The following is a 144,179-nucleotide window of genomic DNA, read 5'->3' on the forward strand; positions in this document are numbered from 1 at the left end:
ATTATACCAGTGTCTAAGAAGAGTCATGAGAGCTGCCTTAATGACTATCGGCCAGTAGCACTCACATCTATGGTGGTGAAATGCTTTGAGAGGTCAGTCATGACTAGAATCAACCTCTACCTCAGCAAGGACCTGAACCCACTGCAATCTGCCTATCTCCACAATAGGCCTATGGGAGGCTCAATTTCACATGGCCTAGATCACCTGAACAATGCAAGCAGCTATGTCAGGATGCTGTTCATTGACTGTAGCTCAGTGTTTAACACCATCATTCCCACAATCCTGATCAATAAGTTATAGAACCTGGTCCTCTGTACCCCACCCTCTGCAATTGGATCCTCAATTTCATAACCGGAAGACCACAATCTGTGTGGATTGGTGATAATATCTCCTCCTCACTGACGATCAACACTGACGCATCTCAGGGGTGTGTGCTTAGCCTGCTGCTCTACTCGCTCTATACCCATGACTGTGTGGTTAGGCGTAGCTCAAATACCATCTATAAATCTGCTGATGATACAACCATTGTAGAATCTCAGGTGGAGATGAGAGGGCGTACAGGAGCGAGATATACCAGCTAATTGAGTGGTGTCACAGCAACAACCTTACACTCAGTGTCTGTAAGAAGAAAGACCTGACTGTGGGCTTCAGGAAGGGTAAGACGAGGGAACACGACCCAATCCTCATAAGGATACCAGAAGCAGAGAGCGAGCAATTCCAAGGGTGTTAAGATCTCTGAGGATCTAACCTTGTCCCAACATATCGATGCAGCTATAAAGAAGGCAAGATGGCGGCTATACTTCATTAGAAGTTTGAAGAGATTTTACTTGTCAACTAAAACACCCAAAAACTTCTGTAGATGTACTGTGAAGAGCGTTCTAACAGGCTGCATCACTGTCTGGTACTGGGGGACTACTGCACAGGACTGAAAAAAAGCTGTAGAACGTCGCCAAATTAGTCAGCTCCATCTTGGGTACAAGCCTCCATAGTACCCAAGACATCTTCAAGGGACGATGCCACAGAATGGCGACGTCCATTACTAAGGACACACATCAACCAGGACACGCCCTCTTTTCCATTGTTACCATCAGGGAGGAGGTACAGAAGCCTGAAGACACACACTCAGCGGTTCAGGAACAACTTCATCCCCTCTGCCATAAAATTTCTAAATAGACATGAACCCATGAACACTAATCACTTTTTTAAAATATATATTATTTCTGTTTTTGCACTATTTTTAATCTATTTAATATACATACATACATACATACACACACACACACACACACACACACACATATATATATATATACTCGCTGTAATTTGTTTATTTATTTTTCTTCTTTCTAAATGATCATGTATTGCATTGAACTACTGCTGCTAAGTTAACAAATTTCACAACACGTGCTGGTGATAATAAACCTGATTTTGTTTCTGATGAACACAGAGCACTGACTTGGGAAAGCAGCATCCCTCATCAGGGACCCCCACCACACAGGTCATGCTCCCTTCTCACTGCTGCCATCAGGAAAAAGGTACAGGAGTGGCAGGACTCACACCACCAGGATCAGGAACAGTTATTACCCCTCAGCCATCAGGCTCTTGAACCAAAGGGCAGCACGATAGCGTAACAATTAATAACGCCTTACCGTATCTGCGACCTGGGCTGAATTCCCACCGCTGTCTGTAAGGAGCTTACAAATTCTCCACATGACTGCATGGGATTCCTCTGGGAGCTTCGCTTTCCTCCCATAGTTCAAAGTCACACCGGCTGGTAGGTTAATTGGTCATTGTAAATTGTCCTTTGATTAGGCTAAGGTTAAATCGGGGGCTGCTGGGCAGTGCAGTCTGAAGGGCCAGAAGGGCCGATTCTGTGTTGTATCTCACTAAATAAGTAATAAATAAACTTCACTCATCCCATCACTGAACTGTTCCACAACTTATGGACTTGCCTTCAAGGGTGCTTTCTTGAAATTTATTGTTTATTTGTTTTTTTTCCTTCTCTTTCTTTTTGTGTATGCATAATTTGTTGTTTTTGTCATATTCTTTGTTGTTTGTCCTGTTGGGTGCTGTCTTTCACTAATTCTATTGTGTTCCTGGTGTTTACTGTGATTGCTCACAAGCAAATGAATTTCAGGGTTGGATATGGTGACATCTTTGTACTTTGACAATAAATTTACTTTGAACTTTTACTTTGAACCATCTTGTCTACTTGTCTTGCTGCTTCAATGGTTAGTGAAAGAACACTCCTGGTAGAGCCTTTTGATGTAGGTACACGCATATTTTGTTGAGGAAACAGCTTGAATTTGATAGCTGGTTATCCTTTGACACTCACTGTCAAAACCCATATTTAACTACTGGTCCTTTAGGCAAGACATCAGTCTGTGAAGGCATACATTGAAAGAACTGTTGACATTCTGTGGATGTGGACAAGGGATCAGTGAGGACGAGAGCTGCTGACCCTGATTGGTCAGGGATTCAGAGGATATGGCGAGAAGGCAGGTGAATGAGTTTGAGTGGGTTCTGGGAATGGTGGAGCAGACTTGATGGGCTGAATGGCCTAATTCTGCTCCTATGTCTTATGGACCCACCAGATCAGCAAGTCCTCCCAGGTTGGTGGGTCATGAGATCAGATGTCCTTGTGAGCAGAAGGCACAAGGGCCTGTCACCCCCTAGGTAGACGAATTGGCAAGTCTGGAGATCGGAGGCCTGTCATTGGTGAGTCTGGAGTTTTGGGTCCCTTCATTGGCTAGTCCCTGGCTTGACACTGAAGATTAAATCCCAAAGGCTGATCAAAATCCAAAAGTTGGAAGACCAATGGTTGAGCTCTGGGTCTACGAGTCTGGGATTCCACTGGGGTAGTTGTATGCCCATTGTTTCAGTACACTGGAGGATGGAGGTCCTGAGGCCTTTCCTGGGGTTGAGGATTATCTGTGCACGTGAGTTTGTGTGTGGGTGAATGGGAGGGATAATCCTCGTGTTCTGTGTTATTCAGCTAAACATTGTGGGCATGCTATATTGGCATTAGAATTACAAATACCTGGGGATACGAATTGACAATAAGCTGGACTGGTCAAAGAACACTGAGGCTGTCTACAAGAAGGTTCAGAGCCGTCTCTATTTCCTGAGGAGATTGAGGTCCTTATAATCTGCCGGACGATGCTGAGGATGTTCTACGAGTCTGTGGTGGTCAGTGTTATCATGTTTGCTGTTGTGTGCTGGGGCAGCAGGCTGAGGGTAGCAGACGCCAAAAGAATCAACAAACTCATTCGTAAGGCCAGTGATGTTGTGGGGATGGAACTGGACTCTCTGACGGTGGTGGCTGAAAAGAGGATGCTGTCTAAGTTGCATGCCATCTTGGTCAATGTCTCCCATCCACTACATAATGTACTGGGTGGGCACAGGAGTACATTCAGCCAGAGACTCATTCCACCGAGATGCAGCACAGAGCGTCATAGGAAGTCATTCCCGCCTGTGGCCATCAAACTTTACAACTCCTCCCTTGGAGGGTCAGACACCCTGAGTCAATAGGCTGGTCCTGGACTTATTTCATAATTTACTGGCATAATTTACATATTACTATTTAACTATTTATGGTTCTATTACTATTTTTATTTGGAATTTAGAAGATTGAGGGGGAATCTTATTGAAACGTATAAAATCCTAAAGGGATTGGACAGGCTAGATGCAGGAAGATTGTTCCCGATGTTGTGGAAGTCCAGAATGAGGGGTCACAGTTTGAGGATAAAGGGGAAGCCTTTTAGGACTGAGATGAGGAAAAACTTCTTCACACAGAGAGTGGTGAATCTGTGGAATTCTCTGCCACAGGAAACAGTTGAGGCCAGTTCATTGGCTATATTTAAGAGAGAGTTAGATATGGCCCTTATGGCTAAATGGATCAGGGGGTATGGAGGGAAGGCTGGTACAGGGTTCTGAGTTGGATGATCAGCCATGATCATATTGAATGGCGGTGCAGGCTCGAAGGGCCGAATGGCCTACTCCTGCACCTATTTTCTATGTTTCTATGTTTCTATTTATTATTTATGGTGCAACTGTAACAAAAACCAATTTCCCCCAGGATCAATAAGGTATGACTATGACTATGACTATGAATGTGTGGCAACCCCAGCAGATCCCTAGGTCATATTGGTTGTTAACACAAATGACATACTTCACTGTAAGCTTTGATATTCATGTGATAAATAAATGAATCTGAATCCAGAATGAAATAAGAGAAAGGCCTTGCATGATAGGATAGCCTAACTTGCTTTACAGATAATGACATACAATTGAAGTGTAGATACCAAACAGCAGATATATTGCTGCCAGCTTGAACGTACTAGATGACCACAAACAGCAACTCTATAGTGAACAGATAATTTGATTTTTAGTGAGCTTGGATGAATATTTGCCATGACACAGGGGAGAATTCTATTGCTCTTCCTTACGCTGGTGCCAAGGAATGGGTTCTCAACCATTTGAGAAAAAAGCTGCTTTCATTCCTCAACTGAAACCAAGACATTGAATCACTGATATAAATCATGAAATTCGTTGTTTTGCAGCAGCAGTACAGAGTATTCCTTAAAAAAATTATAACTTACAAGAAGAAAAAATATATATACAGTGGATTCTGGATAATCAGGACACATCGGGACCAATACAATTTGGCCCAATTAAGTGGCTGTCCCATTTAGCTGAAGTTTCGTGGAAATAGTTAAAGACTACAAAAAAGATAAACTACTGCTTAAATGATAATAATTTATATATTTGAAATGAAATACAGAACAAATTAGAACACTACAAATATCTCTGACGGACTGTAAAACTGTATTATTTCCTAACATTTATCCATGGAGGAGTTAATTCAGAGTACTCTGCCGTACTCTTTTGATTGACTGTAAATGAACAAAACCAGCATGGACACCTAGTGCAGATAATGGACCATCTTCATACAATTCCATCAACAAATGCATTCTCCAAATGCATCCACATTTTCATTGTAACAGTCAAGATAATTGTCGATGCCTTCAAATTCTTTGTAGTTCCTATCTTGTCACTCCCGGCAGTTTCTGACACCCCCAAGCCTGAATGCCTGAAACCGCAGTGAGCAAGACAGTTCCAAGTTGTCTTACTGCTAATTTCTCTCCAATTATCAGTGACTATGCTAGTTTGGCATGTCTCATGTCCCGATTAAGCAATACATACAGAACTGTGCAAAAGTCTTAGGCACATATATTATAGCTCGGGTGCCTAAGGTGTTTGCACAGTACTGTAGTAATTTTATGCATTGAGCTCTACGGCTAATGCAAAAAAAAGATTTCATGACATACGTGATGAGTAATGATAAATCTGATTCTGATATGCGTCTCTATTGTGGACTGAGAATGGGAGGGAGGCAGGGAGAGGGGAATCATGGTTGGGAAAAGGGAAAGGGGAAGCAGAGGGGGTGGGAAGCACCAGAGAGACGTTTGATTCCAATAGTTTGGAATCAAATCTCCTTGTTTGATATCTCAGGGCTGGGTGTATCTGCACCCACGCCACCCCCTGCCCCGGCACTCCTTCTGTGCCATCTGTCCCACACCTCTCCTGCGGAGCTCCCTCCTCACCTTTCCCAACTCCCTTTGCTCCCACCAGATTTGCTAACTCGCTCTCCGCTCCGTATTGACAAATACAGTTCTGTGCAAAACTCTTAGGCACCCGAGCTATACAGCTGTGCCTAAAACTTTTTTACAGTACTATATACACACATCAAAAAAGTAGTGCAAAAATAGTGAGGCAGTGTTTTCACGGGTTGGTTATCAACATAGATTTAATACACAAAGCCCTGGAGTGGGATGTGAATCTGCAATGTTTTTATCTTTAAGGGAACAATTGTTCAGTCACAGGTGATGGTAATGAAGTTAAATGACAGCGGATGTACTTAGGTGGATGCAGAAACCAACACATAACCATTTCAACATTAAATGATAATACCAGCATTGTTGCACATTACCTTTCTGTGGTCCCATAATGAACAAGAACAGAAGTGTAGCACAAGTAAGCTATTCAATGGAATGTAACAACAACGTATCACAATAGTTACACTGTTACATTTTGCAAAATTATTCCACATTAATAACTGAATATTCTCTGTAACCAGACTGCTGGTCAACCACAGCTGTAATCATATATTTGCGGTGACCACACCTTCCTTGCTGGTCATGTATTTTCAAGACTGTTTAATGTCATTTCCAATACACAGGTGTAAAAGAGGACAAGATGATTGTTACACCGCATACAATGCAGCACAAAAAAAAAGCAGTAAGATAAAGAACACAATAATAAATTATTACCGGTTCCAGTTTAAAGATACCACTACTGAAGGCGAGCAACAGCTTACTGGTAGTTCAAAAAGCAAGAAATTCAACTAAAAACATTATTAACAACACCTTTTTTGAAGTAAGTTGTGGTAAAACTATCACCACAAACAACAAAGAGGCAAGCGAAGGCGAATTGATTTCGAGGAATGAACCGAGCTGGTGTGTTTCAAAATCGAGGCAGCTGGAATTGGAGTGAGTGATTTGGAGACGATGAGTTGAGGCAGAAGAGTTTTGATGCCCATCCAACTAACCTGGGTGTGAGGTTGTATTGCCGATTTGGAGAGGTCGAGAACAGGTTCAGCCAGGGCAGTGAGATCTGGGCCCAGAGTGACCTTGCTGCAGCGGAGCCCAGGTCTTAATGTTGTTCAGACAGTTTAGACACTGGCTCAGATAGACTGGAAAGGCAGGGTGTCGGGACTAGAGGTGATGGCTGGGCCAATTTTGAGCTGAGGCTGTGAAATTGCCTTGGTTGCTGTGTTTCATGTCTGTGGACTTCGTGGTGATTTTTCCCGCTAATATAATGAACTGAGGCCAAGGCTTTGGGCCACTCTGGCTACGCTGGGAAGTAGGATCTAAGGACTCAACATGGTTCGCAATGCTGTTGTTTGCTTCTATTGTTCGCCCGATCTGTATTTTTTCTCTTCCTCTGCTCCTTTTTAAGAATTGGGTTCTTTCGGGTTCCTTGCTTTGTGGCTGCCTGTAAGGTTGTATAATTGATACATTCTTTGATATTAAATGTACTGTGTATCTTTGAATCTTGAATTTAAAAACACAATAAACATAATACGTAAGATAGCTGATATACATCGAGCGATTGTATGTACATAAAGTGACACTAGGTGTCGAAGTATCTGTACATCAGGTGACTCTGACAGGAAATGATAAGCAAGTGGTGGTTGGGGGTGTGGAGGTGTTGATCAGCCTTACTGCTTAGAGAAAGTAACTATTTTGAGTCTGGTGGTCCTGGCATGGTTGTTATGCAGCCTCCTCCTTGATGGGAGTGGGACAAACAGTCCATGAGCAGGGTGGATGGGAACCTTTATGCTATTGCTGGCCCTCTTCTGGTAGTTTTCTCTATATACAGCATGTCCTTGTTTTCAGGTAGTTTGGTGCCAGTGATGCATTGGGCAGTTTTGACTACTTGTTGCAGAGCCTTCCTCTCCGCCACGGTGCATTTTCCATAGCACACGGGGATGCAGCTTGTTAAGATGCTCCCTGCTGCATATCTGTAAAAGGACATGAGAATAGATGCATGTAGTCCAGCTCTCCTCTGCCTCCTCAGAAAGTGAAGGTGTTGCTGAGCTTTCTAGATTGTCTAGGATATGTCCTGGGACAATGAGAGGATGTGCGAGATGTGCACTTCCAGGAGTTTGAAACTGCTCGCAGTTTCCACTGCTGTGCCACCAATATAAAGAGGGGTGTGAGTGTTATGAGTTTTCCCTAGCCAATAACCATCTCCTTTGTCTTCTTGACATTGAGGAAGAGGTTATTTGCCTGGCAGCAGGCCACGAGCTCTTCGACATCATCTCTGTATGTCATCTCATCACTGTTGGTGATGAGCCCCACTACAGTCACGTCATTGTTGAACTTGACAATGTGATTATGCGGGTGTTTGGCTGTGCAGCCCAATTTCTTGATTACAATTCCAATATGAATGGGAAAATGCTATAGCGGATTGGGAATTATGGTTGGAGCAAACACTGACAGCAAAAGAGATAGCTTTAATCCCTGCCTCAAATCTCAGTGCAACTTTCAACAGCAAATAAATGGTTTCTCTTAGATCTGGAAACGGTTAAGTTTGATAGCCATCTGAATGAAAGGGTAAGTTGCCTAGTTATCATTGAATTGTCATCTTACTTTAGCTTTGTTCAGAGAATGAAGCAACTATTGCCATTCACAGTATGAATGGAACCAGTTTCTCAACACCAAATGTTCATCAGATATGGATGACTCACTTGATGTATTGCATAAGGACAAAGGAATTTAGTCTGATACATGCCTCCTCCCGTCGTTTAGATTGTGTCTCAATGCACCCGGCACTGAGCCTAGTTTACAATCAGCCTGCTTCATTGGGCCTTTGTATACCTTTCAAGAAGCTTCTGAAGCACATTTTCCAACTTAAGCTCTATCATGTGAAGTTATTGCCAAGAAGAAACGATAAAAGAGGTTTTCAAATCTTCCTTGAAAAAATACAAATTCCCATTGATTCTTTAGATCTCTGACCCTTGGCCGCTCAAAGTGGCGAAGGAGTATTTGGGATGGCATTGAGAACCTTGTGACCACACTTTGGAAGGACACAGAAGGTCTGTGTAGGTGGCAGAAGAAGTGCACCACCTTACAACCTACCTAACTACCTGCCTTAGTAAGCACCTCTTGCCCATTTAGGGAATGTGTGGCTTCACGTATTCCCTAAATCAGAACCCCTTCTCTGAGGATCGTCACCTTGTCGTGGCGGGGAAGCTTGTGAGTTCCCGTAACCCCAAGAGCAATGCTGCCTGGAGCTTAGCTCCTGGTAGGGTTATCCATGGTGGTAAGGTCAAGCGGGAAGCTTCAGACAAAGATCAACCCAAGCAAGACCTCAATGGTGGAACTGGCGGAAGATGATGACGCGTCACAATAACAGTGAAGATGGAAGATGGCTACAGCAGTGAATGGTCTCCTGTCATCTTGCATTCCAGGCCACTGTACCCTGAACCCTATCAGTCAGGGACGGTGTGGTCAGCCTACCCACATTAAACAAAGCCATGTACAGGTGTTCTCGATTAAGGGAATAGACAACCCCTGAGGAGAACATCATTCTTGACTCGAGTGATGGCACATTACTACTATCTCAGAACCCATAAAACCAGGTGAAACAATTCACCCTTGATCATGCCAGTCCAGGAGGAAGAAGACCCAGATCTATATAGGACATAGAACATAGAACAGTACAGCAAGGATCAGACCCTTTGGTCCATGATGTTGTTCTGGACTAATTAAGCTAATGACAACTGATTAAACTAGTTACTTCTGCCTGCACATGGTACATATTCCTCTATTTTCTGCATTTCCATCTGACAGCCTCTTAGATGCCTCTGTCATATCTACCTCCACTACAACTCCTGCCAGTGCATTCTAGACACCCACTACTCTGTGTAAAAACTTGTTGTGGACATCTCCTTTGAACTTACCACCACCCCCGCATCTTAAGTACATGCCTTCTAGCATCAGATATTTCAACCCTGGTTAAGAGATACTGGCTGTCTACTCCATCTATGCTTCTAATAATTTATAAACTTCTATCAGGTCAGCTTCCACCTCTTCAGAGAAAACAACCCAAGTTTGTCCAGCCTCTCCTTATAGCACATGCTCTCAAATCCAGGCAGCATCCTCTTTTGCACCCTCTCCATAACCTCCATATTATTCTAAAAGAGGGGCAACCAGAACTGAATGCAATACTCCAGATGTGACCTTAAATTATATATCTATTGACTTTTCACCATATACCTTTAGATAAGCTAAAATCCATCATTCATAGGATCATAAGACATAGGCCATTTGGCCCATTGAGTCTGCTTTGCCATTTCATCATGGCTGATCCATATTTCCTCTCAGTCCCAGTCTCCTGTCTTTCACTCTTATCCTTTCATGCCCTGACCAATCAAGAATCTATCAATCTCTGCCTTAAATATATGTAGAGACCTGGCTCCCACAACTTCCTGTGGCAACATATTCCACAGATTCACCACAATCTGGCTAAAGAAATTCCTCCTCATCTGCATTTTAAGAGGACACCCCTCTATTCTGAGGCTTTGTCCTTTGGTCTTAGACTCTCCCACCACAGGAGACATCCTCTCCATATCCACTCTATCAAGGCATCTCATCATTCGATAAGTTCCAATTAGGTCACCCCTCATTCTTCTGAATTCCAGTGAATAAAGGTCCCAGAGCCATCAAATGCTCTTCATATGACAAGCTGTTCAATCCTGGAATCAGGATTCAGATAGTCAGATTTTTAAAAATTAAAATTGACTTGGCTACAATGGCTGTTTGGGGAAATAAGCTTCAAATATCTACAAGCTCTTCTGTGTAAAATTATTTAATAACTCCTTTCTTGAAAAATTTCCCTCTAAGTTTAATATGATGAGCCATGGTCATTGATCCCTAATCATAAGACAGAGTGCCCCTCATCGTACTTCATTGATTCCCCTTAATAACTTGACATTTTTGATCAAATCACCTTTTAACCTTCTGAATTCCAGGGAATACCAGCCGAGTTTGTATAATCTATCGCCACCTTTTAATCCTTAGATTCCTTCTGTAACATAAACACAGCAAATGAAAGAAGCCATTACACTTGGGCACTGTCACATTCTTGATAATGAAGCAGCTGTGGTATCATTTTCCACGTTCACTTGTTTATTGACATTCCAGTGACGCCGGTCTGAGGTATGATTCCACTGAGACCGACTGCTGCCTAGTATCTTGTCCAAATGAGTGGGAGTTATCCGTGAGCCTTGACAGTGTCAGAGCTGAGCCACAACCTGCCTCCCTGTAGGGTTCACTGGACAGAGAACAAGATCTGGTTCCTCTCTCAATTGTGGGCACGATAAATCACTTAAGTCTGACATAGTTTTGATTATGTAACTGTGCACAACACCTCCGTGTCTTCAGTGGATCACTCACCAACCGGAATAACTTGCTGGGCTTTGTCCGCCCACCACCAGGTTCAGGAACAGTTATTACACTTCAACCATCAGGTTCCTGAACCAGCACGGATAACTTCACTTAGCACAACTCTGAACTGATTCCACTACCTATGGACTCACTTTTAAAGACTCAACAACTCATATTCTCTGTAGTATTTATTTACTTACTACTTTTTTGTTTGCACAGCACGTCCTCTTTTGCATATTGGTTGGTTGTCAGTATTTGACTCTGTGTAGTTTTTCATTGTTTCTGTTGTAGTTCTTTGTTCTACTGTGAATGCCTGCAAGAAAATGAATCTCAAAGTGGAATATGATGACATATACACACACATAATAAAACTATTTCGAACCTTGAACATTAGGTTTGAATTTTAAACAACAAATGCAATTTTTCTATGTAAATGTCAGTACCTCCAGCTGAACTCTGTGCTTTTGAGTGTTTCTCCCTAGCTGTCAGCCTGTGGTTTTGTATTACCATGTGCTCCTGTCCCCACTCCTGCTTTACTCTGGCCCCTGTATTACTGAGTACTCTGTCTCTCTTCTGTTTCTCATTGTTACCTGTATTGCTGCCACTTGTGTCTCATTGTGCTCCACCTATCATCTGCCTCTCTGTTTATTGCTCAGTGTATTTCAGTCCTGTGTTTTCAGCTGTTTGTTGCTAGATTGCGCCAACGAATTTTCCTGAGTCTTTCTAGTGTTTTTTTTCTGTACACTGTCTGAATATTGACTCTGCCTGTTTCCTGATTCTGGTTTTTGGATTTCTCGGGATGTTTTGATCTCTGCCTGAATTTTAATGCTGACTTTGTTTGCACCTCAGGATTGTACTCTGTCTGTCTGAATGTCAACTCTGCCTGTTTCTGGTTTTTTGGATTTCTCTGGATGTTTTGATCTCTGCCTGAACTTTGATGCTGACTTTGTTTGCACCTTGGGATTTGTTGCTCAATTAATATCACTGTGTGCACAGTACTGGGTCTGTGATTGGATCCCTGCTCCAGTGCCCTGACAGTAAAAACTAATCTAATTTTGAGGAAGGGTTGATGGCTTGGAGCCTGCACTTGCACAAATTTAGAAGAATAAGCCAGGATTTCATTGAAGCCTATTGTACATTGAAAGATCTAAACAGAGTGAACATGGAGAGGATGTTTCCTGTATTGGGGGAATCTGGGACCAGAAGGCACAGGTTGAGAATACAAGGATGTTCTTTTAGAACACAGATGAAGATGGATTTCTTTAGCCAGAGAGTAGTGAAATTCATTGCCACAAGCAGCTGTGGAGACCAAGTCTTTGGGTATATTTAAAGTGGAGTTGTTACGGTTCTTGTTTAGTAAGGGTATTAAAGGTTATGGGTAGGAAGTAGGAAAATGGGGCTGAGAACAATAATAACTTAGCCATTATGGAATGGCAGAGTCGGCTTGATGGATTGAATAGCCTAAATACGCTCCTATGTCTTGTGGTTTTACAGAATCCAATTAGATTCAAAATGTATTTTTGCTAGAAGCTAAAAATCTTTTTGAACCAAACCAGAAGGTGCTGGATAGTCATCCTAAAGAAAAAGAAATACAAGAAGTACTCTATAGCGACAATAAGGCAACCATGGCTGACAAGGGAAGTGAAAGACAGCACAAAAGCAAAAGAGGGCATATAATAGAGCAAAAATTGATGGGATGCTAAAGGACTGGAAAGTTTTTAAAAATTAGCAGAAGGCAACTAAAAAAAGCAATAGGAATGAAGAAATGAAACATGAAGGTCAGCTAGACAATAACAAAATAGAGGCTACCGAGAGGGAAGAGTGGATATTATGCTGGAAAATGACACTGGAGTGGTAGTAATAGGGGACAAGGTAATGGATGGACAAACTCAGTAAGTATTTACATCAATATTTACTACGGAAGGCACCAACAGTATGCTAGAAATTGGAATGTCAGGAGGTAGAAGTGAGTGTAGTCACTATTACTACAAAGAAGGAAAGAAGGTGCTTGGGAAGCTGAAAGACCTGAAGGTGAAAAGTCACCTGGACCAGATGGACTACATCCCAGGATTCTGAAGGAGGTAGCTGACGAAATTGTGGAGGCATTATTAATGATCTTTCAACAATCACTAGATTCCAGAATGGTTCCAGAGGAGTGGAAAATTACAAACGTTACTCTACTCTTCAGGAAGAGAGGGAGGCAGAAGAAAGGAAATTTAGCCTGAATTTAGCCAGTTAACTTGAATTCGGTGGTTGGAAAACTATTAGAAACCATTAAAAGGATAATGTTTCAGGATGCTTGGAGGGACATGATGGAATAACCCAAAGCCAGTATGGTTTCCTCAAGTTGATGTTATTTACTTGGATTTTCAGGAGGCTGTTGACAAGGTGCCTCGTGTAAGAGCTCATTGGTATTACAGAAATAATAAAGACATGGATGGAAGTTTGGCTAACTGGCAGGAGGCAAAGGTGTGGGAATAAAGGGTTCTTTGGTTGGCTGCCAGTGACTAGTGAAGATCTGTAGGGATTGGTGCTGGGACAGTTTTTTCCAGATCATATGTCAATGATCTGAATGACAGAATTGATGGTTTTGTAGCCATATTTGCAGGCAATTCGACAATAGGTGGAGGGACAGGTAGTGTCAAGGAAGCAGGGAGTCTGTAGGAGGACTTGGGCAGATTAGGAGAGTGTATTTCATCTGACACTTTGCACAGTGTAGGGAAGCATATGGTTGCACACTTTGGTAGAAGGAATAAAGGTGTAGACTATTTTCTAATTGTGCTCCAATGTCTTGTGGTCTTATGGAGGAGTGATATTCTCCATCATCTTTTCCCTCTTTTAAAATTATAGGATCTGCACTTTACCGCATCTTTACTTACTGAACTATAACCTCTTAGTCTGATGATCACTTTCCCTGGTACCTTATGAACACTTCAGCCAGGACGATTTACATTCTTAGAACATCAGGGTTCCAAATAGCCAATAAATTCACTTTTCCTTCTAGTCAATGTTAAGTGGGGCAAGTACAGAGAACAATACATGCAAAGCAAACTCCTACAAACAGCAGTAAGGTAAGCAAGTGATGCTTAATACATGCAAGTGCCAACTATAAAAGCATTCCATTTGAACCTCTAAGCCTGCATTCACTGAGGAAGAGAAAACATTCAGTCGTTGACTAATAAGTGGAAAGTAACATTCGCCAGGCCGTGGAAACCTCCAACAAGACGGAGTTTAACCATCCACCCTTGATATCTTGGTGGTTATTGCTGACCAGAGATTCAATTAGACCAGCCAAATAAACACTGTGACCATAAGAGCAGGTTAGAGGCCAGGTATCCTGTGGCGAAAGCTTCATCTATTCACACCCAGAACCCTTTCCTATATTTGTAATCACAAGTTAGGAGTGGGATGGAATAGTCTCCACTGGCTTGGAAAAGTGCTGGCTCAACAACACTTAGGACATCTGACCAGCCAGGACCAAGCAGTGAGTTTGATTGACGCCCTTTCTGCTACTCTAGATCTTCATCCAGGGTCCTCATCATCATCGGCGAGTCCTGGGATCGATATTGAAGATCGAAGCCCGGAGGTCAATCGTAACTCCGGACATCTGTGGAAGACTGAGTCTCTGAATCTGCTGTGGAAGATGAAGCCCCGGTAGATGCGAATTCATGAGTCTGCTAGATGCTGAAGACGGGGTTGGGGGTCTGTGTGTATGTGCGTCAGCAGGAGAGAGGGGTGGGGTTTGTTTTGTTGCTTGTTGTGTTCTCTGTTGTTCTGCCGAGCAGTATGGGTATACTACGTTGGTGCCGAAACGTGTGGCCACACTTGTGGGATTGTCGCCATCACATCGTTAGGTTGTGTTGTTGTTAATGCTAATGACTCATGTTTCGATGTACACGTGAATCTAAATCTGAATCATTCCGTCTACCATGATTGGAGAGTTGTTGCAGTATGTACCACCTATAAAATTCACTGAAGCCACTCCAACAGAAGCCCACAATCTCCACCATCAAGAAGGACAAGGGCACCAAAAATAGCACCATAAGACCATAAGATATAGAAGTAGAATTAAGCCACTTGGCCCATCGAATCTGCTCCCCCATTTCATCATGGCTGATACATTTTTTCACTCAGCCCCAATCTTCTGCCTCCCAACCTCACCCCCTCCCTCTGTATCCTTTCATTCCCTGACTAATCAAGAATCTGTCAACCTCTGCCTCAAATATAGATAAAAGACTTGGCTTCCACAGCTGCCCGTGGCAACAAATTCCAATAGATTCGCCACTCTCTGGCTAAAGAAATTCCTCTTCATCTTCACTTAAAAGAACACTCCTCTATTTTGAGGCTGTGTCCTCTGGTCTTGGACAGCCAGACCATAGGAAACATCCTCTCCACATCCACTCTATCCAGGCCTTTCACCATTCAATAGGATTCAATGAGGTCACCCCTCATTCTTCTGTATTCTAGTGAATATAGCCCCAGAGCCATCAAACACTTCTCATTTGACAAGCTGTTCAATTCTGGAATCATTTTCGAGAACCTCCTTTGAACCTTCTCCAGTTTCAGCACACCCTTTCTAAGATAAGGGGCCCAGACCTGCTCCCAATGCTCCACTTCCATGGTTGCTTCCTCTTTCCACACCATCCTGACTGGGAAATATATCACTGATCCTGAATGTAAATCCTGAAAATCCCTCCCTAATAATATTGGGAGGAAGCATTTTCACCAAAAAAGAAATCAGTGTTTCCAGAAGGCATCCCACCATCATCTTCTCAATGGCATCCAGTAATGGATAACAAATGTTGGCAATGCCAGCAGTACCCACATGCCAAATAAAAAGTAAAAATATAGATATATATTCTACAATATAAACTTATTGTACACTCATAAAGCCACTTAATCATCTTGAAATGCAGATCTTGTGATCCATTTTAGATGTCCATAAATCCCTAAAATCTAGAACATGGTTGTGAAATATTTTCTTCTGAACTGGCAATTGAAGCTGCCCAGAACGGCTGGAAGACCAAGATTTTCCCTGTAGAAGTGGGATGCTACATCTACGACCAGTCTATTGAAGAAGATGGAGGTGAGGGGTCACTCCCTCCAACAAGCAATCAAGTCCTTGTCAAATGCAGCAGAAGAAAACAGCAACTGGATTTGGATTAAAAGGAAAGACAACAACTGGGCTGCAAGATGAAGACAGGAGGGTATGGAACTGAGGGGAGGTGTATCTGGGACACCAGGTAGCACCGTTGAGCCCTCTGGAGACGTCGTGGGCTTATCAACAAAACGTCAAAGAAGGAGGGTGCCCACCTGATGACCCCGATGACGTACCTACCCTCCCTCCTTGTCACCACTCCAAACCCACTGCCAACATCGAGAGTGCCGACTTACCGTAGGGATTGAAACATCAAGTCCTAGCAGCTCTACTGTGATTACAACTTCAAAGTTTAAAGTAACTTTCTTATCTAAGTATGTACTGTATATATGTCACTATATACTACCCTGAAATTAACGTTCTTGCAAGCATTCATAGTAAATGAGGAAATACAATAGAATCAGAAAAGAAACTATACACAAAGGCAGACAAACAAACAAAGGGCAAAAGATGACAAACTGTAAATACAAAGAAGCAACCATAAATAAGTAACTACATACATTCAGTGCGTATGTACATATACACTGAGATCATGAGTTGTGGAGTCATTGATAGTGAGTCTATAAATTGTGGAATCACTTCAATGTTGAGGTGAGTGAAGTTATCCAAAATGCAATACAACCAATGAAAGCCTTCCCCTGTTTAATGTCTATTGTAGAATGAGGGGAACACTCTCATTCAGCAGCTGTGGGGTCATCAATTTCGCTGACTAGCTAATCATATTAATATTCAAAACTCAAAGTTCAAAGTAAATTTTGTTATCAGAGTACATAAAACCCTGAGGTTCATTTTCCTGCAGGCATTCTCAGCAAATCTATTGAATAGTAACTATAACAGGATCAATGAAAGATCGAGCAAAAGAAAACAAACTATGCAGGTGCAAATACAAAAAAGTAGCAAGAAATAATGAGAACATGAAATACAAGATAAGGAGTCCTTAAAGTGAGATCATTGGTTGTGGGAACATCTCAATGGATGGACAAGTGAGTGCAGTTGTCCCCTTTTGTTCAAGAGCCCAATGGTTGAGGAGTATAAAATGGTCTTGAACCTGGTAGTGCGAGTTCTGAGGCTCCTATACCTTCTATCTGACGGCAGTAGTGAGAAAAGAGCATGTTCTGGGTTCAATGATGGCAAAATAAATATTTAATTCCATATTATTTTGCAGTGCCAAGCATGGAGTCATAGTCATAGAAAAGCACAGCACAGTAACAGGCTCTTTGGCCCATCTAGTCCATGCAGAACCATTTATAGTGCCTACTCCCATCAAGTTGCACTGGGACCATAGCCATCCATACCCCTACTATCCATGTACCTATGCAAACTTCTCATAGCAAAGAAATACTTGACTAAATATAAGTATTATAAATTCTCTGTTGATGGAAATTACAACACTTAAAGAAATAGAATACCATTCTGCCTCTTAAACTTCCCTCGCCATTCAATAGGATCACAACTGATCTGATCTTGGCCTCAATGACAATTCCGTACTGTTCTCCATAGCACCTGATTCTCAGATACTCCTCGTATCTGTCTGTTTCAGCCCCACACATAATCAACAACTTCACCCTCGTAGCTTTCTGAGGTAATGAATTCTCAAGATTCACTATCTTCTAGAGAAGAAATTTCCATCTTTATTGGATCTTAGTTTATTCATAAAATAGGCCCTCAATTCCCCCACATGGACAAACAGCTTGCCTGCACTCACACATACATAATCAATCTTCGAAGCTGTTTAACTTCTGAACAGTGTGGACTATCATTAAGGCCCATTTAAATAAGAGTGATATTTTTGAGGAATTTTACAATGTGATTATTTTGTTAACAGGGTTATTGCAGAAGAAAAGGCTTCAGAACAAACTTGAAAACTTGTCACTGCAAAATTCATGTCAATGAATCATTGGCCAAATATTCTCTGTAATCCCCAGCAAGTAATTATTTTCACCCATCCATGCTGAGACAGAGATAATCTAAATCTTATTGTTAGAAATTGGCTTTTCAATTGCTTATCATACAAAATGAGGATAGTGGGCGTGACACGACATTGGTAGTGGAAGTGAAGCCAAATGAAGTGAAATGCTTCAGGGTTTGTACGTCATATTAACTCTCAAAATGAAAGCAAAAACTTGTGTTCAGCTCTAGGGCTGAGGAACAAAGAAATTAATTATTTTTCACATACACGGGTGGAATAATGTTGCAACGTCTTGCTTCTTAATAGGATTGTAATGAAAACATACTGTATATATCGTTATATTCAATAACTGGTGACTCTTGTCTCTGTGATACACGATCACAATCCTCAATGTGTTCTCTGACAAGTAGATTCTGTCTCTTTCTTGTGATGTAGAGATACAGGACGGTAACAGACCCTACTGGCCCAATATGCTCGTGCCACCCAGTTACATCTATGTGACCAATTAACCTACTAACACAAATGCCTTTGGAATGTGGGAGGAAACCAGAGCACCCAGCGGAAACCCACGCAGTCGTGGAGAGTTGTCGCCATATGCCACCGAGATTAATTACCACAGTAGAACAAAGAAATACAGTAGAATCAATGAAAGACAACGCACAAAGTCTGTCAAGCAGCCAATGTGCAAGAGAAGACAAAATGTGAAAATACAAAAATAGTTTTATGTATTTAGAGATAAAGCACAGAACAGGCTCATTCAGCCCACCGAGCTGTACTGCCCAACAGCCACTGCTTTAACCCTAGCCTAATCACAGGATAATTTATTATGACCAATTAACCTATTAATTGGTATGTCTTTGGATTGTGGGAGGAAACTGGAGCATCTGGAGGAAACCCATGTATACATGCAAAGAATGTCCAAATTTTCTCAGAGGTTGGCAGAATTGAGTTCCAAACTCTAAGCTGTAATAATGTTGTGCTAACTGCTAATGATAATAATAACAATAATAACAATTATTAAAATACAAATTCAGAAATACAAGCCTGATCCAGTTTTTAATCAGAATACCACAAATTATATGATGACTGTTCCATTATTACAGATTGAACGATCCATAATAACCAACTAGGTATAATAACACAGAATAAACAAGCAAGAACAACTTACTAAATAGGTATAGCCATTCCAAACATATTTAACTTACAGAAATCAATAAGTAAAAAACACCAGAAATATGCTGAATGAAAAGAGGAAGTTGAAAGACTATGGAACATGAACAGGGTATACATTATCCCAATAGTAATATCTACAATTGGTATCGTCCCAAGGTCACTACATAATGGCATTAAACAATTAGGGCTGCACAGCAATATCTATGTAAATCTTCAGAAAGCCACAATGCTAAACACCACGAGAATAGTCTGAAAGTTCCTAGCAATTGAGAAATGAGTGTGCTTGTCTACGTTGGTACCTCAGGTTCCACCAGCTGAGAAAAGATGTTTTCAAATTTTTGTAATAATAATAATAATAAGTAAATAGATAATACTGAGAAAATGGGAGTGAGTCCATGGGATGTGGAATCACTTGATTTATGTTACAAATATGAGACTTGCATTGATGCGCTTTTTTCATGTCTCTCAAAATCTGGTCCAAAATTGTTCCTTTACAATTGATTTGAGGTTGACTCACAGCTCTTACTGAAAGGGATGAAAAGTTAAAAGAGAATTAGAATATTTGGGAAAGGTTTGAAATGTCAGATGGCATTACAGTTGTGGATGGAGCTCAGTTCACAGAAACCAGACTCCCCTCAGGGACTTTGTCTGCATCTTGGACAATGTCTCCCATCCACTACGTAATGTACTGGTTGGGCACAGGAGTACATTCAGCCAGAGACTCATTCCACCGAGATGCAACACAGAGCGTCATAGGAAGTCATTCCTGCCTGTGGTCATCAAACTTTACAACTCCTCCCTTGGAGGGTCAGGCACCCTGAGCCAATAGGCTGGTCCTGGACTTATTTCCTGGCATAATTTACATATTACTATTTAACTATTTATGGTTTTATTACTATTTAATTATTTATGGTGCAACTGTAACAAAAACCAATTTCCCCCAGGATCAATAAAGTATGACTATGACTATTCCTCTTTGCTTCCGCAAAGCAGCAGGAGTGCAATCACCCCAGTTGAGTATTATGTTCTCCTAAGGGATTGACTATTGTTGGGACCTCACTTAGTTGTAGAGGCTAATTCAGGATTCAAGATGGTAAAGCACAATCATGCCCCTTTCGCCACTTGCTGATCATCGAGAGACTTAATCCAGGATGTTAAAGTGAACGCCTGTGCTTAATTTTATTTAATGTGAAGAGGCTGGTGTACAGGCAGCCATTACATGCTCCTTGGGGATCAAGTCCAGTGGCATGGAGTGTGAGATGATGGGATCCTTCACTACTTCAGCCGTCCTCTGCCTTCACTGCCATTGTGATGTGTCATCATCTTCTGCCAACTCCACTGCTGAGGTCTTGGTTGGATTGATCTTTTTCTGGAACCTCCCCTTTGACCTTACCACTGTGGGTGACCCTACCAGGAGCTAAGTGCTGGATGGCTAAGCTCCAGACACCATCACTCTTGGGATCTCAGGAACTCACAAACCTCTCCGCCATGACAAGGTGATGATCCACGGAATGGCTGACAACATAATCAAATACTCCTCCAGTCTTTAGCATTCTTCCCCTCCTTCCCATTGGACAGAAGATACAAAAGCCTGTAGTTATTAGGTGACGTATGCTGCTTGATTTGACAGAAAGGTACAAAGTGGCAGATTCTAATTACCTTGATGCCTGTGTTGTTCCTTCTTTAACCCCACAGAGCTGACGCCACATTCAGGACCTAGAAGGGTTGTACAAGGCATGATTGAAAGTTGATTGCTGATTGATTTTCACAGATCGTCTCCACAATTCTACAAGTATTTGTACATTTCTAAAGTTCCTGATATCTACTGGGAACTCTATGGCATTCTCCTTGCTTCAAAGACTGTGTCCTAACAGATGCTCCCAAAATGGGATCAGTAGTAGGCATTTTTCTTGTGGTGTGACTTGACTCTAGCAAATTCTTAGAGGGGTACTGTGAAGAGTATTCTAGAGTAATCTCCATCTGTTATGGAGGTGCCGAGGCATAGGATCAGAAAAGGCTGCAAAGGGTATTGAACTCAACTAGCTCCATCATGAGCACTAGCCTCCCACCATTGAGGACATCTTGAAGAGATAGCACCTGTCACTGAAGATTCCCATCACCCAGGACATGCCCCCTTCTCATTATTGCCATCAGAGAGGAGGTACAGGAGCCTGAAAGCACACACTCAATGTTTTAGAAACAACTTTCTCCCTTCTGCTATCAGATTTCTGAACGGTCCATGGACCCATGAACACTCCCTCACTATTGTATTCTCTTTCTTCACTATTTATTTATTCTTTCTATATTTCTGGAAGTGGTTTGTAATATTTTTTATGTATTGCACTGTATTCCTGCTGAGGAACAACAAATCCCATGACATACGTCAGTGATAATTAACCTGATTTTCATTCTGAATCTGATTCTAGTAGAGGGAATTGGAAGCCACAAAGAACTCAGTACGTACAATACTGGGGCTATCCTCTGAGTCATGTAGCTGCTGAACTGAGCCATCAGCATCGGCTCTAAACAACAATGTCGGAAATGTGCATTGGCCCATCAGATACTAATTCAACATCTCAGTCCGAGCAATCCCAGCACCACATGAGGACATATTCAAGTTACTCACTTTTCACCCAAAATTTTTTTACTGTGATTTTAATTAATTTTAACTGATGGCTTTAAAATTTCTGATCAGAAGACCATGCATTTAAGAAAATGCTCCAGTACCACAAAATCAAGAAAGTTGCATTGTTGAAGATGTCTCTTTGGGGCAGTTGTTAACCGAGACCCCACATTCTCGTTAATGTTAAAGATCCCATAAATGCTTGTTTGGAAACTAACAGAGGAGTCAGCTCTGGGTTCCTGGTCTGAAGTTACCTCTCCATATTTTTACTATTTTGATCATTATTTGGCTTCTTTCGGTGGGGTTTCTTGTGTGCTGATAGACGTTTTCCTTACATTACAGCAGAGACTGCACTTCAGGAGGACTTCATTGTGTGTACAGTGCTCCAGGATATACTGGGAAAAATGTGAGAGACTCTTTACAAATGGAAGCCTTTCATTTTCTTTTTGTGGCTGGCTTCCTGGAGATACTTAATCTTTCACCTCTTGCTGACTTGCGAATACTACGAATTGCTTAGAGGTCTTTGCTTAGCTCTCGTTTCTACTGGAGTGCTTGTCCGATTGTGACCGCTTCAACACAGATTTTAGTGCATGGAATTACAGCTCCTTTAAAGGTCTTCATTTCCACATTCTAATGTGTCTTCTTCTTCTTAAGTCTGTCAGCCCTATTAGGGCATAGGCCACTGGCAACAGCTCACCAGAGTCCTCTACCTGGGCCAACAGAAGGTTGATTGGTCCTGTGACTTCTACTTTCACCACACAGCTTTGTACGTCTTCTAGGCCAAGATCCTTCCTATCCCAAGAAAGAGGTCTTTGGAGCTTCTGTTGCCATTTCTGTAGCTCTGAGTTTTTATGGTATGGACTTGCTAACCCCATCCTCAATCCTTCTCCTTTCACAGTTGGGCTTGGGACCGTCCATGGTGAGTTTTTCGAACACGTCGGTGAAGGTTATCATTTGAATGATCTGCCCTGCATCAAAATGGATAAAACTTCCTCATTTATTTATAAACAACTCATTTTCTTTTGATGCACCAATGATTTGGCTAGGCTGGTGGATCTGGTAAAACCTTTACTGTAGCTGTAGATCAAAGTTGCTGGTGAACGCAGCAGGCCAGGCAGCATCTCTAGGAAGAAGTACAGTCGATGTTTTGGGCCGAGACCCTTCATCAGGACCCGGCCCGAAACGTCGACTGTACCTCTTCCTAGAGATGCTGCCTGGCCTGTTGCGTTCACCAGCAACTTTGATGTGTGTTGCTTGAATTTCCAGCATCTGCAGAATTCCTCGTGTTTACTGTAGCTGTGGATCTGATTTTGAATGAAACAGTTGTGTTAGCTCATCATTTCTATTTCAAACAAAAGGGTTCATAATTACTTTGGAATGATTCACTGAGATCCCAGGTGCCTCCTGAAAGGATTTAACTGTCCTCCCTGGAGGAGTGGGGGCGGTAACATTCATCTAAAATTGGTCCAACTTTTTCTTTCGTGGTCCACGTACTTAAATACAAGTCACCTGTCTTGATTGCGTTGGCAGGAGGAGTTGCAAAGATCACAAACAGTTCTCCTTTCCAAAGGAGAAGGGAAATACTAATGCATCAATTACCTTGGGCTGCCTATGTTAACATAATAGATCATCATTTTCAAAAGTGTTTATTGATTTGCAGGAGAAACTGGAAGTGGGGAGACAAGCAATGGGCATAAGATGGTCATATATCTTCTCTAAGTCTTGATTAATCTGTTTTACTTCTGCTTCTATCCTTCTTGATGATGGGGTGGCAAAGTAGTGTAGTGGTTAGCACAATTATTTAACAGCACCTAAGATCACTAATTGGGGTTCAATTCCTGCTACTGATAAGGAGTTTGTATCTTCTCCCTGTAACCTTGTGAGCTTTCTCTGGATGCTGCAGTTTCCTCCCACATTCTGAAGACATACGGTTAGGGCTAGTGAGTTGTGGGCATGTTATGTAGGTATGTTGGCACAATACATGTGGCAATACAAGTGATACATTTTGCTGTATGTTTTGATGCACATGTGACAAAATAAAACACTTTTTCTTATTTTTTTTCTGATAATTCCAACCAGTTTTCATTAGACCAGGGGACGTTGTCTAAGATGACACTCCGCTGTCATATTGAGTAAGAGGTACACTATCAGGGGTTCTGCCTTTAAAATGTTGAATTGTAAATCAGTCTGCCCTCTCAAGTGAACATAAATGGTGTAATGATGAAAAAAGAGTAAAGTTGTACACCTGGTGAGCAGCTTAAGTGAAAGGCCATGATAATATAAATGGTTATTATATTGTAAATATGAGTTGGTAGCATGGTACAAAGGTAGCAGAGTAGTGCATCTGCTGCAAAATTTCAGCCACCAGGATCAATTCTGATTTTCAGGCGCTGTTTATGTGGAGTTTGCATGTTTTCCCTGTGACTGCATAAGTTTCTATTTTATTTATTGAGCGATATAGTACAGTAACAGGCCCTTCCAATGCCGCCCAATTACACCCATGTGACCAATTAACCTACGAACCTGTACATCTTTGGGATGTGGGAGGAAACTGGAGCACCCAGAGGAAACCCACACATTCATGAGGGGGACATTCAAACTCTTTACATACAGCGATGGAATTGAACCAAGGTCACTGGCACTGTAGTAGCTTTACTTTAGCTGCCAGGCTACCATATCTCCCATAAGGATTCCAGAATGCTCTTCTTTTTGAACCAGGGACCTCCTCTGTGTGAGGCAAACATGATAACCATGACACTATAGAAACTTTGCCCACCATTTTGCATGGGTTTTTCCCACATATCAAGATATGCAGGGTGCAACACCTCACATATCGGTGAGAGGTACAGTCTGGGTGGAATTGTTGGAAATGTGGGAAAAAGAAAATGGATTTGTGTACGATTAGTATAATTTCTCAGTGCAGATACGGGTGTAATATTCTGTTATGACTCTATGAAATCTATGGATAGGTGTTCAAATCTCACAAAGCAGTTTGGGAATTTAGATCAACAAAAAAGATTTTGAAATGGTAACCATAAAACTACTGGAATCTTGTTCAGAAAAGGAAAGAAAATCAGATTCTTAGGGGAAGATATACTGACTTGCTGCATCACAGCCTTGTATGAAAACACCAAAACCCTTGAATGGAAAATCCTACAAAAATCAGTGGATACGGCCCAGACCATCCTGGGTAAAACCCTCCCCTCTGTTGAGCACATCTACATGAAGCGTTGTTGTAAGAAGGCAGCTTCCACCATCAGGGACCACACCACCCAGGACATGCTCTCTTCCATTACTGCCTTTAGAAAGAAGGTACAGGAGCCTGAGGATTCACACTACCAGATTCAGGAACAGTTATTACCCCTCAACCATTAAGTTCTTGAACCAGTAGGGACAACTTCATTCAACTTCAATTGTCCCATCACTGAACTGTTCCCAGAATCAAGGATTCTTCATATCAATTTTTCAATATTTATTGCTTGCTTATTTATCTATCTATCTATCTATCTATCTATGTATTTATTTATTTATTTCCCTCTTTTGTATTTGCATAGTCTGTTGTCTTTTGCACATTGGTTGTTTATCTGCTCTATTGGGTGTCCCCTTTCGTTGGTTCTGTTATCGTTCTTGGATTTACTGAGTATTCTCATAAGAAAATGAATCTCAGGGTTGTATATGGTGACATATATGTACTGTACTTCGATAATATATTTACTTTGAACTATGAAGATCGGGAAGGGCGATAATTGCTAATCCTGTCAGCAAATCATTGTCCCCAAATCAAATCTCAAGAATATTATCATGTGGGAACCCACAAGCACAAAGTGGCAGCCGCAATTCCAATATTAAAAGGAAACCTACACTTAATAACACCAACAGGAAACCAGCTGCTTTGCCATGGGCACAGGCAAAGAAGACGTGCAACTTAATGATGCCTGGCAGAACTTCCTTTAAAGAGCAGCAAATTAGTTCTGAAGTGTGGTCAAAATGGTCAGTGATATCATGGAGTCATTGAGCAAAGGAAGAAGCTCTTGGGACAATTGATTCTTTTTCATTCTGTGCCATATCATATGATGTAGGTGATTATGCTCCTCCCATGACCATGATTGCTCTTGGCAATTTTTTCTACAGAAGTGGTTTGACATTGCCTTCTTCTGGGCAGTGTCTTTACAAGACGGATAACCTCAGCCATTGTCTTTAGAGATTGTCCGCCTGGCGTCAGTGTTCGTACAACCAGGGCATGTGATATGCAGCCGCTGCTCATAAGACCATTCAATAGCTGCTCTCCTGCCCTCATGTGGGTAGGGGGGTGATAAACACGTGCTACACCTTGCCCAAGGGTGACCGGCAGGCTCACAGATTACACATTATAGCACTTTTGGTAGAGATGTATTCCACCCAGCCGCCCACCATTGAGTCCATGTTGACTATTAAGCACCCACTCATTTTATTCTCTCCATGTTCTTCTCAATTCCTCCCAGATTCTACTGCTTGCCTGTAAACTAAGATGTGTCTATAGCAGCCAGTTAATCTACTGACCCTCAGGCCTTTGGAACATGAAAGGAAAGACAGAGAACCCATAGAAACACACATAGTCACAAGGAGAATGTGCACACTGCACACAGGCGGCACCACAGATCAGATTGGAACTGGGGTCACTACAGACAGCAACTGCACAACTGTGCCACCAGGGTGGCAACTTAACAATCCACTGCCAAGTCCCCAAATAATCAATGTGATAAAGTCCTGCTGAAGGGTCTCGGCCCAAAACATCAACAGCACTCTTTTCCATAGACGCTGCCTGGCCTGCTGAGTTCCTCCAGCATTTTGTGTGTATTACTTGGATTTTCAGCGTCTGCAGATTTTCTCCTGTTTGAAATAAAACAGTGTGTTCAGTTAATCTGCTGTTGTGGTGCTGGTTAGGGGTAAGTATGGACCAGATCACTGAGAAGCACACCCTGTTACAAACTTCTAAGAGGTACCACGGAGAGTATTCTGACTGGCTGCATCCCATTTGGAATACGGATGGGGATGGGCTACTGCACCGGACCCACAGAAGCTGCAGTCAGCTTCATCATGGTATAGTATCCAAGACATTTTCAAGGCGCGGTGCCTCAGAAAGGTGGTGTCCGTTATTAAGGATCCACATCACCGAGGACACGCCCTCTTCTCATTGTTACCGTCAGGAAGGAGATACAGACGCCTGAAGGCACACGTGCAGCAATTCAGGAATAACTTCTTCCCCATTGTCATTAATCCTGAATGGACACTACCTCACCACTTTTTTAAATATTTATTTCTCTTTTTGCACTACTTAATTTAACTATTTAACATACGTATACTTAGAGTAATACAGTTTTTCCTGCATTTATCATGCATTGCACTGTACTGCTGTGCAAGGTTAACAAATTTCATGACATATGCAGGTAATATTAAACCTGATTCTGATTCTGATTCTAGTCTTTAAACAAGTATTTCTGTGAGATCTTTTATATCCACCTAAGATGGATTGTCAAGTAAACCTCTTACCCAGAGCAACTGCTGCTATAGCAACAGTTCTGTATTACATGTTAAATAGAAGGGATTAAATTAGATTGTTAAGTGTTGCCATTTAGTTTGGAAATACTAATGTCTTATACTGAATACAAGTTTGTTTGCTCCAGTTTCCAGCATCTGCAGTCTACATTATTCCCTTAAAACTATCTCTATTATTCCACTTTAGGATATAAGTATGACTATCTTCTTATGTGGCTCTGTTTGAACATGCAGAACATGTGGTCTCACCTGTTGACTTTGGTGTGTCCGTCGAGCTATCATCTCCAAGTGAGGTTTTGTTGATCAACAGGGCACTTTAAGTTCATTTGGGCAATGAACATTCCACAAGTGATGGTCCAACATCTCTCAGTTGCAGCGTTGGAGAGGGAAGAGCCCCTTCTCTTAGAGAGAGCGAGTATAAAATTACTGACAACTAAAAAGAAATTCATTTGCTAATAACAGAAATATAAAGAAAGATAGGCCTTTCTGATATATCCAATACTTCATAAAGATATATTGGAAGGATCTTATTTTAGTGGATTTTATGTAGAATTGTAAAGGGGACAATAATTTTCCTGCTGGAACAGCCAAACCTTAAAAATTTGAAACATATCCTAGCATAGATAATAATACAAACACGAGGAGGTCTGCTGATGCTGCAAATTCAACACACACAAAATGCTGGAGGAACTCAGCAGGTCAGGCGGCATTTATGGAAAAGAGTAAACAGTTCAGGCTGATATCCTTCTGCAGGACTGAGAAGGAAGGGGAAAGATGCCAGAATAATAAGGTGGGGGTTGTGGGGGAGAGAGGAAAGAGGCTAGCTGGAAGGTGATAGATGAAGCCAGGTGAGTGGGAAAGGTCAAGGACCGCAGAAGAAAAAAATCTGATAGGAAAGGAGAGCGGACAACAGGGGAAAGGGAAGGAAGAGTGGACCCATGGGGGAAGTAATGGGCAGGTGAGAAGAAGAGAATGGTCAGAGTGGGGAATAGGTGGGGGTCGGTGGAAATGTGTTCATCGGAAGGAGAAATTGATATTCATGCCATTATTTGGAGGGTACCCAGACGATGTATCCGAGGGATTGCTCTTCCACCCTGAGGGTGGCCTCAACTTGACATTAGAGAAGGCCGTAGACTGACATGTCGGAATGGGAATGGAAATAGGAATTAAAATGTTTGGCCACCAGGGAGTCCTGCTTGTGGTGAATGGTGAGGAGGTAATAGATAACATTAGTTGCCCACTTCATTACAGAATATTTTAAACAGCATACAGAAACCAGCTAAATGATTAAAGTATAATGTTCTCAGTTATAGCAATGACTTTACCAGATTTTAATAGTTATTTGTATAGTTTCTATGTGGCTCACAGCAATCCCAATTTGTTGATTAAGTTTCTGTAGCAACCGCTCTGTTAACCAGAAGGGATTAAATCGGTTTGTTATTTATTGCCGTTTTGTTCAGAAATACCAATGCCTTGCACTGAATATGACATGTTTAGACTTTTATTAATGGACTAATTCCTTTTAATGCTTTCTCTCATGGGTACTTAAATACTTTGCAGCCTATCAGGGACACCTCGATGTGCAGTCATAGCTTAAATGTCAGGAATACAAGAACCAACTTGCACACAGCAAAATTCTTCAAATAACTATTGTTTCTGCTTTAGTGATGACAATTCAGAAAAATGTGCAGAGATACAATGTTAGCTTCCTTTTTGTTCTTGAAAGGTGTCATGGGATATTTTGTTTGTAGCCACAGGACCCTTGTTTGATGCCTCATCCACGAGGTGGCATCCTGTCCGGGCAGCACTGTGTGGATCTCAGGTGAGATAATGTGCTGAAGTTTCTGAACTGAGGCTTGAACTGTAAACACACTTCCTGAGTCAGAGACGGAGAGGTACTAATTAAACTCTGTGGTTGAGTCTCCCTGTGTACAAAGAGTATTTACTGTAACTAATTACATGACTAACATATCTGAGGATACATTGGAATTGCTGTTGGCATTGGAATTGGTTTATTATCAAGGTCAAGATAATTTTAATTTTCATTTGACCACACATGAATTCAACCAAACGAAATAGCATTCCCCTGGGATCAAGGTGCAAACACACACAGCACAACACAACACATTCAAAATAGCAAGCGAACGTACCGTTGCACGAAAAATATACGGTATATAGTCGAAGCCCCTGAGCGATATGTCCCGCAAATGGATGGTGCAGTGAAAGGATTGGTTGTATACTGTTCATACAGATCAGATCATTACATGTTGCATTGAAGCAAGATAAGGTAAAAGACTAACAATGCAGAATAAAGTATAAGAGCTACAAAGAAAGTGCGGTGCATGCCAACAATAAGGTTCACACTCTTAATGAGGTAGATTGCGAGGTCCAGATTCCATCTTATTGTACTAGGGAACCACTTAATAGTCTTATAACAGCAAGGTGCAAGCTGTCCTTGAGCCTGGTGATATGTGCTTTCAGGCTTTTGTATCTTCTGTTCAAAGGAAGAGGGGAGAAGAGGGATGATCCTGGCTGCTTTACTGAGGCAGTGAGAAATATGGATAAAGTTTATAGAGGGAAGGCTGGTTTTCGTGATGTGATGATCTGAAAAAAAAACTAAGCAGTTTAGACAGCTTCTGTGGAAAGAGAAACTGTTAATGTTTTCAGTTGGAAAATCTATATCAGAACGGATTCTGTTGAAACGTCCAAGACCTGAAATGTCGATTGGTAGATCCCTGCCTATAATTGATACCACACAACTAAGAAGTTATTATTTTATTAAGGTGACACATTAAAAAACACCAGCAATAAGCTCCTAATTCCCAAGCAGTTATAAGGCATAATTGCAGGGGTGATCACTTTGTTAATTCTTTTCATTTCAAGTCATCTAAAGCTGTCAAAGTAGCATGTTCTAACTGGATTAAGTAACCGCCCAGTAAGGGTGATGAAAACTGGAATTGAAAGCTATTGTTTGCACTAAAGGGCAACCAATTCATTTGTGGCTTCAAATGGTCCTCTGCACCATCAGGGAACATCAGTTTTCAATTTGTTAAAATGGATGGTTCCACCACAATCTTATCTCATCTGCTGTTGGATCTTACCCATAACCTTGTTACCTTTGTACTTGATTTCAATACACTTTTGGTAATCATAACTATTTCTGTAAAATTCTCTGAATTCTCTGCCTGCTGCTTTATGAGAGGGAGAGGGAGAAGTGGAGAGTCCGTCATCGTGCCCAACACCAGCCCCCCAGGCCTGAGTCGACGTTGTAGAGGTGGTGCTTTATGTCCTAATTCAGGGTGCTTCAATCACCCATGATCCGCACTGGTTCCTAGTTAAGAGAGTCTTAGAGTGATAGAACATTACAGCACAGAAACAGGCCCTTCAGCCCATCTGGTCCTTGTTCAACTATGAATCTACCTAGTCCCATTGACCTGCACCTGGACCGCAGCCACTTATATCCCTCCCATCCACGAACCTATCCAAGCATCGAATCAGCATGCAACACTTCAGCTGTCAGCTCATTCAACACTCTCACCACTCTCTGAGGGAAGAAGATCCCCCTTGCATTCCCCTTAAACATTTCACCCCTCACCTATGCCCTCTGGGTTCTAGTCTCACCCAATCTCAATGGAAAAAGATTGCTTGCATTTACCCTTCTATAACCCTCATAATTTTGTATACCTCTATCAAATCTCCCCTCATTCTCCGATGCTCCTAACCTATTCAACCTTTCCCTATAACTCAATGTTTTCTTCCATTATTTTGTTACTTATTTCTGTGTATTCTCTTCTTACTGTAAAATCATTTTAGGTATCCTCAATTCTCCAAATTAGTTTGTAACAATTATGATGCCTCTTCCAAGACTCCATGGTCTCTATTTCCCTACCTAATCACTTCATCTTTCCTTCTTTCTTTATACCTTCTGTCGTTGACCAAGCCTTTGGTCATCTGTCCTAATAGTAGGTCACTCAACATCAAAATATTTTGTTTGGTGACATTCCTGTGAAGCATCTTCAAATGTTAATGTTGGGCTAAGAGCACCTTTTTGATGGAAGGTTTTGTACCTCATTTATAATAGTTTTTTAGCTACACCCTACCTATCAAAAATCTTAAGTTCCCACAGTCACTTTATAAATAGTAATAGAAAGGCAGGGTGAAGCAGTCCTGGAAGAATATGAGCTGCTGCCTGGACTTGTATACCTGTCAGATGGTGCCGAAAATTCATTAACATATGTACAGCAATAACACATCACAAAAGAAGCAGTTTTATTTCATAATGATGAGTTAATAGGCTGACTTCCTCATCTTAATGCACAATAAAATTGACACAGTCTGCAATACGTACTTTAAAAAAATAGACTTTCAGTCAGCTGAACAACAGATCTTTTGTTTCATTCTGATACAACGTTCTTTGCATCTGATTTGAAAAGCCATTCATCTCAGTAACTCCTTTCAGAGAGGCCCCACGTGTTTTTGTATAGCCGATGATGTATTTTAGAGAAGTAACACACACAAAACATCAACTCTTTATTCCTTTCCATAGATGCTGCCTGACCTGGAGGAACTCAGTGACTCAGGTAGCTATCTATGGAAAGGAATAAAGAGTTAACGTTTTGGACCGACATCTTTCATCACCTTTTAGAAAAGAACTCATTATTGTAATGTCAGCATGGAAGCAACTAAATTTGACTTAGAAAGCTCTCACAAACAATGAGATGTTGACTGTGTGTGAAAGATTGGAAGGAGATACCAAACTTGCAAAATATTTATTGCAACACACATAAAAGTTGCTGGTGAATGCAGCAGGCCAGGCAGCATCTCTAGGAAGAGGTACAGTCTTTATTGATATTTATTGATTGCACACAAACCTGAATTGTGCTTGAAAGGTGTACTGAGCTGTCCACCTGCAGTATTTCTGGGGAAGGTCCTCCCACAGTGCTGTTGAGTAGAGAATGTTGTGTTCTGTTCGTCTGGGCAATGTAAGTATTTAGCTGGTATGCACACTTTCCCTGGTATGGGCATGTGCGGGAGGGGGGATTGTGGGTATAAATATGGCACCCTTCATGTATTGATCTCAGACTAAGAAACTAAAGTTGCTTAAATGAAAGAAAGACTTGCCTTTGTTGTTTGAGGGGTAATAGAGACCCACTGCTGTAGAGCAACAGAATTATAGTTCTACACCTGGACATTTAACTGAGCGACAAATTATGTATTTAAATAAAATACAGACTAAAATTGAACACCACCAAAACAGCAAGAATGCTACAAATCTATGTATTAGTTCCTAATAGCTATTGATGGGAGAATTCATTTAGTGTATGCTGATGTGTTCTTTTGATTGACTGTAAATGAACAAAATCAGTGCTTTTGACGATGCATCCTCCAAATCTTCATTTTAATTGTAACATTTAAGACACTTGTCGATACATTCAAATTCTTCGTCGTTCCTATCTTATCAAAGTAGTGAAATCACTTCATTTTGCTCTCTGCCCTTTCTGGTATCTCCAAGCCTGAAAGCTTGAAACCGCAGTGAGCAAAACAGTTCTGATTTGTCTTATTGTGTATTACTCCCCAACTATCAGCGATGAAGACCACTGTTTTTTGAACATAAGCACACAAGTGATGCTATTTACGAACTGTTTTGCTCTAAGCACGTTGTACTTGTCCAACAGTCGCATGACATGCATGCAACTGGTGCTTGTTAGAAAATGTTTGGCAACAGTCACTTGCCTCAATTAAGTGGCATCGTGTTCCAAGTAAACAAAGGAAACCCGGCTATTTTCTCAATTTGTGTCTGATCTTTAAGAGTTGTCCCAAATAAGTGGCTGCCTCAATTAACTAATGGCCCAATTAACCTGAATCCACTGTGCTTGTGTGAAGGGGGCATGGTGGGGGTCCTTATGATGGATGCTGCCTTTTTGAGGTATCGCCTTTTAAAGGTGTCCTCGATGTTGCAGAAGCTACTGCCCATGATTGTGCTGGCTGAATTTACAACCCTTAGCAGCTTTTTTCGATTCTGTGCAGTGTCTATTCCATACCAGATGATGAAGCAACCAGTTAGAATCCTCTCCATGGTACATATGTAGAAATTTCCTAGGGTTGTTGGCGACATACTAAATTTCCTCAAACTCCTAATGAGGAAGTTTGCATCAATATGTTCAGCCCAGGATAGGACTTCAGAGATGTTTACACCCAGGAAATTGAAGCTGCATACCTTCCCATTACTGATCCTTCAGATAGATAGATAGATATACTTTATTGATCCTGAGGGAAATTGGGTTTCGTTACAACTGCACCAACCAAGAATAGAGCGTAAATATAGCAATACAAAAACCACAAACAATCAAACAACAATATGCAAACTATGCCAGATGGAAATTAGTCCAGGACCAGCCTATTGGCTCAGGGTGTCTGACCCTCCACGGGAGGAGCTGCAAAGTTAGATGGCCACAGGCAGGAACAACCTCCTGTAAAGCCCAGTGGAATATGGCCGGAGTCCAACAGCAAAAAATTCAATATCCGGTCTACAAACACGTTCCTCGATTGTAATATGACCAGGATTGCACCATCCATTGTTAACCAGAACAGTAAGCCCCCAACTCCTCTACGCTTACCGCTCTCAGTGCACTTCCAGTCAGCCTGAATGGTCTGGAAGCCCTCCATGGAAAAGTTTTGATCGGGTATATCCTCGTGCAGCCCCAGTAAAAAACATAACACTGCACTCCTGAAATTTTCTCTGACGCCTGGCTAGCACTGTCAACTCGTCCATTTTATTACCCACCGAACTCCTCTTCTCCATAAGTCTCTGTTGTCTCGACCCAGTCCTCTTTCCTCGCCTTTGTGATCCCCCTCTGCATCCTCTGTGTGTTTTCCTCCAGATTTCAGCAGGGGTGTCCACCGCTGAGGATTGGTGTCTGTTCTCTCGACTTCCCTTGCTGCAAGTTCACAATCAGTTCCTTGGTCTTACTGACGTTAAATGCAAGGTTGTTGTTGTGACAATTATTCCATGTTCCAAGAGCACTTTTGACAATCAGGAAAAATTAAAATGCTCCTTATCAAATTAATTGCATTGTTGTTGTGAAAACAAATATGACATCTTTTTATCTGCACCATAAGGTCATTCAGTGATGAGAGATATTAGTAAGTGGCTTCAGACATGTGAGCAGGGTGCCATGGAGAACGTGACTGGACTCTCAACAATTTATAGTAATTATCAGGAAGAAATGATTCCAAGTTTGCTGGCAACACAAAGCTAGGTGGGGAAGACAGTCTACCTAGTAATATAAACAGGTTATGTGAGTGAGAAGGTGGCAGATGGCAGTCTGTGAGAAAATGTAAGGTTACTCACCTTTGTGTGCGGAATAGAGAGTACTTCTCAATGTTGAGCAATAGGTAAACGTTGGTGCATTGTACTGCTAGGTGTGCTTGTACATGAGATACAGAAAGAAAATCATGCAAGCAATCAGTAAAGCAAGTAATATATGGTTGCCAGTGGATTGAAATTCAAAATGAATTTGGCCTTTGATAAGATTTTGTTTAGATTATTATGTGCAGTTTTGGCCATCATACTTAAATAAGGATATTATTGTTTTGAAATCATTGAAGTGTGGATTCACTTTATTCATTCCTGGTTAAAGAGGTTGTCTCCTTCAGAGAAACTGAGTTTGCTCCCCGATGTTCAATAAAGTTTAGAATAAGAGGGGATCTCATTGAACGTCCAAAATTTTGAGAAGGATTAACAGGTAGATGCTGAAAGACTGTCCGCTCCAGCTAGGGAACATAGTTTCAGAATGATGACTGAAAGGGGTGGAAATTTCTTCAGAATTTTCTACCACACAAGGCTGTAGAGACTCAGCATTTAAATATCTGATCTGCTGAGTTCTTCCAACATTTTGAGTGTGTAGTTTTGTAGAGTCAAGTTGAGCTTTGGCCCTTCTGATCATTCTTAGATTTCGAAGTATGACTTCCAGATCTTAGTCATGTGTTGTTTGAAGAACTTTGCTGCTGCCGCGTTTTTGCTATCATAGTATCATTCTCCACATTGTGCTGCAAAAAGTGGTTAAAGGTCTTGTATGAGAAATAAAACTAATTAGGCCTATATTCTGTCATTTCTGTAACCTCCTATAGATATATTAATAAACCCCTCCTATCTATTGAGCATATCTTCAAAAGTTCAAAGTAAAATTTATTATCAGAATACATATATGCCACCACATACAACTCTGAGATTCTTTTTATCTGGAGATTCTTAGCAAATCTATAGAACAGTAACTGTAAATAGGATCTGTAAATTGTAAACTGTAAGCAAACTGCAAATGCAGGTAATAAATAAATATCAATAAATAATGAGCATGAAATAACAGGATAACAGAGTCCTTAAGTGGGTGCAGTTATTCCCTTTTGTTCAAGAACCTGATGGTTGAGGGGCAGTAACTGTTCTTAAACTTGGTGTGTGAGCCCTGAAGCACTTGTACCTTCCACCTGTTGGTAGCAGCGAGAAAAGAGCACGGCCTGGGTGGTGAGCAGCTTTGATGACGGATGCTGCTTTTCTATGGCAGTGTTTCATGTAGATGTGCTCAATAGTTGGGAGGGATTTACCCGTGATGGACATCTGTATGAAACGTTGTTGTAGGAAGGCAACACCCATTTAGTAATTTCTTCTAATTATTTAACAAATGATCTGATGCTGCTGCCAAGAGGAATATAGTTTCTGCATTGACTCTGCACCCCCGCCCCCCCCCCCCCCCATTTGTACTTTTCAACAACTCCATGTTCTAAACGCAGGAGACTTCTGCTAAAGGGAGGAACTCGCCTTTCCCAAAATCAATCTACTAAAGATCGCTCAATCAATAGAGAGACAAGATGAGCCCTAAGCAAAGTGTTTTAGATGTGGTCTCAATAGGGGTCTATATAACTAGAGAAAGAAATCTTTATACTTGTACTGAAATCTTCTTGCACACTCTCCAATTTCTGGCATACTTGTCCTCTTCTGTCAGATTTCTGAATGGCCCATGAACTCATGAACACTACCTATCTATTCCTTATTGGCACCGTTTATTTACTTACCGTAATGTATAGTCTTGCAAGGTACAGCTTTCACAAAACAATAAATTCAAAGTTCAAGTTCAAAATTCAATGTCATCTGACTGTACATACACACGACAAAACGACATTACATACTGTGTATCACACTCAGTGCATAAAACAATATATTACCACAAATAAGTTAATAAAATAGAATTCAAAATGCATGTGAAGTGCGCAGCACAGGTAAACAGTAAACGGTAAACAGCTCACTGTCCTAGTGATGAGACCTTGGTGGTGTCAGTGTATATTCATTAGTCTCACAGCCTGGGGGGAAGAAGCTGTTACCCAGTCTGGCAGTTCTAGTCCTGATGCTCCTGTACCTCCTTCCAGACTGAAGTGGGTCAAAGCGATTGTGGGGTTGTTGGATGGAATCCTCAACGATGCTTTGGGCACTTCGTTTATAGAACTTCCTGGTAAATGCCACAAATAGACAAGTAATTCATGACTGATTTCAGTGATACTCTGATTCTGATTCAGACATTCGATCCCATCTGATCTGCGGGAGACTCTCTAGAAAACATTGCTATGCAAAATGACAACTGCACAGCTATTTCCTTCAAAACTTGAGGTCTTCAGGTCCTGGGAATTTGCTTTTCCCTTTCATTCCACTATTTTCTCCAGTTTTTCACAAATCCCAATACTGTATCAGCAGACTTCTCACTCATACTGGGGCTATGGTCCAGCATTATTTCTTTGAAATCTTCTGTGTTCCTTCGAGAGAAATTATATGTGTATTTAATTTCTCTGCCTTTCCTTAATTTCTGTATATTTTCCTGTCTCAGTCTATAATGGATACAATAAAGTTAGCTATTCTGGTTGTCTTATTTATCTTTTGAAGCTTTTGTAATCTGTTTATGTTTATCATTTTATTTGTTCTTACCTTATCAATGCCTTGCTCCTCCTTTGCTGAATTCTGATATTTTTCCCCAATCCTCAGGCTTACTATTTTTGACAACATTATCTCTTCTTGGAAGTGGGCATGTGGCCAAGTGGTTAAGGCATTCGACGAGTGACCTGAAGGTCGTGAGTTCGAGCCCCAGCTGAGGCAGCGTGTTTTGTCCTTGAGCAAGGCACTTAACCACACAGTGCTCTGCAACCACACTGGTGCCAACCTGTATCGGCCCTTGCCCTTCCCTTGGACAACATCGGTGGTGTGGAGAAGGGAGACTTGCAGCATGGGTTACTGCCGGTCCTCCATACAACCTTGCCCAGGCCTGCACTGGAGAGTGAAGACTTTCCAGGTGCAGGTCTATGGTCTCGCAAGACTAACGGATGCCTTTAATCTTTAATCTTTATCTCTCCTTGGCATTACGGGGGCTGCAAAGCTTAGAGCCATCAGGACCGTCTCAGAGGCTGCTGAGTGTGCCTCCAGATGGCTATGGATTCAGACAGGTGTGACTCATGGATAACTGGTGCTGGGACACAAGTGGAGGCCTGATCAACCATGGTTAAGTTGATTGGGCGAGGGTGTCTGATGTTGAAAGACCTGAAACACCTGATGACCCCAGATTACATCACTGACAATGTGTCCCAGCACATCCTAGGATGCATCTCAGCATCATAAGCCTTTTCCTCAGATTTAATATTATCTTTAACTTCTCTTGATAGTCATGGTGGGACCATGTTTCCATCTGGGTTCTTTCTTGCCTTAAAGGGATGTGCTAGCTTCTACCTACTATCCATGATCTACAAACCAGATTGTCCAGGTAAGCCCATTGTCTCTGCTTGCTCCTGCCCCACTGAATTTGTGGCCACATATTTTGACTCCTTTCTATCCCCCTCGGTTCAATCCCTTCCCACACACATCTTGATCTCCTCACTAACTTTTAATTCCCTGGCCTTGACCACCTCATTTTACACCATGGATGTTGGGTCCCAGGATGTTCCACCACATTTGTTCCCAGGATGCAGATTTCTATCCCCCATCAAGAAGGCCTTAAAGCTCTCTACTTCTTTCTCAATAATAGAACTAACCAGTTCCCCTCCACAACCACCCTTTCCTTCTGGCAGAAGTGGCCCTCACCCTCAACAATTTTTCCTTCAGCTCCTCCAGGCTCAAGGGGTAGCCATGGGTACTTGCATGGGCCTCAGCTATGCCTGCCTCTTTGTTGGCTATATAGAACAGTCCATGTTCCAAACCTTCCCCAACAATGCTCCCCAACTCTTCCTCCGCTACATTGACAACTGCATTGGTGCTGCTTCATGCATTCATACTGAACTCATCAGTTCCATCAACTTTGCCCCTAATTTCAACCCTGCCCTTAAATTCACTTGGCCGATTTCTGACACCTCCCTCCCCTTTCTCAATCTCTCTGCCCCCACTTCTGGAGGCAAACAATCAACCGACATCTTTTATAAACGTACCAATTCCCATGGTTATCTTGACAATATCTCTTCCCACTCTGTCCCCTGTAAGAATGCTATTCCCTTTTCTCAGTTTCTTCATCTCCACTGCATATGTTCCCAGGATGCGACTTTTCTTTCCAAGAGTTCTGAGATGTGCTTCTTCTTTAAGAAGCAGGATTTCCCTTCCTCCACCATTGATGTTGCCCTCACCTGCAACTCCTCCATTTCCCTAACATCCCTGCTCATCCTATCTTGCCACCGCCTTAACAGAGATAGAGTTCCTCTTGTCCTTACCTACCACCCTATGAGTCTCCACATCCACACATTATTCTACGCAACTTCTTCATCTCCAAAGTGATCCTACCACTAAGCATATCTTTATCTCCTCCCCCCTCCACTTTCTGCAGGGATCTCTCTCTGTAATTCCATTGTCCATTCGTTCCTTGCCACTAATCTTCCTCCCGGCATTTATCCCTGCAAGTGGTCAAAGTTTCTACACCTGCCCATTCACCTCCCTCACATCCACTCAGGGTCCCCAACAGTCTTTCCAGGTGAGTCAACACATCACATGCGAAGTTGCTGGGATCAGCTATGTCTGGTTCTCCTGTTCCGGCCTTCTCTACATTGGTGACACCCGTTGTAAATTGGGGGAACACTTCGTCAAGCACCTCCATTCCATCCGCCAAAAGCAGAAGTTCCCGGTGGCTCAACATTTTAATTTCAATTCCTATGCTGGTTTCAACATGTTGTTCCATGGCCTCCTCTTGTAACACGTCGAAGCCACCCTCAGGGTGGAGCTGCAACACCTTGTATTCCGTCTGGATAGCCTCCAATCTGATGGCATGAATACCGATTTCTCCTTTCAGTAAAAAAATCCCTTTCCATCCCCTTTTCTTCTATTCCCCACTCTGGCCTCTTACCTTTTCTCATCTGCCTATCACATCCCTGGGTTCCTTCTTCCTTCCATTTCTCCTGTGGTCCACTCTTCTCTCCTATTAAATTCCTTCATCTCCAGCCCTTTGCCATTCCTACCCACCTGGCTTCACCTGTCACCTTCTAGCCATCCTCCTTACCTTGCACCCACTTGTTTTGTTTTGGTGCCTTTCCTCCCCTTCCAGTCCTGAGGAAGGGTCTTGGTCCAAAACATTGACTGTTCTTTTCCCTAGATGCTACCTGATCTACTGCATTTCTCCACCCCCCCCCTCGCCCCCAGCATCTCGTGTGTGTTGCTCTAAACTCCCAGCATCTGCAGAATTTTTAATGTGCAGTTGTATGACTAGTAGACTTTGTGTGAATTATTTATCTGTTAGCCATTGTTTGCTTGTTATATTGTTCAATGTATTTTCCCACTCTACCATAACCGACTCAAACTTCATGCTTTGGTTGTTTATTCACTTTTAAGCCCCTGGTTTCAGTTTGAACTAAATTACTTTCAGTTTCTACTTAAAGTTTGATCATATTATTCTCTAAAGGCCTCTTAACTATCAGATCATCAGTTAATATTTTCTCATTGCACAAATGTAGATCTAAAACAGCTTGTTCCCACTAGTTCCTCAATGTTTAATGCTGGGAAAATAAGAATTTCCTCTGTACTCCATAAATTAACCCTTTACACTATGTCTGCTAAATAGGCAGATTAAAGTCCCCTATGATTATTGTGTTACCTTGTGATTTGCATCTTTAATTGCCTGATTTATACCATGTTCTGGTTTACTAATACTGTTGGGAGGCCTTTGTATAATTTCCACCAATATTCTCTACCCTTGCTGTTCCCTGGACTACAACCAAGTTGACCCTATTTAATTTTCCAAACTAAGATCTTTCCTGTCTATTGCTTTCATCCCATTCTCTAATATCAGGGCAATTTCATTTTGCTTCCCTCTTCCATAAGATAAGCATCATCAAGAGGAAAGAGTGGCCAGTTTCAAGTTCCTGGATGTCAATATCTTTGAAGATTTATTCTTGGCCTGGCATATTTAAACAATTACAAAGAAGGCATGCCAGCAGTTATATTTCATTAAGAGCCTGAGAAGACTTGGTATGTCACCAAAGACTCTGATAAATTTTTACAGATGTACCATGGAGACTGGTTGCATCACTGTCTGGTGCAGAGGGGCCAACATGTAGGATCAGAAAAAGCTGCAGAGGGTTGTAAACTCAACCAGCTACATCATGGGCACTAGCCTCCCCAGCATCGCAGACACCTTCAAAAGGTGATGCCTCAGGAATGTGATATCTATCAGCAAGGACCCCCTTCACTCAGAACATGCCCTCTTCTTATTGCTACCATTATGGAGGAGGTACAGGAGCCTGAAGCCACACTCAACTGCCTCTTCCCCTCCACCATAAGATTTCTGAAAGGACAATGAACTCATGAACACTACATCACTATTTTGTTCTTTCCCTTTTTTTAGTACTACTTTAATAATTTTTTATAAATCTTAATTAGATTAGATTATTAGATTATGAGGACACTCAGTACTCTTTTATTGTAATTTAGTAATGCATGCATTAAGAAATGATACAATGTTCCTCTGGAATGATATCACAGAAACACAAGACAAACCAAGACTAGAAAAACTGACAACAACCACATAATTATAACATATAGTTACAACAGTGCAAAGCAATACCGTAATTTGATAAGAACAGACCATGGGCATGGTAAAAAAAAAAGTCTCAAAGTCTCTCGAAAGTCCCATCATCTCACGCAGATGGTAGAAGGGAGAAACTCTCCCTCCCATGAGCTTCCAGCGCCGCAAACTTGCCGATGCAGCATCCTGGAAGCACCCGACCACAACCGACTCTTGAGTCCATTCAAAAACTTCGAGCCTCCGACCAGCCCTCTGACATCGAGCACCGAGCACCATCTCTGCCGAGCGCTTCGACCCCGGCCCCGGCAACAGGTAATAGGCAAAGCCGAGGATTCGGGGCCTTCCCCTCCAGAGATTCTGGATCACACAGTAGCAGCGGCAGTGAAGCAGGCATTTTAGAAGTTTCTCCAGATGTTCCTCTGTGCTTCTCATGTCTGCCTCCATCAAATCAGGATTGTGCATGGCCCCAATTTAACAAACGCGATATCATTTTGGAGTGGTCGCGCGTGCTGCATCGTGCCACCATCTTCTCCTCCCCACCTTAATAACAATTTATAAATTATTATAAATTAACTATAAATTATAATCTATAGTTTTTAAAATTTTGTGTTGAAGATATTGCTGCCATACAACATTCATGACGTATTCCAGTGATATGCCAGTTATTCTGATTCCAAGTTCAAAGTTCAAAGTACAGTACATATTTGTCACTATGTTCAACTCCCAGATTCATTTTCTTGCCGGCATGCTCAATAAATCCAAAAAACATAAAGAGCCAATGGAAGACCACGCCAACAGGGCGGACGTCCAGTGTGCAAAAAAAATTACGCTACTTATTTATTTTATAGCAATAATATATATATATTTCTTTTTGTAGTTTATAGTATATTTTATGCATGGCACTGTGCTGTGGCTGCAAATTTCAAGACATCTGTCAGAGGTAGTAAACCTGATTTTGACTCTGATTCCAAATAGACATTACATAATATTTAGCTCCCAGCTATGGAAGCTCTGCAGTCATGTCTCTGTAATGGCGGTTAGGTTGCTTTTATACCTATTGTTGCATTCACTTGCTTTCCCTGTAATGAGTTCTGTGTGATTCTGATGAAGAACCTTTAACTTTGTCTGTGTACCAGATTCATTCCTCTGACTCTAACTGCAGTCAGACACTTGGTGTCTTCATCAGGACTGGACATTTTCCAGGCCTGATGAATGGTCTCAGCCTGAGATATTGGCTGTTTATTTCACTCCACAGATGCTGCCTGACCTGTTGAGTTTCTCCAGCATTTTGTGCGTGTAACTTGGTTTTGTTTGCCCTGACCCTTATTCTTCTCCATCACTACATTTTGCCTCTGAAAATTTTTAGTATGGTTATCTCCAATGCTGTTATCTTACGGTGAGAGCTTACAGTCAAGTCAAGTTTATGGTCTTTTAACTATATACATGAATACCACCAAATGAGATGGTTCTCCAGACCAGGAGGTAAAGCATAGTAGTACACATAAACACACATATAATACACGATAACTTAGGAAAATAAGAATTAAATCTACAAATGAATTATGCATAGATAAACAAAGAGCATAAATTAATATGCATATAGTAATATATTCAGCAAACTATGCAGTATTGACAAATTGCTGTTAACTTCAGGAATGGCTAAGAAAACGTAAGTAAAAACATTAGGTACTTGTAAGGTTATTATTGAAATTAATAAGCGCACATTAATTTCTGTAGGACTGTCAGCATAGTTTGCGAATAACATGTTAGGAATTAAGCCTTCACCTTTCAAAAATATCTCATTGCCCTGTTTTATTTGGCCAGGCGTCACAGAAATATCTCAAACTAGCTAACCAGCCCCAGCCTCATTCTTAGTAAGCACTTTGCTGAGACCGATTAAGACTAAAAATAACTTAACTACAACCAATTTTGGATGAGTGAGTTGGCGTCAGTTCAAATATTGTCTCTGCTGACATGAGATTAATTTAAAACCAGAAACTAGCAGGAACTAAAGAGCTGATCCTGATGGCAGCAGGCTGCTAAATCAGTAGTTGCTTCCTTAATATTCCCATTGATTGCTGCCTCATGCTGTGTCCTCCTGAGTGTTTAATAACATGCCTTGCACAGGCCATTCAACCCACAGTGTCTGTGCTAACCATGCTGCCAATCCAATCCAATCCCATCTATCTTTACATGGTCTAAATTCCTCCATTACCCTGTTCATTTATCAATCTAAATGCCTTTTAAACGCTGCAACCACATTGGCTTAATCTGGCAGTGCGTTCTAAAGTTCAAAGTTCAAAGCAAATTTCTATCAAAGCAGTTATATTTCACCATATACCATCCTGAGAATCATTTTCTTGTGGGCATTCGCAGTAGAGACTAAGGATGGTGGTGAGGGCTTTTCCAGTGATGGAATGGGCTGTAACCATTATTTTTTGTAGGCGTTTCTGTTCATGGGTATTGGTGTTTGCATACCAGGCCATGATGCAATCTGTCAGGATACTCCCCATTGTGCATCTACTATATATTAGTTTGTCAAAGTTTTAGATTACATGCCGAATCTCCACAAACTTCTAAGAAAAATAGAGGCCTACTTTGTAATGCCTTCTTTGTTGGTCCCAATGCAGATCCTCTGAAATGATAATGCTAAGGAATTTCAATTTAATTACCCTCTCCACTTCCAATCCCCTAATGAGGATCCCCACATGTTGTCAATAATCAGCTCTAGAATAGCAATAATAATAATAATCAAGTGGCAAACATCATTCACCAAAACTTTGCTTTAAAATACAAGAAACCATACCTTGCTACAAAGACGAGCCTGAGTCAGTCTTAGAGTCAGAATCCCACAAATTATATGACAAATGATCCATTATTACAGATAGAACAACCCATAATAACTATCCAGATATAATAATACAGGGTAAACAAGCAGAAACAGGTTACTTAATAGATATAGCCATTCCAAGCACACATAAATTACCAAAATCAAAAGCAAAAGGCACCAGAAAAATGCTGAATTAAAAGATGAAATTGGAAGACAAAGGAACATGAACAGAGTATACATTGTCCCAATAGTAATATGTACAGCTGATGTCATCCCAAAGGCACTACAAAATAGTTTTAAATGATTAGCTCTACACGGCAATATCGATGAAAATCTTCAGAAAGCCACAAAACTAAAAGTCACTGGAATAGTCTGAAAATTCCTTGCAATTGAGAAATGAATATGCTTGGCTATGCACATACCTCAGGTTTTTCCAGCTTGAGCTGAGAAAAAAAAATAATCACCAGAAATGGAAAAGATTCAAAATTTGTCTTTTGTCACTAACATTAATTGCACAAGAAAATTAGATATACTGGCAACACCCACAAAATGCTGGAGGAACTCAGCAGGCCAGGCAGCACCTATGGGAAAGAGTACAATCGACGTTTCGGGCCAAGACCCCGGCCTCTGAGTATATGTTCATGATCTTCTGCTGCTATAGCCCCCCCTCTTCAAGATTTGAAGTGTATGTTGAGAGACTGGCTGTGCACACCAGTATTGTAATGTGTGGTTATCTGAGTTCCTGTCACTTTCATGTCAGCTTTTGAACCATTCTGGTCACTCTCCCCTGACCTCTCTCATTAGCAAGGCATTTTCACCTCAGAACTGTTGCTCACTGGATGAGTTTTGCTTTTTGTACCATTCTCTGTGAACTCTAGAGACTGCTGTGCATGAAAATCTCAGGAGATCAGCAGATTCTAGAATACTCAAACTGGCACCAGTTGTTGGCTGGCACCATGGTAAAAATCACTTAGATCTCATTTCTTCAACATTCTGATGTTTAGTCTGAAAAACAACTAAACCTCTTGACTATTTCTTTGTCCCCCATTATACCTCTCCAGCTTCGTTTCCCAGCAGTTCGATATACACTATCACCTCTCTTTTACGCTTTATATATCTAAAGAAACTTTTGGTTTACTCTTCGATATTATTGGCTAGCTAAAATGGAATACAAAAGTAAGCTAGCCAATAATATTAAAGAGGATACCAAAAGTTTCTTCAGTTTAACTTGCAGGTCAAGTCTGCAAATATGATGTTAGCATTCATTTCAAGGGGACTAGAATATAAAAGCAAGGATGTAATGTTGAGGCTTTATAAAGCACTGGTGAGTCCTCACTTGGAGAATTGTGAGCAGTTTCGGGCCCCTTATCTTAGAAAGGATGTGCTGAAACTGGAGAGGGTTCAAAGGAGGTTCATGAAAATGACTCTAGGATTGAATGGCTTGTCATTTGATGGCTCTGGGCCTGCATTCACTAGAATTCAGAAGAATGAGGGGTGACCTATTGAATGGTGAAAAGCCTTTATACAGTCAATGTAGAGAGGATGTTTGCTGTGGTGGGAGTGTCCAAGATCAGAGGACACAGCTTCAGAATAAAGGGCTGTCCTTTTAGAATGGAGGTGAGGAGAAATTTCTTTAGCCAGAGAGTCGTGAATCTGTGGAATTCGTTGCCATGGGCAGCTGTGGAGGCCAAGCCTTTCTGTATATTTAAGGCAGAGGTTGATAGATTTTTGGTTGGTCTGGGCATGAAGGGATACGGGGAGAAGGCAGGAGACTGGGGCTGAGAGGAAAACTGAAACAGCCATGATGAAATGGCAGAGCAGACTTGTTGGGCCAGGTGGCCTAATTCTGTTTGTATATCTTATGATCTTATGTCTGCATGGTTTTATGCATTGATTTGCTGCCACATGATTGGCTGATTAGATATTTGCATTAACGAACAGGTGTACAGGTGTACCCAGTAAAGTTGCCGAAGAGTATATAGCACTTATTAAAACTTGTAGGTTTGAACTTGGCAGGAAGAAGTACTGGGAGCTGGATACAAAAAGCACCCAGCGTTTCAGAAACCATTTAACACTGGCAACAAAACAGATTTCTTCACTTTAACCACTAAAAGAACCTGGACCTACAGTTTAGTGAGTTGGATGGTGTTAAACATGGCTTGCTGTTGATCTGCACTCATATTTGGCTAGCTGATTTCTCACATCCAGGAGCTATATGCTGAGGCATAGTGTTGCCTCAGTGGCAGGTATGCCTTGGGCGATTCCTATCCCAGAACATTCTGACAGCATTTGACAGTAGACAAGACTGGTCCTGCCTTACAGCCTGTTAAACTTGATATAGATATTTTTTTTTGCAAATTTTTAAATGTGTCTGATATTCATGTGGTTTTTAAAATACATACTTGATATGAATTTTTTTTTAAATTGAAAACATTTTAAAAGATTTGAAAAGCATTCTAATGTTTACAAATCAATAACCTGCTAAGTTAAAGTAAAATATTTAAAAAGAAAATAACACTTCAATTGAAATGAATGGGGGCTTTGACCCAGTGCCATGTCCGAGTGGTGTCGTACTGGGAAATCTCAGCATGGCTCTTCTCCCTCGCTGGATATGAGCATCAGTAACACCTGTCACTCAGAAAGGAGGACAACATAAATTTGGACCGCATAGAATGGAACTGGTTGGGTTCCCGTGGGGATTTCCCCTTACCCATTGTGATTTGACCTTGGAAATCACCGCTGGCTCATTTCAGCCCAACACCTATGAAAGGGAGATTTCCAACAACATGATCATAATGTTGGTATAATTCCATGGAAAGCATATTTCAATGCTTAGTAATGTTTGGTTATGTACTTTGACAATAAATTATGTATTTTGATAATAAATTACATAATTTGATAATAAATGTACTTCAACCTTTGAAAGCAGAGCCAGACTACTTACAACGCATAACCTTGCATGATCTGACCCATAGTCTGAAGACAGTAGAGGCCATGGATAAGCCCTGTTGCCACACTTACAGAGAGGAATGAAAGGCTTTCATACATTAGTGCGTTGTGTGCAATGGGGCCTGAATAAAGTATAGTACCATTCCTACTTGGTGCCACAGTTTAGTCTGTCATCACATGGGCAAGTAAATGTATGCACGTGTGCACTGAAAAGCCTGGATCACAGACACATAACTTTAGAAACACAGCACTGACAAGAAAAGAACATAATTTATACAAGAAGGAACACATTTAGAACAAAAAAAAAGTCTATTGTTTTGCAAAGTGGTAATAGTGTTGCTACACTGAGGCAGGGATTAGTCATAGTCATAATCATAGTCATACTTTATTGATCTCGGGGGAAATTGGTTTTCATTACAGTTGCACCATAAATAATTAAATAGTAATATGTAAGTTATGCCAGGAAATAAGTCCAGGACCAGCCTATTGGCTCAGGATGTCTGACCCTCCAAGGGAGGAGTTGTAAAGTTTGATGGCCACAGGCAGGAATGACTTCCTATGACGCTCAGTGTTGCATCTCGGTGGAATAGGGCTGTGCAGGTTGCTGATTGATAGAGGGGCGTAGATGTTCCGTGAAACTGGTGATATGGGATTTCAGGCTTCTGTACCTCTTCCCTGATGGTGGTGAAGGTAGCATGGCCTGGACAGTGATAGATATTTCCTTCTTGAAGCAGCACCTCATGCAGATGCTTCCAGTGGTGAGGAAGGATGATGGGCCGGTGGTGCCTTGGGCTGAGTTCTTCACTCTGTGGCTTCCTGGATTCCCATGCATTTGAATTGCCATACCAGGTCATGATGCAACCAGTCAGTATACTTTCAACAATACATCTGTAGAATTGTCTTCAAAGTTCTTCACCACTACTTAGTATTGGTTGATTATATTTAGATCCTGTGCAGTAGCCACCCCTCTCCCCTTTATCCAGAGTTGCTACCGCCAGTTAGAATGCTCTCCACGGTATATCTGTAGAAATTTGTGATTGCTTTTGGTGACATAACAAATCCTAATGAACAAAAGCTTTTCACTGTATTTCAAACCACTGGACCTTGAACCCATTCTGTCAAGGACTGTATGGTGGCTGCCCTTGCTTTACAGCCTTCACATGCTAAACAAAGTCATGCATAGGTTTTCTCCATTAAGGGAATAACCCCTTAGGATAGGAGTTCCCAACCTTATTTTATGTCCTGGACCAATACTATTAAGCAAGGGGTCCAAAGACCCCAGGTTGGGAACCCCTACCTGAGGAGAATATCATACTCAACTTGAGTACTATTATTACTATTACATCAAAATAGTACTTCAGAGTATAAAATTCCAGTTACAGAGAAAGTGCAGTGCAGGCAGGCAACTATCTGCTATCTGCTAATGAATATCTACAGAGGACTGATTTCTAGGTACTTGCCCTGTCAAATTGGGTTACTGTCTGCTGCTGTTCAATTTTCACAGGATTTTGTAAACACTCAGCAAATGGGAGTAATGATGCTGCTCCCTGATCACTGATTCTGCCGAAGTTGATGCCCACAATTCTTGTAAACTGATGGGTTAGCCACCAGATTCTTTTCAATGCAACGCTCTTGTGGTTACAATTTTCTCAAGAGATTAAAGAACAAGAGTGCTGCCCCCTCCCATGTGTATGAGTTCAGTTCATCATTCCTAAAATCAATTAACTGTCTTCAGTTTTGCTCTATGGCCATCACTGAGTCTGAATATAATTGGGAATATAAATTTTGTAAATAAATGCTTTGTTTCTCTGGATGCTTCTTTCTTTATTATCCTTTACCATGACTGACGTGTCCTATTTTCTCTTCTTTTTCCTGATTAAACCTTGATACTGACAGGAACAAGTGTATTCTCTGGTCCTCCACCCTCATATCATGTTCATTTGCAAGGTAAACTTGCACAATGTCTCTCAGCTCACACACTTGCCTCATATCACAGTCACCAATCATCTGCACAGGGATATGCCTCTGAGTCAGGAACTCTTGAACCTGAGCCAGAATTTAGTAGTTGTGTATCTAATCCATATAGTCACACTAATGCTTTCTCCAGTACAATGACAATACTACATTATGGAAAGCACCTCCTTACAGGTTAAACATAAGGGGTCACTCTTCATCTTCAGATTGATAAGGCAACATTGGAAGATGAACAAAAGGTTCTCCTGATAATTTCACTGTGTTTTGGACTGAGATTTTTTATTCTGTTACTGCATTATTTTTGTTGTATAATCTTTCTGTATATTTTTTATATGCAGTCCGTCACAGGTCAGCCCTACCATTGAACACATCTACATGTAGTGTTGTTGCAGGAAAGCAGCATCCGGCATCAGAGACTCCAACTAGACAGGTCACGCTCTTGTCTCGCTGCTGCCATCAGGAAGAAGGTACAGGAGCCTCAGGACTCTCATCACCAGGTTCATGAATAGATACTACCCCTCAACCTTCAGACCCTAGAACCAAAGGGGATAACTTCAGTCCATTCCTTTGCCACATCATTGAAATGGTCCCACAACCTAAGGATCCAGTTTCAAGGATTCTGCATCTCATGTTCCTGATATTTATTGCTTATTTATTTAATATTATTCTTTCTTTCTTTTTCCATTTGAACAGTTTGTTGTCTTTTGCATACTGGTTGAATGACCAAGTTAGTCTGGTCTTTCATTGGCTGATCCTATTATGGACTTTTTGAGTATGCCTGCAAGAAAGTGAATGTCAGAGCTGTATGTGGTGACATATATGTACTTTGATAATAAAATTTGTGTCATTTTGTGTCTCCCAACCAAATGAAAATAGATTAATTGGTCATTTATCTAAATACTGTTTATGGGGTACTGATAAGAAAAAGCCCTCCCCACCATTGAACACATCTACAAAGAGCATTGCCATAAGAAAGCAACATCGATCATCATGGACCCCCATAATACAGGCCATGCATAATTCTCGCAAGAAAACTAGGAAGAAGGTACAGGAGCCTAACGTCCCACACCACCAGATTCAGGAACAGTTATTACCCTTCAAACATTAGGTTTTTGAATCAGTTTGGGTAACTTCACTCAACCCAATGCTGAACACAACCTATGGACACACTTTTAAGGATTCTACAACTCATGTTCTCAGTATTATTTATCTATCTATTTATTTACTTGTTTGTTTATTTATTTGTTCATTCATTTATTACAATTTATTTAATTTATTGTAGTCTGTGTTCTTTTGCACTTTCATTGTTTGTCAGTCTTTGTGTGCAGTTTGTCATTGATTCTATTGTATTTTTCTGTTTTACAGTGAATGCCTGCAAGAAAATGAATCTCAGGGTAGTATACAGTGACATACTTAGTTAATAAATTTACTTTGAACTTTGAAGTGCAAAATGGCTTCAGCTTCACAATTGTTATTTCACCTCATAGCAGTATATTGAATGAGAATTGAGGTCCTGGTGATAATTGATCATGGGGTATATTTTTGAATTACCGTTGCATGCTAAGGATATGAATTTCAAGGAATATTATCCTTCCCTTTAATTGTGGGTTCTGTTGGTTGATAATGGTGATTTGTATAATCTGTATTCTGATAGATACGGAAAATACTGGGGGGACTCAGTAGCTCAGGCAGCATTTATGGAGAGGAATAGAGTCACGTTTCAAGACAAGGCCCTTCATCATGTCTAGAAAGGAAGGAAGAAGAAGCCAGGAGAAGAAGGAGAGGGGAAGGGAAGGAGTGCAAGCTAGAATGTGATAGGTGAAGCCAGGTGAGAGGGAAAGTTAGGTGGGTGGGGAGGGGAGACGAAATGAGAAGTTGGGTGGTGATAGGTGGGAAAGGTAAAGGGCTGACGAAGAAGGAATCTGTTAGGAGAGGAGAGAGTGGACTGTGGGAGAAAGGGAAGGATAATGGACACCAGAGGAAAGTGATGGGGAGGTGAGAAGAGAAAGGGTAAGAGGGGAGAAAGAATGGGGAACAGAAAAAGAGAGAAGAGGAACAGGGGAGAAATTACCAGAAGTTAGAGAAATCAATGTTTGTGCTGTCAGGTTGGAGTCTACTCAGACAGGATATGAGATGCTACTCCCCATCCTGAGAGTGGCCTCAATGTTGCAGCAGAGGAGGTCATTGGAAGGGGCAGAGCAAATAAAACGGTTCACCACCAAGAAATCCAGTTTGTCCCAGACAGATTGAAGGTATCCGGATTCCTGATATTCCTATTCATGTGACCTCTAGCCCTGTAACAATCCAAGTAGTGTGTTCGTTGGTTCTGCTCTCTTGAGCAACCGTTATTGGATTCAGATGCTGGGTTCTGAAGCTTTGCTTAACATTCCCTCTTGGTACCTTCCAATAAGCCAAATTTTGTCCATGCAGCTTAATGAGATTTGTTAACTTCCTTTGAAATAACTGCTGTTAATATATTCTTCTATCAATTCTTTCTCAGGGCAAGATTAGAGCTTCAACCCTGACCATGCAATTCGTGAGATTAAGTCATAGAGCAGTACAGCACAGAAACAGGCCCTTCAGACCATCTGATCCATGCTGTCCTGGTCTGCCTAGTCCCACTTACCTGAACCCAGAACATAGCCCTCTTGCTCCTTTCATTCATGCACCAATCCAAGCCTCTTAATTGCTACAATTGAACCTGCATCTACCACTTCCGTTGTCAGCTTGCCCCACACTCGCATCACCTTCTGAGTGAAGAAGCTCCTCCTCAGGTTCCCCTAAGATATGTATTTCAACTTTCACCCTAAACCTATACCCTCTAGTTCTAGTCTGGAGATGGTGGAAAGACTATAAGACAATAAGACATAAGAGCAGATTTAAGCCAGTTAGCCCATCGAATCTGCTCTATCATTCCTTTATGGCTGACTTATTATGCCTCCCAGCTCCATTCTCTTGCCTTCTCCCCATATCCTTTGACACTCCTGACTAATCAAGAACCTATCAACATCTCTTTAAATATACTCAATGATTTGGCCTCCACAGCAGTCTGTGGCAATGGATTCCACAGATTCATCAACCTCTGGCTAAATAAATTCCTCCTCCTCTCTGTTTTAAAGGGATGTCCCTTGATTCCGAGGTTGTGACTTCTGTTTCTAGACTTCCCCACTATAGGAAGCATCATCTCCATATGCATTCTTTTCAGGTCTTTCAGCATCCAATAGATTTAGATGAAGTACTCTCATTCTTCTAAGTGCTAGCAAGTAGAGGCCCAGAGCCATCAAATGCTTCTCATATGTTAATCCTTTCATTCTCAGAATGATTCTCATGAACTTCCTCTGGACACTCTTCAATGCCAGCACATCTTTTCTTAAATTGTTTGATGGTTATGTGCCATGTCATATGACATGGGCAATAGTGGTCTTTCCATGATCATAATTGTTCTTGGCAAGTTTTCTACCGAAGTGGCTTGCCATTGCCTTCTTCTGGGCAATGTCTTCGCAAGACGGGTGACCCCAGTCATATCAATTCTGTCAAAGCCATCAATTCCGTCATCCAAGTCATGACATATAACATGAAAAGAAGCAGTTCCAACCCCAACCTCTGCAGAACACTACTAGTCAACAGCAGCCAACCAGAAAAAGTCCCCTCTATCTCCACTCTTTGCCTCCTGTCAGTCAATCAATCTTCTAACCAGATTGGTTGCTTTACTGTTATGCCATGGGATCATATCTTGTTTAGCAGCCTCATGTGCAGCAACTTGTCAAAGGCCTTCTGTAAGCAACATCCACTGACTTGCCTTTGTCTGTTCTGAAAGGGGTTCATGTTTGTTCCTAATTTTAACCATGCTGGGAAATGAGTTTGAGAGTCTGGGGGTGGGTTGGAGATTTGCAGGAAGAGTTGAGTGGGCGAACTTACAGTGGAAGAGGTCAGGTTGGGGATTGGATCTCACAGTGGCAGGAGAGAATCAGGAAGAGACGCTTGGGGTGAGAGAAGATTTTTGGAAAGATGGGTATAAAAGAATAGTTGGAGCTCAACTATATCAGTGAGATCCAATGTAGATTGAGGGATCACTTTGTAGAGCACCTTCGCTCCATCTGCAACAAACAGGACTTCCTGGTCAACAATCACTTTAATTCCACTGTACACTCCTTTCTGATATGTTGGTCCAAGGCCTCCTCTACTTCCATAATGAGGCCACTCTCAGGTTAAAGGAGTAACACTTCATATTCCTTCAGAGTGGCCTCCAACTTGATGGCATGAATTGTGGATTTATCTAACTTATGGCAATTTCTCCCTGATTCCACTCCTCTCTTTTTCCCTTCTCCATTCTGGCTCCCCTCTTACTCCTTCTCCTCCCCTGCCGTCACCCCCCTCTGGTACCCCTCCTCTTCCCCTGCCATCAACTCCCTCTGGTGCCTCTCCTCCATCCCTTTCATCCCGTGGTTTACCCTCCTCTCCTATCAGATTCCTTCTTCTTCAGCCCTTTACATTTTCTATCTATCATATCCCAATTTCTTACTTCATTCCCCCACTCTTCCTCATCCACCCACCTACCTTCTCCCCAACCTGGTTTCACCTACAACTTCCAGCTTCTACTCCTTCCCTTTCACGCCAACTTTCTTTTTCTGCCTTCTTTCCTTTTCCTTTCCAGTTCTAACGAAGGTCTCGGCCCCTAATGTGAACAGTTCATTCCCCTCCACAGATGCTGCCTGACCAGCTGAGTTCCTCCAGAATTTTGTGTGTGTTATATTGGATTTCCAGCATTTGCAGAATCTTTCATGTTAATGATTGGATCTGCCCTGTACATATGCAATGGGTGAGGGAGAAGGTGTTTGTTGGGGGGACTAAATGGCAGGGATTTGAAATGGTGATGTGAACGGTTATTAAGACTGATCACATAAGGAAAGACTTAACTGGTCGAGGTGAAACAACTCTATCATCTGGCAATGGCCTAGATTAGGTCTGCCTTTTAGAGATGCTTAAGCTGACTTCAAACCTTCCGTTAAGGCCTGCCACAGTGTGAAAAGCCTTGTACAATCTTGCACATGACGTCAAAGTGAATGCGGCATTTTACTTCAATCATTACTTGTACCATGGCTCTCTTTGAACGTCAGCATCAAATGCATTTGAGGATCAATCAAAGTTAGGGAAGTGCAAGGAATTTTGATAAAATTCAATGATTTGTTATATAGAAATGTACTGCATAATAACATTGCTAGACCTTATGTAACCTTGGCGTCTTCTGGCATTGGTTGTAGAAATCGCTTCTCCACCTTTGCCATCAGATTTCTGAATGGTCCATGAACCATTTTTAAATTAGTCATTGAGTCATAGAGCACAACAGCACAGAAACAGGCCTTTCACCCCAGCTAGTCCATGCCAAACTGTTATTCTCATCTAGTCACAGCTGGGCCAAAGCCCTCCATAGCCATCCTATACTTAATCAAAGTTCTCTTAAATTTTGAAATCGGAGCGGCATCTGCTGTACAAATTCTGCTGGCAGTTCGTTACACAGTCACACCACACTCTGAGTGGAGAGTTTCATTTAAAATTAAAATTTAAACTTATAATAATTTTTGTCTTGCAGTGTATTGCTGCCACGATACAACAAATTTCATGAAGCCAGTGATAATAAATCTGATTCTGCTTCCTCCTCCTGCTTTGATCCAGTGGTACAGCTACTGCTTTGGCCCCTAGTTAAACTAGCGGTCAGACTCAGATGACATCATCAAGGTTCAATGCAAACACTTAAAGGACCCTGTCTGTATTCTGTTGTTGTCCTTCTTGCCTTTTCAGAAGAGCAGGTTCAAGTTGTAGACTGCAGGACCTGTGTGGGGTGTTGAGGAGTGAGTCCCGTGGGTGACTTGCGTCTGCTCAGTCTGGTTTCTGTCGGGTAGGCAGGTTTAAATCTGCCCCAGCAGTCTCATTATGGAGAAATCTGATTTAAGACTTCCAGGGAAAATGATAGAATTGGGCAATTTGACTCCCAAGCCACCAGTAAAAACGCAGGGAAATCCATGTAATAAAAATAGAACTTGACCTCTTAAGTCAGTCCAAATCAATGGCTCTAATTGTAAACGGATGGGATTTTAGAATGCAGGTCCCAGAATGCTGGTAAAAAACAACTAAGAATGTTGTGTAATAGAACTTGACTCATTTGGCCACCATAAATCAATAGCCTAGCTGATGAACTGAGGTAGAATTCAGCATCTGCTGATGTGGTCTTCCAGCTACACAAACTGAATGAGGGTTCAAGCAGAACGAGAATCAGAATCAGGGTTAAAATCTCTGGCATATGCTGTGAAATTTGTTAACTTAGCGATATAGAAAAATAAATTACAGTATGTATGTTAAATAGTTAAACTAAAAATAGGGCAAAGACAGAAATAATAATAAAAGTGTGGATGGCAGAGGGGAAGAAGCTGTTCCTGAATCGCTGAGTGTGTGACTTCAGGCTTCTGTACCTCCTACTTGATGGTAACAATGAGAAGATGGCATGACTGGGCGATGGGAGTCCTTAATAATGAACACCGCCTTTCTGAGACACTGCTCCTTGAAGAAATCTTGAATACTATGGAGGCTAGTACCCATGATGGAACTAAATAATTTTACAACTCTCTGCAGCTTACCTCGATCCCATGCTGTAGCCCCCAAACCCCCCACACCAGATGGTGATGCAGCCAGTCAGAATGCTCTCCACAGTACATCTGTAGAAGTTTTCGAGTGCTTAAAGTGACAAACCAAATCTCCTCAAATGACTAATGCAATATAGCTGTTGTTTTGCCTTCTTTATAGCTGCATTGATATGTTGGGACCAGGTTAGATCCTCAAAGATATTGACACCCAGGAACCTAAGGTTGCTCACTCTCTCCACTTCTGATCTCTCTACGAGGATTGGTTCATGATCCCTTCTCTTACCCATTCTGAAGTCCACAATCAGCTCTTTGGTCTTACTGGTGTTGAGTGCAAGGTTGTTACTGTGATACCATTCAACTAACTGGTATATCTTGCTCTTGTACGCCCTCTCGTCACCAGCTGAGATTCTGTCAACAATGGCTGTATCATCCACAAATTTATAGATGCCATTTGATGGAATATACAATTAATGATTGATTTGAACCACAGTGGTTTACATTGGGCAAACAGAATGTTGAGTGATTATCAGGAACTACAAAGCAGATCCAAACCTGAAATTAAAGTATAGAAATTGAAACGTGATTCATCCATATGGCTTCTTGAAACTGGTTTCCATTCAGTAAGATAACAGCCTACCCTGCCTGTAAGGAGTTTGTAAATTCTCCCAGTGACCACATGGGTTTCCTCCAGATGCTCCGGTTTCCTCCAACAGTCCTAAAATATACCAGTTGATAGCTTAATTGGTCATTGTAAATTGTCCCATGATTAGGCTAGGATTAAATTGGGGAATTTGTTGTACAGTGCACCTGAAAGGGCTTATTCTGCACTTTATGTCAATAAATCAATCAACCAATAAATAAATAAATATTTCCTACCTATCTATTACCTCTGATTATCTATAGATCACAGATTCAAACTTAACCAAGGACATTGGCCTCTAATGTGGAAAATTCTGAAGATTTACAACCTTCAGTCTTATCGGAAGCCCTTTCATGCTTCTTGCTCTTGAAGCAAATCCATCACCACAGGAAACACCAATAACCAAGAACGGGAAAAGTCTACAAAAACTGGTGGATACAGCCCAGCCCGTCACAGGCAAAGCCCTCCCCACCATTGAGAACATCTACAAGGAGTGCTGCTATAAAGAAAGCAGCATCCATCATCAAAGACCCCCACCATCCAGGCCAAGCTCTCTTCTTGCTGCTGACATTGGAAAGGAGGTACAGGAGACTTAGATCCCACACCACTAGTTTCAGGAACAGTTATTACCCTTCAACCATCATACACCTGAACCAGCATGAATAACTTTACTCATCTCAACTCTGAACTGATTCGATAGCCTCTCCACTTACTTTCAAGGATTCCACAACTCATGTTCTCAGTATTATTTATTTACTTATTTGAACAGTTTGCCTTCTTTTGCACATTGTATGTTCACAGTGTGGTCTGTAAGAAGTTTGTACGTTCTCCCCGTCACCGTGTGGATTTCCTCCGGTTACACCAGTTTTCACCCTCATTACAAATATGTCCGGTTAGGGTGAGCGATAATGAGTTGTGGGCATGCTATGCTGATGACACTTGTGGACTGGCCATCTCCGATTCTATTTGATACAAATGACGCATTTCACTGTATGTTTTGATGGTTTGATGTACATGTGACAAATAAAGCTAATCTCAATGTTTATATTTAAATTATAAAGGAAAGAACTGTGAAACAGTTATAATTTATGCAATGTAAACTGCATTATTTTTGGTGCATGTAATGTTAAACATGCTTACAATCATTTCTTGTGTAATGCTAGGGTAGTGGTTCATTACAATGGGCATAAGTCTATTACCAACGTTTCACAAACATTTTTAAAATGAAAAGAGAAACTTCTGGTAGAGGCTAGGTGTAGGTGATTGCATTTATAGTTACATGGTTTCATCCACGTTCGTTGAGAAATTTATTGCACGTTTTGTTGACCAGAAGCCACTATTGACCAATCTGGGACATAAGGTTTCTATTCTTATGATGACAGTATCAAAGTGCAAAAGGTGGTTTATCAATATGATTCCAACTCTAGAAAATCCAAATAAAATTGAACCATAAGACATTGGAGCAGAATTAGGCCATTCTGTCCATCAAGTCTGTTCTGCCATTTCATTATGGCTGATCCATTTCCCTCTCAAACCTGTTCTCCTGTCTTCTCTCCATAACCTTCCTCACCCTAACTTACCAAGAATCCATCAACCTCTGCTTTAAAGACACCCTATGACCTGGCCTCCGCAGCTGTCTGTGGCAGCGAATTCCGCAGATTTACCACCGGTCTGGCTAAAGAAATTCCTCCTTATCTCTGTTCTAAATGGATGTCCCTCTATTCTGATGTTGTACACCTCTTTAAGATTCCTTTGTGAAGAAGCCACAAAAACAACGTTTATAAAAGATGATTTCCTTGCTAACAATGAGGAAAAATGTAGCCAGAAATACAGGAAAAGGTTTAGTTTTGAGGTAAGTACATGAACTAAGAAATGATTCTGACATGGCTTTGAAAGAAGGCATGGAGCTTTCTCAACCATCTACCAACCAAGAGCATTCATACTTAAGGAATTGCAAGTAAGACAATGGAGAACTCCTTGCAGAATACTGTGAAGACATTTACATGAAGATTTGTGGCTTTTGTCTCTTCTACCAGATAGGAGAGGAAAGAAGGGAGAATGCCCGGAGTGGGTGAGCTCTTTGATTATGCTGGCTGGTTTACTGAGGAAGTGAGAAGTATAGGCAGAGCCCGTGGAGGAGAGGCTGGTTTCCATGATGTATTGAGCTGTGTCCACAACTCCCTGCAGTCCCCTGCAGACACATGCACAGCATGATGTATCCACAGATAAGGTTGTCGTAAACCATATATATATATGTTGTAACTGGGTCACCTGTCTGGACATGCCCCTCCGCTGACTGCCCCTGTGGCTCCTCCCACAGACCCCTGAATAAAGGCGATTTGGCCTTAGCTCCTCCTCTAAGGCCAGGGGCAGACACTCAGCATGCTGGAGGTCACATTTCACTGCGAATAAAAGCCTTTCAGTATTTACTCTACCTCCAGTCTTTTGGAGTTATTGATGGTGCATCAAAGGTGCAATGATAAAAATTGGTGAGGGTTGACAGGGACGTATTAAATTTCTTTACACTACATTTCTTTGTCTATTCTCCTAGCATTGACAAAGATATACAAGACACAGATAATAAATGGACGAGTGGTGTCACGAAAACAAACTTTCACTCAATACCAGCGACACCAAGGAACTGTTTGTGGACTTCAGGAAGGGGGTATTGGGAAAAAACTCATTGACGGGTCAGTTGTGGAAAAGATGAGTAGTTTCAAGCTCCAGGGTGTCAACATTTCAGAGGATCTATCCTTAGGCCCAACACGTTGATGCAATCATGGCAAGAGTGCATCTGTGGTTATACTTCATTAGAAGATTGAGGAGATTTGGTATGTCACCAAAGAAAATTTCTACAGATGTATTGTGGAGAGCATTCTGACTCATTGCATCACTATCTGGTATGAAGGCAACGATGTGCAGGATCATAAGAGACTCCAAAGGGTTGTAGACTCAACCGGCTCCATCAAGGACACAATCTTCACCATCATCCCAGGACATCTTCCAAATGCAGTGACTCAGGAAGGTGGCACTCATCATCAAGGACCCCCATTACCCAGGATATGTCCATCAGGGAGGAGGTACAGAAGCCTAAAGTCCTACACTCTATGCCTTAGGAGCAGCCTCTTCCCGTCTGCCATCAGATTTCAGAATGGTCAATGAACCCATGAACGCTACCTTGCTTTTCCTCTTTCGTACTACTTATTTATTTATTTTCACTTGTAACTTATTACCTGCACTGCACCGCTGCTACAAAATAACAAATTTCATGACTTATGTCAGCGACAATAAACCTGACTCGGATTCAGGATTATTGAATACAACAAACTTAAATTCCACTCAGAGTAGGGAAGGGGCCCACAAATCCACTCCATCAGGCCTATATACAGTAGAGTGCAGACTAAGTTGTAGTAGATAATGGTCCCTAGTCTAGATTGCCTAAGTTTGTACAATTTCTGAAGTCAATGAAATAAAGCCCTATTTCACTTCTCCTTATTACCCAGTTCGAAATGGGGAAGCAGTTAGTTCCGTTCAAATGGTAACAGAGGCGTTGATGAAATAGGTTATGGAAGGCCATCTGTGGCAAAGATAGATCTTAATTCCTCTCCTGTGGACACTGTGGTGCTGCAAAGCCTTATACGTTTCATTTTGAACTGCGTTAAGTAGCTATCAATTAATACTTAATATTTGTCCACATCTTTTTTTAACCTTAATTTATCTATTTAGAGATACAGTATGCAATAGACCCTTCTTGCCCAATGAGCGCACCGCCCTACAACCCACCTACTTAACACTAGCCTAATCACAGGACAGTTTACAATGACCATTTGACCTACTAATTGATATGTCTTTGGACTGTGGGAGGAAACGAGAGCACCTGGAGGAATCCAATGCAGATCACAGGGAGAATGTATACACTCCTTACAGATGGTGCTGGAATTGAACTCTGAACTCCAGACATCTGGAACTGTAATAGTATTGCACTAATCACTATGCTACTGCGGCATTCACCATAATCTTTGTAGACAGGCTGGAACGATCAAACACTGACAAGGCATTTTCTCTAAAACGCACACATAGCTGTACATTGTCCTACTTAAGATGTGATGCCCAAGTGAGTCAAGATGTTACTGAGTCTTATACAGATGGACTTGGAGAACAAAAATATAAGGGAGCTTCAATACAGGATGCATTGCAAGGAAAAGAGGTTCATTCTCCATAGTGGAGCTGTGTACTCAGACCTTTCAAAGGTCAGAGATGAGAGGAAGAAATATCAGGGAAATTGTGAAGGCTTATGGTTCTCAGAATTAGCTCATAAAGGTTAGTAAGCAATTCAGCAAATTTAATTTTTACTGCTGTTCCCAAACTTCATCCAACCTACTGTGTATTAAATACAAGCCAACACAAAATATATCTGAGAATCATGAAGAGACAGCATCATTAAGACAGAAGATGGATGATATTCCAGTAACATTGACTTAATCTATAAATTCAATAAAATACAGCTGTGAAGAACACAGAATGCAAAAAAAAGAGGAAGCAGTGCACCGTGTGTAATACTGGTTGTGAACAGTATATAGTTATTTAAGGTGTCATCTTTTTTGAGGATTGATTCGCATGACTAACTGTTCCTGGACTGAAAGGTGTCATGGTCTGTGCTGTGGCTGTGTGATTGGTTAAGGGCATGGCTTGCACGCCAACTATGAAGCAGACGTGGCACAGTAGTATCACAGTTAGCACAATGCTTTACAGCGCCAGCGATTACTGATTAGGGTTCAATTACTGCAGCTGTCCGTAAGGAGTTTGTACGTTCTCCTCATGACCATATGGGTTTCCTCTGAGTTCTCCGGTTTCCTCCCACATTCCGAAGATGTACAGGTTAGATTAGATTATGAGGACATTCAGTCCTCGTTTATTGTCATTTAGAAATGCATGCATGCATTAAGAAATGATACAATGTTCCTCCAGAGTGATATCATAAAAAAAAGGACAAACCAAAGACTAACACTGACAAGACCACGTAATTATAACATATAGTTACAGCAGTGCAAAGCAGTACCATAATTTGAAAAAGAGCAGACCATGAACGGTCAAAATAAAGTCTCAAAGTTCTGACCTACTCCCGATAGTCTCCGATAGCAGGTGGCAGAAGGGAAAAACTCTCTCTGTCATAAACCTCCTGGCACCGACAACTGCCGATGCATTGGAAGCACCCGACCACAGCCGACCCTGAGTCTGTCCGAAAACTTCGAGCCTCTGACCAGCCCTTCGACACCGAGCACGATCTCTGCCGAGCGCCTCAACCCCGTCCCAGCTGCCGAGCAACGAGCAAAGCCAAGGATTTGGGGCCTTCCCCTCCGGAGATTCCAGATCACACAGTAACAGTGGCAGCGAAAAAGGCATTTCAGAAGTTTCTCCAGATGTTCCTCCGTTCTCTCACGTCTGTCTCCATCAAATCAGGATTGTGTATGGCACCCTACTTGACAGATAACAGATATCATTCACCGGAGTGGCCGTGCAAGCTGTGTCACGCCACCATCTTCTCCTCCCAGCATTAGTAAGTTGTGGGCATGCTACGTTAGCAATGGGTACATGGCAACAGCTGTGGGCTGCCCCTAGCATATCCAAGGACTGTGCTGGTCGTTGACACAAACAATATATTTTACTGTAGGTTTTCAATGTTTTGATGCACAGGTGACAAATAGAGCTAATTGTTATAACCTTATAAATCAAGAGAAAGAAAGTCAGTCTGTGATGAGTCGTTGAATAAAGTACATCTCTGATCTTCAAGCTCTCCAAGTCTCAAGTGTATCAAATGCTCTACACTACTGTGGAGATTTATAAGAAGCTTGGAACACCATAGAAGCGTAATGAGAAGAATCAGAATCAGGTTTAGTATCACTGGCATGTGTCATGAAATTTGTTAACTTAACGGCAACAGCACAATGAAATACATGATAAATAAATATAGAGAAAAACATTGAGTTACATTAAGTGTATATATATGTCAATTAAATAGGTAAGCTAAAATAAATAGTGCAAAATAACAGAAAAAAAAGGAGTGAGGTCGTGTTCATGGGTTCAATGTCCACTTAGAAATTGGATGGCAGAGGGCAAGAAGCTGTATCTGAATCGCTGAGTGTGTGCCTTCAGGCTTCAGTACCTCCTTCCCGACGGTAACAGTGAGAAGAGGGCATGTCTGGGTGGTGGGGATCCTTAATGATGAATGCATCACTCCGTGAAGATGTCTTGGATACTATGGAGGCTGTTACTCATGGTTGAGCTGACTAATTTTACAAGTTTCTGCAACTTATTTCAATCTCGTGCAGCAGCCCCTTCCATACCAGATGGTGATGCAGCCAGTCAGAATGCTCTCCTTGGCACATTTGTTGATGTTTCTGAGTGTTTTATTTGACAAACCAAAACTCCTAATGAAATATAGCTGCTGTCTGACCTTCTTTATAGATATGTTGCATCCAGGTTAGGTCCTCAGAGATATTGACACCAAGGAACTTGAAATCGCTCACCCTCTCCATTTCTGATCCCTCTATGAAGATTGTTTTGTGTTCCCTCATCTTACTCTTCTTGAAGGGAAGGAGAGGGGTCAAACGCAGCAAGACGAGATGGGTTCAGGTGGGGGATCATTGCTGGCACAGAGTAGTGGGTCTGAACAGCAGTTTGTTTTCCGCTCTCCGGCATCAATACTTTAATCTAGTTTGAAGTCCACCCCAACATTCTCTCTTCTAGTGATGGCCAATCTTTGTCTGGCTCAAGGTGTAATACCTGCATTCCTGAGAGCCAAGTTTGCCAAATCTTTCAGGAGATCCTAAAATTGCTAGTTTGTTTAGATAGTTCAAAAGTACTTTTCTTAAAGAGAAATTGCAGGCTGCGGATCGTAGTGATCAGAGTTCAGGAAAAGTATATCTAGTACAATATCTAGTAGTTTTGTGAGCTGCCTGCGAAACATTGTTATATATCGCCAGCACCATCTTGAGCCAAAATGTCCTGAATTTACCTGGTCACTTGAGTCTCTGCAGTTTACTAGGGTAGCGAATTCCACAGATTCTCCATCCTCTGGGTGAAGAAATTTCTTCTCATCTCCATGCTGAATGGCTAATGCCTTATTTTGAGACTGAACACCACAGGCAGCGGAAAACATCAACACTCCATTTGCCCTATCAAACCCTGCAAGATACTAAAGCAATCAATTTGAAAGGACAAAAAACTCCCTGAGCCAGATCTCTCTGTAGATAGTTATTCACCACTGAAGAATTGTAGAGTTGTAGTACAAGCCTCCAAGAGGACCACAGCCTTATCATTGGATTTGGAGGCTTGCATGCCTCAATGACCTGGAGAGCTATGCTGGCTGGAGTCAGAGTTTTATGCTTTGACTCTTGGTAGAGTCACCTATGTCTAACAATTCAAAGGGTAGAGGCCTGACTAAGAGTAGTCCACTGGTTCTTCAGGTCTGGGGGGTCCAGCTCAGAGCTAACAATCCTGAATGATAAAACAAAATTATTATGTCAAGTCACTTTTTATTGTCATTTTGACCATAACTGCTGGTACAGAACATAGTATGAATGAGACAACGTTTTCCAGGACCATGGTGCTACATGAAACAATACAAAAACTACACTGAACTACATAAGAAAAAAAACACAAAAACTACACTGGACTACAGACCTATCCAGGACTGCATAAAGTGCACAAAACAGTGCAGGCATTACAATAAATAATAATAAATAATAAACAAAACAGTAGGCACAGAAGAGGGTATAGTAGGTTGGTGTCAAGCCAGGCTCTGGGTATTGAGGAGTCTGATGGCTTGGGGGAAGAAACTGTTACATAGTCTGGTCGTGAGAGCCCAAATGCTTCAGTGCCTTTTTCCAGATGGCAGGAGGGAGAAGAGTTTATATGAGGGGTGCGTGGAGTCCTCCCATAATGCTGATTGCTTTGCGGATGCAGCGTGTGGTGTAAATGGTGTGTGGAAACAGCAATAAAAAATTCTTCTGTATCTGCAACGATGTTCCTAAATTTCCACCCAGGACTTGCATGACTGACAGTAGTGAAAACTGAGAGGAAGCTGCTGACATGACGAAAGAAGCCCTGAGCACTGCCAGAAATGGAAAACCTTTATTGCTGCCCTAAGTGCCAATAGTGTAATGGGCAGTAAGTAATAAGTACAAGTATTTTTTAAGTTCTTTCAGTGGCATGTTGGTGACAAGGCCAATGTCTATACTCCAATCCTGAACAGGAAAAATCGTTAAAATCATCCAGGTTGTTGGCTCGGAGTTACATATTGGGTAGGACAATTTTGCAGAATTGAATTGACTTTATTTCTTACATCCTTCACATCCATGAGGAGTAAAAATCTTTATGTTATGTCTCTATCTAAATATGCCATGTGCAGTCATAGTAATTTATAATCATTTATAATAAATAGAACAGTCAATGTAATATAGAGTATACTCAAATCAGCGTGAGTTAATCAGTCTGAAGTCCTGGTGGAAGAAGCTGTCCCGGAGCCTGTTGCTCCTTGCTTCTATGCTGCGGTACCGCATCCCAGATGGTAGCAGCTGGAATAGATCGTGGTTGGGGTGACTTGAGTCCCCAGTGATCCCACGGGCCCTTTTTACACACCTGTCCTTGTAAATGTCCTGAATCATGGGAAGTTCACAACTACAGATGCACTGGGCTGTCCACACCACTCTCTGCAGAGTCCTGCGATCAAGGGAGGTACAGTTCCAATAGCAGGCAGTGATGCAGCCAGTCAGGATGCTCTCAGTTGTGCCCCTGTAGAAAGCTCTTAGGATTTGGGGGCCCATACCAAACTTTCTGAACTGTCTGAGGTAGAAGAAGCACTGTTGTGCCTTTTTCACCACACAGCTGGAGTGTACAGACCACGTGAGGTCCTCAGTGACGTGGATGCCGAGGAACTTGAAGCTGTTTACCCTCTCAACCCCAGATCCATCGATGTCAATAGGGGTTAGCCCATCTCCATTCCTCCTGTAGTCCACAACCAGTTCCTTTGTTTTTGTGACATTGAGGGAGAGGTTGCTTTCCTGACAGCACTGTGTCAGAGAGATGACTTTTTCCCTGTAGGCCACCTTGTTATTGCTTGAGATAAGGCCAATCAATATAGTGTCCTCGGCAAATTTAATTAGCAGATTGGAGCTGTAGGTGGTGATACAGTCATGGGTATACAGGGAGTAAAGGAGGGGACTCAGTACGCAGCCCTAAGGGGCTCTAGTATTGAGAGTCAGAGGGTTGGAAGTGAGGGAGCCCACTCTTATATCCTGCTGGCGATCTGTTAGGAAGTCCAGAGTCCAGCTGCACAAGGCAGGGTCAAGGCAGAGGTATCTCAGCTTCTTGTCGAGCCTGGATGGAACTATAGTGTTGAATGCTGAACTGTAGTCCAAGAACAGCATTCTCACACAAGCATCCTTCTTCTCCAGATGCGTGAAGACAGTGTGTAGAGCTGTGGCTATTGTGTCACCCGTCGGTCAGTTGTGTTGGTAGGCGAATTGTAGGTGGTAGTAAGCTGCAGATGTAATCCTTGACCAGCCTCTCAAAGGACTTCTGTGAAGAAGGAGGATTGTTTGGATGGTACAGTTATGTTCTGGTTACTATTACAGAGACTCTTTCTTAATTCTGCATTTATTTAATTCCCTGAAGTTAAATTCCATAGCTGCCATGGTGGGATTCACACCGACCTCCCTATATCAATGGTCCGGCGCTCTGTGTAGGAGTGAGTATGATGCAAACCAGGCTGCTGTGGCTCAGGTCCGCCCACTGTTATTCCAGGAAAGTCTAGTAAGCGATCAATAATCCATTACAGACGAACACCCACATTAGAGGCGGGTATAGTTACATTCCTAACTCACCGTTTCTGTCATGATTTTTCAGAGCACGAAGCCACATCATTTGAGTGTGCTTCAAGAAATCTAAGTTGTAAAAGTTGTGGTTTTATTCGCAGAAGTTCCGTAAGATCGAAATTTTATTCTATGTTCTAATTTTTTTTGTAGTGATTTGTGAATTTCTGTTACCCAAACAGCTGACATTTTGGGTCACTGTACCTTCCCTCACACTGTTGCTTTTGGTGCCATTTAATCACTCCTACTTTCCACTTGCTAAGGTCATTGTTTGATGAAAGGTTACCTACCTGAAGCATTAGCAGTCTTCCCTCCTCCACAGTTGCTGCTTGACCTGCTGTGTATTTCTCCCATTTTATCTCCATTTAAGTTATCTGCAGTATTAAGTTATCCGTATTATCTGCAGTATTTGGCTCTTTAAGTCTCTACGACTTCCTGTCCTACCTTTGACCTTTCATGCTCAATTGGCTACTGCCTAATAACCTCCATGCCTCTGCCAAAATAAAGAAAATTAGCATCTTGAGCGAAAGACTTATGGTACAGTAGCTAATATAAGCAGTTTTTTAAAAATTATTTCAGTCGAGGAGGTGTCCTCCTGAGAGACAGCAGTATATAAATAAGACTGGTCCACTCTGCACTGTGCCTGGATTGTAAATCCCGTTTTAGTATAAACACTACACCAAAGGCAAAGTGAAGTGTGGAGGAAATTGAAACAAGTTGGATTCGAGTCAGACCACAGTATAGACACAGACACATATTCACTTAGGCACAAACAGGGTCCGTTAATCTTATATAGCGTTGCCAGAATTCATGGTTCTGTAACATAGATGAATCCGCATTCTACAACCAGTCGTATTGTGCTTACCATTAGGCATACTGTCATGTTATAACTTAAATAAATTTCTTTCTCATTGCATGTTGGGCAAGCAAGTTCTGATGTCAGATCTCGGGTATGTGTGCTTACGTGAGCATGCCATTTATTTAAAGAGAAGACAGGGTGCACAAGGAACTGTGTTGACACAATCGATAGATTGGAATAATTGGGGTTACAAAACAGTTGATTCTCACAGAATACTCATGAATGTGTGTACCTTTAAGAACTGTGTGTACCATGTGGTTTAACTTCTGATATGTTGGACCGGTTACCGTTGTTTGTTTATGAATGATCAATAAACTGCAGATGACGAAAAGCTGTAATGAAAACAGAAAATGCTGGAAATATTCCGCAGCTCAGGCAAGTGGACATCCAACAACATAACCTTATTTTCTGAGACTGCATTCTATTTTGCATACTCCAAATGTGGCCTAACTGAAGTTTCCCATCAGCAACTTAAAACATGATTCTGATGTAGAGTCTTTGAGCTGAAACTTTAACCTTGTTTCCCATTCCCCAGGTGCTGGCTGACTTACTGTCTATCTCCGGCCCTTTTAAATTTTGTATTATGAGATCTTTTGCAACACTTAAGAGGATGATGGTTAACATTAACTCAATTGAACAGAGGCAGCTGCAACCTTCCAGGAAGTTAAACATCACAAGTTCAGACAATGTCATCCATCTGATCTTTATGCCTAGTTTGTGCTCCCATTTATAATCTATTGGACAATTCATTGGTCCTTCCCCTTGCAGGGAACTGTTGCCACGTTTTTTTTTGTTGTTTATACTTCTTTTGATCGCCAACGCCGAACGGCAAGGCACCTGAATATATACTTCTTTTGTTGTCAACTGTGCCTTGAACAGAAATCTGTTAAAGGGTAAAGAACCGTGGCTTTAGCTGAAATCTCTCAGATAACTGAATCTCAACACAGCATGTTTCTTCAAGTAGTCTGAATAACTTCAATTTCGTCAAGTAGTCTGCAGACTCGGTGGCCACTTTATTAGGTACACCTGCTCATTAATGCAAATATCTAATCAGCCAATCATTGTGGCAGCAACTCAATGTGTAAAAGCCTGTAGACATGGTCAAAAGATTCCGTTCATAAACATGAGAAATTTTGCTTGAAATCTAAAGCACCACGCGCCATACACACACAAACAAAATTCTGGAGAAACTCAACATGTCAGGCAGCATCTGTGGAATTGAATAAACAGTTGACATTTTGGGTCGAACATCTTCAGGACTAGAAGAAAAAGGTTCAGTTCTTGTTCAGACCAACCATCAGAATGGGGAAGAAATGTGATATAAGTGACTTTTACTGGGAAATAATTCTTGGTACCAGACAGGGTGTTTTGAGTATCTTAGAAACTACTGATCTCCTGGGATTTTCATGCACAACCGTCTCTAGAGTTTTACAAAGAATGATGTGAAAAAAAGATCCAGTGAGCAGCAGTTCTGTGGGAAAAAATTCCTTGTTAATGGGAGAGGTGAAAGGAGAATGGCCAGATTGGTTCAAGCTAACATGAAGGGTACAGTAACTCAAATAACCATGCATTACAACAGTGGTGTGCAGAGCAGTGTCTATGAACACACAGCAGGTTGAACCTTGAAGTGTTTGGGCTACAGCAGCGAAATACCACAAGCATACAGGAGGTACCTAATAAAGTGGCCACTGAGTGTATGAAGCTTACAGGAATGCCTAATTTTAGTGACTTCCTTCTCTCTGACCTCTGCAATAAGCGGAAGGAAAGTTGCCTGGAATCGGTCCTTTTTTACAAACACGGCTTTCAGCACCGTCATCCCTCAATTCCTTCGTGCTTATTTTAACCTGTCAGACACAGACTATCTGAACAATTACATTACTATTCTCAGCCTGCAGTATTAGGGGGAGAAGGAATAAAAGTGATGCGGGGAGCTTCCTGCCAATGTAAGCAGGGCTTTCTTCAACCAAATTGCTGAAGTTTGCTGAATTAGACTAACAAACTCCTATGCAATACCAGTCTCTCTTTCCAACTATTTTAGGTAGGGATGAGTAATGAATTGTATTTAAAGCAATGTTAACCAATTTTGCATTCCTCAGAAATCGATCGTTTTAGATTCTGCAAGCTAACTGCTTTGAAAATTGCTTCATTGCACTAGTTATAAAAGGAAAAATGTTGGCAGCAGCCAAAGTGAAAATCTATTCCTTTTGATTAAAAGAAGGATGTTCTTTTAGTGGTTATATTTTTATGTACAGCAACTACATTACGACTTTATCAGACTCAATGAGAGAAGGAAGAAAATCCATTTAGTCCTTGCTATCAGTCTAGTGATAAGTGTGATCCCTGGTGGGTTAGTAGGAAACATTTACTGTTAGCTGTGGCTCATTTGGTAGCTCTCTTTCCTCTGGCACAGACTTGAGGAGCCAAATGATTTCCTTCTGTTGCAGCACTATTCTATAATTCTATGAATCATGAACATTGTGGGTTACAGTCCGACACAGGAGAGCTGTACCTAATCCAGGCTGACACTCTGGTGCAGTGCTGAAGGTTTTACACTGTGAGAGATGCTACCTTTTTGGATGTCATATTAAGCCAAGGCCTTGAGTGTCCTGTTGGTGAATGTGAAAATTGCAACGCACAACTTTGTAAAGAAATAGAGACATTGTCTCAGCTGTCCTAGGTAACGTTCACCTCTCAGTCAGCGGAGTGTGTATGCTGTTCCTCTCTGCTCCTCGTGGCGCATTGGGCGGCAACCTTGCCGTTTCCTTTAGCGGTTGTCTGTTGTTTACAAGACCGAGTTGCTAGCTCGATGCTCAATCCAGCACGGATGGGAAACATGTGAGGAGCCAGCCGGATTCAAATGCGGGACCACTTGCCTCGATGTCTGGTGTAGATGCCACTACACCACTGTTCAGCTAACAGCTTGTGCAGTCACTATAAATTGCTGTTTTTGAGAAGTTGCTGTGTACAAATCGGCTACCAATGTTACAACAACAACGATACATAGAAAATCTCTTGAGTAACAGACAAGATACTGGAGGAACACAGCAGATCAAGCAGCATCTATGGAGGGGAATAAACAGTCGACGTTTCATGCTGGGACGATTCAGGTCCTGATGAAGTGTCTTGGCCCAAAATACCGACCATTTATTCCCCTCTGTAGATGGTGCCTGAGTTCCTCCAGTATTTAGGTGTGTTACTCTGAATTTCCAGTGCCTGCAGAATTTCTTGTATTTATTGCAAATCTATCATTCACCGTAAAATATTTTGGGGCATTATATACGAAGTTTGATGTTGCGGTGTTCGTCGAGCTTGGCAATTAGCTTGCAAACGTTTTGTTACCAGTTGTGGTGCACAGTTGTTGGTGTTTCTCTTTCGGAGCGCTTGCATTTATATAGCCCCACGTTCACTTGTCTCGGTCCTGATTGGATACCCCTTCAGTTGACCTTTGAATTCTATTGACTCGCATTTCTTTGGCTCTTAAGGGTTCACAGAGGGTGTCTTTTTTTGGTATATTTGTTTACAGTGTTATCAGTAGAAAACCACACTTCTAAAAATTCTCATGCCTGCCCCTTCGTGTTTGCCTGCACCATATGAAGTTGGACAAGTGCAGGTCCTTCCTTTCAGTGAGGATGTCAACTTACAAGACAACTCAGCTAATGCAAAAACTCACAATCACATCCTCATTTATTACCGATTTCATTTTTATTTGTAAGTAAGACCACAGGAGATTCACCAGCTGCTAAAAACAAACATAGACTTGAACTTTTCTGACTCAAACTAATTTTGACCCTGGAAAATTGTGCACTGAAATGGATGAAAGAAATTTGCCGTTTTGCTGATACCAGTTTGTAGCCTTATATAAATACGGCTTAAACATTCACATACCATTTGAGGATTGTGTGCTCTGCTGTGTATAGTGAGAAATACTCTTCTCAAAGGTTTCCTGACATCCAGGGAGTGATTTATTATTCCTTTTACCACCCTGTTTGCTCTGCTTTGCTGATTTCCATTGGGGGAAGGGTTGGGTAGGAATTAATCCTAGCTGCCAAATTTTCAGGCTGACATAGGCAGGATCCTCTTAACTAAACTAAAATTAGGGGAACATGATGTTGCTTCAGTGTGGAATGACCCTTTATCCCTTCTTCCCACTGTCTATAACTGGCTAAATGCATTAAGATGTCCTTTTCAGATGCTATTAAAGAGCACGCTACTGTGGAAGGCTTTTTATTTGTATGGGATTCAGATTCACTGGAACATAGAAACGTACAGTAAAATGCATTGTTTGCATTAGCAATCAACACATCCTAAGGGTGTGCTGGGGGCAGCCAGCAAGAGCTGCCGCACATTCAGGCACCAACATACCATGCCCACCATGGTCATTGGAACAAGAAGTACGAAGTTCTAAGTAAATTTATTATTAAAGTACATATACACTGCTATATACAGTCCAACTCTGAGATTTGTCTTTTTGTGGGCATACACAGTATATCCAAGATACATAAGAGAATCAGTGAAAGACCTCACCGAACAGGATAGGCAAACGGCTAATGTGTAAAAGAAAATGCACTGTGCAAATACTTAAGAAAAAAAAGAAATAATAATAATTATAAATAAACAATAAATATTGAGAATGTGAGATAATGAGTCCTTGAAAGTAAAGCCCATAGGTTGTGGGAACATTTCAGTGGTGGAACAAGTGAAGTTGGGTGAAGTTGTCCCCTCTGGTCGAGGAGCCTGATGGTTGAGGGGAAATAACTGCTCATGAACCTGGTGGTGTGTACCACCTTCTTCCTGTCAACACAGAACACAGCAAAACAGAAGGCAATAATCAACAAAACAACAGCAGCAAAACAAGCCCATTTCCTCCCTCCCAGACACCCACACACACAGACAGTCCTCCAACTCCAGGAGAGGCCTTCAGCCTCCAGTCTCCAGGCTTTGGCCGTCGAGCTTCAACTTCCATACGTCCAATTGACCTTGCTGTGGGCACTGAACCATTAAAGGGCTTCTGGTATTACGAGTGTCGATAAAATGCTACTCTTCTGAGAATCCTGCCCAGATAAATAGAGGAACAGGAGGAAGGAACATACAAATTTGCATCCAGAGGAATAACAATTGGAGCAACACGTGCCTGTTGGAGTCGTTATTCTCTGAATATGGGTTATTGACCATAGAGTCAAAGAACTATAGAAAAGTATAGCACAGAAACAGGCACTTCAGCCCATCTAGTACATGCCAACCCATTTAAACTGCCTACTCCCATCAACTTGCACCAGAACCTTATCCCTCTATACCCCTACCATCCATGTACCTAACCAAACTTCTCAAACATTGAAATCGAGTTTGCATGCACCACCTGTACTGGAAGCTCATTCCACATTCTCACGAGCATCTGAATGAAGAAGTTTTTCCTCGCGTTCCCTTTAAACTTTTTACCTTTCACTCTTAACCCATGGCCTCTGGTTGTAGTCCCACTCAACCCTAGTGGCAAAAGCCTGCTTGCAATTACCCTATCTATATCTCTCTCATAATTTTGTATATCTCAATCAAATCTCCCCTCATTCTTCTATGTTCCAAGGACTGAAGTCCTAACTTATTGAATCTTTCCTTATACCTCAGGTCCTCCAGACCCAGCAACATCCAGACCAGGGGAACATACTATCAGTCTGAGAAAAACACAATGTTAGACGTCATCTCTTCTCTAGGGAGGCAGTGATGGAAGAGTGCCTCATTCTTGAAGGAGACCTGCAATTATGTGCTTCAGTCCACAAAGCATGCTACATCCCTGAAGTTCCCTGGTTTCTAATCTGCCTCAGGAATCATAAGCATTAAGCAGTCAACTTCCATCTCACAGATTAATGATTCCACTGCACATTCTTCTAGCAGACATCCAAATAATACAAGGGGAGAATCTGAGTGTGCCATGAAAATGATGTTCCCTATAGTTCAAAGTTCAAAGTAAAATTTATTATCAGAGTACATACATATCACCACATACAACCCTGAGATTCATTTTCTACAGGCATGCTCAGCAAGTCTATAGAATGGTAACTGTAAACAATGGACAACAAAACTGTGCAAAGGCAGATATAAATAAATGGCAATAAATAATGAGCAAGAAATAACAAGATAAAAGAGTCTTTAAATGAAGGCAGTTAACTCCTTTTTGTTCAAGAGCCTGAGAGATGAAGGGCAGAAACAGTTCTTGAACCTGTGGTGCAAATCCTGGGGCACTCGTACATTTTGCCCGATGGCAGCAGTGAGAAAAGAGCATGGCCTGGGTGGTGAGGATCTTTGATGATGGATGCTGCTTTTCTACAGCAACGTTTCATGTAGATGTGCTCAATGGTTGGGAGGGCTTTACCTGTGATGTAGTGGGCCAAATCCCCTCCCTTTTATAGGATTTCCGCTCAAAGGCATTGGTGTTCCCATATCAGGCCATAATGCAGCTAGTCAGGACACTTTCCACCACACATCTATGGAAGTTTGCCAAGATTTTTGATGACATGCCGAACCGCTTGCAGACTCCTGAGGAAGCAGAGGCACTGCTGTGCTTTCTTTGTAATTTTATTTATATGATGGGTCCAGGACAGTCCTCTGAGATAGTGACACCCAGGAATTTGAAGTTACTGACCCTCTCCACCTCCGATCCTCCAATAATTACTGGCTCATGGACCTCTGGTTTCCCTCTCCTGAGGTCTACTATCAATTGCTCGGTCTATTGACATTGAGTGAGAGATTGTTGTTATTACATCACTCAGCCAAATTTTCAATCACCCTCCAATCATCGTGGAGTCTAGGACCAGAGAGCATAGCCTCAGAATACAAGGAATTCTATTTAGAACAGAGATAGGAAGCAATTTCTTTAGCCAGAAGGTGCTGAATCTGTGGAATGCATTGCCACAGGTGGCCATAGATGTCAAGTCACTGAGTATACATTAGACAGAGGTTGATAAGATCTTGATTAGTAAGGGTGTCAACGGTTATGGGGAGAAGGCAGGAAAATAGGGTTCAGAAGGATAATAAATCAGCCATAATGAAATGGCAGAGGGAACTCAATGAGCTGAATGGTCTAACTCTGCCTTCATTTCTTATCGAGAAGGTAGTAGAATGGGGCCATGAGGGAAAATAAGGGTTGAGAAGGGGAGCAGCCTTAATGGGCTGAATGGCCTAATTCTGCTTCTATGTCTTATGGTCTAAGAACATTAACAATCATGCCCAATATATAGCTCTGACTAAATAGCCAATGGTGCAATCCTGTAAGTGATCCCAATTGCATCCCGATGTTAACCAACACTTCAGGATCAGCAGTGCCCATGGAAGTTAGAGCAGAATGTTGGAATTCTATCCCTGTGGATGTCAGGATAACCTGAGATCCCTGATAGGCTTTACAAGGAATATAAAGCAAATCGAGGACCTGTCTGCTCTCTCAAGTGGATGTAAAAGGTCCCAAGACACCGCCCTGAATTTCTCCCCGATTACTTGGCCAATGCTTAACTCACAAGGATGCCAGTAGGTCCACTTTGTTATGAGTTTGAGGAGAAATGGTATGTCACCAAAGATGTGCAAATTTGTATAGGTGTATGGCGGAGAACATTCTGACTGGTTGCGTCACAGCATTATATGGGGTCTCCAAGAGGCTGCAGAGAATGGTAAACTCAGCCAGTTCCATCAGGGGCACAACTCTCCCCGTTATCAACCAAGGACATCTTTAGGAGGTGGTTCATCAAGATGGTGGCAACCATCATTAAAAAACCTTCAGGACATGCCCCTTTCATGACACTACAACTGGGAAGGGTTTACACGAGCCTGAAGACACACATTCAATGATTTAGGAACAGCTTCTTCCCCTCCACCAGCAGATATCTGAACAGTCCATGAACCCATGAAAACTACCTCGTTACTCACCATCTGTGCTATTTATCTTACTACGTGTAGTATTTTTATGTATTGCACTGCACTGCTGCTGCAAAAAGCAACACCTTTCATGACATACGTCCGTGATCCTGGTTCTGATTTTGATTCTGAAGTTCAAAGTAAATTTATTATCACAGGGGTCCCCAACCTTTTTTGCACCGCAGACCGGTTTAATATTGACAATATTCTTGCGGATCGGCCGACCCGGGGAGGGGGGTGCTCAAGTACGGTTAAACTCACCTCAACATGTCTTTTACAGTTAGGGTTGCCAACTTTCTCACTCCCAAATAAGGGACAAAAGTAACAGTCAAATCCCAGGACACTTTATCCCAGGAAAGACTACCATGACCATGAAGCCTTGCATGGGCACCTGTGTGCGCATGCGTGACGTGCACATGTGATGTGCGCATGCGCGTACGTGCCGATTTTTCTTCCCCACAAGTCGGTTTTGCCTTCATCTTCCCGACTATACTGTACATACATTATTTCTACTTTATGTAGGCTGTGTACTTATCATATCATTCCTGCTTTTACTATATGTTAGTGTTATTTTCGGTTTTATGTGTTATTTGGTATGATTTGTTAGGTTATTTTTTGGGTCCGGGAATGCTCAAAAAATTTTCCCATATAAATTAATAGTAATTGCTTCTTCGCTTCACACCATTTTGGCACGAAAGGTTTCATAGGAACGCTCTACCTTAGCGGGGTAAATACGGGACAAGGGCAGTCCTGTATGGGAAACCAATTTAGCCCAATATATGGGATGTCCCGGCAAATACGGGACAGTTGGCAACCCTATGTTCAAGTTCAACAGTGCGTGACAGCGAATGAGGAAAGGTGCAGCTGACTCATATCGTTTCCTCACGGCCCGGTAGCACATGCTTTGCGGCCCGGTACCGGTCCGCGGCCCGCTGGTTGGGGACCGCTGTATTATCAAACTACAGATATGTCTCTATGTACAATACAACCCTGAGATTTGTTTCCTTGTGGAAAATCACAGCAAATATAAGAAACACAATACAATCAATGAAAGACTGCACCCAACAGGACTGACAAACAGCCAATGTGCAAAAGACATACTCTGCAAATATAAAAAGAAAGGAAAAAGGGAAATAATAATAATCATCATCATCATAATCATAACTGTTTTCAATCTCCCTCCTATAAGTTGATTTGTCACCACCTTTGCTTCTAACAACAGTAGTATCATCAGTAACTTAATTATGGCATTGGAGCTGTGTTTAGGCTCACAGTCATAAGTACAAACAAGTAGAGGGGGCTAAGCACTCAGCCTTGTGCTACACCTGTGCTGGTGGACATTCTGGATGAGATGCTGTTGCCAATTTAACTTGACTGGGGCCCATAACTGAGGAAATCGAGGATCCAGTTGCACAAGGAGGTATTGAGGCCTAGTCTTGAAGCTGGTTGATTAGCTTTGAGGAGATGATAGTATTGGATATTGACCTGTAGTCAATGAAGAGCACCCGGACGTATGCATCTTCGCTGTTCAGGTGCATTAGGGTTGAAAGAAGAGCCAGTGAAATGGTATCCACTGTTGACCTGCTGCTGATGCTGTGCGAAGCAGAGCAGATTCAAGTTGCTTCTCAGGCAGGAGTTAATATGTTTCACTGCCAGCCTCTCAAAGCAGTTCATCACAGTGGATGTAGTTGCTACTGGATGACAGTCATTGGTTACCACATACCACGTAGGTTCCAGTATAACTGAAGCCTGCTTGAAACAGGTGGGTACCTCAGAGTGCCAACATGAGAGGTTAAAGATCTCGGTAAACACTCCAGCCAGTTGATCAGCATAGTACTTGCCCAGTTACCTCATGTGGGCTGGATGCTTTCTGTAGTTTCACCCTCCAAAAGAATGTTGTCATGTCAGTCTCAGAGACTGAACTTATCGGGGACTGTGGTAGTATGTGAAAGTGCCTTTATGTTGCTATGGGTTTAGCAGCTATATTTCCTCCTTCATAACATTTCAATAGGTTTATTATCTGTAAACCACTTTATGTGGAACTGAAACATTCTGGACAAGTGCTACGTAAACGCATATCAAGGTAAGTTGATGACTGGTTCATGGAGTGCAGGAATATGCCAATTCTGAGTCATGGTGGGCAGCAGTTAATGCTTTTGCCATAGAGCTCCAGAGACCCAGGATGATGCCCCCCTCTTGTTCTGTGAGTTTGTGGAATTCCCCATTCTCCCTGTAATCACATGGGCTTCTTCCAGGTGCTCCTGTTTCCTCCCACATCGCAAAGATGGAGGAGTTGCTAGGCTAATTGATGACTATAAATTACTTGTCATCTTTTTCCAAAGAACAGGGTTTCCCTTCCATCACCAATGCTTCCCTTACCCATATTTCCTTCATTTCTCACACATCTGCCCTTACCCCATCCTCCCACTGTCATCACATGTTAGGCCCCCCTTGTACCATCCCACAAGAGTCTGTATTCAACACATCATTCTCCACAGCTTCCTCCGTCTGTAATGGGATCCCACCACCTTCTTCTGCTATCTGGAGGGACTGCTCCCTACGTGACTCCCTTATCCACACATACTTCTCCTGGCACTTCTCCCTGCAAATGTGACAAGTGCTATATCTGCCCTTATGTCTCCTCCTTCACCACAGTTCAGGGACCCAAACAGTCCACCCAGGTGAAGTGACACTTTATCCGGGGTGTCAGGGTTACCTACTGTATCAGGTGCTCCTGTTGTGGCCTCCTCTACATCGATGAGGCCTGATGCAGGTCGGGGGTTCAGTTCGTTGTGCACTTTTATTCTATCCGCCGCAAAAGGCAGGATTGCCCAGAAGCTCATCATCATCATTACTATTATGTGTTGTGTTGTATGACGTGGGCCATTGTGATCTATGACTATGATTGTTCTTGGCAAATTCTTGCCTTCTTCTGGGCAGTGCCTTTACAAGCCATTATCAACACTCTTCAGAGATTGTCTGGCGGGCATCAGGGTCGCATAACCAGGACCTGTGAGATGCACTGGCTGCTCATACGATCGTCCACCACCTTCTTTCATGGCGTTGTGTGATCCTGATTTGGCTGGGGGAGAGGGGACTCTGCAGGTGCTACACCTTGTCCAGGGGTGACCTGCAGGCTAGCGAAGGGAAGGAGTGCCTTACATTTCCTTTGGTAGAGATGTATCTCCACCCTGCCACCATTTTAATTCGAATTCCCTTTCCCATTCTGACATGTCTGTCGATGACATCTTCTACTGCCATGTTGATGCCATTCTCAGGTTGGAAGACCAACCCATCATATTCCATCTGGATAGGCTCCAACCTGATGATGGCATGAACATCGTTTTTTCTAACTTCTGGTCATTTCCCCCCTTCCCCCTGTCTCCTTCTCTCTTTTTCCATTCCTCATTCTGCTCCTCATTCACCATCTCACCCCTTCTCTCCTATTTACCTGAAAAGGAAGGATTATTTGAGTACGGGGCAAACCAATGGTAAAGTAGAGCTCCAAGTGCATTGTCATAGTCTGTGTGTGATTTAGATTATGTGTAGCAAGAGGGAAGGGAGGATGCTACATAAGTCTGTTGTACTTGACGTTAAACTCCAGGGTTCTAATACATATTTATAGAAAGTAGCGTTCCTTTCATGGGGATACAAGATACGCAGATGCTATAATCTGGAGCAAACATGATCAAATTACTGGAAGAACTCAGAGGTCAGTCAGCATCTGTGGAAGCCGTTTTGGGGCTCCTTGTCCTGATATGGGGTCTCAACCCAAAATATTGGCCAGGTACACAAGAGATTTTGTGGATGCAGGAAATTTTGAAGAACACACAAACAAAATGCTGGAAGATTTCAGCACATCAGTTAGCATCTGTGGTGGGGGATAGCCCTTCGGTCTTGACCCAAAGCATCTGTTTGTTCGCCTTCATTGATGCTGCCTGATTTGCTGTGTTTCTCTAGAAAACTGGTCACCTCTACATCTCCACAGATGCTGCCTGACTCACTGAGTTCCTTCAATAGCTTTTCGCTCCGTGCTCAATGTTTTTTTTATAATGATCTAATCACCTCAGCTCTGTGTAGAGCATTTTACAGGTAGGCAGCCTGCAATGAATCCAAGTCAAACTGAGGTAAAAATTCCATATCTGTATTTTTCTTGGAAATGGCTCTTTAAAATAAGGTTTACATAACAAGCGCAAGTCTTTACTGAGGGCGCTTTTTGGAAGATGTGCCAGAAAACTTTGAGGATGGGCAGGGTACTGCTGGCAGCAACAGCAAGAGGTTGGTGGCTCTCTTCCCTTCTGTCTGGATTCCTTGAGAGTCTGGAGGCGGAAGTGGAGAAAGGGACAGGCGAGGGTGGGGGTGGTAAAGGCTCTGGATCCAGGCTCACTGGTGGTGGTCTGCAAATAATTAACCCAGTGGCCTCTTGGATCAGGGGGGCTGGCGAGTTGGCTGGAGGTGGGATGGAAGCCCACTCAGATGTTCAAGCTGCACTGCTGACTGAGGGACCGTTTCATGTGGTGCAGGAAGGCAGTTTTCCAGTTTTATGCCACTAGGCTGCTGGCTTTTATAACCAGCATTCCGACTGCACCAAATGTTTCTGTCTGCACAGGGATTTAAAACAGAAATGCTTTTTCCCCTTTGGTCCCAACACGTGGGCACTCTCAGTAAAGCCAATACAAAGCAGGACAGGAGATTCCGACAAAGAAGAAACTGTCTGTAACCGTGTGGAGAGCTTCCTGACACCGTATATCATTCACGGACTCCCTCCACCATGCCGTCCCTCCCACTTCACCTTGCTCCCCCTGCCCCTTACCACTGCTACTACCCAGCACACCCCTGTCAATTAATGTCCCGTATTCATCTGAACTTTAATTTTGGTGGAAGGGAAGATTCTAGGACGTTGAAAGGGTTTAGCCATTGGGATGGTGGAGTTGGTGGGCATCGTATCAAGGTGAGGGGCCTGACATTTAGCTCTGAGATATGGAGAAATTGTAAGTCGTTAGCATTCACTGGTTATGGGTGCTCAGTGACAAAGTACCTTATGGACACTAAGGGGTTTAAGTGAAGTGGGTATTAGGCAGGAAATTGCCCTTTAAGCATTAAGATTGACCCATGTATTATTGAATAGAGGAGTGGGAGGCATTTGGAAGACTCTTCCTTCTATATCTGATGCTATTAATCCTTAGGGTCCTGATGCAGAAACAGGCATGAAAGGGACACCAATACACTTTACTATGCGAAACACTTCAGTGACATCCAATAGCTTAAAGGAAAACTATCTGTTCAAAGGCATGGCAGTGAATGGGTTAAGCTCCAAGCACATAACAGTTGTTGACAGATTGGCTTTAAAATACGAAATCGTTTCAAAAATGATCTCATTGGCATAACCAGCTGTTGGTGAGATTCATACACCCTCAAAAACCAATTGTCTGATATTTAAGCAGCATTCCTTCCTTCATAAAAAAATGTACAGTAGATGGGCTGCTTTCACTTATCGTTCAATAGGAGTTTGACTGATTGTTCAGGCTTGGGATTAAGAAGAAAATAATAAAGTACCAAGAAGCAATATGTTCTCATTTCAGCGCTGAGAATGCACAAAGATCCTTTTTCATTTCTATTTATCACTTCTTGCTCACACTCACAATGCTGTATGGTCAGAATATCAACAGCCCAAACCATGAATCAATTCTCCTACTCAGACAGGCTGTGGAGCAGAATTACTTGATCCTAACCAGCTAAATTTCCAAACCCTCCCATGAAGAACCTACCCAAGACTGGAAAACCTCATGCTCTTGGTTTTCAAGCACAATACCAATCACAGACAGTCTTCCAGGTTCGGACTCATACTTGGCACCGCTTGTCATTTGAGAAATAGCTCTCAATTCTACGCTCATCTGAATGTCAAAAGGGTGTGGGTTCAACATCAACCGGAGCACTACAAACTGAACTGAATAGGACCATAAGATGTAGGAGTAGAATTAGGCCATTCAGCCCATTGAGTCTGCTCTGCTATTCCATCAGGGCTAATTTATTATCCCTCTCATTCTCATTCCCCTACCTTCCCCCCATGACCTTTGTCACCCTGACTAATCAAGAACCTGTCAAACTCCACTTTAAATATACCCAATGACTTGATCTCCACAGCCGTCTGTGGCAATGAATTCCACAGATTCGCCACCCTCTGGCAAAAGAAATTCTTCCTATTTCTGTCCTAAAGGGGCGTCCTTGTATTCTGAAGCTGTGCCCTCTGATCCTACGCTCACCCACAATAGGAAACATCTTCTTCATACCCACTCTACTGAGGCCTTTCAACATTCGATAGGTTTCAATGAGATCTCTCCTCATTTTTTTAAGTTTCCAGCGAGAACAGGCCCAGAGTCAACAATCACTCCTCATACGTTAACCCTTTCATTCCTGGAATCATTCTCATTAGCCTCCTCTGGAACCTCTCCAATGCCAGCATATCTTTTTTCAGATAAGGGGCCCAAAGCTGTCCACAGTACTCCAAGTGTGGTCTGACCAACGTCTTATAAAGCCTCAGTATTACACACAATGTGTTGGAGGAGTTCAACAGGTCAGGCAGCATCTATGGATGGAAACAAATAGTCGACATTTTGGAATGAGACCCCTCATTCGGACTGATAAAGGGTCTCGGCCTGAAATGTCAGATGTTTCTTCCCATGCATAGATGCTGCCTGACCTGCTGAGCTAGTCTAGATTTCCAGCATCTGCAGTACCCCTTGTGTCTCAGCATTACATCCTTGCTTTTATATTCCAGTTCTCTTGAAATGACTGCTGACATTCCATTTGCCTTCTTGCCACCGACTCACCCTGCAAGTTGAGTGAGGACTCTGTCGGTCATGGCTGATCCTAGCTGACTAGGTACGCAAGCCTGGGCAGTACGATATGGAGAGGAAGCTGGTGCCCATGAGGCAATCTCCCCCTCTCCACACATCGGAAGAACCCAGAGGAACGGCAGAGACCGATGCAATTTGGTAGCTGCAGCATCCCAGGAGTTGCCAGTCAGCATTGAACTCAACGTAGGACTGCCTCAGGGACTCCAGCAAGATAACCCTTACGGAATCCAGCACGAAGACTCCCAAGTCCCTTTGCACCTCTGATGTTTGAATTTTCTCTCTGCTTACTCTATGCCTTCATTTCTTCTACCAAAGTGCATGATTATGCACTTCCCTACAATATATTCCACCTGCCACTTCTTTGCCCATTCACCTAATCTAAATATTAGAGCAAAAAAAAAACATAATTCTGGAAACGCGCAGCAGGTGCAGCAGCATCTGTGGTGGAGGAAATTGAAAACTAATGTTCTGATTGAAGTCATTGCCTCAAGACCAAGAGGGAACAAGAACGATAGGCTGTTGGATCGAGAGGGAACAGGAAAGGGTGGCATGGTAGCATCATGGTTTGCACAATGCTTTACAGCTCCAGCAATCAACTGTAGACGTTCAATTCCCGCTGCAGTCTGTACGATCTCCCCCTCTACCCCATAATCATAAGGGTTTCCCCCCACATTCCAAAGACGTTCAGGTTAGGGTTAGGAAGTTGCAGGCAAGCTCTGTTCAAGTTCAGCTTCAAGTTTATTGCCACCTGACTGTACATATATACAACCAAACAAAACAATGTTCCTTCAGAACATCTAACGCACACAGCACATAAATCAAAATATTATCATAAATAATTTAATAAAATATAATTCAAAATGCATGCGGCGCAAGTAAACAGTATACAGTGAATGGCATGCTGTGCTAATGATGAGACCTCGGTAGTGGTGTATTCATCTCACAGCCTGAGGGAAGAAGCTGTTACCCAGTCTGGCAGTCCTAGTCCTGATGCTTCTGTACCTCCTTCCTGACAGTAATGGGTCAAAGAGATTGTGGTGGATATCCTCAACAATTCTTTGGGCCCTTCAACAGCAAACGCTCTTGGTAAATGTCACAAAAAAAGAGGAGGGGGAACCCAGTGATCCTCTTGGCAGTTTGTACTCTCCTCTGGAGGATCTTGCAGGCTTGCATCCTCCGTACCACACAATAATGTGGCCAGACAGAATACTCTAGATGGTGCTCCTGTAAGAGTTGTTAAAATGGGGGTGGGAGCCTTGCATGTCTCAATCTCTTCAGGAAGTGTCGAGGCGGCTGTCCCTTCATGATTAGCGAGGAAACGTTGTAGGTCCAGCTTAGATCGTCTGTTATGTGCACACCAAGGAACCTTGTGCTCTTCACTCTCTCCACAGCAGAGCCATTGATGTGCAATGAAGAGCGTTCCTGTCATCCACCGTCATCTCTTTTGTCTTGTCCTCCTTGACGCTCAGGTTTTTTGTTCTCAGTCCATCTGATAATGCTGTCTATCTCCTCTCTGTGTGCCAGCTCGCCATTGCTGCTGAAGAGGCCAACCACAGCAGTATCGTCAGTGAACTTGAGGATGCGATTTGAGCTGAATCTGGCAGTGCAGTTGTGAGTTGGCAGCGGGCCGAGCACTCAGCCCTGGGGGGCACCAGTGCTCCGCATGATGCTGCTTGAGATGTTGCAGCCAACCTGAGTTACCATATAACCATATCACAATTACAGCACAGATTGTCTGGAGTTGTTTCATCAAGAAGTCCAAGATCCAGTTACGGAGAGGGGTCTTGAGCCCCATCGAAGACAGTTTACCCACCAGCCTCTGAGGGATATTTGTGTTAAACTTCCTGGTGTATGAGGGGTCATTTTTTAGGAGTGGAAGGCCAAGGCTATAGCATTATCTGCAGACTGGTTTGAGCGGTAGGCAAACCAGAAAGGGTCCAATGTAGCTGGAAGGTAGTATTTTATATGATTCATTACCAGATGCTCAAAGCACTTGATAATCGTTGAAGTCAGTGTCGCTTAGAAGTAATCATGTAGGCCAGTTACCATTGCTCTCTTGGGCACTGGAATGGTGGTGGCCATCTTGAAGGGACAGAGGGCTGTATCAAAGAAATTTTAAAGTTGTCTGCTTGTTAGTTAGTCTGGACAATGCCTCAGCACCTGACCAGGTATGTCGCCTGGCCCCACAGCTTTGCTTGAGTTTGCCCTGGCTTGGATCCTCCTCACCTTGGCTGTGGCCAGAGCGGGTGCCTGTTTCTCAGGGGGAGAGGGGGCTTTCCTCGATGTCACACCGTTCAATGCATCAAATCGTGCATAGAAGGCATTCCGCCTATCAGAAAGGGAAGTGTCGCTGTCGTTGATATGCAGGGTGGACTTGTAATCTGTTCTGGTTTGAATACCCTGCCTCATGCGTCGCGTGTCCCTGTTGTCACAGAGGAGTCTGGGAATTTCCTGTGTGTACTCACGATTTGCCTTCTCGACGGCACAGGAGAGCGTGGCCCTTGCTGACCTTAGAGATGTCCTGTCCCCCGATCTGAAGGCAGTGGCCCAATCCCTAAGCAGTGCTCTAACCTCTGCAGTCAGCCATGCTTTTTGGTTTGCCCTGGTAGTGTAATGCTTCATCACAATAATATTCTCTATGCATTTTCCTCTGTAGACAGTCCCACACATTCATCGATATTGACCTGATGTTTGCAGTTACTTCCCTGAGCATGGTCCAGTCCGTGCCTTTAAAGCAGTCCTGCAACGCTGAGGTGGCACCTTCTGGTCAGGTCCTGATCTCCCTGTAAACTGCTGGCACGGGAAGCTCGGCGACACTAGTGGGCTGCCCCCAGCACAGTCCTTGGTCTGTGTTGATTGTTGATGCAAATGCCGCATTTCACTATATGTTTTGATGCTTTGATGTACATGTGAGAAATAAAGCTAATCGTTATCGGGGACTAGGATGGAGGATGGAATCTGATAGCTGGAACCAGATGGGGGAGGGATGATGGGCAGATGGAATGGGTAGAGCAGGGTCTTCCACCCTGGGGTCCATGGACTCCTTTGTTAATGGTAAAAGTCCATGGCATAGAAAATGGTTGGGAACCTTGGGATAGAGGACTGAACAAAGGGAGAAAAAAAACTGGACTGGCAAGCATGGGGAGAGCATGGGCCGTGCATTACCGGAAATAGGATAACTTATTGATCATATGGCTGGATACTGTTGTGTTCGAGATTTTTTTTTGTAGATTAGAAGTTAAAGTGAGTTCCCATCTGAAATTTTGTATGTGGCTGAAAGATAATGTGGCAGTATTTGAGAGAGAACTGGGAGTTTTCACTGGCTTCCCGGGTTATACTAAGCTCCAAATCAACATCACTAGAAAAAAGGTTATCTGGTCAAAATGACATTGGTATTGTGGGATCTTGTTTACGACAATTTCAGTACTGTGTCTCCTACAAATGTGGTAACATTTCAATAGTACCTCATAATAAAGTATTCTGGAATGTTCTGAAAAAGATGTGAAAAAAGAACAAGACTTTTTTTTCTTTTTCTGGAGTTAACATAGAAACATAGAAAATAGGTGCAGGAGTAGGCCATTCAGCCCTTCGAGCCTGCACCGCCATTTATTATGATCATGGCTGATCATCCAACTCAGAACCCCGCCCCAGCCTTCCCTCCATACCCCCTGATCCCCATAGCCACAAGGGCCATATCTAACTCCTTCTTAAATATAGCGACAGGTTTGCTCAAGTTCATTCAGGTCTACAGTATGAAATGGGGTCCTGATGCTGGATTTTGACACAATACATTGACAGTTCGTTTTGTCCCACAGATGTTGTTCAACCCACTGAGTTCCTCCCCTGACTCTCTGTGGCTCCAGGTTCCAGCAACTTCAGTTAACTGTGCCACTTTTTTCACATTATAACCCAGTCATTCAAAAGCAAAACTCTGCATTGGTGAGTTTCAAACGACACTTATTCCAAACTCTAATCTGAACAATCTATTAATGTACACATAAAAGATTCTGCAAATACTGAAAATCCAGATCAACATACACAGAATGCTGGAAGAACATCTATTGATGTGCCTGGTAAAAGTCAGTATCACAGTCCTGTAAATTAAAAAATAACTATTTATTTAATAGTAAAATCAACAAATTTTAAGTTATAGAATTTGAGGCTACAGTCCTGTCAAATACTCTGCCACTATTTTGATAATTACTACTTTTCCAATATTAAACAACAGACTAGGACATTAGTCACATTATCAGTGTAAATGTGAAAATTGAGAGAAAAAAAATCATGCAACCTCAGTCAGATCTTAGCTATGATGAATTCATTTTCTCTGCACATTTCCAATAATCCCTACTGCAATTCAGATATACTTTCCAAACTTTATAGTTTGCTGGAGAGGAAGGAAACATATTCCCCTAATGCATTCTTAATTCTTAATGCATTCCATTTATGCCAAGCAATCGCAAATCATTTTTTTTAACGTACGGACTGTGGTCCCTTTGTATTCTCTTTACTAGAAGAGATGACTGATACAGAAGTGGAGGATACTGGAATGTACTTGTAATGCCATCTAACAAAGATCAGCAGATACAAATTTGCTTCACAGAATCTTTTTAGGCTTGAGGCCTGCTCATCCAAGATGAATGCTCGTGCAGCTACGATCACAGAATTCAAAGCACCTAGAGCCAATTAAATATAGTCAGAAACATTAACAAGTAATTTTTACATTGAAAGCTCTCCTAACTGCAAGGTAATTGCTTTGGAAATATTGCAGAATCAGGATTGACCACGATAGCAGGTAATCCATTTTATCTTTGTCAGGACATCACTACGGAGTCTTTGAATCTAATTGTAAGAAGAGACAAGGCCTCATTTCAACAGCTCACTTGAACAGCAGCATCTTTGACAGTGTGGCACTCCCTTACGGTACTGTGGAAAAGTCTAAGGCTTTTGCACAATATTGTCAATGTGGAGTGGAGAGCGAGTTTGTAAGTCTGGCTGGAGCAAAGGATATTGGGAAAGGCGAAGGTGGAATGTCACAGAATGTGTGTAGGACAGGTGGCAGAGAAGGAGTGCCAGGGACAAGGGAGATGGCACTGGTGCAGACCCACCCAGCCCTGAGACACCAGGCAAAGTCACTTGATTACAAAAAATTGGTTTATTAATCATTACAGAGTGTCTCTCTGGTGTCTCCCTCTCCATCCCCTCTCCCTTCCCCTTTTCACAGCCACAATTCTCCTCTCTTTGCCCCCTTCCCACTCTCAGTCCACAATAGAGACCTATATCAGAATCAGGTTTATCACCACTCACATATGTTATGAAATTTTTTTTGTGGCAACCTTACAGTGCAATATACTATGCAAAAGTCTTTAGGCTTCCTAGTTATATATATGTACCTAAGACTTTTGCACAGTGCTATATTGCTACACAGATCTGGATGTTGTTGGGCTAATATTTGGAATGGTGCTTGAACCTTCATCTGTGACTAAATGAGCCACAGGTGATGAAATTCTCTTGCTGAAAAACACTGTGAACTTTCAAATGTTTGACTCTGAGGCTAGGCTATTGCGAACTGAATCACAGCTGGTGCAATTTTTCCTAACTTCTTCGACTCTCAGGATTAAGAAGGAGCCACATTTGAATGTACTGTTCTATCCAATTCCATAGCTACAGATATGAATGGTAGATGTGGAGATGATCAAGTTTGTTGATGGTGTCTCTCTTAATAGGCCTGTGCGTTTGTGCTTATTGTCTTTGGCCATAAAAATCATGCTTATTAAAGTAGAACTGTGCCTGTAGAATCTTCTCCATCAAGCTATTAATATCATTAGGATAGAGAACTGGATAATGAAAAGCCAAGATATAAAGTAATGCATAAATACAGACATAGTCTTATTGGATAAACAATGGCAGGGCCCGTTGTTCAAGCTGGACTCAAGATCTTACATTAGAATTTGAAACTAGAGAGACAATAGATCTTGCATAATAATTGCTAGAAAATCACATGAAGACCTTAAATGCGTGCCACTTGTACCAATACATGAGAAGTAGCTCCAAGTCTTTTGATAGAGTCAGGATGAGTGGATGCAGTGAACATATCCAGATTCTCAAATTCTACCTACAGTGAATGAATTGGTAACATTCAATGATAGGCATGAGTGAAATTAATGTAATCCTACAACACATTGAATCCAAAGTTCAAAGTAAATTTATTAACCAGGTACATATAATATATCTCACCATATACTAGCCTGAGATTCATTTTCTTGCAGGCATTCACCGAGCAAAAACTCTGGTTAGACCACACTTGGAGTACTGTGTCCAGTTCTGGTCACCTCACTATAGGAAGGATGTGGAAGCATTGGAAGGGGTACAGAGGAGATTTACCAGGATGCTGCCTCATTTAGAAAGTATGCATCATGATCAGAGATTAAGGGAGCTAGGGCTTTACTCTTTGGAGAGAAGGAGGATGAGAGGAGACATGATAGAAGTGTACAAGATAATAAGAGGAATAGATAGAGTGGATAGCCAGTGCCTCTTCCCCAGGGCACCACTGCTCAATACAAGAGGACATGTCTTTAAGGAAAGGGTGGGAAGTTCAAGGGGGATATTAGAGGAAGGTTTTTTACTCAGAGAGCGGTTGGTGCGTGGAATGCACTGCCTGAGTCAGGTGGTGGAGGCAGATACACTAGTGAAGTTTAAGAGACTACTAGACAGGTATATGGAGGAATCTAAGGTGGGGGCTAATATGGGAGGCAGGGTTTGAGGGTCGGCACAACATTGTGGACCAAAGGGGCTGTACTGTGCTATACTACTCTATGTTCTATGTTCTATGAGCAAAGAAATACAATGGAAAAATCTATACACACAGGGTGACAGCAGCAAATGTGCCCAAAGCCCTCTGTTGGTCGGGGTTGACCATGGATATAGCGTCCCAGCGGTCTACGTCATACGCAAGCCAGGGCAGCACAATATGGCGGGCAAGCTGTTGCCCGTATAACAGGCTCCCCCTCTCTATGCATCTGATGGATCCAAAGGAACGACAGAGGCTGATACAATTTGACACCAGCAGTGTTGCAGGAGTTGCCACAAAGCGCTGAATTCAACGTGGGACTGCCTTAGGGACTTCAGCTCTGAATTTTTCCTGAACCCTTCCCAGTGAATGGGTATACTGCAAGGCAGCAGAGGTTTGAGATCAAAGTTTTGAATCTCCTAGATGTGCTGCCAACCATGGCTGACAAGTCCCGGCTACCCGAAGCAACTGGTGCCAGTTTTGAGGTGAGTGAAGCTATCCAAGCTAGTTCAGGAGCCTGATGGTTTAAGAGTAATAACTGTTCCTGAACCTGGTGATGTGGGACCTAAGGCTCCTGTACATCCTTCCTGATGGCAGTAGTGAGAAGAAAACCTGGCCTGGATAGTGCTGGTCCTTGATGATTGATGCTGCTTTCTTGCTCCTCGTTCAATTCAGTTAAAGCTGCTAGTTTGTACAATGCGATTTAACCAATGAAGCCAAAGAAAGAACACACATTTATTTTGGCAGCTGAAATAAAATTGAAAATACACTTTCTTTTTTAGTATTTATTCACTCACAAGACTCGAGCATTACAGACGAGGCCAGTGTTTATTTGCAATCGCTCCTGAATTGAGTAGTTTACTGGCCATTTCAGAGGATAGTTAAGAGTCAATAAACGTTGCTGTGGGTCTGGAGTCAAACATACAGTCAGTGGCCACTTCATTACATACCTCCAGTACCTAATAAAGTGGCCACAGAGTGTACTTTTGTGGTCTCCTGCTGCTGTAGCCCATCCACTTTAAGGTTCAACTTGTGTGTTTAGTGATGCCCTTTCTAGACACCACTGTTGTAACACATGACTATCTGAGTTACTGTTGCCTTCCTGTCAGCTTGAACCAGTCTGGCCATTTTCCTCTGACCTCTCTCATCCACAAAGCATTTTTGCCCACTGAACTGCCACTCACTGGATGATTTTTGGTTTTTGCAACATTCTCAGTGAACTCTAGAGACTGTTGTGGGTGAAAATCCCAGTGGATCAGTGGTTTCTGAGATACTCAAACAACCCCATCTGTCACCAACATTCAAAGTCACTTGGATCACATTTCATGGAAAAAAAGTACAGTTGAAGTTTCAGGCCGAAACCCTTTGGCCCGAAATGTTGACTGTACTTTTTTCCGTAGATGCTGCCTGGCCTGCTGAGTTCCACCAGCATTTTGTGTGTGTTGTTCAAATTTCCGGCATCTGCAGATTTTCTCTTGTTTGTGGGTGACATTTCTTCCCCATTCTGATGTTTGGTCTGAACAGCAAATGAACCTCCTGACCATGTCAGCATGCTTTTATGCATTTAGTTGCTGTCACACGATTGGCTGATTAGATATTTGTATTAATAAGCAGATGTACAAGTGCACCTCTACTGGGGGGGAGGGGGTCCTCTAGGATCAAAGGGCAGAACTTCAGAATAGAAGGCCATCCTTTTAGAACAGAGATGAGGAGGAATCTACTTAGGCAGAGGGTGGTGAATGTGTAGAATTCCTTGCTACAGGTGGCTGTGGAAGCCAAGTCATTTGTTATATTTTAAGCAACACACACAAAAAATGCTGGTGAACACAGCAGGCCAGGCAGCGTCTATAGGAAGAGGTACAGTCGACGTTTCCGGCCGAGACCCTTCGTCAGAACTAACTAAAGGAAGAGATAGTAAGTGATTTGAAAGTGGGAGGGGGAGGGGGAGATCCAAAATGATAGGAGAAGACAGGAAGGGGAGGGATGGAGCTAAGAGCTGGAAAGTTGATTGGCAAAAGGGATATGAGGCTGGAGAAGGGAGAGGATCATGGAACGGGAGGCCTAGGGAGAAAGAAAGTGGGGGGGGGGAAGCCCAGAGGATGGGCAAGGAGTATAGTGAGAGGGACAGAGGGAGAAAAAGGAGAGAGAGAGAGAGAGAGAGAGAGAGAGAGAGAGAGAGAGAAATAAAAATAAATAAATAATGGATGGGGTACGAAGGGGAAGTGGGGCATTAACGGAAGTTAGAGAAGCCAATGTTCATGCCATCAGGTTGGAGATTACCCAGACGGAATATAAGGTGTTGTTCCTCCAACCTGAGTGTGGACCACGTGAGTCCCATTCCCATTCTGATATGTCTATCCACGGCCTCCTCTACGGTCAAGATGAAGCCACACCAGCATTTTGTGTGTGTGTGTTGCTTGAAATTCTAGCATCTTCACATTTCCTCGTGTTTGCGTGTTATATTTTAAGCAAAGGCTTATAGGTTCTTAATTAGTAAGGGTGGCATAGGTTATAGGGAGAATGAGGTTGAAAAGGCAGATAAATTAGCCATAATGGAATAGCGATGCAGACATGATAGGCCAAATGGCCTAGTTCTGCTCCTATATCTTCAGGTTTTTAACGTTAAGCCACGTTTTTTTGAGCAGAAGGTACAATCCTGACAGGAACAGAGGGGTGTGGTATCGAGGGAGGGATTGCATCTCCGGTGAAGGAGCTTGTTGTGTCTATTCTGTGAATGCTCACTCACTTTCTGGCCCCACCGGACACTCAGCTCTCATCTGTGACTCCAAGTAGCTGTTTGCTGAGACAGTGGCCACGCCCCGATACACCTCTTCAAAAGGCAGTCTAAACCGCTCGAGTGCAGCTGGCGGGCCTCACGCCCCAATGAGATGGGCCTGGGCCTGTCGTAGTACGTGAAGTCAGCTCCGGTAGGCTGGGCAGATGAGATCAACAGTGAGATCCAACGGTCAGGAAGGCGGCTCGGCAATGCTTTGTGAAGTGTGAAAGCACAGATAATGTCATGTCTACTGCAACCAAGGAAGAGACCTGTTATGACAACTACTCGTACCACTGGATCTGGACTTCTGAAGTCAAGAGAATGGAAAAGCTTCAGTGTAATGACTTTTCCACTTTAAAACTTCTCCCTCACAGGTCTCCTATTACTGTTGGATAGAAGACCATAATAGACCATAAGATATAGGAGCAGATTTAGGCAATTTGACCCATCAAGTCACTCTGCCATGTCATCATGGCTGATCCAATTTTCCTCTCAGCCCCAATCTCTTGCCTTCTTCCCATATCCCTTTGTGCCCTGACCTATCAAGAATCTCCGCCTTAAACACACATAAAAACTTAACCTCCACAACTGCCTGTGGCAAAGAATTCCACAGATTCACCACTCTCTGACTAAAGAAACTCCTCCTCATCTCTGTTCTAAAAGGACGCCCCTCTATCCTGAGGCTGTGTCCTCTGGTTGTAGACTCTCCCACCACTGGAACCACCTTCTCCACATCCACTCTATCGAGGCCTTTCACCATTTGATAGGCTTCAATGAGGTTACCCCTCATTCTTTTGAAATCTAGTGAATACAGGCCCAGAGCCATCATTTGCTTTTCATACGACAAGCCATTCAATCCTGGAATCATTTTCGCGAGCCTCCTCTGAACCCTCTCCTGTTTCAGCACACCCTTTCTAAGATGAGGGGCCCAAACCTGCTTACAATTCTCCAAGTGAGGCCTCACCAGTGTGCTCTATAAAATTTTGACATTACGTCCTTGCTTTTATATTCTAGTTCTCTTGAAATGAATGCTAACATTGCATTTGCCCTCCTCAGCATAGACTCAACCTGCAAATTAGCCTTTAGGGATTTGTGTACAAGGACTCCCAAGTCCCTTTGTGCCTCAGTTTTTTTGTATTTTCTCTCCATTTAGAAAATAGTTAACCCTTTCATTTCTTCTACCAAGGTGCATGGACCATACTCTTCCTGACACTGTGTTCCACCTCTTTGCCCATTCTCCTAAACTGTCAAAGTTCTTCTGTAGCCTCTCTACTTCCTCCCAGCTATTTTCGTATCGTCTGCTAACTTTGCAACAAAGCCATCAATTCCATCATCCAATTCATTGACTTATAATGTAGAAAGATTCTGTCCCAACACAGACCCCTGTGGAACACCACTAGTCACCGGCAGCAAGTTAGAAAAGGCTCCTTTTATTCCTACTCTTTGCCTCCTGCCAACCAGCCACTGCTTTATCCATGCTAGAATCTTTCTTGAGATACCATGGGCTCGTAGCTTGTTAAGCAGCCTCATGTGTGACACCTTGTCAAAGGCCTTCTGAAAATCCAAGTACACAACATCAACTGATTCTCCTCTGCAAATCCTGCTTGTTACTCCTTGAAAAAATTCCATCAGTTTGGTCAGGCAAGATTTTCCCTTGAGGAAACCATGCTGACTATGGCCTATTTTATCCTGTCCCTCCAAGTGCCCCGAGACCTCATCCTTTCAGAATCACTTACCCTAAGGGTTCTTTTACCTTCAGGCCTCTAAACTATTCAAGTTTACAGCACAGCACCCAATCCAGAATAGCAGATCCTCTAGTGAGCTCAACTATGAGCTACTCTAAAAAGTCTCGCAGGCACTCTAGACGGACAACCAACCACAATACAGAAGGGTGTTGTCACCTTCAAAACTTAGTTGATGTTTGCCTTAATTTTACATAATAAAACTATTGTAGTCCACAGTGGGGATATTTTATGAGACAAAATTGATTTAGGTTTAGCCATTCACTTTTGCTGTACTGCTTAACGTATGCAATACGTATGGAGCAATGGTCAGTGCTGTGCTAAAGTTTTAGGCACATATATATAGCTAGGATGCCTAAAACTTTTGCACAGAACTGTAATGTGGAGAGAGAGCAAGTTTGTAAATCTGGAGGGAGCAAATGATGTTGGGAATGGCGAGGACGGAGCACCACTGGAGGGTTGTGGGACAGTTGGCAGAGAAGGAATTCCAGGGGCAGGAGGTGGCATGGGGGCAGGGGTGGCACGGGTGCAGACACACCCAGCCCTGAGACACCAGACAAGGTCATTTGATTCCAAACAATTGGTTTATTGGTCAATACAGAATGTCACTCTGGAGCTTCCTGCTCCCTTCCCTCCCCCTTCCCCTTCTCCCAACCATGATTCCCCTCTTCCTGCCCTCCTTCACACTCTCAATCCACAATGGAGGCATATCGGAATCAGGTTTATCATCACTCACATATGTCATGTAATTTGTTTTTTTTGTGTGTGGCAGCAGTACAGTGCAATACATAAAATTACTACAGTACTCTGTAGAAGTCTTAGGCTTTCTAGCTATATATATGTGCATTAGACTTGCACAGTATTATAGAATAACACTGAAACAATACTGTACAGACTGAGATGGAAATGCATCCAAACATCAGCTGCATTTCAGAGTACTTGAAAGAAAAATTGTCAGGAAATAAAATTAATTTAGGCTTAAGGTTATCTCACTTTAAAGAGTCAGTTGCTTCCTGCAGTGAGAATGGTTTTAGATGTTTAACTTAGCCTTTGTTCATCTTTGTTTCACCTGCCTGGATATCACGAACAAATCTCATGCATTTCAGGACACTCCCTTTGTTTATCAATCATCTCTTTTAGTAAAGAGGTACAAAGGGATCATAGTCTCACACACATATATCTACTGGCAAAATGTACAACTATGGTTGGGTTTTAAACCTATGTAAATATATACAGAAGGATGGAAATTGCTTTTATATATCAACCCATTCACAGGAGATTTCTAGGAACTTAAAATCATTTAATTGCTTTTAGGTGTTGCCAGTGTTTTTCAAAGTTCAAAGAGTTTGTAGTAAATTTATTATCAAGGTACATATATGTCACCATATACAACCCTGAGATTCATTTTCTTGTAGGCATATCCAATAAAGGCATAGTGGAATAATAACCATAACAGAATCAATGAAAGACCACACCAACGTGGGCGTTCGACCAATGTGCAGAAGATAACAAGCTATGCATTTACAAAAGGAAAGAAATCATGGGGGGGTGGGAATCAAATTAAAGAGGCTAGGCGTGAGGAGGTTAGTTCACTACAGGGAGATGGGAACCAGTGCAGAGAGGCAGAGGGGTGTAAAGTGAGGGTAGAAACAAAAAGTACTATGGAGAAAAGTAAAAGTGGCAGGCCGACAAATCCAGGGCAAGCATTAAAAAGGGCCACTTTTCAGCATAATTGTATAAGGGCTAAGAGAGTTGTAAAAGAGCGCCTGAAGGCTTTGTGTGTCAATGCAAGGAGCATTCGTAATAAGGTGGATGAATTGAAAGTGCAGATTGTTATTAATGATTATGATATAGTTGGGATCACAGAGACATGGCTCCAGGGTGACCAGGGATGGGAGCTCAACGTTCAGGGATATTCAATATTCAGGAGGGATAGACATGAAGGAAGGGGAGGTGGGGTGGCGTTGCTGATTAAAGAAGAGATTAACGCAATAGAAAGGAAGGACATAAGCCAGGAAGATGTGGAATCGATATGGGTAGAGCTGCGTAACACTAAGGGGCAGAAGACGCTGGTGGGAGTTGTGTACAGGCCACCTAACAGTAGTAGTGAGGTCGGAGATGGTATTAAACAGGAAATTAGAAATGTGTGCAATAAAGGAACAGCAGTTATAATGGGTGACTTCAATCTACATTTAGATTGGGTGAACCAAATTGGTAAAGGTGCTGAGGAAGAGGATTTCTTGGAATGTACGCGGGATGGTTTTTTGAACCAACATGTCGAGGAACCGACTAGAGAGCAGGCTATTCTGGACTGGGTTTTGAGCAATGAGGAAGGGTTAATTAGCAATCTTGTTGTGAGAGGCCCCTTGGGTAAGAGTGACCATAATATGGTGGAATTCTTCATTAAGATGGAGAGTGACATAGTTAATTCAGAAACAAAGGTTCTGAACTTAAAGAGGGGTAACTTTGAAGGTATGAGACGTGAATTAGCTAAGATAGACTGGCAAATGACACTTAAAGGATTGACGGTGAATATGCAAAGGCAAGCATTTAAAGGTTGCATGGATGAACTGCAACAAATGTTCATCCCAGTTTGGCAAAAGAATAAATCAAGGAAGGTAGTGCACCCGTGGCTGACAAGAGAAATTAGGGATAGTATCAATTCCAAAGAAGCAGCATACAAATTAGCCAGAGAAAGTGGCTCACCTGAGGACTGGGAGAAATTCAGAGTTCAGCAGAGGAGGACAAAGGGCTTAATTAGGAAGGGGAAAAAAGATTATGAGAGAAAACTGGCAGGCAACATAAAAACGGACTGTAAAAGCTTTTATAGATATGTAAAAAGGAAAAGACTGGTAAAGACAAATGTAGGTCCCATGCAGGCAGAAACAGGTGAATTGATTATGGGGAGCAAGGACATGGCAGACCAATTGAATAATTACTTTGGTTCTGTCTTCACTAAGGAGGACATAAATAATCTTCCAGAAATAGTAGGGGACAGAGGGTCCAGTGAGATGGAGGAACTGAGCGAAATACATGTTAGTAGGGAAGTGGTGTTAGGTAAATTGAAGGGATTGAAGGCAGATAAATCCCCAGGGCCGGATGGTCTGCATCCCAGGGTGCTTAAGGAAGTAGCCCAAGAAATAGTGGATGCATTAGTGATAATTTTTCAAAACTCGTTAGATTCTGGACTAGTTCCTGAGGATTGGAGGGTGGCTAATGTAACTCCACTTTTTAAAAAAGGAGGGAGAGAGAAACCGGGGAATTATAGACCGGTTAGCCTAACGTCGGTGGTGGGGAAACTGCTGGAGTCAGTTATCAAGGATGTGATAACAGCACATTTGGAAAGCGGTGAAATGATCGGACAAAGTCAGCATGGATTTGTGAAAGGAAAATCATGTCTGACGAATCTCATAGAATTTTTTGAGGATGTAACTAGTAGAGTGGATAGGGGAGAACCAGTGGATGTGGTATATTTGGATTTTCAGAAGGCTTTTGACAAGGTCCCACACAGGAGATTAGTGTGCAAACTTAAAGCACACGGTATTGGGGGTAAGGTATTGGTGTGGGTGGAGAGCTGGTTAGCAGACAGGAAGCAAAGAGTGGGAATAAACGGGACTTTTTCAGAATGGCAGGCGGTGACTAGTGGGGTACCGCAAGGCTCAGTGCTGGGACCCCAGTTGTTTACAATATATATTAATGACTTGGATGAGGGAATTAAATGCAGCATCTCCAAGTTTGCGGATGACACGAAGCTGGGTGGCGGTGTTAGCTGTGAGGAGGATGCTAAGAGGATACAGGGTGACCTGGATAGGTTGGGTGAGTGGGCAAATTCATGGCAGATGCAATTTAATGTGGATAAATGTGAAGTTATCCACTTTGATGGCAAAAATAGGAAAACAGATTATTATCTGAATGGTGGCCGATTAGGAAAAGGGGAGGTGCAATGTGACCTGGGTGTCATTATACACCAGTCATTGAAAGTGGGCATGCAGGTACAGCAGGCGGTGAAAAAGGCGAATGGTATGCTGGCATTTATAGCGAGAGGATTCGAGTACAGGAGCAGGGAGGTACTACTGCAGTTGTACAAGGCCTTGGTGAGACCACACCTGGAGTATTGTGTGCAGTTTTGGTCCCCTAATCTGAGGAAAGACATCTTTGCCATAGAGGGAGTACAGAGAAGGTTCACCAGATTGATTCCTGGGATGGCAGGACTTTCATATGAAGAAAGAATGGATGAACTGGGCTTGTACTCGTTGGAATTTAGAAGATTGAGGGGGGATCTGATTGAAACGTATAAGATCCTAAAGGGATTGGACAGGCTAGATGCAGGAAGATTGTTCCCGATGTTGGGGAAGTCCAGAACGAGGGGTCACAGTTTGAGGATAGAGGGGAAGCCTTTTAGGACTGAGATTAGGAAAAACTTCTTCACACAGAGAGTGGTGAATCTGTGGAATTCTCTGCCACAGGAAACAATTGAGGCCAGTTCATTGGCTATATTTAAGAGGGAGTTAGATATGGCCCTTGTGGCTACGGGGGTCAGGGGGTATGGAGGGAAGGCTGGGGCGGGGTTCTGAGTTGGATGATCAGCCATGATCATAATAAATGGCGGTGCAGGCTCGAAGGGCTGAATGGCCTACTTCTGCACCTATTTTCTATGTTTCTATGTTTCTATAAATAAATAAGCAACGAATATAAAGAACATGAGATGAAGAGTCCTTGAGTCCATATGTTGTAGGAACATTTCAGTGATGGACCCAGTGAAATTTATGATGGTAAATGTGAGCTACAGCAGTAGGAAACAAGAAGCTTAAACTAGTTTCGAACAAGTTATTGAGAAAGATGTGTTAGCACACTACTGTAAGTAGTTTATGAGACTACTATGGTAAAGATGGAAGATTTTTAAATATTAGCTTTATTTGTCATATTTGCATCAAAATACCGATACAGTGAAAGACACTCAGTGATTCAGGAACAACTTCTTGCCCTCTGCCATCTGATTTCTGAATGGACATTGAGCCCATGAACACTTCCTCACTACTTTTTTTTCTCTTTTTGAACTACCTACTTAATTTTTTTAATATATACTTCTTACAGTTTTTATTATTATGTATTGCAATGTACTGCTACCGCATAGCAACAAATTTCATGACATATGCCAGTGATATTAAACGACATTCTGATTCTGATTCTAAGGTGTATTTGCATCGAATCAGGTCGGTGAGGACCTTGCTGGGCAGCCTGCTTGTGTTGCCATGCTTCTTATGCCAACATAACATGTCCACAATTTACCAACTCTAACTGTATGCCTTTGCAAACAGTTATGTCTTGGAACATGCAAAGAAAAGCCACATGGTCATGGACATACAAACTTCTTCAGGCGATGGCGGGAATTGAACCCTGATCACGAATTGCTGGTGCTGTTATAGCGTTACTCTAACTGCTATGCTACTGTACTACGACTCGTAGGTGAAAGTCTTTATTTCGTCTAAAAGAAGATACCCACTTAGAATGCATTTAAATATAATCCGAGTTTAGTAGACAACTCTCATAGTCATAGTCATAGTCATACTTTATTGATCCTGGGGGAAATTGGTTTTCATTGCAGTTACACCATAAGTAATAAATAGTAATAGAACCATAAATAGTTAAATAGTATGTAAATTATACCAGTAAATTATGAAATAAGTCCAGGACCAGCCTAATGGCTCAGGGTGTCTGACCCTCCAAGGGAGGAGTTGTAAAGTTTGATGGCCACAGGCAGGAATGACTTCCTGTGACGCTCTGTGCCGCATCTTGGTGGTATGAGTCTCTGGCTGAATGTACTCCTGTGCCCGCCCAGTATATTATGTAGTGGATGGGAAACATTGACCAAGATGGCATGCAACTTGGACAGCATCCTCTTTTCAGACACCACCGTCAGAGAGTCCAGTTCCATCCCCACAACATCACTGGCCTTACTGATGAGTTTGTTGATTCTCTTGGTGTCTGCTACCCTCAGCCTGCTGCCCCAGCACACATGATCGCACTGGCCACCACAGACTCGTAGAACATCCTCAGCATCATCCGGCAGATGTTAAAGGACCTCAGGTCCTTTTGGTATTGACGCAGCACAGAACGTCATAGGAAGTCATTCCTGGTCTCTTGGTATTACACACAAAATGCTGGGAGATCTCAGCAGGTCAGGCAGCATCCATGGAAATGAATAAACAGTTGATGTTTCTGACTGAGACCCTTCATCAGGACTGGAAAGGAAGGGGTAAGATGCCAGAATAGAAAGGCAGTGGGTGGGGGTGGGGTGGGAATTGGAAGGAGGACAAGCTAGAAGGTGATGGGAAAAGCCAAGCGAGTTGGGGAAGAGGGATGAGGTAAGAAGCTGAGAGGTCGCAGGTGGAAAAGACAAAGGGATAGAGAAGAAGGAATCTGATCGGAGAGGAGAGTGGACCATGGGAGACAGGGAAGAAGAAGGGGCGCCAGGAGGAAGTGTTAGCAGATGAGGAGAAGAGGTAAGAGGTCAGAGTGGGGAATAGAAGAGGAGGGAAGGAGGAGGTAGGAAAAAAATACTTACTGGAAGGAGAAATTGATGCATAGCTATTAGGTTTTGAGACTACCTAGATGGAACATGTGGTGTTGCTCCTCCACCCAGAGAATGGCCTCACCGTGGCAGAAGAGAATGGGTGGACCAACATGTCAGAAAGGGAACAGGGATAGGAACTAAAATGGCTGGCCATTGGGAAATGCCACTTTTTACTGAAGGAGCAGAGGTGTTCAACAAAGCGGCCTTTCAATTTGCATTGGTTCTCACCAGTGTAGAGGAAGCTGCACTGGGAGCACTGGATACAATAGACAGCCACCAACGTATTCACGGATGAAGTGTTGCCTCACCTGGAGGAACTGTTTGGGGTCCTGAATGGAGGTGAGACGATGGGCAGGTGTAGGATTTCTATCACTTCTAGGGATACGTGCCAGGAGGGAGATTAGTGGGGAGGGATGAATCGACAAGAGAATCTCCAAGGGAGCGATCCCCGTGGAAAGCAGGGAGTGGGAAGGAGGTAAAGATGTGTTTGGCAGTATGATCCAGTTGAAGATGATAAAGTTGTGCAGAATGATGCGTTTTGTCATGGACGAGCATGGGTGGTAGTTGAGGACAAAAGGAACTCATATCTCTGGTAGTGTGACAGGAAAATTGGGGGAGCACGTATGTTCAAAGTTCAAAGTTAAAAATAAATTTATAATCAAAGTACAGTACATATATGTCATCATATACAACCCTGAGATTTGTTTTCTTGTGTGCATACGCAGTAAATCCAAGAACCATAATAGAATCAATGAAAGACTGCACTAAACAGGGCAGACAGAGATATATTAATAATAAATAAATAAGCAATAAATATCAAGAACATTAAATGAAGAATCCTTGAAAGTGAGTCTATAGAATGTGGGAACAGTTTGGTTATGGGGTGAGTGAAGTCCAGGAAGTTATTATGTGTATCTGGTACCAAATATCTTGGTTTTTGCTTAATAAAGTCGAGCTCTATTTTAGGGACTGGAGCACAGTGTCATGGTTACCAGTTATAAGGCTCCATCTGCCCTCTCAGATGGACAATAAATTCCCACAGAGGCATTCAAGGAAGACAGAGGGAGTTCACCCAAGGTCTTGAAGAATACTTATCACCTACAAACAGAGTATTGAACTATAATTATAGATTGTAGACAATATGATAACCAAATTGCAAGCAGAAAGTAATGAACACATATATACGTATTTATGCCACAATTTGATAACTCCTGAAGTCATTATAGGTTCTGTATAAACAGGAGTCCTTCTTTACTTCATCAATCAGGACATAACTGATTTGGATGATCTATAGTGTAAATTGTATTGCTATATTTGAATTGCTTTGATTCAATAATATGCCAAATTCTCTGAAGAATTCTGTCAATTCAACACTTCCACCTATATTGCATTAGCAAATTTTCCAAGGCAGTTTTACACTTAGCTGGATATTGCAGTTAAGGCAACATTTGACTGCATGTGACATGAATTGCCCTGTAAACTGAAGACATCCTACATCCCTGTCACATCATGCATCAAGGAAGATGGTGGTGGCTATCTAGCATTAACCATCCCAGCCCCAGGACAACAGTATAGGAGTTCATGAACACAAGAGATTCAGCAGATGCTGGAAACCCCGAATAACACACACAAAATACTACAGGAACTCAGCAGGTGAGCCAGGAGAGGAATAAAGATTCAATGTTTTCGGACCTAGATCCTTCATCAGGCACGAGTTCCTCTCGGCTGTGTACTGGGGCAACCATCTTCAATTGATTGACTTTCAATAGCTTTATCATTGTTTGGTACACCAGCACCAACATCTTAGAGGTCACCATTGCTCTGAAATTCATCTGAATATGGAGCTGGGCATTTTGTGCCAAGTACAGGATCTCCTTTATAGACTGTTCTATGGAGAGCACCTTGTCCAGAGTGTTTCAAGAAGACTCTTGCCATCAGTTTCCTGAGGTCAAAGAGAGACACCCTTACTAATCAAGAACTTATCAACCTCCGCTTTAAGTGTACCCAATGAACTGGTCTCCAGAGCCATCCATGGCAATGAATTCCATAGATTCATCACCCTCTAACCTGACGAATATTTTAATCATAGAAAATTTTCATTAGTGTGATTAGACAGTGATAGAAAAGCAATTGTGATTCATCCATAGATTATTTTGAGCTATTGGGCAGATCCTCATCAATCTACTCTGACCTTTGTAAGTCACTGTAATGGAACGTGGAGATCACTGATTTCATTTTCCTTTGAAAACGATATAAAAAGTCTATCCAAAGGGACATAAATAAGTTTGATAGCTTTATGTTTTTACTGTAATTGCCTAAATGGTCAATAAATAATGTAAATTGCCTATCAGGAAACGTGATATTTGACGAGAGTAGACTTTCTTCTACAACATTTTTTAGGCGTAATGTGAGATCATAACTTCAAAGCTTCTGGGTTTACACGTTGACTGAGTTTATTCAAGTGCACAATTGTAAAAGAGAGGTGAATGCTCGTGATTAACAACCCTAACATCCATTAGCTAAAAAGTTAACTAGATTTATATTCTTCAGATAGACCAAGGATCTTGTTTCATTTTCTTAGTGTATTTGCATTTCAGATAGGTCTTGCATTACTTTTCCAAAAATGGGTTGTGCTAATTTGAGTAGACTTGCTTCCTCTCAAATGACAGCTTATAATCATGATTTCAAAAGCAAAGTAAGACATGACTTTTTATAATACCTTTCACAACCTCTAGACTGTCCAAGGTGCATTGGGTTGGTCGATTAATTGCCCTTCTGGTGGGAAATGATAGATAGAATCTGGGAATAGGATTATGCCATAAACCATATGAGAGAGGAGTAGATTCATCAATTCTGCTCAGTCATTCAGTCATTCAGTCATTCAGTCATGGCAGCTTTGTTATCCTTCTCAACCCCATTTTTCTGCCTTCTCCCTGTAACTGTTGACATCCTTACCAGTTAAGAACCAATCAGCCTCTTCTGTGGCTGATGAACCATCTGTGTCAATGAATTCCACTGATTCACCACTCTCTGTTCTAAAGGGATGTTCTCCTCTTCTGAGGCTGCGCCCTCTGGTTCTGGGCTCCCCCACTATAGGAAACTTCCTTCCACATCCGCTCTATTGAGGCCTTTCAATATGCAACCTCCTCACTCTTCTGAACTCCAGCAAGTCCAGCCCCCGAGCCATCGAACACACTTTATAAATTAATCCTTTCATTCCTGGGGTCAGTGTCCTGATCTTTGGACTCTCTGCAATGCCAACACACCCCTTCTTAGTTAAGGGGCACAAAAATGCTCCCAATACTCCGAGTGTCTTATAAAGCTTCAGCGTTACATCCTTGCTTTGATGTAATGATTGACAGGGTATGTCAGGGTATGGCAGGAATAAGGTTTGCTTAATGTAGCATTAGTGTGGATGGATACTTCATGGTTGATATGGAAACTCAGGCTACGTCCACACTACGCCGGATAATTTTGAAAATGCCGGTTTCGAGTAAAAATGACAGGCGTCCACACTAAGCATTTTTCAAAATATCTCTGTCCACATTAGATGGATATTTGGGCGAATCTCCTCCTACTGGGCATGCGCAGGACACACAGAAAACAAGCGAAGAGGAAACGGTATACTTGGTGCACATTTGTCCAGTTACAGAGTAGAAAAACTTAAAAGGAGTTGCTCTTGGCTCTCGTGCAGGAGGACTTTAAATTTTTTAAAAAATCAAATACTGGAGCGTATGGAGGTAACCGACAGGGAGATCACGGACAGTATGACCCGGCTGACGACGAACATTGAAAAACTAACTAACTCTGTTGCATTAATAAAGTACCTTGTTAAATATATAAAACGTGTCTGCATCAGTGTTATCTTGTATTTCCATACAATGTTACATTAGGCTGTTACACATCTATTGTCAGAGAAGTACTTGCATAAATATGTAAACCACCTTGGTTCTTGGTTCTTGGTTCTTGATCCTCCAAAATATTCCACATGGAATTTAAACTGAAGGTGGCGGAGGGTGTTTTCTGTCCTTACCTTCATACAAGCAAGGACAGAAAACAGGGCAAAGTGAGTATACTTACTTATTCAGTAAGCTATGGGTCAAAGTATTTGGTGAGTACATTTCTAACTCTTCTGGCTTCAGTCTCGTTGCCGTCTGTTCTGAAATTGTTAGGTTCTGACAAGCGCAGAATCAAATATCGCTATGATGATTGTACGCTCTAGTATCAATTGTTTGGCGACAATAAAGTAATAAGAAGAAGAAGAAGAAGAAGAAAACAATGAAATGCTGCGCTTCCGCCATCTGTTGCGGCACGTCATCAGAGCAATCTTAAAAAGCTCCGTTTACCATGTCTACACTGCAACGGATATTAGGCGTTTTCAGATTTATTCACTCTGGAGACGGTTTCTGAAAATCTCCATTTTCGGGGGATGAAAACGCAGTTTTAGTGTGGACAGAGGGTCAAAACGAAGAGAAAAAGCTGCGTTTTCAAAATTATCCGGCATCGTGTGGACGTAGTCCCAGTGTCTTTTACGAAGCTGTATAACTTTCTGACAGTAGAGTTGTGGCGTGATTATCACTGTAATGAAAGAGAACACAGAGGCCAATTTGCATTCAGCAATGTTCCACAAACAGAAATGTGATAACGATCGGATGATGTGGTGTAGGTGTTAAATGAGAGACAAATTTACAAAGAGACACTTTGAAGATTCAATTTTTGTAGTAGCATGCCACACCAGAGGGCCACATGAGCGCAACAGTGCTAAATATTTTTGTAAATATTTTTATTATGAAGAAAGTTTATTGTGATAATAAAAAGAAGCCCCACTGCCATTGTTTCATATTTGTCTGGGTGGGGAGGAGGCAGAAATGTACTATGGAGAGCATTCTAACAAGCTGCATCACTGGTACGGGGAGGGAGGGCTACTGCACAGGATCAAAGTAAGCTGCAGACTTGTAAACTTAGTCAGCTCCATGAGCTAGCATCCAGGACATCTTCAAGGAGTGAGGACACAAAACGGTGGCATCCATCATTAAGGATCCCCATCACCCAGGTCGTGCCCTCTTCTCATTGCTACCATCTGGAAGGAGCACAAAGCCACACACTCAATGATTCAGGAACAGCCTCTTCCCCTCTGCCATCCGAGCTCTCAATGGATATGGAAGCCACGAACACTACCTCACTACTTTTTTATTTTGGTTTTTTTGTACTAATTTATTTTAACTATTATTTATATATACACACACACTCCTACCGTAATTCACAGTTCTTTCCCTATTATCATGTACTGCAATAAGTCAACAAATTTCACAACATATACTGATGATATTAAACCTGATTCTGATTCTGATTCTGAAATACTCCACAGCTATATTGGTAGATCCAACTGAGAATAGGAGCTCTGGGAACTGAAGCGGGAATTAAATCATTAACTTCCCAGTTCACAGGAGGAACTATTGCCTACTGAGTAACACTTTGCCAGTCAGCTGTGAAGATTTAGGCCGCATTCCTGGGAAGCAGGCTTAAAGGGGTAGGCACATTGAAACTCTTTTCCACTTCAACAGCTGAATGCAATTAGCATGTTTCAGACCCCAGATGGCTCTGTGAGCAATGCCACAGGAAATCTACTCATTTGTTTTTGTATAAAGTACAATAAGAAGAATAAAATGTCACTGGCTCAGTCTCAAGTCTTAAATGAAAGACTTTTATGGTATCATCCAGCACCTTGCAGCCAAATGACCATTTGAGACATGTCTTGACTGTTGAAATGTCAGCAGCCAATTGGTACACTGCAAGCTCCTACAAAGGATAAACCATGACCAAATGATAAACAGGAGAATCCGTAGATGCTGGAAATCCAGAGTAGCACACATTAAGAGCTGAAGGAGCTCAGCAGGTCAGGCAGCATCTCTGGAGAGGAATAAGCAGTCGACATTTCAGGTTGAGAACCTTCATCAGGACTTAATGAGAAAAGTGCCTATGAAGGGTCTCAGCCCGAAGTGTCGACTCTTTATTCCTCTCCATCATTGTTGCCTGACCTATAGAGTTCAGCATTTTGTATGCTAGAGAAGAACTTCGATAATAAATGAACCTTTGGACCTTCGTGTTACTCATATCCAAATAGCCCGTAATTTTTTCAGAAATGTTGATTGAAGGTCAAAACCTAGACAGGAGACCAGCATCTTGCACTTGCTCAAAAGTGGGACATTTTTCATCCACCTGGAATCATGGAAAGGACCGTAGTTTAGTGAAACGTCGCCTGTACCTTTTCCTATAGGTGCTGCCTGGCCTGCTGCGTTCCAACAGCATTTTGTGTGTGTTGCTTGAATTTCCAGCACCTACAGATTTCCTTGTGTTTGCGTTTTTAAATTTACTACTGCGAAGCGTCTTCCAGTGATGCCTACACTGAAGCAGTTAGTCCTGACGAAGGGTCTCGGCCCGAAACGTCGACTGGACCTCTTCCTATAGATGCTCCTGGCCTGCTGCGCTCACCGGCATTTTGTGTGTGTCGCTTGAGTTTCCAGCACCTGCAGATTTCCTCGCGTTTGCGTAGTTTAGTGTTTTGTCCAACAGATACCACCACCCACCCTCAGTGCTACACAGCAGTGTTGGCCTGGTCCTCAGATGGATTAAAGCAGGAACATTTTCACTGAGACAGAAGTCCTAGCGACTGATACACATCACAAAGAACTTCACAACAAACGATGTGCTTTTAAGGTGTTGCTGCTTTTATAGGATGTGCACCGACCAAAGCAGCAATATAAAAGCAATCAGATAATATGCCTCAGTGATACTCGTCAAAGGATGAATAAGGGTTGTGTAGTTGGGAAGAACTTTCTGGTCATTGTTCAAAGTTATATCATAGGATGTTTCATATTCACTTAGAAGGGCAGGTAAGGCATGGCAATAAAGCTTCCCTTTCACTGAAAGAACTTACCAACTTTCACCAGATCTCCAGAACACAGCTGTAGCAGATTCAAGGGCGATTGGCTTCTATACAACCATGACTGATAATGGAGTGCCTGGTGCACTATTAGGTTCACTATCTGTACTTAGACCCCAGAACATATGCTGGAGGAACTCAATGAGTCATGCACATCCATGCGAGGACAGAAATGACCAATTCTTTGGTTTAATATCCAGATTCCATAGAAATATAGAAAACATCGAAAACCTACAGCACAATCAATACAGGACCCTCGGCCCACAATGCTGTTCTGAACATATTTTTGTTTGTGTGTCATACTCTGCCAGAGCCTTGGCGACCACTTTTCAAGTGATTGTCTTGGAGGAAAGATTCTGTGAGAGGTCCCCCACGTCCTTCTCACAGTTTGTTTTTTTTTTACGGGGCCGAGTTGCGAGCACGACACTCAACCCGGCACGGATGGAAAGCGTGCCCGGGAGCGGCCCCACTGGGTTCGAACTTGGGAGCCTTCGCTTTGGAGTCCAGCGCTGATGTTACTGCACCACCAGCTGGCCTTCCGAACATGTACTTACTTAGAAATTACCTAAGGTTACCTATAACTCTCTATTTTCCTAAGCTCCATGTACCTATCCAGGAGTCTCTCAAAAGACCCTATCGTATCCGCCTCCACTTCCATCGCCAGCAGCCCATTCCACGCACTCACCGCTCTGCAAAAAAAACTTACCCCTGACAACTCCTCTGTACCTATCTTAAAGCACCTTAAAACTGTGGCCTCTCATGTTAGCCATTTCAGCCCTGGGAAAAAGCCTCTGACTATCCACACAATCAATGCCTCTCATCATCTTACATACCTCTATCAGGTCACCTCTCATCTTCCGCCGCTCCAAGGAGAAAAGGTCGAGTTCACTCAACCTATTCTCACAGGGCATGCTCCCCAATCTGGGCAACATCCTTGTAAATCTCCTCTTCATACGTTCTATACTTTCTACATCCTTCCTGTAGTAAGGTGACCAGAATTGAGCACAGTACTCCAAGTGGGGTCTGACCAGGGTCCTATATAGCTGCAACATTAGCTCTTGGCTCCTAAACTCAATCCTATGATTGATGAAGGCCAATGTACTGTATGCTTTCTTAACCACAGAGTCAACCTGCGCAGTTGCTTTGAGTGTCCTATGGACTCGGACCCCAAGATCCCTCTGATCCTCCACACTGCCAAGAGTCTTAACGTAAATATTATATTCTACCATCATATTTGACGTACCAAAAAGAACCACCTCACACTTACTTCTGCATGTAACATATTTTATTGGATTATTTATTAACATTTATTTATTGATACACAGCACGAAATGGGCCCTTCCAGCCCTTCGAGATGCGCTGCCCGGCAATCCCCTGATTTAACCCTAGCCTAATTACAGACCGATTTACAATGAACAATTAACCTACCAACTGGTACGTCTTTGGAAGGAAGCTGGAACACCTGGAGGAAACCCATAGGGTCACGGGGAGAACATACAAACTCCTTACAGTCAGTGGGGGGACATTTTTTAATAAAGACCCTCTTCATCCAGGATATATCCTCTTCCCATTAATGCAATCAGGGAGGAAGAACAGAAGCCTGAAGACCCAGACTCTATATTTTAGAAACAGCTTCTTCCCCTCAATCATCAGGCTCTTGAACAAAAAGGGACAGCTACACTTATTCTATATCTGCTGTCCCCACACCCAATGGTCTCACTTTAAGGACGGTTTATCTTGTTATTTCATGTTCTCGTTTTTTATTGTTATTTATTTATATCTGCATTTGTGCTGTTTGCTGTTCATTGATCCTGTTTACATTTATTGTTCTATAGATTTGTTTAGTATGCCCTCAAGAAAAGGAATCTCAGGGTTGTATGTGGCGACATGCATGTACTCTAAAAATAAATTTTATTTTGAATTTGAATTTTGACAAATACAGTACTGCTCAAGTCTTAGGCACCCTAGCTACTGGTGGTGTGAATCCTGAGGCACTTGTACCTTCTACCTATGGAGCAGTGAGAAAAGAGAATAGCCTGAGTAGCGAGCATCTTTATTGATGGGCACTGCTTGTCTCTGGCAATGTTTCATGTAGATGTGCTCAATGGTTGGGAGGGCTTTACTTGTGATGTACTGGGCCGAATGCGAAGCTGAGAGCGGGAGTAAAAGATGTTAAGAATGATGAGGGTGGAGTGCTGTGAGAAAGACGAGGCCAGGTGGCAGAGAAGGAGTGCAGGGGTTGGGGGAGGAGCGGGTGCTGATACACTTTGCCCTGAGACACCAAGCGGACTATTGATGATAACAGAATATCTGTCTGGTGCTTCCCGTTTCTGCCCTTCTCCCTTCCCCTTTTCCCTCCCCCTTTTCCCAAACATGACTCCCTTCTTCCTGCACCTTTCCCACTCTCAGTCCACAACAGGGAACCTTATTAGAATCAGGTTTATCATCACTCACATATGTCATGAAACTTGTTTCTTTTTCGCGGCAGCAATACATAAAATTACTACAGTGCTGTGCAAAAGTGTTAGGCACCCTAACTACATTTATATATATATAGGCATCCGTTAGTCTTGTGAGACCATGGATTTGGGCTTTGGAAGGTTTCCAGGGCGCAGGCCTGGGCAAGGTTGTATGGAAGACCAGCAGCTGCCCATGCTGCAAGTCTCCCCTCTCCACGACACCAATGTTGTCCAAGGGAAGGGCATTAGGACCCATACAGCTTGGCACCAGTGTCGTCGCAGAGCACTGTGTGATTAAGTGCCTTGCTCAAGGACACAACACGCTGCCTCAGCCAAGGCTCAAACTAGCGACCTTCAGATCACTAGACGAACGCCTTAACCACTTGGCCACGCGCCAGCACATACAGTATATATAAACACAAAATACTCTGCAGATGCTGGGGTCAAAGCAACACTCGCAACACACTGGAGGAAGGATCCTGATGAAGGGTTCCGGCCCGAAACGATGACTGATCTTTTCCACGGATGCTGCCTGACCTGCTGAGTTCCTCTAGCATGTTGTGAGTGTTACAGCATATATACATATCACTTCTGCACAGTACTCTATATACTCACTGTCTGGTGCAATAAATCGATTATAGTGCCTAGCGAGGGAGATCTTACAGAAGTTACTTCAGCACATACAGATATTTTGAATCCCAACAGATGGTGACATTTTGGTGACCAAGTTCCAGACTGATCAGCTCCAACAGGAGGTACAAGAAGTGATGTAGTGGCATGGTGGTTAAATTATTATTTTTTCAGAGGCTTGGAAATGGAAGCTTAAATCCTACCACTGAAGAGAGGGGAGTTCATTAAAAATACTGTACTTTGATTTTTAAATAAAATGCTTGATTTGGTAATGTAGACCCGGAAACAGGCAGGTCGTCATTACGACACACATCAAAGTTGCTGGTGAACGCAGCAGGCCAGCCAGCATCTCTAGGAAGAGGTACAGTCGATGTTTCAGGCCGAGACCCTTCCTCGTGTTTGCGTTTTTAAAGGTCGTCATTACGGTAATACTTACCTACTCACTGCCCGTCACGCTGCTGGCACTTAGTGAAGCAATGAAGGTCCTCCATCTTTTTTAGACCAGTCAGGGTTGTTAGCCCTGAGCTGAACCCCAAAGCCTGGAGGACCAGTGGACCACTCTTAGTCTGGCCTCTACCCTTTGACCTGTTTGGAATAGGTGACCCTACCAAGAGCTAAAGCACAAGGCCTCGACTCCAGCCAGCATAGCTCTCCAGGTCATTGAGGTTTCGCGAGCCTCCAAACTCAATGACTAGGTGAGACCATTAGATCATAAGATATAGGAGTAGACTCATGCCATTTGGCCTATCAAGTCTGCTTCGCCGTTTCATCATGGCTGATCCATTTTTCCTCTCAGCCCCAATCTCCTGCCTTACCCCTGTATCCCTTCGTGCCCTGACCAACTATCAAACTATCAACCTCTGTCTTAAATATACATAAAGACTTAGCCTCTTCAGCTACCTGTGGCAACAGATTCCACAGATTCACCACTCTCTGGCTAAAGAAGTTCCTCTTCATCTCCATTCTACAAAGACACTGCTCTATCTTGAGGCTATGTCCTCTGGTCTTAGACACTCCCACCATATCATCCTCTCCACATCAACTCTATCAAGGCCCTTCAGGTTGTGGTCCTCTTGTTCAGAAGAAGATCTTCTGTCCTCACTGGGTCTGGTCTTCCTGTCACTCCATATTGATACCGATGTGATCAACTCTTAACCGGATTCTGAAATGCCCTAACAATCCATTCCATTGACAAACTCAACATCATCATGTTAATAGGTGTTCATCCTGACAATCCAAACATGAATTTAAAAATATTGAATGAACCATTCAATCTTACTGTCTCATTAAACTCGAGCTGGAATGTGTCAATTTGATCCTCAACGATTTTAGGCAAAATTCCTCTTAACCACAGTTTTTCCTTCTCCCTTCTGTTAAAATAAATCAAATCAGATAACTTCATTCCATAGTTTAGCACAGAGCTTAAATGTGTCTATCTTGTAAGTGCCTGCAGAGGTGCCAGGACAGATCCCTGGAGACATATGCTTTGGATTTAACGGTGGGCAGTTGTGAGCTTGGAACAGTCAGACTAGTTAATATTGTGTTTATTCTGAGCCTTATGGCAACACAAATGGTCATTACCATTTGGCCAATGTTGCTGGCTGTTAGGAATAAGCAGAGTTGCTACAAGCAATAGGGAAGGTGTTAGTGCAAGATTGCTTAACATACCTACATGAAATTCTTTCCTCCCCTATGCTATCAAGGGTGTTAACTCCTTTATTTTAAACATCTTTTCATAAAGTCAGCTTGCTTCCGCTGATGGTACATTGTGTACCATCTTTAGAACAATTTCATTTGGTTCAGCTCATTTGAGTTCCAAATACCCGCAGCCCTTTTTCATGAAAGAATGTTGATTGTTTGAAAAATTTGGGAAACTGTCTAACCTTTTGGGCAGGGCAAAATGGTAAAAAGGAGTTGCCTTATTATCTAAAGAATAATCATGGACAACAGTAAGCCTATGTATCCTCAGTTTTTATCACTAATGATCTGATCTGAACAAGGAGCAGACTGGATTTCTTAGCCCCAGTTAGTGGTTCTGCATTCTAATCATTGACTTCGAACAGGACTGCAGGAAGAGATGTACAAATTGTATGCCTTCATCTCTTCCAGGCTGATTTCTAGGTTGAAGCTCCAACCCTGATCTGGGACAGTAAAGGAAATAAATGCTTGATTTAAACTAAGATCATAAATCTTAAAACTGAATGGAGCACAACCTGACTTACCTCCATACCTAGAGTACCGTGTTCATTTATGGTTGTCTGATTATTGGAAGGATGTGAAAGCTTTAGAGAGAGTGTAGAGGAGATTTATCAGGATGCTGCCTGGATAAGAGAGCATGTCTTTTGAACAAATTAGGGCTATTCATCATGCAGTGAAGGAGGTGACTTGATGGGGATGTACAAGATGATGAGGCATAGATAGAGTGGGCAGCCAGAGACTTTTTGCCAAGGCTGAAATGGCTAATACATCATCATCATTATGTAAACACGAGGAAATCTGCAGATGCTGGAAATTCAAGCAACAGACACAAAATGCTGGTGGGACGCAGCAGGCCAGGCAGAAGTACAGTCGACGTTTCAGGCCGAGACCCTTTATCAGGACTAACTGAAAGAAGAGATAGTAAGAGATTTGAAAGCGGGAAGGGGAGTGGGAGATACGAAATGATAGGAGAAGACAGGAGGGGGAGGGATGATTATGTGCTGTGTCGTATGATGTGGGCAATCATGGTCTCATGACCATGGTGGTTCTTGGCAAATGTTTCTACAGAGGTGGTTTGCCATTGCCTTCAGCTGGACAGTGTCTTTACAAGATGGGTGACCCAGCCTTTATGAATACTCTTCAGAGATTGTCTACCTGGCATTAATGGTCACATAACTAGGACTTGGGATATGCACCAACTGCTCATATGACCATCCACCACCTGCTCCTGTGGCTTCCTATGAGCCTGATCGGGGGGCTAAGCAGGTGCCACCCCTTGCCCAAGGGTGACATGCAATGTAGTGGAGAGAAGGAGCACCTTGCGCCTCCTGTGGTACGGGCATGTCTCCATCCTGGCACCCAAAGCTAATACAATGAGGCATAACTTTAGTCTCTTAAATGTCCGTAATGTATCTACCTCTCCACCAACCCTAGCAGCATTTTCCACACACTTACCACTCGCTGTGTAAAAAAAATTACCTCTGAATCCCCATATACTTTACCCCGATAATCTTAAAATTATGGCTAATAGACGTAGGCACAATTTTAAGGTTATTGGAGGAAAGTCTAGGTGGGATTCAGAGGCAGACTTTTTTTCACACAGAGAGTGGTAGGTGTGTGGAATACACTGCCAGGGTTGGTGGTAGAGGCATATAAGAGACTCTTAAAAGGGCACACGGATAAAAGAAAACTGGTGGGCTATGGGGGAGGGAGGGTGAAGCACCTTCAGTAACTCCAAAAGACTGAAGTAGGGTAAATACTGAAAGGCTTTTATTCACAGTACAATACGACTTCCACGGTGAGTGTCTGCCCCCGGACTGAGAGGGAGGGGCAAGGCAAAATCACCTTTATTCAGGGGTCTGTGAGAGGAGCCACAGGGGCAGTCAGTAGAGGGACATGTCCAGACAGTTAACCCAGTTACAACATATATATGGTTTACCACAGAGGGTTTAGAATTTTTAGATTGATATTAAAGTAGATTGAAAGGTTGGCACAACATCATGAGTCGAAGGTCCTGTGCTGTGCTGCACTGTTCTGATAAACCTGACTCTGATTCTGATTCTGAGAGACCTCAGCACAGAAACAAACCCTTTGACTCATCTGAGCAGTGCTGAGCCTGTATTCAAAACAAGTGTCCTCCAGCACCCTGTTTCATCCACCCTTTCTGCACAGGGGTGGCAGAATAGCGGACAGCACAATTCTTTACATCACCAGCTGTAAGACTGGGGTTCGATTCCTGCTGCCATCTGTAAGGAGTTCGCACGTTCTTCCCATGACTGTATGGGTCATCCGGGTGCCCTAGTCTCCTTCCACATCTCAAAGGCACAGGTGTTAGGGTTGGTGAGTTGCAGGCGTACTATGTTAGTGCTGGAAGTGTGGTGATACCTGTGGGCTGCCCAGCGGAATCCTCACTGATTTGATTTAATGCCAATGGCAGATTTCACTGTAAATTTTGATGTCATGTGACAAATTAAACTAATCTAATCTAATGTGGGTTTCATGCCTGTGTAGTTTTAATATGAGGGAGCAGGCTGAGTTTGAATTTTCATGACAGGAGCTGAATATAAATGAAATTCATCATCTTTTCTTGTGCTAAATATGTGCTAAATCTAGTGCCAAAATTAACCCAAGTCACTTGAGAAAGTTTCTACAAAAGTACATTAAGAGCTATGCCATAATGTTTCACAAATAGAGCCCTACCAAACTAGGGGTTGTTCACATAGAGTCATTGAGTAAAACAGTACAGAAACAGGTCCTTTCGCACAACTCATCCATGCTAACCAAGATATCCATCTCATCCTGTTCCATTTGCCTGTGTTTGGTCCATATTTGGCATTTCCACTTTGACCCTCACCAGTTTTTATCAAAGCACCATAGAAAGCATCCTCTTTGATGCATCCTGGATTAGAATTGCAACTGCTCTGACAGTGAGCATAAGAATCTGCAAAGAGTTGTGGACATAGCTCATAACATCACAGAAACCAGTCTCCCCTCCATGGACTCTGTCCACATTTCCCACTGCCTTGGTGAGGCAACCAGCATGATCAAAGTCCTCACCAATCCCAGACATAATCTCTTCTCCCTCCTCCCATTCGGTTGAAGATTCAAAAGCCTAAAAGCTCATCCACTCGGCACAAGTACAGCTTCTAGTCCACAGTTGAAGAATTATTGAATGTTTCCATAGTATGTTAAGATTTACTCTTGATCTACTCACAATCTACCTCGTTATGATTTGTACACTATTGTCTGCTCTTTCTCTGTACTGTAACACTTAATTCTGCACTTTACACAACATTATTGTAATGTTGTAATTTACTGTGTTATTGAATTGCATGACAGGTTGTTCACTGTACTTCATTCCAGCTAAATATCATCTTCTGTGTCAGTTACAGCATGCTGAGCTTACTGCCTCTTGTTTTGTTGCTGCATTGAACACTGGGAAGAGAGCCTGAGCTTGAAGGAGACCTCATGGCAAATGGTACAGCAGCAGAAAAGGCTGCCATATTGGTGAGGGTGGATGCAGGGAGAGGAGTCTGATATTCCTTCTATTTGATCGACCAGACACACTTACCCTCATGCCATGAGTGAAACCAAATTGCTGCATGTGACAGGATGGTAAAGAGCCTCTGGTCACAGCAACACTCATAAAATGCTGGAGGAGCTCAGTATGGTTCAACGATGTAGCAAACTCTGTTCCTGATGAAGGATCTCACCCAGAAATATTTATTAAAGAATCTCTTTATTCCTCTCCATAGATGCTGCCTGAACTGCTGAGTTCCTCCAGCATTTTTATGTGTGTTGCTCTGGATTACCAGCATCTGCAGAATCTCGTATGTTTCTAATTCTGTTCCTATGTCTTTTGGTCTTAAAATCTTAAAGGTCAGGCAGCATCTATGGAGGGAAACAAACCAACAGTATTTAAAGCCAAGAGCCTCCATCAGGAATGGCCAGAAGCATGGACTGTATTTCCCACCACTGATGCTGGCTGACCTGCTGAGTTCCTCCCATAAACAAGAGAAAATCTGCAAATGAGCACCTCCAGAGTTTTCATGTATGTTGCTCAATATTTCCGACATCTGCAGAATTTTTTTTTTTGTCTCAGGGATTGTAGCATTCAGCTCACAGTTGGTTTGCGGCCAATGAAGGGAGGGACAACCAATGACTCATTTTCCATGATCTTGACCACTGACCACTGAGAGTGGCACGTGCTCTGTGCCTGACCTCGGTGGTGAAGTGCATTCCCTTTTATTGGTGCCTCAGTGCTAACCCCCCAACCCTGTGGACTTTGAGCTTTTCTGTGACTGATCATCAGCCTCATTAACAGTCAAAAGATACTGCAGATGCTGGAATCTGGAGCAAAAACTCAAGACAATCTAGAGGAACAGAACTTCAGATTCCATGTGGAAGCATAGACATGGAATTTCGCTTTGTCAAACACCTTTACTTTCTCTGCAAAGAGCAGAATTTCCGGGTGACCAATAATTTTAATTCCAATCCTCATTCCCATTCCAAATTGTCAGTCCATGTCTTCCTCTACTGCCATAATGAGGCCACGCTCAGGCTGGGAGAGCAACACCTCATATTCTATCTCGCTAGCCTGATGCCAATTTCTGGTTGTTTTCCCCTCCTTCTTTGCTCTTCCTCAATTCCTCACTCTGGCCCCCTCTTACCACTTCTCTTCATCTGTCAGTCCCTTCATCCTGGTGCCACTCCTCCTTCCCTTTCTCCCATGGTTCACTCTCCTCTCCATCAGATTCCTTCTTCTCTAGCCTTTGACTTTTTCCATCTATCACTTCCCAGCTTCCAATTTCACCCCCCTTCCCCCTGGGATCACCTATCACCTACCAGCTTATACTCCTTCACCTTCTATCACCTTCTCATTCTGACTTCTTCCCCCTTCCTTTCCTGTCCTGATAAAGGGTCTCAGCGTGAAACATCAACTGTTCATTCACGTCCATAGATGCCGAGTTCCTCCTGTATTTTGTGTGTGTTGTTTTTGACATGGTTTTCTCCATTTCTGGGCAACCTGATCTCTCTCTGTCCATTTGTGCTCCTCATCCTCTCCTCCTACACTCCCCACCCCCTCCCCCCATTCCCTACCTCCTTCACATTCTTCCCCCTCTCCACTCACTCCATTTGCCCAGCACAAACACACTCCTCCTACTAGCCCCCTTCTCCCACTGTTCCTTCCCACCTGCCCGTACCATCTCCCTTCTTTGATTCCATCTCCACCTACCTCTCCTATCAGACTCCATCTCCTGGAGCCCTTTGTCACGTCCACCTATCATCTCCGGCCCCTTTCACTATGTTCACTCTTCCCTTGTCCATCTACCTATCACCCTCCCTCACCTGCATCCACCTTCACTTGCCAGCACTTTCTCCCACATTCCATAAGGCCATACGACACGAGAGCAGAATTAGATCTTCAGTATATTGAATCTGCCTGCCATTCCGACATGGCTGATTTATTATCCTTCCCAGCCCCATTTTCCTGCCTTCTCCCCATAGCCTTTGATGCCCTTACTAATCAAGAATCTATCAACCTCACTTTAAATATATCCAATGACTTGGCCTCCATAGTTGTCTGTGGCAATGAATTCCATAGATTCACCATCCTCTGGCTAAAGTAAATCCTCCACATCTCTGTTTTAAAGGGACCTCCTTGTTTTCTGAGGCTGTCCTAGACTCCCCTCACATCTTTATACCAACAATTCCCCTCTATCTTCCAGTCCAAATGAAGGGCCTTGACCTGAAATGTTGACTGTTCATTTCTGGCCATAGATTCTGCCTGACTTGCTGTGTTTCTCCCATAGTGTTTGTTTCATTCCATCATTCATATTAAACTAGTAATTTACCCAGAGGGCACAATTTCACCTGGAAGGGGTTCCTTTTGTAATCCACCCCGGTTTACAGTACTTTTATACAGTGTATGCACATGGAAAACGTACGTGAATGGGTTTGCCAAAGTACAACCTCTTTGTTTACATCATTATCATCTTTCGAAGTGATGCAGAAAACAATCTAAATTAAAGGTGTGCATTGGTTTCACCATTGCTAAAAAAACATTCCAGCTGAGCAGAACCCGCCACGGTAGCACGCTCATTAACAGAACGCTGTTAATGCTCCCAGTGTTCTGGAGTTCAGAGTTCAATTTCGGGGCCATTCTGTAAGAAGTCCCTGTACGTCCTTCCTGTGGAAGATATGGGCTTTCACCAGGTCCTCTGGTTTCCCCCCAGAATCTAAATACGTACTGGGTAGGTTAACTTGTGCCCTGATTAGGTTAGGGTTAACCAGGGTGGTGGGGCTGCCAGGGCAGCATGGTTCGAAAGGCCAGAAGGGTCTGCTCCACACTGTATCACTAAATAATAGAAACCCAAAGAGTATTTATTTTGTCTCATCATGGCTGTGCTTTCAACTTGATTCAGCCACTAACTACTCTTAAATTTGTTTAAAGTTCAAATAAGTTTATCATCAAAGGAATTATAGGTCACCATACAACCCTGAGATTCATTTCTTGTGGGCATTCACAATAGAACTAAGGAAAGCAATAGAATCAATGAAAAACTACACACAAACAATGACTGACAAACAACCAAACATCATTATTAGTTTTTGTGCAAATAACAAAACAACTAACAATAATAATATCATTCATCAAAATCTTGCTATAAAATACAAACTCATAAATGAAATCACACCTTACTATAAATACAAGCCTAATCCAGTTTTAGAGTCAGAATACCACAAGTTATATTATGACTGATCAGTTATAACAGATCAGACAATCCATAATAACCATCTAGATATAATAATACAGGATAAATGAGCAAGTACAACTTATTTAATTGATATAGCCATTCCAAACACACATAACTCACAGAAATCAATAAGTGAAAAACACCAGAAATATGCTGAATTAACAGAGGAAATTGAAAGACTTTGGAACATGAACAGGTATATATTGTCCCAATAGTAATATCTACAACTGGTGCCATCCCAAAGTCACTGCACAATAGCATTAAACAATTAAGGCTACACAGCAATATCTATGTAGATCTTCAGAAAGCCACAATACCAAATGCAACTAGAATAGTCTGAAAGTTCCCAGCAGTTCACAAATGAACATGTTTGGCTAGGCCCATATCTCAGGTTTTACCAGCTTGAGCTGAGAAAAACTATAAATAATAATATGTAATTACTAGGGATGGCACAGTAGTGTAGGGAGTAGTGCGATGCTATACAGTGCCAATGACCCGGGTTCAATTTCCACCGCTGCCTATAAAGAGTTTGTACATTCTCTCCGCGATTATGTGAGTTTCCCTCAGGTGCTCTTATCTCCTCCCACATTGCAAAGACGTATGGGTTAGAATGTTAATTGGTCACATGGGTGCAAATGAGCTGCACAGACTCGTTTGGCTGAAAAGCCTGTTACCATGCTGTATCTCTAAAAATAAAAAGAACACTAAATAAATAATATTGAGAAAATGAGTTAAAGAGCCCTTGAAAATGAGTCCATAGATTGCGGAATCAGTTCAGTGTTGACTTTTGTGTTTTAATTAGGGAGGGATGCATATCCAAAGCCATTATTTCTTCTCAATAATTGCTTGAGCTCTTTGTCTGATTAATATAGTCAATAAGAATACCTCCAGAATTGTCCTTAAACTTGTGAGCTTCCTTCATCACTGACAATTTGCTGGCATCACCCTCTCAGCCTCACCTGTGTCTGTACTTGAACTATTTTGATTCATCAGGGTTAGGGTTCCTTTTTTTTATCTCCCCACCCACTGAGCAAGCTGCTCTTAAGCTTAATGCTCCTGACCCCTCATTGCAGTCGGATATAGTCACCTAATCCTTTTTTCTTCGATCCCATTTGTGGTTTGACTTTTTTCTTCCTTCCAGTTCCTTTTCTCTTCCTTTCTCATTCTTCTGGCGCTCTCCAGGCTCTGCATTCCTAAGTCCTTCCTTGAATTAGTAGTGAAGCACAAAGCTTTTCCAGTGTTAGGGGATTAGTCATTGAGGAGACTACGGCAACAGCAACGAGCTGCATAACTTTGTGCTCAGGAGTGTACAAGGCGCTGTGCTCGTGTGTGAAAGGGAAATTGAGAGACACACACAAAAACAAAGGCATGGGAAAGAAAAAGCCAGGCGGAAAATTTGAAAAGAAAAGTTATGATATGTTTAACAAGAGATGAGATGGGAATGAGAGAAGAAAATATTGGGAGAAAGCAAAGAAAACTGAATGATGTAGCAATCGCTTGCTGGCAATGGGCTGCCCTCCCACATCTACGGAATGTAGAAAGTAACTGATGCTAAGGTATTCAAGATCGTTTCCTGACTGCCGAGGTTATGTATGGTGGACATATGGGTTGCAAGCTGAAAATTATATCTGGTACTAAGTCTTCAGCTACCATATTGAATTTATTACCAGCTGCTTGTTTGATTGTTTTGTTGGAAAGAAAGCATGTGGCCCGAAAAATTCAATTGTGTTGTTTTTTCTTTGTAATTGACACTTTTTAATGTCCTTTTTATACAATGGGTAACTGAAAAAAGAGAAGTACAACAGAAGGCTTGACATGGTGCAGAGGGCACTCACTTTGACCCATTGAGTCATGTGGCTTCTTTACCTGGAAAGTCACGTGAGCAATAGGGGTGGGAAGACCATTGGGAGAAAAAATAACTCATGTATCACAATTGAAAGTATGTCCCTATTGATAGAGCACCCTCCAGCAGCAGTCTGAGGAGGAGTGTATTTTTGCAGAGTTTAATTGTCTGAAATGGAAATATTTCTCAGATTTCTGGAGGAATTCAGAACAGCAGCCAGTCCGCCGGAGGAACTCTCAGCTGGAAGAAAGCGGCAAGGTTTTGCCGCAGTTTTAGTGTTGAGTCTGTGGTTATCCTGTCTTGGAGAAGTGGAGGTTGTCAGCTAGCAAAAAAAAAATAGTGAGTTACCAGGTCAACTGATATCCAAGTTTTTTTTTTACATATGTCTCAACATCACGTTCTTCAATGACGCATCTTCATCATCATTATGTGCCATAGGCAATCCTGGTAGTTTTTGGCAAATTTTTCAACAGAAGTGGTTTGGCATTGCCTTCTTCTGGACAGTGTCTTTACAATACAGGTGACCCCTGCCATTATCAAGACTCTTCAGAGACTGTCTGCCTGGCGTCAGTGGTCGCTTAACCAGGACCTGTAATATACATCAGCTGCTCATAAGACCATCCACCACCTGCTCCCATGGCTTCTTGTGACCCTGATCTGGGATGGGGGGTGCTAAGCAGGTGCTACACCTTGCCCAAGGGTGACCTACAGGCTCGCGGAGGGAAGGAGTGCCTTACACCTCTTTTGGTACAGATGTCTCCAGCCCACCACATAATGACACATAGCAAACAAAATACCCCTAGAAAAGAGTGAAATGTTAAAAAACTCAAAGGAATGGAATCAAATGTTAAATTAGGCCTGCTGCCACTGTAACTTTGGATACCCTGAAGAGCTTAGTCATCGTCATAGAGACATACAGAATGGTAACAGGGCCTACTGAGTCTTTAGCAGCTTTCAAACAGCTATTTTACAGTAATCCTATTTTAATCTCATCTTTTATTTCCTCCCCCATCTCTCCAACATGACTCAGATACTAAAAGTAAAACTCACTTGCACACCAAGGGCAATTTACAGGGGTCAGTGGACCTACCAACCCACACATCTTGGGAATAAGGGAAGGACCATGAGCATCCAATAAACCTAATGACAGACCTTGTCTTTAAGTAAACCACTAATGTTCAAGTGAACCATGATGTCAGGATTGTATCTTAGAATCTGTGTGGTTATTTTTATGTAAAGGCTTTGGTAAAAGGATGCAATATTTAATTGGCCTCAATTTACCAGCATATGCATTCACACCACTGGTGTACCATTTGTACTGCACACCATCTCCAAAACGTAGCACAATTGCTCACCAGGTTTGCAAGATAGCACCTCTCAAACTCTCAAAGGGGAGGGGAGGAGAAGATGGCAACACAATGCAGCGCGTGCGGCCGTTCCGAATTGATATTGTATTTGTTAAATAGGGGCCGTGCAGAATCCTGATTTGATGGAGGTGGATGTGAGAAGCACGGAGGAACATCTGGAGAAACTTTTGAAATGCCTGCTTCGCTGCCACTGCTACTGTACGATCAAGAATCTCCGGATGGGAAGGCCCTAAATCCTTGGCTTTGCCTATTGCTTGTTGCCAGGGCTGGGGTCGAAGCATTCGGTGGAGATGGTGCTCGGTGCTTGGTGTCGGAGGGCTGGTCGGAGGCTCGACGTTTTTGGATGGACTCAGAGTCGGACTGTGGTCGGGTGCTTCCAGGATGCTGCATCGGCAAGTTTGCGGCGCTGCAAGCTCATGGCAGGGAGAGTTTCTCCCTTCTACCATCTGCGTGAGATGATGGGACTTTTGAGAGACTTTGAGACTTTTTTTTACCGTGCCCATGGTCTGTTCTTCATCAAATTACGGTATTGCTTTGCACTGTTGTAACTATATGTTATAATTATGGGGTTTTTGTCAGTTTTTTTTAGTCTTGGTTTGTCTTGTGTTTCTGTGATATCACTCTGGATGAACAAATTGTATCATTTCTTAATGCATGCATTACTAAATGACAATAAAAGAGGACTGCGTGTCCTCATAATCTAATCTAAACTTACCACCTCTGTCCACGAGCAGGTCAAGGGCAGACCACTCAAAGGAGCATCACTATCTGCAGATTTTCCTCCAAGCTAGCCTCCCCAGCACCGAAGGCATCTTCAAAAGGTGATGCCTCAAAAAATGTGACAACCATCATTAAGGACCCACATCAGCCAGGACATGCCCTCTTCTCAGTGCTACCGTCAAGGAGGAGGTACAGGAGCTGGAATGCAGACACTCAATAATTCAGGAGCAGGTTTTTCCCCTCCACCATCATATTTCTGAATGTCTATCAACTCATGAACACTACCTCACTATGTTTGCTCCCTACTACTAAGTTAAATATATGTAGATATATATATTTCTTATTGATTATATAGTTTGTTTTTATGCCTGTTGCAAAAACAACAAATTTCACAAATTATGTCAATGGTATTAAATCTAATTCTAATTTAGCAGGCTTGGAGATATAGAATCATATAATTGTACAGCTCAGAAAATTCAGGTTTAAATTCGGATTCATTTATGTATCACATATACATTGAAACATACAGTGAAATCTATCATTTGCTTTAACAGCAGCAAACTAAAGGCTGATTTATACTTGTGCGTACGGGCTACGCTGTAAGCCTGATTTATACTTTTGCATAGCCCTACGTCGTAGCGAGCATGTGTAGTTGTGTCTGCGTCGCTCTGCAATTCACCGCCAAAACGTTAGTTGGCGGTGGGTTTTCTATGCCGCTGTGTTGAGTTTCTTCGTGAGGGACACGGACGAGGAAATACATTTCAAATATTTTCGGATGTCGGCAGGTAGATTTGACGATTTGGTTCATCGTCTCCAACCATTTATTTTGCATCAGTGTACAGACATGGCGGAGAAAAGCAACCGGAAATGCGATGCTACCAAGCGGACCAATCACAGTTGTTGTGGTCTGCGTCGCCACGATGCGTGAGTTACGTTTTTGGGGAGGTGCACATCACCCTACGGCTTAGGGTACACGGTACCTACGGCGTGCATTTGACGCAGAAGTATAAATTAGGCTTTAGTGTGTACTGGAGGCAAGCCATGAGTGTCTCCACTTATTCCACGGTCATCATGGCATGCCTACAATGCTTGACATAACAACACAGAACATAATAACAACAAAACAAGCCTCTTTCCTCCCTCCTATCCACCAACACATACCCACTCGCACACAGAGACCATCCTCCAACCACAGGACAGGCCGTCTCTGGGCCTCTGGCTCCAGTAGACTTGTGAACTTGCAGACAATAGGGCTCCAACTTCCCAGTGCACTCTTAGAGCCATTGTCCCGGGGCTACTGGGCTTTATTGTCCGGGGCTATTGGGCTTTATCGTCCAGACTTCCAATTAACCTTTTGGCTTCGATCCTAAGTACCTTTCCCAAAACGAGTGGACCCTAAACTCCAGGTCTTGAACTCTGGACTTGCCAACTCATGGACAATGGGCCCTTTTGGTGCATCTTGCCCTGTGATGCCTTTCCATATTAATCCAATTTGCTCACACAAGACCTGTACTGCTCTGCACATTTCCTTTCTAAATACCTGTCCTTTCATATAGAATAGTGCATCACAGTATAGGCCCATGAAGTTGTGCTGACCTTCAGAATCAGGTTAAATATCACTAATATATGTCGTGAAATTTGTTGATTTGCAATAGAGTACATTAAAAAAAAGATAAATCTCAATAAGGAATTTACTGCAGTGAATTCCAGCTAATTGGGCCATTGGTTAATCAGGACAGCCACATATTTGAGACAACTCTTAAAGAATAACAACTAACTGGGAAAATAACAGTGATTCCCCTCACTTATTTGGGACACTATGTTGCTTAATTGGGACAGGAGACTTGCTGAGCAGTTTCTAACTAGTGTCAGATGCATGCACTTGTGTGGCTGTTAGACACTACACCATGTTTAGAGCAAACAGTTTTTAAATAGTGTCAGTTGTGCACATTTGTGTTTAAAAAGCAGTGATTTTTGTCACTGATAATTGGCAAGTAACGAACAGTAAGACAATTCAGAACTGTTTTGCTCGCTGCGGTCTCAAGCATTCAGGTTTGGAGATGCCAGAAACGGTGGTAAGTGAAAATGAAATGATTTCATTAGTTCAGCAAGTTAGGAACTATGAAAAATTTGAAGTTATCGACAATCGTTTTGAATGTAACAAAGAAAATGGAGACTTGGAGGATGCAATCGTCGATAGCATTGTATGAAGGCAGTCCATTATCTATACTGGGTGTTTACAATGATTTTGTTCATTTATAATCAATCAAAAGAATACAGCAGTGTGCAGGTGCACTGGACGAATTCCTCCATCAATAACTATATTAGGAACTATAACACAGTTTTATAGTACTGTAGTAGTATTGCTAGTGTATTAATTTGTTCTGTGTTGTATTTAAATACTTGATTTGTTACTCAGTTAAATGGCATTTTGTCTTTTTTATACCTTTTTAATTACTTCTTTGAAACTGAAGCTAATTTGGGCAGCCACTTAAATGGGCCAAAATGTATTGGTGACAAAAAGTCCTGATTAACTGGAATCCACTGTATATATACAGTAGTACAAAATGAGAGTGAAAATAGTAAGGTAATATTTATGGGATAGTTCATTCATTGTCCATTCAGAACTCTGATGGCAGAGGGGAGGAACCTGTTCCTAAAATTTTGAATTTGGGTGAGCTTTTAAACTATTTCATGACCAATCTAACCTCTCCTTCATGAATAGCCCTTATCTCTCCATTTTTAATCCATGTGTCTATCTAACAGTACCTTAGGTGTCTATAGTGTACCCCCCACGACCACCAAACCCAGCAAGCATTCCAAGCACTGACCACTCTCTGTGTAAAAGAAAAGCTGCTTCTGATATCTCCCTTAGACATTCTTCCGCTCACCTCAAAAGGATGTCCTCTGGTATTGGCCATTGCTGTACTGGGAAAAAGGCACTGGCTGTTCTTATGTTAGCCCTTTACATATTCCTGTTCTTTTGTCGTGGCTGGGTCTAAATCCTGGAACTCACGTCGAACCACTGAGGGGTCAAAGTTGAGTTTATATTCCTGTGCACAAGTACATGTACTTGCACTGCTTATTTATTTTTTATATTTCTCATTGCAAATTATATAAATATTTCATTTATTATTAGGTGTTGCTGCAAAACAAAAAAAAAGGTCACGATGTACTGTATGTCAGTGATTATAAACTTCATTCCGATTCTGATGTCAGCACAGGGGCAATGAAGAAACATATGTGTAGCAGCCATCTCAGGCACATAGCATTAAACACACCACATGCACAAGAAAAAATCATGTCTTGACTGGAAAGTCTGAGGCAGTTCAAGAAGGTAGTTTGACCCCACCTTCTCAAGAACAACCAGGACAATAAACACCACCTATTCCAGTAAAGTCCATATCCCATAAGTTAATAAGTGAATGATCTTTTGTTCACTTAAACCATAAAATGATAAGAAGGCGGGAATCATTCATTTTGCCTGGTCTGTTAAAATGAAAATACTGCGGATTCCAGATAATTAGGCCATTGGTTAACTGAGGCAGCTGCTTATTTGGGAGAAAATAAATTGAAAAAATATCTGGGTTTCTATATGTTTATCTGGGACGCTATGCTGCTTAATTGGGACAGGAGACTGTTACAAAACAGTTTTTAACTAGCATCAGTCATGTGCACATTATGTGGCCGTAAGACACTAGAGCGTGCTTAGAATGAACAGTTTTTAAATAGTGTCACTTGCATGTGTTTGTGTGCAAAAAGCAGTGACTTTTCTCATTGATAGTTGGCGAGTAATAAACTGTAAGACAATTCAGAACTGTTTTGCTCACTGCAATTTCAAACATTCAGGCTTGGAGATGCCAGAAATGGCTGGGAGTCAAAATGAAATGATTTCATTACTTCAACAAGTTAAGAACTACCACAGGTTGAAGGTATTGACCATCATCTTGAATGTTACAATGACAGTGAAGATTTGGAGGATGCGACCATCGAAAGCATTGTTTGAAGACCGTTCATTATCTGCACTAGGTGTCTGTGCTGATTTTGTTCATTTACAGCCAAAAGAACACAGCATCATACACTGGATTAATTCCTCCCCATCAATAACTATTAGTAACTAATGCACAGTTTTATAGTACTTTAATAGTATTGATAGTGTTCTAATTTATTCTGTATTTTACATACTTTATTACTTTGATACACCTTTTACTATTTCCATGAAACTTCAGCTAATTGGGACAACCTCTTAATTGGGCCAAAATATACTGGTCCTAGTGTGTTCCATTTAACCAGAATCCACTATACTGCTTTTGTGGACAGCAGCATTGATGCAGGATCTGCAGAAGACACAATCTGAATCGAATTGAGCCTGATTAACGTCGATGTGTCTTTTCCGTTTTTGTTCGTTTTTTTGTATGGGGAGGTGGGATTTGGGGGTTGATAATCATGCAACCTTTCTTTCCTTTCTTGGTTACGTGGCTACCTGGAGAAGAAGAATGTCAGACTTGATTACTTTGATAATAAACGAGCCTTTGAACCTTTGAACAAGCTGACATTCGGCGTCAGTTGCATTTCTCTCCTTATCTCGCTCTCAGGTCTCACTCATAAGCCCCAGGCTCGCTCCAGAGAAGAGGTTCCCAGCCTGGGATCCACAGACCCTTCAGTTAAGGTAGCAATCCAGGGCATAAAAAAGATTGGGAACCCTTCCTCTCCAGAGGGGGATGCCTCAGTGCAGTACAGAGAAGGAGCCTCCCTGCTGAAGATGCTGATGAAGGTTCAGGTAAGCTGTTGATATGATTTTCCACTCTGGTAGACAGGACAGACCATAAAGCAGTTCCCTTTGGGCCAACTTGTCTGCTCCAACTGTAATGCCAGATAGGGTGGCATAGTAGTGTAGTGGTTAGGACAATGCTTTACAGTACAGGCAACCTGGGTTCAATTCCCGCCACTGCCTGTAAAGACTTTTTACGTTCTCCCCATGACCGCAGAAGTTTCCTCCAGGTGCTCCGGTTTCCTCCCACAGTCCAAAGACGTACCATTTGGTAGGTTAATTGGTCATTTGTAAATTGTCCCACGATTAGGCTAGGGTTACATTGGGCAGCACGGCTTGAATGGCTGGAAGGGCCAACTCTATGCTGTATCTCAATAAATAAAAATAAATAAGCAAATCAAATGATTAAGCAAATTAAACATAAACATGCACATGTGCTATATTCCTCCATTCCCTGCATGGTCACCTATCTACAGGAAAGATATCAGTAAGATTGAACGAATCCAGAGAAAATTTACAAGGATGTTGCCAGGACAAGAGGACCTGAGTTATAAGGAAGGTTGAATAGGTTAAGACTTTTTTTCCTGAAGCAATGGAGAATGAGGGAAGATTTGATAATGGTGTACAAAATTATGAAGGGTACAGATAGGGTAAATGAAAGCAGGCTTTTTCCACTGCGGTTGGGTGAGACTAGAACTAGAGGTCTTAGGTGAAGGGTGAAAGGTGAAATATTTAAGAAGAACCTGAGGGAGAACTTCATCCAGAGGGTGGGGCAAACGTGGAACAAGCTGCCAGCTAAATGGTGGATGTGGGTTCAATTGGAACATTGAAGAGAAATTTGGATGGGTACATGGATGGAGGGGTATGGAGGGCTATGGTCCGGGTGCAGGTCGATGGGATGAGGTGGAAGAACAGTTCAGCACAGACTGCATAGGCCAAAGGGCCTGTATCTGTGCTGTAGTGCTCTGTGACTGTATGTCTCCATAACTCCATGTTCATAGGCCTGTCCAAATGCCTTTTAATCACCCACTATTGTGTCTGCTTCCACCACCAGCCCTGGCAGCGTGTACCAGGCATGAGCTCACGCTGTTATGATGGAGGTGAGAAAGGATGTTCTGCCTTGTGCACTTGTCACAGTTTGTGCTCAAAACGTTCATTACTCTGCTGGAGTTTATGGGATCGTGCTGTGCATATTCTGCCTGCTGGCTTCGGGCAGCACAACAGTGAGGACTGAAACATATAGCTACGTACGTGTGAGTAGAGAAAACCAGAGGGAGAGAAGAGTGAGCAAGACCAGTATGTCAATGACCACAGATTTCATTTTCTTTGGTTATCGTGAGTAATTGCTTTGACATTTGAATGTGTCTTTTTTTATTTCCCAATGAATTAAATCTGCACCATTTAAAGATGTAAATGTTAGTGTTACTCAGAGAACCGATAACAAGCCATGGTTCTGAGACATGCCATTGCAGACTGTTTGATTTTTGGGATCGAGCACAGACATCACTTAAAGAACCACGATTAAGTCAGCACATAATAACACAACCTTTAAGTATCAGCAGTACATAATTAGTCAATCCAGTTGCCAATGGAATTAATATAAGCAGCTGTAATGGTAAAGTAACACGCAGAAGTGCAGTGCTAATATAAGTGTTAAAACTGCTGGTCGTGTTTCAGGAAGGTTAATTTTCTTTAAACGCAACAGAAAACACATTTGGCAAACATACTGTACAACCACCATGTCCTCAGCCCAACAATCGTTATAGTGTTGTCTCCTTTAGGTTTTATTTTCCTTCTCCTTATAGTTCTTTCTCATGTATATCTCTATCATTTCAGGTCCCTTCAATGGGGAGAAGATGAGCCCATTGATGTCGGCACATGGAGACTTACAACCAACATGCTTTTGGAATTAGTCTCCTAGCAGCAGTCATTCATGTTATGTGGTCTTTCTTCCATGGGCAATGCCACCCCTGCAACTGACTTCAAGCATTTTTCATTGCCTGTTCTGCCTGAATAGCCACAGGCCTCTTGCCAATTGTCCCTGTCAAAGAAAGGCTGAGCAGAAGCCTTTCAACTTTGTCACAGTGTGCGACGGAGACTTCTATCGCATTGTTGTTTGGATGACGGTTAGCACTGTAAAGTGGGCTTGGAAGAGAATACACAATAAGAAGTGATTGAGGCTTTATGCAGTCTCCAGATGCTGGCATGTTTATTAATTTACAAAACTCATGTCATTGGCTATAAAGAAAAGATCAGGCCCATTGAAGATCAGTTCTGTTTACTTGTAGTGCATTAACAATATATTGGCAATTTCTCTTAAGTGCCCAACTTCCTGTTATTGGCTCCGAGTTCTCAAGCATTTTTTTGTTGCAATATAATATTATGTTGCTGTGCAAGGTTGGAAAATAATTTGAACAGGCAGCATCAAAATCATAAAGTGCCTGCGGATTTTTTTTTGATGTCTCCTTTCATTTCAGTGGCTTTCTCCTGGCTGCGGAAAGTGGAAATGGCATTAACCGTGCAGTCGTCTGCAGACAGTTTGCCCAATCAAGCTGAAGGAAGAAGCATGGATGGTAACATTTATTTTAAGAAAAGAGGAAAAATGTTCATTCTCAAGCAAAGCGGTTTTTACAGCGTTCTGTTCTGAGCTAATGGTTCCCACATCCTAACCGCCCATTTCCTTCTTCATTGCTGGTTTCAACATGGCTATTGCAGCTTGTCCCTTATCTACTATACGCCCAGTCACAATGACACAATGTGGGACTTAAATGTAAAAGTGTCTGAAATTAGTAGCTTCATAACAAGATGGGTGGGACTGGAAGAAAAAGTTCAAAGTTCAAAGTTCAAAGTAAATTTATTATAAAAAGACACATCAGCAGCTCCTAACAATAGCAGGCAAAGCTGGCTCGTAATAACAGCAAGAGGTCCAACAAATTCCTTCTTTTGATTGTTTTATTTTGTCCCCTTATCTATTAATTGGTTATATTTAAAGGGCGGCGCAGGAGCATTGCAATTAGCACAATCGCTTTACAGTGCCAGAGGTCGCTGATTGGGGTTCGATTCCTGCCTCTGTCTGTGAGGAGCTTGCATTTTCTCCCTGTGGCTGTGTGGGTTTGCTCCAGCTTCTCCAGAGTCCTCCGACATTCCAGAAGACGTAGGGTTAGGGTTAGTGAATTATGGGCATGCCACATTGGCGTCGGAAGTATGGTAATGCTTGGCTTCCAGCACATCACAGAAAAAAAACAATGATGCAAAAGATGCATTTCAATGTATGTTTTGATGTACATGTGACACAAAGCTAATCTTTATATTTATAAATCTTTATAATCACTTGTTGAGAATGAACTGAGGGTGGCTCACTGACTGGAATGTTTTTTCAGCTATTACTTACGGCACTTTACCCATGAGGTTTGAACTCAGTTGAAGTGACGGTGTGTCACACAGCCTGGTATGGAAACACCATTCCCCGAGAACGGAAAAGCCTACAAAAAGTGAAGGAACACACATAAAGGTTGCTGGTGAACGCCGCAGGCCAGGTAGCATCTCCAGGAAGAGGTGCAGTTGACATTTCGGGCCGAGACCCTTCATCAGCGCTAACTGAAAGAAGAGCTAGTAAGAGACCTCACACACCTCAACTCCGAACTGATTTCACTACTGACTCACTTTCAAGGACTCTACAACTCATGTTCTCAGTATTATTTATTTACTTAAATATTTATTATTATTACTATTATTATATATTTGCACAGTATGTCTTCTTTTGCACATTGGCTCTTTGTCAGTCTTTGTGTGCAGTTTTTTATTGATTCTATTGTTTTTCGTTGCTCTACTGTAAGTGCTTGATAGAGAATAAATCTCAAGGTCATATATGATGACATACACATACTTTGATAATAAATTTACTTTGAACTTTGAGTTTTGAATTCATTGTCATATGCACAATAACAGTGAGTACAGGTACAATTGAAATCTTATTCACAGCAGCATCGGAGGCACTTAAATGCCTGTTTCGCTGCCGCCGCTACTGTGTGATCTGAAATCTCCGGAGGGGAAGGCTCCAAATCCTTGGCTTTGCCTGTTGCTTGGTGGCCGGGGCTGGGGTCGAAGTGCTCGGCAGAGATGGTGCTCGGTGCGCAGTGTCAGAGGGCTGATCGGAGGCTCGAAGTTTTCGGACGGACTCAGAGTCGGACTGTGGTCGGGTGCTTCCAGGATGCTGCATCGGCAAGTTTGTGGCGCTGGAAGCTCATGGCAGGGAGAGTTTCTTCCTTCTACCGTCTGCGTGAGATGTTGGGGCTATGGGGACTTTGAGACTTTTTTTTACCGTGCCCATGGTCTGCTCTTATCAAATTACGGTATTGCTTTGCACTATTATAACTATATGTTATCATTATGTGGTTTTTGCAGTTTTAGTCTTGGTTTGTCTTGTGTTTCTGTGATATCATACTGGAGGAACATTGAATCATTTTTTAATGGATGCATTTCCAAATGACAATAAATGAGGACTGAGTTTCCCCATAATCTAAAAAAAATTCTGACAACAATCAGAGTCAGAATTAAAATCACGTCATTGCCAGTACATGAAACATACCAGAATTGATTGTGGTTCGGTGCCAGTCATAAAATATAGGACAATACCATAACAGACAACACAATAACAACCAACAAGACAATGGTACAGACAGCCAGAGCGATCAACAGTCAGCAGAATGGTCACATGCGCAAATGTCAATAATCAAACTTAAATAAATGCGAACATATGAACAGATGCAATAATTACCAACATCACAAGAAGTGCAGGAAACTCCATTTAACAGATGTTGCGCAGGGACAGCGTATTACACCTCAGTGAGTTTTGTTGAGAAGCTGGATAACTACAAGAAAGAAGCTTCAGAGATGATGGGTAGTCCTGCTGATGATGGACTTGTAGCATCTCCCTGATGACAATTTGGTGATTAGGGATTGCTAGGGTGGGTGCATTCAGCAATAAGTTTCTCGGCACTTTTCTTCGCTTTGGCGATGAACAGGTCTTTTAGTGTTGGTACCTGAAAGCCAATGATCTCTGCTGAATGGACCACTCACTGCAAACTGGACTTGGAGAGGGAAGAGGTGTGGAGAACCAAATGGTGAGGTAGGTGGTTACAACACTCTCAATGATGGCTGAGTAAAAATTCAACAGGATACACCCTGAGATGTTAAGTTTCCATAGCTGGTGTAGAAAGAACAATTTTTGCTGAGCTTTGCTAATGATGAGATTGTCCTACTTCAATGGTTGTCCCCAGGAATATGAATGATTCAACCACAGACATAGCCCGATTATTCATTTCCAGGGGGCGGGGGGGCAGGCAGGGAGTTATTGGCAGAAGTCAATCTTCATTTCCACTGTCTTGATAACATTAAGCTCCAAGATGTTCTAAACACACCATGCTGCAAGACCTCTCTTTGATAGCAGGTCACATCACACAGAACAAAGGTTCAAAGGTTCATTTATTATCAAAGTATACAACTCTCAAATTCTTCTTCTCCAGGTAGCCATGAAACCAAGAAAGAAAAGAACAGCTGCAAGATCATCAACCCCACAAATCCCTCTTCCCCACATACCAAAAAAAAACAAAGATGGAACAGGCACATTGATCCCCAAATCCCCCTACCTTCCACACAAAAAAAAATGAGAGCGTTCAGGCGGAAAAAACATAAGAGTGAAAAAAACGTTCACGTCCAAAACACAGAAAACCTGAGCAACGTTCTCCCTCTCCGTAGCAGAGCGATCTCACCAGCGATAAAAAGGCAGCCGGATCTCACCAGCGATAAAAAGGCAGCCGGATCTCACCAGCGATAAAAAGGCAGCCGGATCTCACCAGCGATAAAAGGGCAGCCGGATCTCATAAGCGATAAAAAGGCAGTCTCCCCTCTCCATAGCAAAGCAATCCCCTGGTGATAAAAAGGCAGGCAGCTGGTGTTTCAATCTCCCTCATTGCTCCAATCGACAAAATGGAGTTGAACATCGGCTTGCAGACTTCTCGCCACGAGGTTCCTGCAGACTGCCTCTTCCTTCCTGAATCCCCTCAGAGTCTGCAGAGGGCTGAAACACCCAAACAATCTCCAAACTGCAAATTACAGGCTCCAGCAGTTCCAGAATCACATTCAAGATTAAAAGCAAACGTAAAAGACATAAAAGAAGTAAAATATATAGTTTTGTGATTTTTCCACAAGATGTTGACTGAAGAAGCATTGTATGCAGGCGCCATCTTGACCTTGAATAACACACAGAATGTAAGTTACAGATAAATTATACATAAATTATATCTACGCCAGCAAACTTACAAAACACCAGAAATAAAATATGCCAAAACCACCGGAAGAATTATGTTCAATTACAGTCACCCTGCTATATGAAAGATGCCATTAAATTGGAAAGAGCAGAGTAAAGATTCGCAAGGATGTTGCCATAACTCCATGGAACATGTTATGTAGAGAGGAAAAACAACTAGGACTTTGTCTAGGAAAATGAAGTGTATAAAATGATGAGGAATACAAACTGGAAAATTTATACAATCTTTTGCCCAGGGTTGGGGAATCAAGAACTGGGCACAGGTTAAGGTGAAAGGTGAGAGATTTAATAGAAACCTGAGGGGCAACTTTTTCACAACAAGGATGGTCAGTAAATGGAATGACCTGCCAAAGAAAATGATTGAGGAAGCAGGCACATTAACAACGTTTGAAAGCCACTTGCACCATATGTGGATAGAAAGTGTTTAGAGGGATACAAGATCAAGTATATGCATTTTCCAAACCAATAAAGGAAGGTCCTTGTGTTCAAGTGATCTCTCTCTCCCTCGATGCTGTTGGAGGCAGTGCTGAAGCAAGGCTTAATCGACGCGGTTTGCAGTTTAGACTCGAATTCTCGTTTATGATGCGTTCTAGTTTCTGGGCATTCCGTTTTTTCTTGTTGCTGTTTTCGTGCAAATTTTGAATCGGGGTGGCCTGCAGATAATGAACACTGAACTGAAATATGCCTTTTGGTTTTGAGTTTTATGTTACGTGTTTTTGCTCATTTTTTTGGTGTTGTTTGAGCAGCGCACCTGTAACGAAAACCAGTTTCCCCCGGGATCAATAAAGTATGACTATGAAACTATGAAACTATGAAATTTGTTTTTTTCACACTTAGGGGTCGGTGGGGGGGTTGATGTTGTTTTCTTTGAATGAGTTCCATGGTTCTTCTTTGTTTTGTGGCTGTCTGTGGGAAGAAAAATTTCAGGGATGAATATTCCATACGTACTTTGATAATAAATGTACTTTGAATCCTTTCAGTCCTTTAATCTTCTAAATGATATGGAGAAGGATTTACAACTTGGTTCAGGTTTCATATGGAATCTCCTTTAAATTTGAATCCAGTGCAGGATACACTGAGGTAGTCCATTATTTGACCCGTTTACTGAATTCACTGGCTAAGGATGGTTTGATTGTCTCCAGGGCTTTATGCGATGACATTGGCCACCTCCTGTTCTGTTCCTGTACAGAACCGCCTATGCCCTTTGGGGCAGGTGTGGTGCAGGGAGCTATACCATTCTAATAGACCATAAGACATAGACTATTTAGCCCATTGGAGTCTGCCCCACCATTCCATCGTGGTTGATTTGTATCGACCCCATTCTCATGCCTTCTCCCTGTAATCTTCGATGCACTTACTAATCCATAACATGCCAACCTCTGCTTTAAATATTCTCAATGACTTGGCCTCCACAGACCTGTGCTAATACATTGCACAGGTTTATTGCCCTCTGGCTAAAGAAATTCCTCCTCTTCTCTGCTCTGAAGGGAGGTCCTTCTATTCGGAGGCTGTGTCCTCTGAACCTGGACTCCCCCGCTATAGGAAGCATCCTCTCCATGTCCGCTCTATTCAATATTCAATAGGCTTCAATGAGATCCCCACTTTTAATTAATTATCTTGAATGAGTTCCTTGTTATTTCTTTATTTATGTATTTATCTGTCTATTTATTGAAAAACAACACAGAATCGGCCCTTCCAGCCTTTAGCCACACTGCCTAGCAATCTCCCAATTTGATCCTAGCCTAATCATGGGACAATTTACAACGACCAATTGACCTACCAAACAGTACAGCTTTGGACTACGGGAGGAAACCGGTGCACCAGAAGGAAACCCAGATGGTCACGGAACGAATGGAGAGACTCCTTACAAGCAGAGATGAGAATTGAACCCCAGTCGCCTGTACTGTAAAGCGTTGTGCTAACCACTACACTACCATGCCACCCCTGGAAACATTTGGATAATATTTTCAGTCCAGGTTTATTCCATTCATGATCATTGTTGATGGTAATGAGACATGTTAGGTGGCACCACAGAGGGGTCAATGAAAGTTTTCTCCACTGTAGGCACACATTCCTGCAATAGAGCTTGTGGGTCCAGGATAGGACTGTAGAGTCATTAAAGATCTCACCGTTAAAGGAGTGGATGTCATCATCGGATTTCGATGGACAACCAAAGAATAAGACACATTCAATCACAGAATATACACTCAGTGGATAGTTTATTAGGTACATCTGGACAGCTGCTCATTAATGCAAATCATGTGACAGCAACTCAATACATAAAAGCATACAGAAATGATCAAGAGGTTCAGTTGTTTAAGAGTCTTAAATGTGGTTTAAGAGACTGACTGTGAAATGTTGTTGGTGCTAGAGTATCTCAAAACCTGCTGATCTCTTGGGAGTTACATGCACAACAGTCTCAAGAGTTTACAGAGAATGGTGTGAGAAAAACAAAACACCGAGTGAGTGGGCGAAATGGCCTTGTTAATGAGAGAGGCCAGGGGCGAATGGCCAGACTGGTTCAAGCTGACAGAAAGGCAACAGTAACTCAAATAACCATGTATTACAACAGCAGCGTGCAGAAAGGAGGTGGGGGGAGGAGACACAAAAAAATAACAGGCTACTTAATAAGTTCTTTCATTATGTGCCATGTCATATGACGTGGACGATCTTGGTCTTTCCATGACTGTGACTGCTCTTGGCAAATTTTTCTGCATAAGTGGTTTGCAATGTCTTTACAAGACGGGTGACCCAAGCCATTGTCAATACTCTTCGGAGATTGTCTACCTGGCGAGAGTAGTCGCATAATCAGGACTTGTGATATGCACCACCTGCTCCCATGGCTTCAGGTGACTCTGATGTGGGGGAGGGCAGCGGGAGGGGGGTGTCGGTTAGGCTACATCTTGCCCAAGGGTGACCTGCAGGCCAGCAGAGGGAAGGTGCCTAATCACTTTACATCTCCTTTGATAGAGGCATATCTCCACCCTGCCACCCACCTTTAATATAGGTCATTAATGAACCGAAGCATTAATTCAGTAGAAATTAATTTACTCAACAACAGTTAGAACATAGTGGTTGCTATCACAACTGGCAGTGGATTTGAGCATCACAGTGACATTTAGGCTGGGAAAATCGAAGAAATGTAAGAAAAGGGCTGAGAAGAGACTTCCACAGAATGTAAATGTGGGTAGTGGTCAGCAGGCTGTGTTTCTGCACTGTGGTTCAAAATAATTCTATGTTTAAGGAAACTAGAAAACCTGACCAATAGATTTTTAAAAAATGGTGACCCAGTCCCAACTTCTGTTCCTTGAAGTTTCATGGTTATAAACCTATGACAAGTGAAAACAAATAGTTACACAGCATAGTAACTTAAGCAGTAGTTATACCTGCTGTTTCTTCACTTTGAAGGAAACAAAACATTACCACATGGAGGGTTGAGGGGGAATCTAGTGCATTGCCAAGATGAAGTGTCTAGGTCATGCATCCTTGTAATTTTTTCTATTCCTCTACTTTAGACTATGCTAAATTATATTTACTGGTTCATTTACTATGAACAGAGAAGATTCATAATTTCATAAAAAGTGATATCAACAACATTTGGATTTAAAAGGATCCAGTGCTTTTTTTACATTTGGATGGTTTACCGGCCAAGTAGACAATTATTCCCTTCAATTGTGTTTTAAAATTCACTTATAAAATCCCAGCATCGTTGGCAAGACCACATTTATTGCTCATCCCTCATGGCCCATTGAGCAGCTGGCGGTGAAATGGCCTCTTACAGTTGGATAAGATGCTTTTGAAAGATTCTGGAGTGGGTAATCACTGGATTTTGATCCAGATGCAATGAACGAACAAGGATATATCTTCAGATAGGAGAGCAATACCTCCATTACATTTTCACATGTAATCTTGTAATAAATCATATGAAATAGACTGCTTTTTATCTTACACATTTCCTGCCATCCGGGTATACATGTATTCCCAAAATTTTTATTCTTCAGTTTAATTGGTCTGCATCCTGCTTAAGCTGATGATTTTAGGATCAGAGAAAGAGGTGGAGGCCTTTGAATATGCTGGTGAGTTTGGGGGCAATCCGTCTGCCAAATTCTTTGGCCTGAAGCCCTTTAACCACTACTTAATAATGTTCCACTAATTTCAGTTTTGATTTATCCAATTTCTTCTCCAACCTCACCAGCCTCACCTACTTAATAAAATGCCCGCTGAATGTAACTATCGACATTAACTTGTGCATATGACAGTTCTGATGAAGAGTTGTGGCCCAAAGCGATGACTCGCCTTAGATGTCCTCTCCATAGATACTGCCTGACGTGCTGAGGTTCTCCAGTATTTTGTATACGTTTTGCTGACAATTGACTTGTTTTTGCAGGCTATATTTCTCTCTTCACTGTCTTGCATGATTTATGTCTAACTTGTGTATAATTTATAACTGGTGTGTTGTCTGCACCTATGTGCCTATGATTCTGCCGCAAGCAAGTTTTCTATTGTCCCCACACCTCACCGTACTTGTGAATATGAGAATAAATTCGACTGGACTTGATTTACACACCTCAACACAAAAACACAGGCGTAGAAGCAGACACCCTGGGAGAATCAGATCACAAGAGATGGGCTTCTCCTTTTGTACCGGCAATACAGGTGCAGAACAGTAGCTCAAATTCTTCCATTTGACAATGTAACTGATTCCGTTATGAGTACAGCACTGTCTCCTTCGCATTTGTGGATAATAGACCTGTAATGTCGTGGCTGCCAATGAAGGTGGAATGAGAAGTCCTTCCCCCATTTCAGACCCCTTTATTCCTGGCTTCTTGCTCATGCCTGAAACAGAAGCATTTCACTCGTGGCAGCTGAAGATTCAAGATCCTAAATTCTGGATTTCCCTCCCCATTTCCCTATTTATGAGGATAAAGATTAAAGATTAGATTTACTTGTCAGATGTACATTGAAATGCGTCGATTGCATCAAATCTGACGGGGAGGATTGTGATGGGGCAAGCCTGCAAGTGTTGCCCCGCTTCTGGTGCCAACTTAACATGCCACAACTTACCAACTTTAATCCTAACCATACACCTTTGGAGTCTGGGAGGAAACCGGAGCAGCCTGGGGAACCTCACGCAGTCACAGGGAGGACATACAAACTCCTTACAGATGGCAGCTGGAATTGAATGTTGAATGGTAATCAGTGGTGCTGTAAAGCGTTTGCTCTTACTGTATGCAATGGTGCTCAATAAGCTTCTTAAAAAAGCTTACCTCTCTGGCTTGCCCACTATCAGGAGCATATATACAGAAAGATACTGGGTAAAGGCCAGCAATATTATGCAGAATCCCACCCACCCTGCTCATGGACTGTTTGTTCCACTCCCATCAGGGAGGAGACTACATAGCATCCACACCAAGACCACCAGACTCAGAACAGTTACTTTCTCCAAACAGTGAGGCTGATGAATACCTCCACCCACTAACACCCCCACAACCACAACCCCCAGCACCACTACCTTATCATTTCCCATCAGAGTTACCTTATGTACAGCTGCTCCTGTACTTAGGGTCACTTTACGTACATATAATCAATCTATGTATATAGCTTATCTTAAGCATTTATATTTACCATTCTTTTTTATTATTGAGTCTTTATCTGAGTGTGCTTTTAATATGTTGCATTGGATCTGAAGTAACAATTATTTTGTTCTCCTTTACACAAGAAATTATATTAAATTGTCCTGAATCTTGAGGTAACATGGGTAAAATAGAAGCGGGTCGATGTGTAACTCTGTGGGCAGTGGGGAAAATTATCCTCTTACTTTTCTTGATCTTGTTACCAAAGATTCAGTGTCACTCAACCCTGCCGCTTTGATCTGGCCCACTCCTCCATTAACCTGGCCCAACACTTCACTGGGATCTCTCTCCTTCTTCCATCCATCTTGAGGTTTAGGGTTATGAATACGCTAAGGGCTTGTGGTGGCGGTGGGGTAATTGCTTATGGATTGAAGGTATTGAGAGCTCAGGTTTTGGGGAATGTGGACCATGGTTTGTGGGGTGTGTGGGCCGGGGTTTGTGGGGGTTAAGGTTAGGGTTGGGGGAAGGAGGTGAGAGGCTGGGGTTGGTGGTGTCAGGTTAGTGTGATGGTTAATGGTCGCACTGATTTGGTAGGTTGAGGGGTCTGTCTCCATGCTTTATTCCTCTCTGATTGTAGTCAGAGTTCTGCTGAACACTCTCACTCTCTTTGCCACCCAGTGATTGGCACCTTGTGTGTGTTATACATATTTGAAGAATAGTTTAATCATTAAATGTCCAGGCAGAGTCATACAGGATGTGATACATGACAAAACCATCTCTGCAATCTAGAGTGGAAACAGGGTAAATGACTAATATAAGCAAACACTATACTGTTACCATGAATTTAAAGTTAAACAGAGTAAAATAAACATTAATGAATCCAATGTGTGCAGACTTGCTGTTGAAAACTTTCTATCTAACTTTCGAGCAGGATGCAGAAATAGGAATTTTGAGCTTGATGGAAAGTAATCTGTTCTGGGTTTAGATCCCTGAATGTTTCAATGCATGCAGTCAGCTGCTTTTGAGCCAGTATTGCTGTAACACCTGTCTGTTTGTGCCAGTATCTGAAAAGGCAGGCTTCACCCTTAGAGGTCCAATCTACACCGAGCTGGGAAAAAGACACAGAAAAGGAGAAGTACCCTGAGTGAAGCGGCTTGGATCTTCAAAGCCGATGCCTTACTTTTTCTTGTCCGTTAAAGTAACACTTCAGGATTGTTTTATGCAACATCATTTCCTTTGTAACTTGAATGGTCTAAAACATTTCCATGAAAAGTCCCATATTGTCAGGCACTTCTGGTTTGTTTACAGATTTCCCTACTCGAGTCTGCTCAGTGAAAAAAGAAGCCGATTGTAAAATGCATGAAAGGTAGCAAAAGACAACCCTGTCTGCTGTATAGATGCATATTGTCCCATGTGTGGCTTAAATTCTCAGTACAAATGATTGCAGTCTTCGCAGCTTCCTGTATTATCCTCATCATCCACTTGGAAGTAGGATATCTGGGTCGCATCTGGAAATTCTTGGTGACTCAAAGCTTTAAAGTACTTCAATAAATACATTATTCTTGATTCAATACCACGAGCTGTGGTTTCTTCTCCCTGAAAACGTCATTGCTGCAGGCTGGTGCTCTGTTACCATTCTACAGAGCTGCCACATCCAGTCATGTCCAAATTGAGAGGACCATGCCTAATCCATAATGGAAGGGACTGACATTACAAGTTTGCATAACTGAGGAATTTCACTCCTAATCAAAATCACTCAGATATGAAATCATATCACTTTCATATGCTGCCAGCACATAAAAGCACATTCCTGACAACAAAGTCACTACTGTTACTTCCTATCTTCCTTGAACAAAAACAATATTGATGTTTTATTTTCCCTTTTACAAAGACAGAAATGATGTATTTGTTAACTCCTTCAGCGAGAGATTATAGTACATAAGGTCTGCTTAACTTTTATTAAACATTGATAATTATAAGTAATTTATTTTCCTCAAATTCAGTGCTGAAATTTTATTGTGGAAGAGGGAATTTAACCCTTTATACAGTATCTTTGGTAAAAGCACTGTCTTAACAACCTGCTTACAAACCTACAATCCTAGAGTAATCTTGATAGATAATTATGGGTTTGTGGCTTATATGATTTACTGTAAGTAAACAAAGATTATTTTTAAATGGTGCATTATGGCAAAACATACACTAAAAATAAATCAGATACATATTATCCTACATTAATCAATTACTTTATTTGTTGTAAAATGCTTTGGAACATCAGGGACTCTGAAACATTTCTGAATTGTTTGTGGTGTTTCTGTCCTGTATCATTTTCATTATTCTGATCTACAAGTTTGCATTAATAGTGTTAAAAGAGTCTTTCAGAACAGGAGCCTTCGTCCCTCCACAAAGGTCGCCGTATACCAAGCGGTCTGAGTCACCACCCTCCTTTATAGCTGTGAAGCTTGGGTAACCTACAGCTGTCACATCAAGTCCTTGGAGCACTTCCACATAAGTCCTCCAGCACATCCTGGGTGCCTCACACTGAAATACTTGTAAAGACCAATTGCAGAAGCATTGAGGCCATGATCATCCAGCGTCAGCTGCAGTGGCTGGGGCACGTGATAAGGATGCCCCCATGTCGGCTACCCCGCAGAGTGTTATACGGCCAGCTACATCATGGTCGACGCTCAGCTGGAGGGCCGAAGAAGCGCTATAAGGATCAGATGAAGAATGCTTTAAGGAAGTGCAAGATCAGATCCAAGGACCTGGAAGATGTTGCTGCTGACTGTACCACTTGGTGACAGCTGCGTAGGGATGGGGTCCATATTTTGGAGATGGAAAGAACAACCAGAAGACAGCAGAAGAGACTCAGGAGAAATGCAGCCATGGTTGCCACCAGTACCACCACCACTATCACATATACATGTCCCACCTGCAATAGAGCTTGTGGGTCCAGGATAGGACTGTATAGTCATCAAAGATCTCACCATTAAAGGAGTGGACGTCGTCATCGGATTTCGATGGACAACCGAAGAAGAAGAATAATGTTTTAGAATCTGTTCATTATCGTTATATATCTATAGTCTCCGTGGGTTGGTAGGTATTTCACAATCAGTCAGAAAAGAGTTAGAAGATAGAGTTTATAGTGAGGAGGGCAGGTTTTAAGAAAATATTTATGAAAGAGAGAAATAGGGAGAGAGAGAAAGAAGAAAGATAGACAGATAGAGACAGAGGGACAGAGAGAGAAAGAGGCAGAGAGTGAGAAAGAGGCGTACAGGTATAGAGGCAAACAGAGAGAGACATAGATACATAGTTAGATATATAGATAGAGAAGAAGAGAGAGAGAGAGAAAGACAGATTCCAACAAGTTGCAAACAATGGATCTGCCTTTGGTTGGACGATGAACTCTTTAAATTTACCCCAGTATTTGATATGGAAGGCAAAATCCAATACCATCCCAACTCAGCATTGGATTTACTAAAATACAATAGTCCAGGTTAGAACTCTGATTTCATCTCAAGTACAGCTGATTGAAGCTACTGACATATGCATAGTTTAGGAAAACCACATTTGCACCAAGTACTTATCCACAGATTCCAGCTCCGTAAAGTAGTCTGAATAATAATAACGATGAATGGGTTGATGTTAGTCTGAAAACATGATGCTTCATTCTCTAGGGCCACTCCATTCTTCCTTACTGAGACAGGGATGTAATGCTCAGAAATCACAGTGTGGCACAGTAGCGTAGCAGCTAGTGTGACCTACTACAGCACCAGTGACCCGGGTTCATTTCTGACCAGTCTGTAAGGAGCTTGTATATCCTCCCCATGACCGTGTGGGTTTCCTCTGTGTTCTCCAGTTCCCCCCACATTCCAGAGGTGTATGGGTTAGTGTTAGGTGTACGTGTGGGTTAAGTTGTGGGCATGCTATGTTGCCACTGGAAGCAAGGTGACACTTGCGGACTGACCCCAGCACACCCTTGGACTGTATTGGTTGTTGACACAAAACAATGCATTTCACCGCACGTTTCAATGTTTCGTTGTATATGTGACAAGTAAGGTCAGTCATTACCTCAAGCTTGAAAATCAACCTTGAATGATCCCAGCAGGTAGTCTAAATGGTTTTAGCATAGACTAGATGGACCGAAGGGCCTGTTTCCGTGCTGTACTTCTCTATGACTTTATGACTCTATGACATGCAATTGCACAAATTCAATCCAATTGATCTCTCCCACTTAACTGGAGCTGAATCCAAGTGTTCAGCTCTTGATGATGATGGTGTGATGTGATCTGATCAAACGACAGAACCATTGAGGGGCAGGAAGTCCTTCACTGGTCATCATATTCCTAAAACAAATCTTTCTTGTCCACCTGGATTACCAAGTCCATATTTTACTTGCTGTAATGATCCAGCCAGTTTAGTCAAAGTTCAAAGTTTATTTATTACCAAGGAACATATATGTCACCATATACAACCCTGAGATTCATTTTCTTGCAGGCATACTCAATAAACCTATAGAGTCATAACCATAACAGAAATAGCTGTGCAAATACAAAACAAAACAAAACAAATAATGACAATAATAAATAAATTAGCTAAAAAATATCGAGCACACGGGGAAAGGAGATCTTGAAAGTAGCTTATTGAATTTGGGAACATTTCTATGATGGGGCAAGTGAATTTGTGAAGTTTTCCCCTTTAGTTCAAGAAACTGATGGCTGAGTGGTTCTCCTGGGCAGTTGGCATGATGGTGGCATCCTATGTCACTGTCCCTGTCCCAGTCCTTTGTAAAAATTGCAACTCAACCTCATAACTTGTGCAAAATAGTTCAATTCCCTACTGTGTATGAATGATGGCATTGAACTGTTGCTGCCTCACCTAGATTAGATTAGATTAGATTCAACTTTATAGTCATTGTGCCGAGTACAGATACAAAGCCAATGAAATGCAGTTAGCATCTGACCAGAAATGCAAGGAATAGTGTTATCTACAAAATAACTGCGAATAAAAGGTGAGTGCTACAGCACACAAATATAAGAGTACTGAGACAGTACAATATGGGTGCAATACTGCTTAGCGCTGTGATGTGAGGTTCAGCAGGGTCACAGCCTCAGGGAAGAAGCTCTTCCTGTGCCTGCTGGTGCAGGAGCAGAGGGTCCTGTAGCGCCTACCGGATGGGAGAAGAGTAAAAAGTCCATGGTTTGGGTGAGATGCATCCTTGATAATGCTTTTCGCCCTGCCCAGGCAGAGTT

This window comes from Mobula birostris, chromosome 11, assembly GCF_030028105.1.
Source record: "Mobula birostris isolate sMobBir1 chromosome 11, sMobBir1.hap1, whole genome shotgun sequence".
NCBI lineage: Eukaryota > Metazoa > Chordata > Chondrichthyes > Myliobatiformes > Myliobatidae > Mobula > Mobula birostris.